Below are 112,486 nucleotides of genomic sequence, written 5' to 3' on the forward strand. Positions count from 1 at the left end.
ACACACACACACACCACACACACACCACACCCACACACACACACACACACACACACCACACACACACACACACACACACACACACACACACACACACACACACACACCACACACACACACACACACACACATTTGTTATAAACCCCAGAGGGCTGGCATGATTTATTGGAGTGTGTATCTCTCTCTTAGTGTTTTTTTTGAGTATTTGTACTGATCATCTAGCTTAGACCAGAGGCCTGTACTACGAAGCCGGATTTTCCTAACCTGGATATGTTTGAGTTAGCTGGTTGGCCCAATCCAAAACATACGCGCTCTCGCTAAACTGTACTACGACGCTGGTTATCAAGTGGATCGCTCAAGCCAGCCGTGTCCTATCTAGTTAGGTGCGCGTTCACATGAAAGGGGTGGTATTTGGAGCATTCGACCAATCTCAAACATGGACAAGCGTACTGACAGCGCAGCGTCATACTTCCTGAATGAAAAGTGAACTTTAAAATTAGTCAAATATGAAGAAGTTAAACTTTAAACATCCATGACTTAAACACTTTATCCAGGATAAAAGCCACATAGCTGCACCTGCAAGGTGAATACAGCTGGTAAAAGAAAAGCGTTTGAATGCGTACATTAACAGGTTTATGATATCACGAAGACACGAGTGGATCTGACTTTAATTACATTTGACTTGAGTGTTTCGTCAACTTAATGTGTTGCTTAAAATAATACTTCTGCATACAGTATGTGACACTGTGAGTGTTGCACGGCCAGATACGGCTCAAGAAGCTGACTCAAATAAGGAAATATATGATACATTATGATTTGATATGATATGAATGATAATGGGACACATCGACGTCTGCACTCACAGTGCCGCGGACTGTATGTTACTCTGATCCGGTTACTTATGTTGTGGCAGATATTTAAGTAAGCTTTCTTAATGCTAATGTTATAATAGTCAGATTGCTCTGAAGATGGGAGGGGATATTCTATTAATTTTCACGTTTCAGTCAGTTGATTTTTGCCGGCCGTCTTTCCTGCAACGGCAGTTTTTCTGTATTTCCTCTATCCTGTAATATGACTTGATCGCTTTAAACTCCGCACACGGAGCTCTGATTGGTCAGCAGGCGGTGCTTTCACTGAGTTGATCTCTTAGCCTGCAACCTACCCCCTCCCGAGGAGGTTAGCCGCTCAGCATAAGTTACCATGGAGATCTAGCCCGCTAAAAAGAGAACCAGCGTCGTAGGACCGGAAAGCCCGAGTTTTCCCTGAAGTCAGCCGGCTAAGCGAAAATCCGGCTTCGTAGTACAGGCCTCATCTCTCAACACAGGTTCGGGAAAGCCCCATGAGCTTCTCGCTGTAGTATCCATGATTTCACCCATTTAGTGCGGTTTCTCCTAATTGCTCGTTTCCGCCTCTTGCTATCTGCTTCCACAAGCAACAGTCCAAGGGCTGATACCGCCAGTACCGCACTGAACATGTTTTCGATGGATGAGAGAGAAAATGGAACACACACGCTATTTGTTGTTTGTTTATATCACGCAATCTGTTCTTCTTCTCTCGGTGTATCACACAGTCTGTCTTCCGGTTGTTGCCTCTTTTGAATGACGAATACACACTACCGACGCCTGCTGGTAAGGAGAGTTATTGCCACATCACACATGCGCAGTTCGTACGTGCAACTTGGCCGTCGGCTGAAGTCTTTGCGGTGTGTTCCCAGTGCGAAACATGGGCAAGACTAGAGGTGTGATTTGTGCCAAAGAACCTATAACTAAGCTAACTGAGCTGAGAACTGACGTGTCAACGTGCGCCAACGCCTCCATTTATTTTGAATGGGTTGACGTAGAATACAGGCGACGTCACGACGATGTCAGACATCAGAACGTCACGGCACGTACCATTTAGCGCATACTTTTCCCACAATAGTTCATCAGAACTACGATATATTTGCGTTCACACCAAAAAGCCCCAGGAACTAAATTAGTTCAAATTAGTTAATCTGACCCGCTTTTCAGTCCCTGCTCGAGAGCAGGGACTAACGTGGGAGAAAAAATGTTTATACGTCTGATTGGCTGTGCGGAATGCAAACCACGCCCGTTTGAACTCTGAATCTTTTTTTTTAAGCGGCCATTGTATTTGCTCGCTTCGGGCAGCACACCCGAAGAGATTACTTTTGTGAAAGCAGTTATTATAGCAACACTAAATAAATCATCGGAGCGGTGGGGTGATGAGGATGTGTCGGCGCTTCTGGCAATTTACTCGGAGGACGCGATCCAGAAGCTTCTACTGAAGGCAATGTCCGTGGTTCAGTAAAGTTAGCAGACCTGGAAAACCGTCCACAGCGCAGTCATGCCTGGAAGGTAAAATAAACTAGCAATGCATTGTTTTAATCTGCACAATACTGGTCTCAGATGTACTTTTATTTGCTCGGTAGATCGAGTTAGCAATGCTAGGTTGAATTGGGTAACACTGTTAGCAGGCTGGAACCGACCTAGCTAATAACATCTAGCTAGTTCGCTAGCTATTCTCGGCCCGCTATAAAAACGTTTGGACTTGTGAATAAGTGTGCAATGTTCTGTAATTTGCTTCACTAACTCATGGCACTAATCGTGTGTTTCAGGCGATGGTGTTTTCTAGTTAGCTTTCCCCTCCGGGATAAAACAATAATATAATGTTAGCAATTAGCATGCTAGCTGGACATAATGCTACCTCTAACAATACATTGTAGTTGCTATCATTTCAAGTCATTTGCAACATTCATTCTACAACATGTTAATGGTAAAAGCTTAAACAGTTTATTACCTGCATGCCACAAAGACTGATGTTCTAATATTTTGCACATTTAAGTAGAAATGTAATTGAAATTCAATTTATTTTTCCTTTTTTTTATTGATTGTTATAATTGTACTCAGCCATGTTATGTTAGATGTCAATCCACTTACACTGTAACTACTCTGGCCTTGAAAGAAGGTTACGCATCTAACTGATGTCCACTAATCCCTATAAAACAAAGTTCAATAAGCACAAAACAATAAATAAGGGCACTTTGATATTTATTTTTTATTTGATATTATTTGATCCTATCTTATCTTCTACTTTACACCTGCATTTTGTACACTGTCCCTGCCTGCACCATGTCCAATGTTGTCTCTGTTGACACCCTACTAGGCGATTAAACTGATCTTGTATCTTGCTTATTTCTCCTTAGTAAAGCGGGCACGGGATGACAGCTTCCTTGACACCATCATGGCGATGGACCACCGTGCCATGGTCAGCAAGGAGAATGCGGACCTGCGTGCCAAGGAGATGCACGACGAACGGCTGCTGCATTCACACAAGGCCCAGGAATCGGACGACCAGCTGCTCATGGTGATGAGCAGCTGGTCGTCCAATTCTGGTCGTCCGACTCGTGGTGCGCCAGGTGGAGGTGTTGGAGCGCCAGGTGGAGCAACAAAATACCTTTCAGGCTGGGCTTCTGGCAGTGCTAAGCGAGCTGATTAAATCCAACAGGCCTTCAATACAAAAATTAAGAAAAACTTGTTGTTGTTGATAAAGTGTACAATGACTTGTTGGGAGGCGTGTGGTGCAGTGGTCTGGTGCGTTGGTGTTCGGATCAGGGGAGCACAGGTTCAAACCCCACTGCAGTCAGCATGTCGTTGTGTCCCTGGGCAAGACACTTCACCCCAAATTGCCTACACCTGGGCAGAGATGGGGTCGTTACTAAACAAAAGTAATATATTACATATTACATATTACTTTAAAAAAAAGTAATATATTACACTACTTCGTTACTCTCTACATAAAGTAACTTGTTACTTTACTCGTTACTTTACTCGTTACTTTACTCTCAGGGCCGGCACGCCCCTCCCTACAGGCAGATCACGCAGACTGCTAAAGTTTCAAATGTTCTCTTTAATTCAGTTTCCATTGTCGCATAAGACTGATCCAGATAGCTCTGAATATGGCTGTCCTCTGTCTCCTGCTATCTGTATTTTGCGCAGTATATCTCTGAACGATGCGATGGTGATTCCACTGTGCAAATGGGCAACATTACCTCTACTATGAAGGATGCTACAAGCCTGTCCATCTCTGCTTTGGTTACCGGTCCTCCAAATTCTAATTTGTGCTGCTTCGGAGTCGGCGGCGGCGCACTCACAACATCCTCACTCTGGGTTCGGGGGTCCTTAGCTATTAGCTTCACCTTAGCATGTGTTCTTTGCAGGTGTTTGTTGAGGTTTGACGTGGTGTTTACAGCAGTGGATAACAGCTTCTGGCCTGGACACAGTTTGCACCTCACCGTCACATTCCTGTCTATTCTTCGGACGAACTCAAAATAATGGGCATACCTCCACCCCTCGAAAGTTATCGCTGACTCAGCCATGTTTATGCAGCACTGCACGTGGAGATGTGGACGCGCAAGTCGCGCAGATTACGTACATATAAACCTGCGGCGGAAACCCCTCTTGTCTGTCAGTGTGATTATGACTGATTTTATAAAAGTAACGAAGTAACGCGTGTCGGGGCAATGTTAGTAACTGTAGTGTGATTACTGAATTATAAAAGTAACGCGTTACACTACTCCGTTACCGACAAAAGTAACTACTTTGTAACGCATTACACCCAACTCTGCACCTGGGACAGTTAATTTTGTATTATTGTGATTATATATATATATGCCACTGTTATTAATACTGACACTTCACTTTGCACTCAGGTGTGTCTGCTGCTGAGCCTACCTATTGTTATTATATATATATATATATATATATATATATATATATATATGTTTTGATACTACTGACACTTTATTTGATATTGAAAATGTTAACTTCTATTTACATGCATACGACACACCTGGGACAGTGTGATGCTGTTATTGATATTGTCTTGAGTGTGCAATAAAAGAGAACCTACATGGTGATTAAACAGAGCCTGTATCTTACATTTTTCATTACATTTCATGTAACTAAGCTTGCTTATTTCTACTCTGACACTTTATCTTTACAGTGACCTGTGTAGCATCCTATACATCACATGTAAGTGATTATTCTGATACCATCGTGTTTCATCGGTTATAAACTGGCGAAGCTTTATTTATTGTGGCTTTCAAAAAGATAATTTCATTGTATTTCAAAATGGCGTCCAACACAAGCACTATTTATTTATAGAAAGAGAAATGGTTAAGTTCAGGGTTCGAGTTATGTGGGAGCCAATGGGAGCTGAGCTCCCATAAGGAGGGGTCTGAGCTCCCACGGACGCAGTGAAATCATACATCTGTGGGGGTCGCTAATACATTACCAACAACCATTATTTTAATCACAAATAATGCATGTGTCAATGTAATGAGTATTATTTACGTTAACGAGGTAAATAGGCTAAAAGAAAAACATCTTTTCCAAAAGAACAACGCATCTCTTGAATAACAATATGCCTGCACTGCACCTCCAATATTGCACAATCTATGCCTGTGAGCGTTCCGCGCGAGCCGAGATGATGTGTGTGGTTCGACCTGCGTAGTTGAACCTTTTCATACAGGGCCGTGGTAAGTAGGGGTGCTGAGGGTGCTGCAGCACCCCCTGATGGAGGACAGGGAATCTGCACGTCCACAAGATTAAATGGAAATATAATACAAATATAATACAAAAAAAACTAATTTTCGGCCTTGATGTTCACATTCATAATTAAGTAAAGATAACACCCTTTTCACCCCGGTTACATTTTCCATTTGCCCTGAGAGGCTCAGTGAGGTAAAGGACTCTGAGTGTTTAGATAGTTCACTTTAGTTATCTCAGTGTGTCTCAAACGGTTTTATCACAATTTATGTAAACAAATATTTCCAAGGCACACCTTTATAATTATTAGGATAAATAAAAACAGGTTTGAAATCATTCCAATGTATACTATAGGACAGTAAACCAACAATATCCTTTAAAACTGGAGAGATTAAAAAATATGGATAAATAAATAAATAAATGTTAACTGGTAAAATAAGATATAAATGAACCAGCACAAATCTTGCCTAGGGCAGCAAATTGGTCAGAACCGGCCCTGGTGTCATCCCCACAGCACCCCCCATTTGAAACATGTTCCCACGGCTATGTACAACAATACGCCCAAGCTGCCCCTCCTTAACAATGTTTACAGCAATTATCTACCTCATTGTTTTGTTTTTAGAAAAACAAAAACTAGGTGTGTCTTGTTCTTGTTCTATCAGATGTTTAATGATTCAACATGTTTTTACACTTTCCTGTTTAGATTCTGCCTCGTGTTTGTTCTCATTGGGCCTTATGAAACAACATGTTCTATTCCAATGCTCAATTGCTCTAGGTCGGATTTCCTACTGACGTAATAGACACTTTGGACATTTATTAATCCTAGTAGATTTTGAGTCATCACTAGGCAAGGCGAGGTAAGTGTATTTATATAGCACCTTTCAACACAAAGCAATTCAAAGTGCTGTACAAAAATATAAGACAATAAGATCTAACAACACTAACATGTGTAGTCAAATTTGTCTGAAAATGATTTAGAAATGTTGCTTCATTTGGACGGAAAATTTGCGAGGCGAAAATGTACCTCACTCTTAGTTTATGAAATCATCAACTCACTATATAAAAAAATGAGAATTGGCATCAACAGCACGAAAACAAAACCGGTTGCATTTATGTGAAGCAGTATTTTATTGGTGTTGCTGGTTAAGATAAGTATGATGTAACTATTTTATAGACTAATATGTAGCTTTATCAATAATGCCGTGCCACATTTTATAAGCTATTTGTTTTGAATGTAAAGTAGTGAAGTGGGAGTTTAAACTAACAGAGATTTCATAAGTAGAGCAACTTCCTGATGCCCGGGCAGCCGAAAATATGTTTTGTGTGCACACTTTTGGGCCTTTGGGGACTCCGTAGCATCACAGCAGACAATTACATTTCAGGAAGTTACTTTGGAACTTGCATGTAAAGTTTCACGCTATTTTTTGCTAAATGAAAGTTAAAACGTTTCACTATCACTCATATCACTTTGTCTGATCTCTCTCTCTCTCTCTCTCTCTCTCTCTCTCTCTCTCTCTCTCTCTCTCTCTCTCTCTCTCTCTCTCTCTCTCTCTCTCTCTCTCGCCCTGTAATGAGTTGATTCAACTTCTTAATGTCAGTCTAAATAATACAATTATGTTGGTGCATCATGGCATGTGGCTCATTAAAAAAAAGTACAGCTATGATCTACCTCTTGTATAACTGGTCGGCCCCACCTGCATTAGCACAATGGACGAAACAAATACATTACAGTAAAACCACTTTCCAGCAGTCAGCAGCACATTGTAAAAGCTGTTGATACAACTGTTCACATTCATAATTAAGTAAAGATAACACCCTTTTCACCCCGGTTACATTTTCCATTTGCCCTGAGAGGCTCAGTGAGGTAAAGGACTCTGAGTGTTTAGATAGTTCACTTAAGTCTAAGTTATCTCAGTGTGTTTCAAACGGTTTGATCACAATTTATGTAAACAAATATTTCCAAGGCACACCTTTATAATTATTAGGATAAATAAAAACAGGTTTGAAATCATTCCAATGTCATTTCATTTAATTTCAAACCTTTATTTAACCAGATTGGTCCCATTGAGATCATAGATCTCTTTTTCAAGGGAGACCTGCAGCATATAGGTTCCACATGAAACATAAAACAATAAAGGACATCATACATTATATTTACAGGATACATTTACATAGTTATAGACATTTACAAGTACCCATAGTATCAACGAGCATTTAATTTAGCCTAGCTTTAAAAACATGCAGAGGAATGAGATTGCTCAGTTTCAATTCTTGCTGAAGATTGTTCCAAGCAAGTGGAGCTGCGCACATAAAAGCTGTCTTACCTAAGACAGTCCTTGCTCTTGGCACATGTATACTATAGGACAGTAAACCAACAATATCCTTTAAAACTGGAGAGATTAAAAAATATGGATGAATAAATAAATGTTAACTGATAGATATAAATGAACCAGCAAAAATCTTGCCTAGGGCAGCAAATTGGTCAGAACCGGCCCTGGTGTCATCCCCACAGCACCCCCCATTTGAAACATGTTCCCACGGCACGGTTTTGTAGCAAGTAGAGGGCTGCTGGCAGGCCCGGACTGGCCATCGGGAGGGCCGGGAGGTTTCCCGATGGCCTAGCGATTTTTTTTTTTTAATGTAGGCTATTGTGAACGCAATGCTGCGCAAATGTGGGTGTGCCTCACACAGGGTGACTGTCTGTCTACATGATGTGGCATCTGTTTCATATGGGTGTTTCCATAGATCTAGTCTCTTTATTTTCCCCTCAAAATGCACCAGATTGATGCATTTAACTCCAAAATTAAAAAAATATCTTACCAGGGGGGGCATGCCCCCGGACCCCCCTAGAGGATTTGAGGTCCACCCCCAAAATATGTTCACATGGATAGGTTCCCAAATACATTTGCAATTGTTTTTAAATAGTATACCCCTGTCCATATGTTTATTATTGGTGTGTGTGTGTGTGTGTGTGTGTGTGTGTGTGTGTGTGTGTGTGTGTGTGTGTGTGTGTGTGAGTTTGAGTTTGAGCGTGCGCACGCGTTAGTTTCAAAGACCCCAGAGCTCCGTTTATAACTCGAACCCTGGTTAAGTTTGTTATTACCAGTGTTGTGAGTTCAATATTTTTAATTAATTATAGTAAGGGAACATCTTAGGAGTTAGTGTAGTGAGTTTCAGAGCAGTGTAATAATTATTTGACCTATAACTAAATGTTTTTATGAACATGACATGGGGATTTGCTAACTTTTGATTTCCCCCATTTTACACGACACAAATGGAGGCCACTATGGGCCAAAACTAACACGTAGGTTTCTGTAGGGTTCATGGCAGACGGATGCAGTTGCATATGCGCGTGATTAACGTACGTGTGGATAAGCCCGTGAATAACGTACGTCTCGCCTCCGTTAGCATTGTATAGCATTATCCTATATTATATTTTTCGAATGATTCCGCTCCTACAGTAGTTTGGAGAGTGTTACAGGTACACTTTCTCATCGGCACAGTATTGCTCTCTGCTCGGGAACAGCTGATTGCTGCACGGCGATCAGCTGTCCCTCCCCTCAAGGTGTGTGTCTGTGTGTCTCATTCACTGTCCCTCAGGTTGTGGCATGTTTCGATTGCCAGTTTGTGGCTTGTATGTCTTGTGAACGCAACGCTGGCATAATATGATGTGGCCTGCTGACATGGCCTCTAATAAACACACAGGACTAAAATAATACGTGTTTAATTCAGCCCAGATGCGGTGACTGCAGGCCAAATCCATTAATGCGGCATATATTGAAGGTGTTCACAGTTGCACCGGTATGAGGCGCAGTGAGAACCACGCACCTGTCAGACTAGCGAATGTGCACATTTAAATTTCAGGAGAATAATGAAGATGTGATTGGTTGTTCCACTCTCCGTTTCTCACGAGACCAGCGTGCTGCTGTTTACATTAGTGTGGACTGGACTGAAACTGACGGCAAGGTTAATTATTGTGGAAGGATGGACCCCCATCCTGCAACAAAAAAAGGCAGCGAAATGTGCTAAAATCAATGATTTATTCAGAACCCCCTGTATGGTATCTAATGACGAAGCAGAAAGTAAGTGAGCGAACATTATGAGCCACATTTCTTTCTATATTGTAGCCTGATGTGCACATCGACTGTCAACAAAACAGTTTCTCAGTCCAATGCAAAGTTAGTGGCAGGCCCTGTGTGACTGGAGACTATAAGGCTACACAAAACCCAAACATGTCCATAATGTTACTCAAGGCAAATATATGTAATATAACCGTTAGACTGCAGCTAACTGTGGGGCTACAAACCCCTCATACTGTGAGTGAATAACTTCATGGTTATGTTGTCTAAAGAGGAGACAATCATTATGGTATTAGGCCATGCAAATACAGGGTCAACTAAGTGATAAAATAAGTGTTGCATAATATTTGTTCTTGAATAATGTTATTTCATAAATAGTAGACACCGTCCTGCAGAGAGCACACAATCCAACAGCACGTTTTTGGTCTAGCATCACTTTACAAAACGTTTGCATTAAGACACTTATGGGGCATTTCCACCATGGCGCGGAGCGCGGTTTAAGCGTGCCGTGTCGTGCCGTGCACGTTTTTGGTTGCGCTTCCACTAGGCCTAGTTCCGGCCCGGGGCCACTTTTTCACCTTTTTTCTGGGCCGACAAAATTGTGGTTCTATCGAGGCCACACCATGGATGTATAATAAGAACTGGATACAGCGTGGGAGGCGGGGCCTCATTCATTCCTATGAGAGTTGCTCATTCGCGCATGATGATAAAATGGCCCAACTTTTGAGAGAGCGAAACGTCACAGATTACCCGGCATGCCTGAGAAGGACCCGTATGTGCGCTCATAGCGCATGCGCAACTTTAACCATGCCCCCCAAAATGCTCGTTCACATCAAGCACGTCAATTTGCGTACACGTAACAGCACCGCACGTTCATGACAGCATGGTAATGGTTTGTTATTATGATAGATTTGATATTAACGAGGCGGCAGTTAGCAGCTAGCGGTTAGCTAGTAATTATGCTAATTTACACATCAATCGTTATGTACTTTTATATTACGCTGTAACAGGATCTAGTGATATCCAAGCAACAGAGCTTCATTTAGCATGAAAGAATTATTGCACTGTATATATATATATATATATATATGTATATATATGTATATATATACAATGCAATAAGCTTCTTAGTGCAATAAGAAGCTACAGGGACGTTAATCTACGTCGGTAATATTAACTTTATTTAATACAACATTTACGGTACAAGATTTAATCATACAGCCCATGTAGTATAATATTTTACAAATGATGAATTACAGCAAACATGTGCAATATATCCATTATTACAGCTCCGTGGGCTGGCAGTAAGGCGATATGGGTCCGTTCTTATTGTGCATCCATGGGTAAAGATAAACGCATGTAGTGCTGAACACGTAACATGAACGTGCCGGGCGGCGCGGTCCCGTGGGTGGGATGCACGTTCATAATGCAGAGGGAAATAACTCACAGAATAACGTTATTAGCACATTTTTACAACTTGAGGAACGAATGTTTTTAATAAGGGCTATACAAGTGTTCATACTGGGTAGTTTATTTAGTTTAAAAAAAATTATCCAACGATTTACAGACCACTCTTTCCCCATGTAAGTCAATGGGAAAAAGTGTTTCCGGGCCTGGCAACCAAAAGGAAGTGTAGTACCGCCGTTTGGCCAGCACGAATATTTTCATCTGAGTCCGGCGCACTTCCTGGGGGCTTGGGCCACACTAGCGGGCCAACAACTGGGCGGAGTATGCTAAACTAGTGACGACTGCTGATTGGTCAGAGAGAATCGTTACAATTCTCGCGCGAGTTAATCATCCCTAGCGTCGCATATATTGGGACGCTTGCAGCCTTTTTGAAAACAGAGAAGCTAAAAGAAGAAATGGCATAGAAAAGCACACCGTGGTCGATTGACGAGGTTACGACGTTCCTCCAGCTGATAGCAGATGACAAAATCCAGCGGGAGCTCGACGGCACAACTCGCAACCTCAAAGTTTTTCAGGAGGTCTTTGCACTGTTGTCCGGACGCGGATACGCAAGGACTTTCCAGCAGTGTAGGGACAAACTGAAAAAGCTTAAGAGTGAGTATAGAGCCGTCAAGGACCACAACGGCCGGAGTGGTTCAGATAGGAGAAGCTGGAAGTGGTTCGTCCTGATGGACACTATTTATGGCCATAGACCGGCCAACGTTGGGAGGGAGGGAGGCCTGGACTCTGCAACCGCGTTGCTGGAGTCCCTGCATGGTAAGTCTTTGCTAACGCTCTGTTATTGGCTTGAAAGCGTTGTGTCCCTATCTATTATAAAGCTCACTTCTAACAAACAAGTCTATTTTATCCTTACATTTAAGTTCTACAACCCATGCTTTTATGGATCCCCGAAGAGCTACATAGCTAGCTAAGGCAGATAGCATTAGCTAGCCCTTATGAAACAAAAATATATTGTAATATATTGGTAAATATAATACAATATATTGGATCATACATTTCCATATATGGGAAAGTAGTCCTTATATTTTTAAATATATTGCAATATATGCATGGACCATGTATGGCTATATATTGATACATATAAAAAAAATATATTGCAATGAAAACAAAAACTGCACTATACATTTATATGTAATAGTTTTATTGAAACACTCATTTATCTTTCATGAGTTTACATAAAATTGAACAGATATTCATAAACAGTTATCTCACTTCGTTTTGTATAGTTACCCACTTTATATATGAACATATGTTTGATGGTAGCCTACATATAAAAAAAGTACAAATTGTCCATTGAATGATGGAAAATAATATACAGTTTATAAATATATATAGACACACACATATATGCACGCATATATATATTCATATATATATATATATAAATATATATATATGCATATATGCACGCATATATATATGAATATATGCACGCATATATATCTATGCATATATTACGGCCGACCGGCTATTTGGAGTGGAACGCAGCCCATCCACGGCAGACAGCCCAAACAGTATTCGAATGCGCCACTTCCGGCTGATTTCGGGGAGCCCCCCCCCCCCTCTCCAGCAATAGATTGATCTGATTGGCAGATTCAAATCTGCGTTGCTGCCTCTGTCTGTTGATTCTGTCGCTGAGTGTCAAAGAGAAAGCATTCATCAGGTGCTTCGAAACGGAAAATTAAAAAGAAACGAGAGGAAAATACAGCACCAGAGTCAGGTATGTGTGTGAGCATTTAAAACTATTTTAAATTGAAATAATTCTGCATGTACACTATAAGTAGTCTAGTTGCTTAATCCGTATGTCCCGTCTCTCGGCACTACACCAGCTACATTAGCTAACGTTAGTTAAATTAGCTATGTTAGTTCCCTCGTGTATGAGTGTATAACCGGTCCGCAGCTTTGTGAACATTCAATTTCGAAGATTTTCGATGTTACAGTCAACTGAAGTCGACCCAAAACAGCCAAAAATAGCGGACCTTTAGATCGCTAACATTTTAGCATAAGTCAATGGAGTTTAACATAGCGAAAACTAGCCCCACGGCTAACGGACATTTTCTGACTGGTGACGATGATGAGCTAGTTAAGTAATGTAACCACAGTTAGTCTATGTCTTGTAAATTCCCCTTGTTCTCCTTGATCTGCATTATATCGTTCGTGTTTTAGTCAGGCACATTTAGGGACAGCTAAAGTAGTTCAGCTACGGGTCTTCGAGCTAGTTACACATGTGCGTTCAGGACATTATTGCGCATCGTGACATGCATAATTACCATCGTCACAGAGAGAATGCGTTCGTGAAGAATGTGAGCATATATGCAGATCTTTAGTGTTGGTAATGTTATAAGATTGTATGCATAGTGTCCTGCTCAGTCAGTGTGTTAATGAGTCTTGATGTCCCGTTTTTAGTTTCTATGTTGTTCAGGAATTGAGCTAATGCTAGCTAGTTAGCTAAGTTAAGCTATGATAGTGTGTGGATGAGATGCTAACTTAGCTTTTATTAGCCGTGTGTTTGCAACGTGTCTAATGTGTTTTAGCAACAATTAGTATTGCTGTTGCTTATTATTAATAACCATCGTCTGGTTAGTTATTGTAATTTGAACCTTATTTCTATTTCTGTGTATTTTGCAGAAACCATTCATTCATTCTCTACTCTACGTTAGGCTATGTGTTGTGGACTAATGCATTCAAGTTAGTTCACATTTTAGTTGTTATTGCCCCTGCTGACAATTGTGTGGATAATATGTAGCCTACAGTCAATGGCATTTCACATTTTGCTCTCCAGTGTATGTTATTTTAATGTTGACCCATAATACTATATATCTATATATTTTACAGGAGCATTGTTGAAATTCATAGGTCGAACTAAGCCTGCAGAACCACAAGTCAAGAGGACAGAGGAGCCAGATAGAAGTGGTGACTGAGACAGAATAAATAAGGAGAGAGGGCCCATGCAGAGAGGCAGACATCAGTAGTGAGGAATCAGACCCAAAAGATACGAGGACAGAGGAGCCAGATCGCAGTGGTAAGGAACGCACTGTCATTTAATTTCACTGTCATTTTACTTTTCACATATCACTTTATTCACTATTCAGCTTAGTTATCCTTGCCATGAAGGATTGAATGGATGAATGTTCTATATTATTTTAATGACAGATTGAACCACAGCAATATTGTTTTAGAGATTTTATATGTTTAACTGCTATGCCTGTCATCTCTGCTCTGTGTCATTGTGTTGTCTCCTGGGTTCTGTAGTGCCCGGAGTCTGTCTTTTTATTTTTTTCCTCCCAAACCCCATCCCCTCAGGACGCCTTTTGCCTCCTGTCAGGTCATCATTGTAATAAGAATTTGTTCTTAATTGATTTTCCTGGCTAAATAAAGGTTCTACTACTATTTATTCAGTTATTTTATTACTGGTACTGCTAATTGCATTATGCGTATTGTTGTATATTGTATATACGTATGTATTTACTACTACTACTTACAAAATCGAGGGTTGTAGCTTTGTGTCAGTACATATTTCAGGGTTTTTCTATGCCTTTGTTCATCTAAATTCTAATACTCATAGGCGACTACCACTCCTGCCGATGCCGAGGCCCAGTTCTCCCTTCCCACCACCCCAGGCTCATTGTGCTAGGTAAAACTCTCATTCAATAAAAGTAGTCTTTTAAAGGTGGGGTAGGTAATTTTGGAGAAACCAGCTCGAGATCGCTAGAATTTGAAAATACACAGCCGGAAAAAATGTGCCACTTCCTTACAGAGCCCCTCCTCCAACACACACGAACGCGCACATGACCAATGAGGGCACGAGATAAGTTTGTGCACAGATGGAAGGCTGACAGGCAGGTAGGCCATCCAGTCATTTCAGCCGGGCCGGCTAAAATGATTGGTTGTGCTTTTTACAGTACCACGGCTTCCACAGATGATATTTTTTTATGGATTTTTTGTCAAAGCACTTCAGATATTCATTGCTATCGGGATGTTAAGAGCATTCCATGGAATATAACAAAAAGTGTATCTCGAGCCGGTTTCTCAAACGTACCTACCCCACCTTTAAAGATGAATGCAATTACATTTTTTTAAGTTTTAAACAGAACTGTCACAGATGCAGATGCTTGGTCCAAATTCCATAAAATATACCAACCAGTAGCGCCACACTCAGACAAAAATGTACAAAGCCTATTCTTCCACTATTTGTATTCCCACAGTATTCACCAAGCCAGCCCATGCTTTAATATAGATATTATGGATATTGTTATAATTCCTGCTGTCTTTTGTGAACTTCTAATTATTTGTAATTGTTCTGTTCCACAGATGCTGTAGTAAACCACCATCCAGGGACCAAGACATCAGATATAAGAACATCCATTAACACAAGAATTTGTGAGTAAAGGCACGAAAAAAACAAGATTGACGATCAAATAGGGTACAAGACTGTTTTTTTGGCCCTGTTCCGGACCTTGTTTTAATGAGTGATCAGCTCATGTTTAAAGTTGTCACCAGGTGAAACAAAAAACAAGATTGTTAAATAGGATAACAGACTGCTCTTTTGGCCCTGTATGAAATAACAATGCATCATTTATTAACTATACCTATACAAAATGTAATACATTTTCCCTTCATTATGTAATAACACCTCCTTTTGTAATAATTTGCCCATTATGTAGTAAACAAGTTCAATGCAAATATGTAATACATGTCGCCACATTTTGAAATATATTATTACATATTGCTGTGGTTATTACAAAATGAGTTGCAAACAATAACATTACAACTGTTTATTTATTTATTCAACCATGAATCATCCTTAATCATAATTTAAAAATATTTCAGTAGAATATCTTTCATTGGCCAAAACTAGATCAAGTGTTACCATATTCATTAGCCAACATGTATATCAACATCAATTTTGGGATATATTTACAGTTTGGTTATGGTTACATAATGAATATTACAGTTTTTTAAAAGGGCAACTCACGCATTTTGTAATAACCATTGCAAAATGTAATAATTTATTACAAAATGCAGGGAAATTTATTTTATATTGCGTTCAGGCTGTTACAGACTGCAGCAGATTATTACAAAATGTGGGTTTTATTACATAATTACATGAAAATGTTCTTGAGTCATTACATAATGTGTTGTTTATAGGCCTTTTCTTTTATTCTTTCCTTGTCCTTCTTTTAATGAGTATTTTGATAACTGTTACACATTGATAGAAAAAAACAAATTAAGCTTCTCATTATTCAGACTCAGCTCTCAGCGCTTAAGCTTCTTTTAAATGTTGATAAAACCAAGGTAATGCTCTTTTCAAAAACTAAAAAGACACCAGAGCCTGTTTTAGATATTGTAACTACGCAAGGGATAAAACTTGAAGTGGTTACCTGTTACAAATACCTTGGTATCTGGCTTGATGATTGTCTCACTTTTAAACTTCATGTCAATAACCTGCTTAAAAAACGGAGGGTTAGGCTAGGTTTCTTCTACAGGAACAAGTCCTGTTTCTCACTTGAGGCCAGAAAAAGGCTAGTCACTGTGACCTTTTTACCTGTACTGGACTATGGTGATCTGATCTATATGAATGCACCTGCCCATTACCTGATCAAGTTAGATGCCGCCTATCACAGTGCACTGAGATTTGTGACAAACTGTAAAGCATTAACCCATCACTGTACCCTGTATGCAAGGGCAGGTTTGCCTTCACTAACTGTACGGAAGCTCAGTCACTGGTACATTTTTATATACAAAGCCATGTTAGGGAAACTTCCATCCTACATCTGCTCCCTGATCTCACGGCGAATTGTAAGTGGCTACTGCCTGAGATCGAATGCTGTGGTTTTATTAAATTTGCCAACTGCTTGGACTGTCTTAGGGAAAATAGCTTTTAGATGCGCAGCTCCGCTAACTTGGAACAGTCTGCAAAAGGAATGGAAGCTGAGCAATTTGGTTCCACTAAATGTTTTTAAAGCAAGGATAGATGCTATCCAATCGGAAACTGTTGGAACCTGTAAATGTTACTAGCTATGTAAACTGTAGTCACTGTAAATATGCTGTATGATGTCCTTTTTTGTTTTTCTGTTATGTTTATATGTATTCATGTGGAACCTACTTGTAGCAGGTCACCCTTGAAAAAGAGATCAATGATCTCAATGGGATTCACTTGCATAAATAAAGGTTTGAAATGAAATGAAAGATTTTTTTTATCAGAACATGCATTTCTCCTCATTGTGAACATATATTGCACTCATGTTCAGAATATATGGTACGTACATGGTCTTTTATAAATCTGAATATATATAGTGCATACATGTCCCCATATAATTGTGAATATATAGCGCATACATGTCCCCATATAATTGTGAATATATATAGTACATGTCCCCATATAATTGTGAATATATTCTACATACATGTCCCCATATAAATCTGAATATATAGCGCATACATGTCCCCATATATTTGTGAATATATATAGTACATGTCCCCATATAATTGTGAATATATTCTACATACATGTCCCCATATAAATCTGAATATATAGTACATACATGTCCCCATATATTTGTGAATATATATAGTACATGTCCCCATATAAATGTTAATATATAGTAAATGTATGTTCACATATATACACAACCAATATATTATATATATTTACATATATTACTCAATATATGGAAAGCGGCAATTACTGATGTATTATCACATATATTACAATATATTATCACAATATATTATTCAATATATATATATATTGTAATATATTAACACAATATATTATTCTATATATCTTCAATATATTTTCAATATATTTTGTAGATATGAATAAATATGTTTTTCATGTTGATTATTAATCAGTATCACTTGGTGTAGCCAACAGCAAGATTTCCTTTATTAAATCTTTTCAATTAACCAGTAAATCAGAAAACAAAATAATGCAATATATTGACAGTTAATATATGGGGAAATATATTTTCTTTGCGTAAGGGAGAGCTATTGTTTGCTACCACCACATGTGCCATTGTTTACGTTCAGTTTTTCTTTTCTACTGTTGTTGTTGCTATTTAGTATTGTGCTGCAGTAGTTTGTGGAATTAACAAGTCATGTTGCTGTTCTAGATGATGCCATAGATGAAACTAGTGAGGAGGAACAGTCCCGAACAACGGGTGATCCGTCCTCGTCATCGAATCCAGAAGGGACCCCAACTCGACCACAGACACCAGCCGAACAACCGACACCAACTCAACCACCAACGACGAGTGCCATCACGACACCGCAGCGTGTGGTTCTAGGTAAGAAATAGGCATGGCAAAACGACTGCAATTGTGACTTTTTTTAAACTTTAGATCATCCATCGTCAGTAAGTAAAATAAGCTATACCACTGTGTGGAAGTGCTCTGTTACAAGTAAGTAACTAGCTAGTAAGCAGCAAGTACAATTGTGTGTGACATCCTATTATATACATATATTTATATTCATTATCAACAGGCTGGACATAATGTAATTCACTTTCACAATCATTGTAAACATCTAGGGCATAACTGTCTTTAGTTCATCCTTACTGTAGTTCTGCTTATACATTTTATTCTTATATACTTGTGTGACCTGTACCTGTCCTGTGTTTTTCATTCTTATTGCTAATTCTTATTGCTATAATTATCTTATCATCATACAGGCAAGAGGAAACGAGGAGGAGACGAGCACCTAGCACAGGAGGAACGGCACCATGAACGGAACCTGGCCCAGGTGGATCGACACTGGCAGCTGACCATGGAGGCTACTGCCCGGGCAATGCAGGAGGAAATGGCCTTGAGAAGGGAGGAGAACGCTCAAACTCAGGCATTTAACTTAGCCTTCCTGCGCACTCTTGGCCAGGTTGTGGACAGCCTACGTGGCCCGTCTCTTCAGGAAGACGAACCACCTCTGTAATTGCCACATTAGTACAGTACTTTCTTGTTTATGTCTTATCTTTCTTTTTTGTTTTTATAATGCCATGCCTTTTTATGCTGCTGCAACACATATTTGTTTTTTGTTTTTTGTACAATGCCATGCCTTTTTTATGCTGCAACTAAAACACTTCCCAAATTGGGATTCAATAAAGTACTTCTCATCTTATCTCTTGTTGATAAATGCATCATCTGATTTCCTGCCATAATCTGATTAACAAACTGATTTTCGTGAGCATGTAAACAAAGTCACTGGGTTGCCACTCACACACAAACACACAGTTTTGGAATCCAATCATAAACTGAAATGAAATGTACACGTTTCATTAAAGGGCTTTAAATCAGCAGAACAAAAACACTGAGAATTGTGTCGTAGTCCAACGTTTAAAACAAATTCAGATTCACATCATTTTGAGGCAGAAGTTATAGGCCTATATTTGTTCTAAATAATAATAAAAATAGGCTACTAATAACATTTATGCGGATCTAACATGGTACATGAATTTATAAAGCAATAAGAAACACCAGTTAGGAAAAAGCCCATAAGATAAAAAGTGAATTTTAAGAAGAGATTTAAAGCAAGAAATAGTTTGCTAGCTTGAGGTCCTCCTCTAAAACATTGTTTGGTAACTGACACATCATTACTTAAAGTCAAAGACTACCTTTTATAAACTGGAAGGGGGTATTTCGAAAAAAAACAGAAAGAGGAGGATAAGAGATCATTTGTATTTATGTTTATAGTTTACTTGGATATTTGCTTAATTTATTAGAGATTTTCTTTTCAGGATCTGATATTTGCTCAAATGTTCTTATTATGGGGCAGTACTTACTGGTACTTGAAATTCAAATATTTACTAAATAGTCAATTCTGATAATTTTTTTTGGTTTAAATCATTTGACAAACACATGTATGTGAAAGAGAAAAAAATATGTATTTATGTTCAACACAATGTAGTAATAATAAACACAAAACAAAATGTCACTACCCTTAATGGCCCACAATCTTTCAATTGCTATTCAGGTAGCGCATCAAACCCTCTCTTATTTCAGTGCCCCCCTACTCTGCACCTTGTGCCACTGCTGCTGCTGGTGCATCCCATTCATCATCATAGGCCTCTTCATGACTCTCGCAGAGGTTATGCAGAGCACAGCATGTCAGCACCATAGATTCCACAAGTTTCACATCACAGTCATTTCTTTTCATGAGGCAACGCCACCTTCCCTTCAGTCTACCAAAAGCGTTTTCGACCACTACCCGTGCTCTGCAAATGTTCTTGTTGTAGATCACATGTTCTGCTGTCAGCTGTCTATTGTCAGGGAACGTTTTCATGAGCCAGTTTTGCAAGGGATAGGCATTGTCTCCCAGGATGTAATAGCCAGCATTCACCCCACCAATGTTCCTGGTGCAAGGTGGAAAGTAGTTGCCTCGACTGGCCAACTCCCACAATGAGGACAGCCTCAAAACCCGAGCATCATGCAAGCTCCCAGGCATTCCTGCAAACACATTCCAGAAATGTCCCTTTCCATCTACAACTCCTTGAAGGATGATGGAGTGCCAGCCTTTACGGTTGAAATAGTTGCAGTGGTATTCCTGTGGTGCCAAGATGGGTATGTGTGATCCATCAATAGCACCTACACACTGAGGGAGCCCCCACCTCTGCTCAGTGTAGTCGGCCATTTCTGCAAACTTCTCCCGGTCTGGTGAACGAATTAGTTCCGGTACTAACAACGTCTCTGCAGCAGCACAGAAGTCTTGCACACACCGGCACACAGTTGTGTGGCTCACTCCGAAAAGATGTCCAATGCTTCTGTACTCTGAGCCGGTCGCAAGCTTCCACAGTGCGATGGCCACCCTCTTCTTTAGAGGTATACACTTGCGGAATGCTGTGTCCTGTCTCTCCATCGCTGGCCGCAGTTTGTTGCACAGGTAGACGTAGGTTTCCTCTGACATCCTGAAGTTCTCAACCCACTGAGTGTCTGTGAAAGATGGAACAATCACACCCCACCACTCGGTAGCTCGGTCGAGCATCCAAACACATGGTCTGCGGCGGCGACCTAACTTCTGAAATACACAAACAAAAGCATACATATTTTAATACGTAAAAGTGGTAGCTACAATTAATTAAATACTTGAAACACTTTGGTCGTATAGTGAGCGTGAAACACATTGCTAGTTAGCGAACGTTAGCTTACCGAGTAGCGTTGAGTCGTGCTGGAGTAGTCTCTGCCGCTTTCTGCGATTGCCATAAGTCTCCCATGAGCTTCTTCTCTATTACGTCTTGCTATAAGCCACCTTTTCCGAAAGAAAGTGTTCCTTCTTGCTGTGATAAAACACCAGACACAGAAACAAGGAAACGATGGCATCCACATCCTCCAATGTTGCGTGTTTCGTGAGTTGTGTCGCATTGAAGATGACGTCACGGCAGTTGTATGCAGCGTCGCTCCGCCTACACTGCGTTACTATAGTAACTACCCCAGTTCCTAAACTGTAATGGAAGCGCAGCATGAAGTGAGCCGGCCCTGTTAAGGCCCAACGCGGCCAAGCAGTACCGAGCGTGGCCGAGGCCGACCGTGTGTTGGAAATGCGCAATAAGACTAGCTGGTCCATCTCCCCTCCACAGAGAAGCAGTGGAGAGCGTGGAGGAGCTACGGTTCCTTGGAGTCAACATCTCCAATCATTTAACTTGGACCTCAAACCTGGTGAAAAAGGCACAGCAGAGACTGTTTTTCCTGAGGAAACTGAGACAGGCCAGGCTTCCACAAAAACTGCTGGTAAACTTCTATCGGTCGACTATTGAAAGCACCCTGACCAGCTGCATAACTGTGTGGTAGACCAGCTGCAGAGTGGAAGGACCTGCAACGGGTGGTGAAGGCTGCTCAGCGCATCGTTGGGACTGAGCTGGCTTTCTTCTGCAGTCGACTTTTGTAGATGTTGCCAACCTTGGCAACATCTACAAAAGTCGACTGCAGAAGAAAGCCAGCAGTATCATCAGAGACATCACACACCCCGGCCACTCACTGTTCGAACCGCTGCCGTCCGGCAGACGGTTCAGGTCAATAAAATCACGCACCAACAGACTGAAGAACAGCTTCTTTCCCAGAGCTGTGGCCTCCATCACTCCCATCCCTGTCCAACCACAAAACACACTATAACTTTGAACATGCACACAAACACACTACCTCCCATCAAAGACTGCAGCCAAAGATATCATGTTATTTATTTGTATATTTATTAAGTATCAAATTGTAGCTTTTCTTTATTAAATCATCTTTAAAAATGTATTTTAACATTCTGGTAAAGTGCATTTAATGATGACCCTGATTATTGCTACTATCTCTGCTTTATCACTGCTTGTATGGATGTGTTCTTATGTACTGCAGTGAGAGAAGCCAACTGAATTTTGTTACACTGATGTGTGATGACAATAAAGATATTCTATTCTAACGTATCACATGTAACGGCATTAGGTCATCAGGATACAAAATAGGCAAATGTGTTCGCTTACAATTACAGAAGCAAAAACAATCAGATAACAGGTATATTTATGTAAAAGAGCGCTCATTAACAGGATAGCAATGATACAAAACATTTACAAATAAAGAACAATACATCAAATCACCCTATATCTGTATATGGAAACTTGGAGCCCTCAATCCACAATGAAATGGTTCATCAACAGTCAGTGGTTAACGTATAAATCAGAAAATCAGTATGACAAAAACATTAAACATATTGTCCACTTATGTTGATAAAGATAGAGTTTGTTTAAGTCTTATATGAATGTTGTGCAACAATGTTGATCCAGTCAGGCAGATTTTTCTCATGTGTGAACTGTCATAAGACTTATTCATTGTCCTCTCCATCAGCTTCTGTGTGTTTAGCTGAGCTGCTGATTGGAGGCTCTGCCTCTCTGTTATCCTCAGTTTGAATTTCATTAAGCTTTGAGGACTGACGACCAACACACTTGTGTCTTTTGATAGAATTACACCATTTAAATCTTCTGTCACAAACATTGCAGCTGTATATTTCCTCTCCTGTGTGGACTCTCATGTGTATCTTTAAATTTCCACTCAGCGAAAAACCTTTCTTACAGACTGAGCAGCTGTGTGGTTTCTCTCCTGTGTGGACTCTCATGTGTTTTTTTAAACTTCCACTCTCTGAAAAAGCTTTCTTACAGACTGAGCAGCTGTGTGGTTTCTCTCCTGTGTGGATTCTCATGTGTCTCTTTAAACGTCCACTCCGTGGAAAAGCTTTCTTACAGACTGAGCAGCTGAATGGTTTCTTTTCAGCACTACGTCGTGGATCACTGACAGATTCATGTCTATTTTTCAGTGAGTTTGAGCCTGATGCAGGTTCTCTGGTCTCCTTCCAATCAGCACTGTCTTCAGTGTCAGGTTCAGAAGAGTCTCCAGTGTCAGGTTCAGAAGAGTCTCCAGTGTCAGGTTCAGAAGAGTCTCCAGTGTCAGGTTCAGTCTTTGGTTGTAAACTGCTCTCTGGATCTGAGTTCCTGGCTGGTTCTGGTCCTCGACAGTCATCTCCATCAGCTTCTGTTTCCATGTGTTCAGTTTGTCTTTGATGAGGCTGTGAGGACTGAGGTTTCTCTTCATCATCTTCACTCTTCACAGGGTCAGGAGTGAAAGTGGACTTGGTGATATCAGTCTCCTCCAGCTCCTGAAGCTGCTCTCCCTCCTGACTGATCCTGAGTTCCTCCTGTTCCTGCTTAATGTGTGGGGGGGGCTCTGGGTCCTCCTGGTCCAGACTGGTGCTCCACTCCTGCTGGTCAGGGAGAACCTCTTCTTTAACCACCACCAGCTGCTGGACATCTACAGGAAACAGGAAACACACAGTCAGAAAAATCTGTTAAGTGTTAGCATTTAAAAATCTAATCACCATTAAAACGGGAGACATTTTCAGCCCTAATAATGCCTTTGTTTTTATACTTTAATATTATCTTTCTTAGTCCCACCTATTGTGTATTTTTGTTGGCTCAATTCACCTCACATAGCCCAGCCCCATTCCACTTCCAGTTAAAAATGAAAAGGGGTTATTTCTTCTGGTTTAGCACTAGCTGCAATGTAAACAATGAATTGTATTTGGGATCGTTCACAGCTACACTACGCCTATAGAATGGTCGTACTAAAAATATATTGTAGGGCCATACCTATACAAAACATGACTGTGAAGTTTTTTGCTTAAAATACCAAACAGATCACCCATTGTAGCCATGCCTCATACCCCTCTATTCCAGCCCTGTTCCAAAAAGGCTGATTCTGTGACCGTAGCTTTAAATGGAACAGCTGCTGCTAGCCACGCCCCTTTGTAGCGTCACGCAGCTCTCCCCTGCTAAGAGAGTTTTCTACCGGGAGAAACTCAGCTAAAAGCTGCCGTGATTAAATGCCATATTATGTTCCAAACTACTTCAAGCATTATTTATGAAACAGTAGGAGCTCAAACCTTTCTCTCTCGCAGGGTTTACCGCAAGGACATTACGTTACACATATTCTCTCCAGTAGCCTACAGCATTAGCTCTGAGTGTTAGCATGCTTGCTAATGTAAACACAGACCATATTACTGTCTTGTAATTATTAGCAGAGAAAATGTAATGTTTGTACAACTATATACAATTAATTCTACCAATCTCGGTGGGAACCGGATTAAGGGGGGCTCGAAAATATTTCCAATTACACAAGGGGGGCCTGACTGAAAACGGTTGGGAACTACTGAGCTAGACGACTGTATACGGAGACGATAGGTTGGGTCGTGGCACGTGTGCCGGAAACGATAGGTTGGGACGTGTGCCGGTGACGATAGGTTGGGACGTGTCACGTGTGCCGGTGACGATAGGTTGGGACGTGTCACGTGTGCCGGAGACGATAGGTTGGGACGTGTCACGTGTGCCGGAGACGATAGGTTGGGACGTGTCACGTGTGCCGGAGACGATAGGTTGGGACGTGTCACGTGTGCCGGAGACGATAGGTTGGGACGTGTCACGTGTGCCGGAGACGATAGGTTGGGACGTGTCACGTGTGCCGGAGACGATAGGTTGGGACGTGTCACGTGTGCCGGAGACGATAGGTTGGGACGTGTCACGTGTGCCGGAGACGATAGGTTGGGACGTGGCACGTGTGCCGGAAACGATAGGTTGGGACGTGTGCCGGTGACGATAGGTTGGTACGTGTCACGTGTGCCGGAGACGATAGATTGGGACGTGTCTCGTGTGCCACATTTCACCAATGACGTCATAGGAGCCAAATCCTGGATCTGCTCGTTTGCAGAGATGTGGGTAAGGAGGAAAAGAGAGAGGGTTGTATTTTCTGAATATTTGAGAGTCTCCTTACACACCGGGGACACATATTTATGCATAAAAGACATCAAAAAGTGCATTTTGCATACTAGGTCCCCTTTAACCTGTTAAAGTTAGGGTAGGTAAGTTTGAGAAACCGGCTCGAGATACACTTTTTGTTATATTCCATGGAATGCTCTTAACATCCCGATAGCAATGAATATCTGAAGTGCTTTGACAAAAAATCCATTAAAAAATGTAATCTGTGGAAGCCGTAATACTGTAAAAAGTACGACCAATCATTTTAGCCAGCCCGGCTAAAATAACTGGATGGCCTACCTGCCTGTCAGCCTTCCATCTGTGCACAAACTTATCTCGTGCCCTCATTGGTCATGTGCGCGTTCGTGTGTGTTGGAGGAGGGGCTCTGTAAGGAAGTGGCAGATTTTCTCCGGTTGTGTATTTTCAAATTCTAGCGATCTCGAGCCGGTATCTCAAATTACCTACCCTACCTTTAAAGGGGACCTATCATGCAAAATGCACTTTTGTACGTCTTTTATACATGAATATGTGTCCCCGGTGTTCCAGGGAACTCACCAAGTGTCAGAAAACACAACCCTCTCTATTTACCTCCATACCCAAATCTCTAAAAAAGGGGCTACAACGGATCTGATAAAAACTGATCCAGATTTGAACACTGTCCTGACGTCAGGACAGTGGCGCTACGGCTATTGGGCCAACTCCACCAATCAGGAGGAGACAGCCATGGCCATTGCCGTTTGAAAGCGCTGGAGACGCTGTAGTACATATTAGGGATGGGAATTTGAAAGCAAATGTATATTCGAATATTCGACCCCCCAAAAAACGGTTAACCGGTTAACCGAAATGTACATATCCTATAAAAATGTAGAACTTTTTTTTTTAAATAACTTTTGGAAATAAATAAATACATGTTCAAATAACTATAGAAACCAAGTCGAATTTGTCAAATGTATTGAACTGGTGATCACAGTTTGACAGCTATAGGCCTACAGCTTTCATGTGCGGAGGCGATTCACAATCAGGCCTGCTGTAGGGAAGACCCTCTCAGCTGGAACGGAGGTTGCGGGTATAGCAAGGTATAGTATGTATATATAAGTTTAATTTGGCATAGTTTGCACTCTACACCGCACTCACTAACCTGGTCGAAATATTTCCACACATTACTCCTTTTTGACGCCATGTCTGTTTTGTAGGACTCTTCTTAGAGTGTAAATAATTACCGGACTATGACTGGTAAAATATGTTGAATACCGGCAAAACTAAATCTCTCCTGTCAAAATGTCTATGTACTTTGCCGCCACACACGGTTGCCAAGCAGCGCTTATTGTTGTTTAGGCTGGCTACTCATGTGTCGCGAGTGTTGACAGGGGGTGGGGGAGCAAACTCATGAACTGTTAGCGCCGGAACCTCGCAACGGCTGCGGAGCGCATTTGCGCCGCATTTGGGCATAAGATGAGGTTTGAGTCTGCGTGATTTGCGTGTAGGGAGGGGCAGCAGCCATATCATTAGCTAGAACTAGCTAGATCTGATGGATTTGGACATAAACGCGAGTGAAGTACCGGACGCGAGAGAGAGAGATCAGCACCTGCAGCTCTGCCCGCTGTGAGGGACCGGTGAGCGGAGCCAAACACACCTTTAGACGTCACCTAACCAGTGACGTGCGGTGAGGTTCATGGCTGGTGAGGCACTGACTCTTTCAGAGTCAGATTTACAAATATTATATTTTGACCTTAATCGAAATATTCTGTTATTTTCAAAAGCTTTTTTAGTCTGATGCTTCGATTAATTTTAAACAGACCGTTCAACAAAAGGATACCCAAAATCTAAATATTGGATTGTGTCAATGAAAAAAGCACCAGGAGAGGCAGCCATAACCTCTGCCGCACTGAAGGGGGCCCACAGGTTCTTGTTGCTACTGTTATTCTACGCAGAGACAGTAGACGCAAACAACAAGCCAGACTTTTGAAACTGGAGGAAGATAAGGAGGACTTTTACAAAACAGTAATAGAGATTGTTGTCCAGAAGGATAGCATGGACTTCATCTTCAAGTCAAGGTAAGACCACAACTGTAATGAAAATGGGATCTTACTAAGAAAGAACTGTACCAGTGAGCCTAAATATCATATATACGTGAAATAAGTTATTTAGAGACTATGGATGGCGAGGATAAATGTAATAAACGGATCTACAAACATTACATTGGTGACCTACAGTGAGATGGTAACAGGCATGCGCTTAGTGCCCGCTTTCCAGCCAGTTTCTGTGGGGTGACGCATTCTGAGGTGAGGCAGATCTCATCTGTGCCTCACCTTACCCCACAGTAAATGGCTTGAGCGCGCTCACAAAATAAGTGGCCGCGCTAAATTAGTGCCCGCGCTCCAGCAAGTTACTGTGGGCTTACGTGAGGCAGAGCTCGTCCCTGCCTCACTTCTCATCGCTCCCGTAGCGGATCTCGGCAAATTTGCTGATTTTCACTATAAAAAGCGATTGGAATCATACAGAAATCACATTTACACAAGATCAGTGAGGCTCTGCCTCCCCTGCCTCCACTGACTGCACGTCGCTGCACCTAACACATTTAGCTATGGCACTGTCGTATACATTGAATTATTCAATTTGTTGATATGTAATCAACTTAGGCATCCCTCCCAAAAAAAAAAAAAAAAAAATTAGTAAAAAAAATAACTCATATTCGAATACCTGAATAATTATTCGAACACCTGAATAATTTCGAATATTCGATTAATCGTTCCCATCCCTAGTACATATGCCAGGCCAGTAGATGGTGCTGTTCTCACAGAATCTGCCCTTGCAAAAACAGAGCTAGAAATGGTCAAATTGAGCAAAATGAGGCATGGCTAAAATGCATGAAATATAGCTAAATTAGGCTTGATACATTTATATGCTTTAAGAAAAAAACAGCCTACATCCCAGCTCTCTATCGGGTTTCATTTATCTTGTTGGCAGCTCATCCCTTAAAAACAGAAGTCTCAGAGTGATTATAATAACATAAAATATGAAGGGTCTATTTCAAGCTTGTTATGTAAATAAGTTATTAGGCTTTTTTTCATCAACTAAGATTTGATAGAACATTTTATCAACATGAATTGGCTGAATTTGTTTTAAAAGTGAGCTTATTAACACATGAATACTAGTGTGTAATATGGTTGTACATATATATTTAAGAAGTACAATATGAGAAAAGCACGTTTCATTTGTGGGCCATATTTCATTATACTTTTTGAATTAGCTGAGGGCCGGTGTTATGCCGTAGATTGAAGCCTTGCCGTAGATTGAAGCCCTGTCCGCGGGGACGCGCACAGGTGACGTCATCGCCTGTATTGAGTTTCGCCGAGTTTTCAAAGCTTTTTTCTCTCTTTTGAATGATATATTTCACATCAGATTAAACAGCAAACGGCTGAATAAATAATGTGCATACAATTGCAAGGTTGCTCGTTTTAAGGAAAGGCAATGAAAGGATAAGATGTCATTTGTCAGTATAGTCCTATTTCTTAAAACCTTCACTGTTGTTTAAGTCTCTGATACTTGATAACCACGAATAGTAAGCAATGATATAACATATATGATAATGTAAGACACTGTGTTATTTTCAATCAAGCCTAAAAGATAATATGTTCAAACTAGCTCCACTCGCTTTAATTGCTCCTTTGAATGTAATGTTCCTCTGTGGTTTCCTACTCAACACATTTTTGTATTGTAATGCCACTCATATTTTATTTTTTATTTTATTTTAAGGTGACATTGAATGTTTTGAAAGGTGCCCTAAAATAAAGTTTATTATTGATTAGTGCCTATATCACACTATTAATGTTCCTTATTTTAGACTAGGTTTTTCCTGGTGTCAATAGGGAAGATCTACACTGTTCTCTACATAACATGTTCAGCAGAGCAGGTATTTCTCCTGCCAGATATGGCACCCCCCCTACAACTTTGTCCAGGACAGTCACACTGTCACCAAAATCACACTGGTGTTTGGTGTTCCCCTCTAGTTTATGCTCACCAAAGCATTTTACTCTGGGCCCAGCAGGTGAAAAACTAAAGAGGGGCTTCCAAATCCGGCAGCTACAACACCTTCTCTGCCGGATTTGGAAGCCCCTCTGTAGTTTTTCACCTGCTGGGCCCAGAGTAAAATGCTTTTGCGAGCACAAACTAGAGGGGAACAGCAAACACCAGTGTGATTTTGGTGAGTCTATGACCATCCTGGACAAAATGATAGGGGGGGTTCCAAATCTGGCAGGAGAAATACCTGCTCTGCTGAACATGTTATGTAGAGAACAGTGCAGATCTTCCCTATTGACACCAGGATTAACCTAGTCTAAAATAAGGAACATTAATCGTGTGATATAGGCACAGATATAAGATCAATAATACACTTTATTTTAGGGCACATTTCAAAGCATTCAATGGCACCTTAAAATACAATAAAAAATAAAATATGAGTGGCATTACAATACAAACATGTGTTGAGTAGGAAACCACAGAGGAACATTACATTCAAAGGAGCAATTAAAGCGAGTGAAGCCAGTTTGAACACATTATAATCTTTTAGGCTTGATTGAAAATAACACAGTGTCTGACATATGTTATATAATTACTGTTATATCATTGCTTACTATTCGTGGTTATCAGACACTTAAACAACAGAGAAGGTTTTAAAAAATAGGACTATACTGACAAATGACATATTATCCTGTCATTGTCTGTTCTGTAGGAAGGAGGAACATAACAGAGTGGACTCAAAAACGGAAGTTTGTTCCAATACGAAGATTGTGACAGATCTGAAAAGTGTCCTTAAAACGAGCCTCCACGCAATTGTATACACATTATTTATTCAGCCGTTTGCTGTTTAATCTGATGGGAAATATATCATTCAAAAGAGAGAAAGTAAATAGTATCTTTCGTTTTTCCGCTTAGAAAACTAGGTGAACGCTCAATACAGGCGATGACGTCACTTTGCTCGTCCCCGCGAACAGGGCTTCAATCTACGGCATAACACCGGCCCCCGGGCCGTAGTTTGGACACCCCTGGTTTAAAGTGTTAATTAAGAGTAAAGGGAACAGACCTGCTCTGTGTATCCGAAGCTGAGGCTGTAAAACAGCGTCCAGTAGTTTCTGGAGTCTCTTGTTCTCCTCTTTGGAAAGAGACAGCTCCTCCTCGAGCACTGCAATCGTTTTTTCAAACAAAGCAAATATCTCTTCAGCAGCAGCATTGAGTCGCTGCTTCTTCAACGACAGCAGCATTTTGACTTTACTCATGTTTCCTAGATCACCTTTCCCTGCAAACTCCGTTAAACACACTGTTTCTTTCTCTCCATCAAACTCTCAATCTGACTAGTGTTGCCAACGTGTTTCCAGCTAGCATGCTAAGCTAGCTCCTATAGACCGAGGTAAACACTCCAGAAAAAAGAGCGCACAGTCCATTCGGAGGTTTATCCAAACACACAGATGATGGATCAGTAGTGCTGGAGCTCACAAACGCTTTCTCTTGAACACAGAGAGAGAGAACCGTAGCGACGAGACGCCACCTGGACCCAGTGTGACTATCCGATCTGAATCCCTGCCCGATTTGCAATGCGCATGTGCGAGATGGTCCGCCATATTAGACAACTACATACGGCACCCCAAATAGGACACTTGACATGGCGTTTGGCAAAGCAGAAAAGTAAACAACACAAAAAAACGACAATATTAATCTGAACGAGAGAGATGAATTATTGTTATTACAACGTGACTTCACTATTATTTAACAACTCCTTTAATCGGGTTAAGTACATTGTCAGAATACGTGAGAAATGGATTTATCTTCCGTTAGACAGCTATCATACTCAGGGCTGGACTGGCCATCTGGCATACCGGGCATTTTCCCGGTGGGCCGACGTGCCTTTTGGGCCGACACGTCATTTTTTTTTTTTCTGAAGTCACGGCCCATAAAACGGGTAGATTGGCCCTCTGTTTAAATGTTTTAATTGACACTGGGCCGGCCCAATCAAATCTTTAATCACCTCCCCCTTTGGGCCGCTCAGTGTGCATCATTAAATCACGCCCCCAGGAGGTGAGCCGGCCGTTGAAGCCAAACTGCCTTTTTTTTCCGAGGCAAGAAAAAAGCAGGCCCTTCGTGCTGATGCTGCCGCTTGTGTCAAAATAACCGACATGTTTAGTAGGCTACAGGTGCAGGTCCATCTTCAGCACCCGTGGCCGATATTGGTGGTGAGGAACATGGGCGTAGGAAGCATCCTGAATGTGGGGGGGACATTTTTAACGGGGGTGTGGGGGCGAAAAAAAATATAGATTTCCTGTATTCTGGTGCATTTTAACAGGTGGTTTGATACTTTTATGTGGCTATACTAGCATGAGGAAAATGATGGGTACATTTTGTAATTTCAGTAGTAAAGAAAGGAAACATATTTGATTATTAATTCAGAGCTGTCTTTGAATTAATAAAAAGCAGTTTAAATGCCCATTTTTTGTACATTTATATACAACAATAAATATTTGTGAGTGCATTGAGAGATATTGTTGTGGAGAGTCATTTATATCGCAAAATACATTTGTGAATCCTTCTGTGAGCATTTATTAATATTGAGACTGATCTGACTCCATACAGATGTTAAGTTCACCTAGGAATGGTATCATTGACTTAAATGTTCAAATAAATGTTGCTCTTCTGTCTATATTGGTCATATGATGCCCCTTGACTGAAATGTTTCCTGTTCAATATCCCCACTGATTTCCTTAAAATCCTGGGATGAGAGTCCACATCACAATTTACTCTCAACTGTCATTTCCCTTTCATCACTCACCTCAGCAATGGACCTCTCTCCACTGTCCCTGTATTCTGCCTCTGACTCACTCTCAAGTGCCTAGATGTCAAGAGAGGTGGTGAAGTGATAATAAATACTGATAAATACTAGTAACCTGGCATTTCGATGCCTTTTCTCATCTAAACTATTCAGTATTTGTATCTCTCTATCATGACATAAAGACGAAACTCCTCTCCAGAAGTGAGACGCCGCCATCACTGTTAACTGATTAACTGCTACCAGCTGATGACTTACTTTCCTCTTCTTTGAAAAAAATGTTCTTATGTCCATGTTGTCTGGGGGAGAAAACATATAAAACCAAGAGATCGTCAGCTTTGATTTTCGCTGTATTAACCATTTCCTGAACATTTGGTGTGTGTGCCTTACCTCCGCTACCGGCATCGCTTCATACAACAGATCTGAGCTGTCCAACTATGACAACACTCCTTGAACATGCGCGCGCTATGTGAGAATCTGCCTTGGTACAAAGTAGCAGTGAAAACATGGTACGGAGTTTCATTGATTTGGGCATTCTCTCAATAAGCAAGTGGAATGGATTTCATTTGATAGTGAAGCACTGACACAGCGCTCTACAAAGTGCGGCGAGTGGATAGACCGATTCACGGACTTTCCGCATAGTAAAAGTGGGGGGGTCTAAACTAATCATTTGAAAAAGTGGGGGGGACTTGTCCCACCCTCATATAATGGCTGCGACGCCCATGGTGAGGAAGATGATGAGAGGGAGAGAGATCAGCGCGAGTGAGGAGAGGGAGGAGAACTCGCGGTAAGCAGAAGCTAAGAAAATTAGGAAAAGATTATTATTAAGGTTATGATACTCTGTAGTTCTGGAACCCATTAATATCCCCTTGATGAAGCACTAATAAGACAAATATTATAAGAGAAACATTCGTTAGCCTACAAGCTAGTAAGCTGGCTTTTTTAGGTTTTCCCTGGCAAGTTAAAATATAGCTTAATGGGACTCTGATACGTTGTCTCATTGAAAGAATGTCATTATTTTGTTAACCACCATTCATGAACAATTACTGTCAGATGGCAGCTTGTTTTGTTTAGTTTATTTACTTATGTGGTTATAAGGGCAACAGTGGTCTTTTGGGACCTGAAAAAAAGGTTTATAGTCAGCTTTTTGTGGTAGTTTTGATTGACAATATATAGAATGAATAATATAGAAATAGATAAAAAAATTGAGGCACACATGTAGTTTTGACCATTAACTGTGCGGTATTGTTATGTCAATGCCTATTTGTATGGACCTCTATCAGGGACCAAAGAGGTCACCTGCATCCTTTTTGACTCTCCCAAAGCCCCCCAACTACACTCACACATGCAAACAGACACACAGACACACACACACACACACACACACACACACACACACACTAACTCCTACCCCGAGGAATGGACGCTGGACATAGTGCCCCTCTCCACAACAAGCATTCATTTTAGTTATTTCAGTCTAGTATATAAGTTACTTTGTGTGTACAGTATATATATACAGTATATATATCTTGCTAGTTGTGTACTTTTGTAATTTATGTGGGATTTCTGTCAAATGTTGCTTCAACTCTCTTTGTAAATTTAAATCTGTCTCTTTCAAACCTATTCTCAGGAACAAAAATAAAGACAGTGGATAGTATTTTTGGTTAAGCCTGTGTTCCTTCAGTTCTGTGTGCTCTGTGAGGTTCTGAGAAACCAGCCGCCTAAGACTTGCACTATAGCCCCTTGCGTGCGTCAATCAATCACATTTTATTTATATAGCCCAATATCACAAATTACAATTTGTCTCAGAGGGCTTCACAGTGTGTACAGGTACGACATCCTCTGTCCTTAGACCCTTGCAGCGCTCAAGGAAAAACTCCCCAAAACAGACCCCACAATTAACAGTGGAAAGTAGGAAGAAACCTCTGTGAGAGCAACAGAAGAGGGATCCCTCTCCCAGGACGGACAGACGTGCAATAGGTGTCGTGTGTACAGATGAAAAAGGCAATACAATTACAGCGATTAAAAAAAGGATGGAAAAATTAAATGAAAGCGTCAATGTATATAAAAAAGATGCCGTCGACTCATCCTGTAGACCAGTGATTCTCAAATGGGGGTACGCGGACCCCTAGGGGTACGTGGGGGTACTGCAGGGGGTACGCGAGAGAAAACAATAAAAAAGGTTAATAATAAAAATGCTTTTTTGCTTATGCTTGGTACAACTTGTATTTGCCGTACTCGCCATTAACTGTTATTGCTCAGGTTATTCTCGCCCCCCTCCGACGTAAGTGTGTATTGGTACTTCGGCAGCCGAATGGGGACAGCTAGAACCGGTTTTCGGTACTAGAGGCATCGTATGCGGCATCACTGCTCATCGCTAAAGCCAAAAAGCCGTTCACGATCGCTGAGGACCTGTTACTCCCAGCTGCTGTTGTTTTGGCCGAGACGATGCTGGACAGAAGTGCCGCGGAGAAGTTCAAAACGGTGCTTCTAATTACACCGTTTCACGCAGAATAGAACGAATGGGAGCAGATATTGTTGAACAAGTTGTGGGAAAACTTGGCGAAACATTTTCACTCCAGCTTGATGAATCGACCGATGTCAGCGGTAAGGCTCAGCTCATTGCTTTCGTGAGATACGTGGATACTGACGACATTTATGAAAATGTGCTTTTCTGCAAGACCTTAGAGGGGAAAACAACGGGGGAGGACATTTTTAATGTTGTGAATGATTTCTTTATTGAAAACGAGCTGGACTGGAGAAACTGTACCTGTACTGACGGAGCTGCCTCAATGACGTGCCGATTTAAAGGGCTCATGGCACGTATATCACTGAAAAAAAAGTGGAGTGACATTTACTTAGAAAAACCTCTGTAACAATATTCCACGCAGAAATTGTAAGTAAATTTAACAACCTATATTTCAAGTAAATTCTACTTACAGTTCAGAAGTGTTTCTAACAACAGGTACACAAGTAAACTTTACTGTGCTTTCTGTTTTTGTTATTTAAGTGTACTCACTATTGCATAGTATTTTTTACTTAAATATATAAGTAATATTTACATAATATTTCTTCTTCTATTTAATTGTACTCACTATTGCATAGTATTTTTTACTTAAATATACAAGTAACATTTACATAATATTTCTGCTTCTATTTAAGTGTACTCACTATTGCATAGTATTTTTTACTTAAATATATAAGTAATATTTACATAATATTTCTTCTTCTATTTAATTGTACTCACTATTGCATAGTATTTTTTACTTAAATATACAAGTAACATTTACATAATATTTCTGCTTCTATTTAAGTGTACTCACTATTGCATAGTATTTTTTACTTAAATATATAAGTCATATTTACATAATATGTATTCTACCTTTAACAGCAATACCCTGTTAAATATGGGCATACAAAACATGAAACAATGTACTCTTTAAAACAGCAACTTTATGTTTTGAAACACTGGTACCAGCCAGGACTAAGCAACAGTTTACAATGGTTCAAACATATGCAATCTGGTGCACACAGCACCTACATCGGTGCAGCTAAACAGAATGGTTAGAACACTTTTTACCGATAGTCTCAGTGAAGATGAAACATTCTTAAAACAACATTCTCTGGCTGATCCTGAGGACAGAATTTACAGTGATCTATTTCAGTACATCTCAGATAAAATGTCCAATGACATTTACAAACGTGTCATTTTTATGGAATAGGATTAGGGCCATGCTCAAAACATTAATTATTTTAGTTTTCAAGTCAGAATTCCGACTTAAAAAATAATAAATCACATGTGGCCCTAATCATATTCAGCACATCTACAGTACAATGACTTTGCAAGAAAACTAAGTGCAATCACTCATCCCTGACATCCCTTGCTTTTAGTGTTATAGAGAATAATTACACAATATGAAGTTGTACAGTGGCCCTGAGAATTCAACGCACTCAAGAAAACATACAAAACACAATCAAATGAAGAAAAAATCTTCACCAATTTGTCATGTGCCGCATTGAGCTGCAAATACTCAAAGCACAACAAATGAAACTGTTTCCAGGGGAAACTAAAAAGTGCTGTGTCAAGAACCCCCTAAACAAGGTTTTGAAACATTATCTTAACAATATACAAAACATGTAGTTGTACAAAGTGGGCTCAGGCAAAACATATGAAAAAGGTCACTGTTGCTAGACACCATAACTACCAAGTATGTCCTCTGAACTGCAAGTTGAAGAAACACCTTTGCATACACTTAGGCTACAAGTTTGTTGCACAATGCATGGACTTTTGGAGACATCTTCAGGCCATTTAGCTCAAGAAAGAGCTTCTGAAATACCTCAAAAGTGTATTTCATCTTCGGTGGATAACTTAAGTTCATTGCATATATGAAGCCCATGAGCAGAAGGCAAGCCTTTGACACACATCTGCAGTCATCAAGAACCTCACTTCCCTCGATGATGATGGACACATCGGCAGGGCCTTCGTGTGCTGCACTTCCACGGAGGACAACTATTTTCATGACGTGCTCAGCATAGTCCTCTCTGACGATTTCTTTGCTCACATCCTGTCAAAACATGTGAATTGGTGTTGAGATACACTATACTGTACATGTTTTCTTTGAAGTGACTGAATATGCAAAAGGTGATTCATTAGGTTAAAGTGCTGAACAATCAATCTAAATGTTATCGAAACTGCAATATTGCCTACAAACAATTTTCAAATCGCAGCAGGTGCGATATTTGTAAAAGGAAAAATGTGTGTCAAAGTAGCATTTTAAATGTAATATTGTCGTGCTGCAGAGATGCCTACACATCATATTCTACAGTCTAAAGAAAACATTTTTGTTTGCTACAAATCCTCGCAAAAATCACACCATGATCATTTAAAAAGGTTTCAATGAAAATGAGAATAATGATGATCATTTCCTGATATCGCAATTGCAATATCAGTTAAAATAATTGCAATTACATCTTTTTTTTTTAATCGTTCAGCCCTAGTATTTAACTAACTATTGATTTTATAGTTCCTTTCCTTTTGTAGATAAAGACGAGGTAAGTTATGTAGGGAATTTGTAGTCACTTTTATTTCTTGGTTTAAAAAAGCTGCTCTGTTCCAAGCAGGAAGTAAAAGCTGGTATAGTACTGGATTCAGTTTAGCGAAAATGAGGTGGGATCGGAGGTTTAAAGGCTCAAATCTTCAATTCTACTGAAAACCAAATTATGAATCAGAATGTAAAAAAAGATCATTAGAGAAAGAATGAAAAAAAGAATGAATGGAATAAAGTAAAATGTTTGCTTTTATTTTAAATATATTAAATACCAATTTATTTCATCTAAATGTTAAACTTAATTAAAAGGACATGCCTTTTCCACATACTAGCATGAGTCACTAACCTGTAGAGATATTCATTTACAAATATTGAAGAACAGACAACATGTTTATGGATACAACAATCATCAGAACACTTACCTGGTAGTCTTTGATGAGTTCCTCTGTAGACTCTCCAAGGAACTCCATCAAGCAGCGGATGATGGCATCTCGTCTATCTTCTACATGTAGCTGTTAAAACAGACAAGTACATTATTGTAGAGAGAAAGCAAAAGATGTTGCGTAATGGTCAATTGAACCTGCTACAAAAGAAGGCACCAACTAGGTGCAAGGATGCAAAGCAGGATCAAGCTGTGTATATAAATGAGTTGATAAACATTTAACTTAAAACATCCTATGATGTGCCAAATGAAACCCAGGGTCAGTTGGGTAGATGCCCTGCTGGCTTTGGGTCTTGGTCAGGCCGGCCAGATCATTACATTATTATTATTATCTTTTCTCAGTGAATAAGAGCCCAACATACGTTGATTGATTGTAATTGTATGAATTTTACACTTTACCTGACTGAGTGAATCCAGCAGGAGTCTTATTTTTGTGCCTGCAACTCCGCCATTTGTCCCAAGTATCTCCTGCAGTTTTGGGGTGTAAAAGTCCAGTTTGGTCAAAAAGGTTCGCTCGAGATGAATTGTTGTAATCCTTCGGAACTCCTCTTTGATCTGAAACAACAAGGTGATAAAAACACATGTCATGTGCTGTGTTGCAACAATAATGATTACCCAATTAATTAGGTACACCTAGCTAAAAGTAATGCAGTCAATCACAGCAATCTCAGCATCAGGTAGAGAAACACACGAAGAGCTGGATTTACCTGAAGTTCGGAGAACATTGCGGGCCATCTCTCCATGAAGTCGTGGACTGCAGGGCAATGCTGGACAACTTCTAGTCTTCGGTAGGAGAAAGACCTCTCCATTTTTTCACCAATGATCTTGTCATTGTTTTTCTTCTTTATTTTGCTCAGTAAGTCTATTCTCTCCCTCTCTAAAGTGTCACCTGTCTCCCCAAATGGCAGTGGTGGCAGGTAGTTCACTTCAGCTTTCTTAGGCCTTTTGATGCCTTTGGGGCCCCTTTCATTTGACGCCTGACTTTTACGCGAGTTCACCTCCAACTCTGGGCAGACAAATTTACGGCATCTTAATTTTGCCCGGTAATTGCCCATTTTATATCTGATCCTCTGCTGCCAACCATACATGCCATTAAAAGACCCTGGCTCTTTGAGGCATGGGTACTTTTCTAACAAGGCTTCTATCACAGCTAAAACTTGTACACCAGTTGGGTATGCTGTATAGCGAAATATTTCCTCAGCTAATTTCTCAAGTACGCTACTTCTCAGTCTTGGATTGCTCAACAGGGTGCCATCCTTTTGGTAAGCCTGGTTGCCTGCCTCCAGCAAAACGTCTACATCGTAAGAAAAAGTAGGTACTTGAAACTTAGCTGGCCACAGTTCGGACCGGTAAGATGTTCCAGAGGAAGAGAGCAGGATGGTGTCCTTAGGTCCAGATGAGTGGCGAGAGGAGTTGTCAGAAGATTGTTCTGCTATTGAGGAGTCAATATCCAATACTTCCACAGGACTGAGATTAAGGACAATTGGTTCAGTTTGTAAAACCTTTAGTGTTCCCTTGTCTTTTACATCTTCAATGCAGCTCAAAGTGCAAAACTGGCCATCAAAATCCATGTCTTGATACATCACAGTAAACTCCCCTGGAATATGAAATGCCTCTTGAAGTTCACAAATAAGTTCCTCAAGTGTTCTTGGGATTCCCGAGGGCAGAACCAGTTTGCGAATATCATTATGTTCAAAAATGATACGGAGCTTTGCAGGTGTTGTATCCATTTCAACAGAAGAAGCTACATCAGAAACAGAGAAATAAAGAATGAATCAACTTGAAATCAATCCCACTGATAAAGGATTGCAACAACTTGTACTCACATTTCACAACTAATAGGAGAGGCAAATGTAGTGCTTCAAAGTAGTCAGTCGTCTTCCTGCTAGAGTGTATGCAGCCAAAGGGCAAAAATCAGCCATCTCTTTTGCTCAAGTAATTGCACATTGCTGGTGTTCTCTAACTCGTAGCTCCTAAGGTGCTCATTGTACCATGTGTTTTGTAGTCTGACAACAAAGGCCAGTTTGTCACGAATCAACATCATCTGTAACACCTCGGCAAAGTCAGGCAATCCTGCGGTAGAACCATAACACACCATCATCCCAGTAGCATAGTTGGTGCCTAAAAAGCACACATTACTTGCAACATGTACTGTTGTGACAGTTGGATATCTACACTTCACCATGTCTTTTATGTCATCCTTAAGTACATCTAAAGAGACCTCTGTTGTTTTTGTGACTGACAGTGATGGTCTGACTGCATTTGAATCATGGAGATGGTGTGCAATCATGAGCTGGTGCTTATTTGCAAGGGACAGCAAGATATTCCTAAAACAGCCCGTTTGTCTGACAATTCTCTTAAAGAAGCTGTGTTTAGCCTCAAATCTCATTGTCCACAGGGCAACCACGGGGCCAAATTCTCAAATGAGCTGAGGATAGTGCTCAAGGAAGTGGTGCTTAGGACGGAGCTTTAGTTGGGGAAACGCTTCAAGGAATCTCCATCGGTGCTCAGAAATCAAACTGTCAAGATAACAAATGCTTTCCTCTGTATGGACTAGGGACATCACAAGGTCCACTATGTCTTTCAAGATCATCAGCATCTGCCACACTGGCTCATGTTCCGGTACTTTTAAACCTATTATCAGAGGAAGCAAACGCAGCAAACACCAGTTTTCATGGGCATTGCCTCCCACTGATCTTCGTTTGGCAAAGTTACCAGGGACAAGATGAGGGCGATTTGTTTTATCGCTCCACTTAAATGGGAACTGTCGAATGGAGTCATTGAGTTCCATGAGAGAAAAATATTTCTTCTTGATCAAGATTTCAAATGACAATGCCAACTCCACTGGAACAATGCCCTCAAGAAGATCATGTAAAACATCTGGAGGGTAACCAGATGTTACATGGAAATGGTCAAGTGTTTCAGATAGTGCACACTTTTTTTTCACACCATTGCAATGAGTGTGATTCAGACTAGACAAAGCTGTCTGAACATGCAGCTCATGTTGCTCTTTAGTTCTTTGTTGGAAAAAGCCAGATCTTACTTCTTTAGACTGAAAGTCGGACCGCTCCCCGAGACAAAACCGACAGACATGAGAAGACATAAAGCTTTCGACAAATCCTGCTACAGAATGGGCACCCAAATTATCTGCCACCACACTCACCACAGTCCCTCTGATGACTTTTCCCAAAGCTGTAACAAAAAGACCATCTTTCTCCAAGCTTTTCAGATCGGTTAAAAGTGGCTCTAAAACTCTCTGGAATCCAAACTGCTTAGTGTCCTGTGCCTTACACAGAATAGCTAAATACATAGAGTCCAATGTTGATCGTGACTGTGCTGGAATGTCTCCCAGCACCCAATACACAGCCGTGACTTTGTGCTTTTTTCGGGAAGTCCCAAGAGGATTACATACCTCAAAGTCATCAATGTACAGAATGATACTAATTCTGTCCTCCTCTGCAGAGAAAAAATCATTTTTCTGATAGTGAGATCCATCATGAAAGGACAGATATTGTGAAGTACGTTCAGAGTTTCTTTCACTACCTAGTGCCTTTTCTTGGATATTCTTATTGTTTAATAACTGCAACAAGGACTGCAATATAGGTACATACTGGAATGTTTTACCCTCTCTCTTATCCAGTATGTACTCTTTTGGTTCAACAACGGAAAAATGTTTCTTCATAAATTCTCTTCTCTTGTACGAAGTAGTAAAAGGTCCATCTGTTCCCAAAACTGAATTTATAGGGTGTGACTCACAGAGATTTTTCACCAAATCTGAGATTACAGCTTCATCCAAATCACAGTTATGGCTCTTTAAAGTGGACTCAATCACATCTCTTAAAACTGGACCAGATGCAGAGCAGGATATGAACTGTAGCTCATCTACAATTGTGTCAATACACTTGTTTGAAACATTGAAAGTGCTCTCTAGTTTTAGTAAGAGGTGGCCAAACTTCTCCTTTATAACCTGAGATAAATCCTCTGCTTCCTCAACAAAATGCTCAGGGCCATCATCCTCATCCTCCGTAAACAGAGACTCATCCTGAGCAACAGTGGGATCAGGGTATCTTTTCAAGACCTCAGTTTTAAAGTGTTCAGGGCCATGTTGAGAATGTTTCCTGTGTCTATGAGTAACAAAGGTTGAATATATGTTTGTACTGAAGCTGCAATCTTTGAATACACACGCAACTACTTCAAACCTCCTCAAATGGCTACCAAGATGTTCAAGATATATCCTCCCTGAATGAAAACTAGAATTGCATAGTAGACAATTAAATGAAAGACCTGGTGTTACTGACTCTGTGTGCTCTCGGGACAAATGGGCACGAAGGGCATTACATGTTTTAAACGAACAAGGGCAATCTGTATAAAGACAAGGGACTGAGTTGCAGCGTCCACCATTTACATGTTTTAGCCTGTAGTGCTTTAACAATCCTGTCCTTTTGTTAGATTCAAAGCTACATGTTTTGCACACCCATCTAGTGGAATCTGAAAAAAACACAAATGAGTTCAATCTTTAAACCTCTTGAAACTAAACCATGTTACAAAAACATTTATGTCAACTTAAACTTCTAACAGTACTGAGTTGATCAACTTACTCTGCATTAGCTGTCGAAGACAAAATTGCTGAATGACTCAATTTCCCTTGGTAACCTGTGAAATATATAGAAAGTACATTATAAATTAATTATGTAAATTACAGAACTTACTGTCTTGCAATTTATTGCTTAAATATGAACACATCAATATACATTCAGAGCCATTTTTATCATGTAAAATGTTATTTAAAAAAATGATTCTATCACACATGTATACATACAACTTGTCACTGCATTCAAGGCTAATCAATACGCAAAGTAAAAATAACGTAATAATACTTTTATCCAAAATACAACCCTTCAATACAATGACAGACCTCCGGTTCTTCATAACTGCTTTATCCATAGCTTCTTAACCTCCTTTTTTGAGTAAATGTATCAATACATTTTAATAGACAGGATGCATTACTAAACTGGACCCTTTATCACAACTGTGAACATCAGGCTCATAGCCATTTACAAAAGTAGTTTGTCAAAGGACACATTACAAAAAAGCTGGAACATTATCTGTGTTAATTTAGTCTGGAAATATGTCCTTACACATAGTCTTAAGTTGAAATAATACACTGTCAACACCACTTTGCTGCTTAGAGTTGACATGCATTTCTAATAATTTTGTTTGTTAATTACAGTGTTTCCCATACATTGATTTATTTGTGCGGTGCGGTGCCCCCACAAATAGAATCAAATTCTGTGGGAAACACTGAATTATAACCACGAAATGGTCAGATACAGCCAGGTGAAGTGGTCTGTGGCTACAGAGTATTTTTTACTATCATTTTTATTTGTGTTGTACCAAAGTACAAAAGATACGTGATTAAATATCATGCAAAACATTATACATTTAAGACGATTAACTGTCAGTAGCACTTGTCCATCTATTTTATTCATAGATTATTTTCTGACAATTTGTAACTCATACTAGACATTCACTGTCATCATGGTTTACAGCTTACCAGACTCCACTCAGACAGCAGCATTTATACCTCTCTGAGCTCTGCCACACCATCTCCCTTCCTCCGCCACCCAATGCACACTAAACGCTACTTAAAGGCTGTGCTAATCTGCTATTTTTCGACAGTATTTACATTTAGCTTTGTTTGTATGGTGTTGGCTGAAGACTAAGTGTGACTTATCGATGTGACTGAAATTTGGTCGGTAACAGATTAAGAATGTTGGTTTTGACGACTTTTTAAATGTACCTAGCCCTACACAATATACAATTATTTGTAAAGTTACCTCCATGGTCAGGTGTCTTGTCTTGCTGTTGTAACTTGATGCTGTTGTACAGTGAGAGGGCACTGTAATTTCAACAGGCTGCTGGAGGAAACACCAACCATCAAATGAAATGTTGCCAAAGAACAAAACTGAAAAGGGAAGGGAACAGATAAGCATGATTAGCTAACATAATGCAAGCACATCTAGTCAGCCCTATATAATTAAAGTCACTGTTACTATAGAAGACATTGCAATTAATATAAAGTAAAAAAGGATGAATATATATGTATATATAAAAAGGATGACCTTTTCCTCCCTAGTGGAAAGTGTTTTGTTTTTCAAATACTTTTTTCATATTTTTAAAATGAAATGTCACTAATCATCAGAATGTAACTTTAATGTACAATAATGTGTTTTAAACCGTAGGAATAATTTCTCTGAGTATGGCGTTATTTTTATCTCTTGTCCTGGGTGGCAGATTACGTCACTTCCGCCGCCTAAAACCCAGGAGCTAATGGTACATTAGCAAAACAAACGCAATTTGTTTGTGTGCAAAAGGTGCAGTGGGCTTCAAACACGTTCCCCTCAACTGTTTCAATTGTATTGTTTACTCTCAGTACAGCGCCACTTTCCGAACAGGAAATGCACGCTAATACAAAATAAAATCGCAATGACACTTATATATATATATATATATATATATATATATATATATATATATATATATATTTATATATTTATATATTTATATATTTATATATATATATATATATATATATATATTTATATAAATAAATAACGATATCTTGTATAGTTACACCCGCTAGACAACAGTGGCGGGTTCGACAAACAACCGTGTTGGCCGGGTGCACCGCGGCGGAGGTGGGGAGGTTCCAGCCCTGAACCTCTACCCCGCTGCGGAACCCGTGGTGGGACCCGTCAGACGGTGCGTCGTCGGCCGGCCGGGAAGGAAGAGACACGCAGAGTGGGGGAAGTCCCCCACCCCAACGCAGCACACCCTCCCGGTCATCAGAGTCGAACCCGCAGTTCGGAAGAACCAACCGCCAGAGCAGCAGCACTAGGCCGGGCCGGCGGAGGCCCATGGTGGGTCGCGTTTGCCATTCGATCACAGAGCGGAGAGGAGAAAAATGCAACAAAACATGTCAAAATCTGTTAATATATGGATGAGTGGGAGTGGAGTGGGAGTGGAGTGGGGGGGGGGGGGGGTTGGACACTGGCCGTGGGGGGACACCCGGACCGGGCAGTGTCCCAGTTAGAAGGAACCAGGTGAAATAGCCAACAAAATAAAAATTAATAGAACCGGGGAAAATGTGAAAAAAGTGTCCGAAAATAGGCACTCGTGAGGCGGGGAGAGTCCCCTGTCAACTCCCGTTACATTCCTCCATGGTATCATTTGAGCGAAAAATGGCTTTTACGAGAACCAGGCTGGGGGGGTCAAAAGGGCTTGACCAAGGCCGACCCAAAGTGCATGGTGAGCGGATTCATCACCTCCGTGATGAGTCCTTCGGGGGGCCGGGAAAAAAACGTGTTCAGGATCGTCACTTCCTGTACTGCAGGAATCTTCAATAGCCGCGTTCACACCGGACCATCAGCCGTTAGCTGTTAGCACTCAGAGCTCACAGCTCCTCATATTTGTTCAGAAACTAGACAAAAGTGAAACAAGTACAAACCGCAGACTTGTCAAAGCATTAATTCATGGTTTTTACTAACCGGTATCAGTATGTTGTTATGGGCCGGGACAAACCAAACTGTGCCAAGTGCTGCACTGGAAAAGCGCCAACAGTGAATCCATCGAGGCAAACACACAGACACACTCACCTTTGAAATCGCGCTGTTCATATTTCATTGCAAATATAATATTCCTTGACCACTTTGTCCTTCTCTAGGCTGCAGTGAAACTGACCGCATCACGTAGCGTCGCACATACTGTTGAGTATTTCTTTTGTCGAGCTGGAGCCATGAACACCCCCCTCTCCCGAAATAAAAAACTATTCCAATTTTAAAAAGTGCGACAGTGCCATAGTTTCCATTATAAACGGCGAATGTTGTCGTAGCCGACAACTTTGAAGCTTCAAATAAGCCATTAAAAAATATATATTATATCTGATGTGTGCAACTTGCATGAAACCGGGCTAAGTTTGCTAGCACGATAATGAGCTAGTTAGCCAGCTAATCTGTCGGCTAATGTTAGCTAACTTAGCCTTACATTTTTAATAACCAAATACTGACTTCAGCTGACAAGCTAATAGGAATGTAACAAGTTAACCAAGCACCAGTGGCGGCCGGTCCATAGGGGCGCTAGGGGCGCCGCCCCACCTCTTCCCATATTGAAAAAAAAAATTAAAATTAAAAAAAAAAAAAAAAAATATGTTTAAAAAAATATATATATTTTTATTTTTATTTTTAATGAACAAGGTAAATATTATATAATTGGTATCAGTAAAATGTATAATCTACAATAAAATCTCGTTTAAAATTGTGTTACGATGTCTAAAGTTACTGATAAGTCACATGTTTCCTGCCTGGCCTTGCCCATGCACCTTCTCTTGTCTGGGCGCTAAGAGAGGAGCCTTCAACCAGTGCAGCAGCAGCCACTAGCAGCTGACTGTTGCTATCTGTAACGTGTAAACTATGCCGCGAAAATATAATTTCAGCCAATCAGCGTCGTCAAAGATGACGGTCACCGGGCGCCAATGTCAGCGCCCAGTGCAGTCTGTGAGTAGTTTGGACAGTGACTCGTATCCGGTTGACGCAGTAGTTGATGAGGATGGCTTCGTGTGCAGGTGGAGTCTCCGGACCTCGGTCCCCGCCTAATTCTGTTCAAGAGCTAATCTCCAATCCTTTCGAAAGGAGAAGTTTGGCAGATAAATTGTTGCTTAAAGACCTTGGACCGGACCAACCCGATTTGAATATATCGCAGCAATCTCGTGAAAAAGACAAAATGTATACACGAGGCTTCACAAGTAGCTGGTACACAAGAAAGGCTTGGCTAGCTGGATGCAAACAGGTAAATGCTGTCTTTTGTTTCCCATGCTTGGATATCACTTTATATGTAGAGAGGAGGTTTCCCATGGTTGTTAGAAGTTTATTAATAAGTGGGCATTTATCACAGAAGTGATTGTTCTGTCTCCACGTTTGTTGCATTGTCTGTGATGTATTTTCCAACGGTTATAGCTCCTGTTCTGTCCCAGCAACACTACACGGTTTGCAGCTCCACCACATTTTTGGTTTATCTTCGGTGTCGCTTAAAATCTGCTTCCCATCGGACTAAAACCTCCACGTAATCTGAAGACAGATACTTGAAGTTATTTAAACCTTTTGCAAACTTTATGTTCTTTCTTGCTCTAGCCTTGCCAGTTACATTGTACATAACACATATATTATCATTATGCTAAGTGGTTGTTCGTGTTAGACGATGTAGCTTTTTCATTTCTGAGTTATTGCTATATGTAAATAAGCCTGTTTGTAAATAATCCTCAGAGAAACAAAGAAAAAACACAATTTATGACATTTTGTGCTGTGGTTATTTTTTTTAAATTGCATTTATTCACAGTTCAGTTTGAAATGCTGTAGTGACTTGTATTGAACCACTTAAATATTTATAATTAATGCTACTGAAAAGATGCTATTAATTTTATATCTCACATGCAGTTCACTGTAAAGCTACTTGGTGAAGGTGTTGGTTCATAAAACATGAACAGTTTTAAGAAAGAAAAAAACAGACCAGTTCTGAGAACACAAATTCCTGGTAAAGTAGTAGATGTTCAGGTTGATAAATAATATTTTCCACACTGAAGATTATGGAGGTATTGATCAGTCTTCTCATATTTTTAAGCCTCGATTTCTCCTTTCCCCCCCCCTCTAACATCACCAGAAGTCATCATTTAAGGGGTCATTTCTCGAAAAAAAATTTCCGGGGGGAAACCCCCCGGACCCCCCGGGTAAGTCACTTACTGTACGTCAAGAGCCCCACCAAAAAAAAAGACCACCGGCCGCCACTGCCAAGCACATAAACATACTCACATGACTCCACATCGATGAATATTCAAATGAAATGGTCGACCAAGCAGTCTTCAAGTTCCACTCAAATGTCAACCTTCTGAGTAGACTGTCCGTGCATGTCTGCGGGGCAACGTGCGCGGGAAATACTCTCCTCTGACGTCACCCACAGTTAACTTGCATTTCCCATGTACATTTTAATAGCTTTAACAGGTTGTACAGTCAATACAATAATTTAGGTAATATTTACTTGGTGCTATTGTTAAAATTCACTTATCAAAATGAAGATTCAAAATTACATAGAAACACAAGTAACACATTAAATAAAAGGAGACATTTGGAGTAAAATTACTGAAATACTAATGTATTGTAGAATTTAAACATATAATCAAAGTAATATTTACAAAGCCAAAAAGTCCTTTTTTTCAGTGAGGGATAAAAATCCAGAAGTGCAGTGGAATCACTGTGTCATACACAGGGAAGCACTGGCGGCCAAAAAGCTGAGTCCTGTGTTGCATGACGTTTTGAACAACAGCATCAAAGTTATTAACTTCATAAAGTCAAGGCCACTCAATGCGCGTCTGTTTCACCGCCTTTGCGAGGACATGGGAGCTGAACACACCCAACTACTGCTACACACAGAAGTGCGCTGGCTCTCTCGGGGGAGGATACTGAGCAGGCTGTTGGAGTTACGATCGGAGGTGCACACCTTTCTGTCAGAGCAAGGATCTCCCTATGCCACACTGTTTGAGGACACAGATTGGCTTGCAAAGCTTTGCTATCTGGCAGACATATTCAGCAAATTGAATGAGCTGAATGTGTGCATGCAGGGAAAGAACACCAACATTCTGAACCTGTATGACAAGGTGGGTGGTTTCGTAAAGAAAGCAGAGTTGTGGAAACGGGCATGTACACAGGGGGATCTCACCTGCTTTCCTCAGGTAGATGCTTTCCTCTCCAGTGAGGATGTGCAGAGCGCTCCAGTCAAGTCCATTATAGAGGAACACTTGGCCAACCTGATAGTTAGTTTCAAGTCGTACTTTCCTGACATGGAGGATAAACCTGCACAGCTTGATTGGGTAAGAAACCCATTTCTTCTGTCAGAAGCAAACAGAGAAAAGCTTCCTCTCTGTCACCAGGAAAAACTCTTGGATGTGTCATCTGACCGCGGCCTAAAGATGACATTTGAAAACTCCACTCTCACGCAGTTTTGGGTGTGTGTGAAAAAGGAGCATCCTGAGCTGGGAAAAACAGCTTTGGAGCAGCTACTGCCCTTTGGATCCACATATTTGTGTGAGGCCTCCTTCTCTGCAATGACTCTGATCAAAACAAAGCAGAGAAACAGACTGGGCCTGGAAAAGAGTCTGATCACTGCTGTGTCCTCTCTGCCACCAAGGATGACCAAGATGCTCAGTGAAGGACAAGCACACGTTTCACACTAAATTGAGTGCTAAAGTGCTCTTATTATTACTTGTTAGTGTTATTGAAATTTATAATTTATTTATTATTACAATTGTTTGGTTTTTTTGCCAATGTTTTGACACTAAATTGTATTTTCTATTTTCAAATGCAGTTTAATGCAACTAAAACTCATTAATAGTGTCATTGCAGTGTTATTACGTAGTTTTTATTGTAATTGCACATTTTTGTTACAATGTTTTGTTTTGTTTTTAACCCTTTCATGCATTGTGACTGCTTATTTAATGCTGTTTTCTTGTTTATGCATGGGGTTTTGGATGGTAGCACATCAGGCACCACATTTTATTATAATATTTGTTTATTGTATTTTATAGTTTTTGCATAATGTAACATTTTGTTCATTGGTTCGTTAAACATATAATTATTACTTAAAAATCTGTCGTTATGTTCTTTGTTTGTTGTAATTCATGGATGAAGGAGTTCATAAATCACACACTGATGGAACATCACTATATTGTAATTATTTATATAGGCTTTTTCTATCAAAAATGTTCGGGGTCGGTCAGGGGGTACTTGGCTGAGAAAATGTTTCAATGGGGGTACATTACTGAAAAAAGTTTGAGAAGCACTGCTGTAGACTCATCTGGTCCTATCTCTATTGTGTTGTCATAGAAAGGGGAGGCAGGGCACTATAGGGTCCCCCCCCCCCTAAATTCACTAGAAGTCACCATTTAAGGGGTTATTTAAAAAAAAAATCTTCTGGGGGGGGGCATACCCCACCAGACCCCCCTATTAGTGCTCGGTCACTGTTCGCTTTGTGAGAGGGTTTGAAGGTCTAATTTCTAATGATTGATAGTTACACATACTTGTGGTATGTATTAGTTTTGTTTGCCCATGGTACGTAAAAAGGATAATAATAGCGTTTTTTTTAATTATACTGAGTTATTCTTCTTGTCAGGAACCGCTACTATTCGTTTGTTTTATGGATTTGGGCCGGTCTGGGTCTAAATGCCAGGGCCGATTTGCTGTCCCAGTCCAGCCCTGACCAATACAATCCACTTTTTAATGCTGCACATACCCGGCCGCTTTCCAAGCCTCCACTCTCGGCGTCTCCATTCGCCGTCTTGATGAGCGCAGGTGGGAACAATCTCCAGCTGATTGTGGCGTGTTGTCCAGCTGATCCGGGATGATGATGTAGGTTGTTGTTGTATCTTGTGATCAATAATTGTATGTCCACAACATAGGAGTAGATTTAACTGGTTTTACTTTGGTAACATGCTTCCGGGACTTGCCCGTGGGAACATGTACAACAGGCTCTTTTAATACCAAGAGTGAGTTTGCCCCCTGCTGGACAAATGCAATAACATGTACTAATAACACAAGGTAAGATACCACATTTCTCCCCCTTTAAGCTAACATACTCCCGTTACACAACATTTCGAGGTACTGGCATAAACCATTTCACTTTCAAAGATTAACATTCTAAACCTTTCCTTAAAGTGAGATCAGAGAACTATGCTGCTCTATTAATGGAACATCTCTTGATCTATTTAACAAAGTCTTTCAGGTATACAGGTGGCTGTCTCTCGCGCTCTGATCGTCTCACCACGGGTGTAGCAGGCAAGTCCGGCGGGACCGGAGTACACAGAACCACTGACTCACTTGCAGGAGGTCCTTCTTGCTCGATTGTCACTGGAACCACAGTGTCTCTGTTGGAGTCCAGCACCGGCTCTAAGGGCACGGTGTCTGTTAATCTGGCTCTTACTTGATCCACATGCCGCTTCACGACTTGACCACTTCCAATGATCACTGTATATGACACTGGACCTGATGAGCTCTCGATGACCGCAGCGATCCATTTAGGTCCATAAGAGTAGTTTCTGATGAACACTTTATCCCCAGGTGAGAAACTTCTCAGTTTCCTGTTTGTGTCATGGGACTGTTTCTGTTTTAGTTGTTTTTTCTGCACTCTTGTTTTCACATCTGGCAGGAGCAGGTCTAATGCAGATCTGAGTCTCCTTGACATCATCAACTCTGCAGGCGACAGGCCTGTGGTCGCGTGAGGTGTGATGCGGTAACTGAACAGAAACCTTGACAGTCTAGTTTGCAATGTTTTACCTTTCATCTTTTTCATCCCCCCTTTGAAGGTTTGGACCGCCCTCTCTGCCAGCCCATTAGAAGACGGGTGAAACGGTGCTGACCTCACATGGCAGATGCCATTTTGTTTCATGAAAGTCTCAAATTCAGCACTTGTAAAACAGGTTCCGTTGTCTGACACCAACATTTTTGGCAGTCCAAAAACACTGAAACTCTGACGCAGCTTTTCAATGGTCACCTGTGATGTAGCTGACTTCACTGGATAAATATCCATCCATTTTGAGTGTGCATCCACTATCAGTAGAAACATCTCTCCCAGGAAGGGGCCTGCATAGTCCACATGAATTCGCGTCCAGGGAGACTCCGGCCACTCCCAGGGATGTAATAGTGCTGATGGTGGTGACTTGTGGTGCTTTTGGCACTCCTCACAAGACTGCACTTCCTTTTCTACATCCTGGTCCATCCCCGGCCACCATACATAAGATCTAGCCAGACCTTTCATCTTTGACATGCCGGAATGTGTTTGGTGCAGTACTTTCAATATCTTTTCCCTGCCTTTGTTTGGTACGATGACTCTGGCTCCCCAGAGCATGCAGCCATCCCTCACACTCAGTTCTTCTCTCCTCTGATGATGCGGCTTGATAGGAGCCTCAGTCACTGAAGGCCATCCCGACAGGACATAACCATGAACTTGAGACAATATTACATCCTTAGCTGTCCAGTGTTTTATTTTGGCTGTGTCCACGAGTGTGTCATCCAGAAGATCAATCATGAGCACTTGTTCTGCGGTCTCACTCTCTCGCACATCTTCCGACAGCGGCAGTCTGCTTAATGCGTCCGCATTAGCGTTGTTCTTTCCTGGTTTGTACACAATGTGATACTCATAGGCACTCAGGTGCACTGCCCATCTCTGAACTCTAGGGGAACCCATCTGTGGAATGGGTTTCTTTTCGTTGAAGAGAGAGATCAGTGGCTTGTGATCTGTATAGATGGTGAAAGTTCGACCATACAAGTACTTGTGGAATTTCTTGATTCCAAATATAACTGCTAAGCCTTCTTTGTCTAGCTGTGAGTAATTCTTTTCAGCAGGCGCTAGGGTACGCGACATGAACCCCAAAGGGTGTTCAGTTCCATCGTCCATTACGTGTGATAAAACAGCGCCCACCCCGTAAGGTGACGCATCACATGACATAATTAACTCTCGGTCAGCAGAGTAATGCACCAACACTTCTGCTGAGTTTAACAGGGCCTTTGATTTTTTAAAAGCCTCTTCCTGTTTCTTTTGCCATGTCCATCGCACATCTTGTCGCAGGAGCTCATGCAGTGGTGCCAATAGTGTAGCTAAGTTTGGCAGAAATTTGTTATAGTAATTTAGCAAACCTAAGTACGACTTGAGTTCAGTAACGTTTGTGGGGTTGGGAGCCTCCATGATGGCTTTGACTTTCTTTTCCACAGGGTGAAGTCCCTGTGCGTCCACTCGATGTCCCAGATATTCCACATCCTCTTCCAGGAAAGTGCACTTGCTCCTTCTCAGACGCAATCCTGCCTCCTCCAGCTTTGCCAACACTGTCTCGAGGTTCTGCAGATGGTCTTCCTCATCCACACCGCTCACCAGGATGTCATCTAAATACACTGCCACAAAAGGAATGCCTCGCAGGAGACCTTCCATTGTCCTCTGAAATATAGCTGGGGCTGATGCTACTCCAAAAGGCAGTCTGTTGTATGTGAATAAGCCTCTGTGGGTATTCACTGTTAAGTATTTCTTTGATTCATCATCCATGAGTATTTGCTGTAATGCATGACTCATGTCCAACTTTGTGAACTGTTTTCCTCCTGTCAGTGCTGCAAACAGGTCTTCCATTCGGGGTATGGGGTATTGTTCAAGTGAGGACACTGTATTTACAGTGAGCTTGTAGTCTCCACATAGCCTTACTGTCCCAACAGGCTTCAGTATTGGAACCACTGGTGCTGCCCATTCTGCATGTTTAACAGGTGAGATTACTCCTTCTTTCAACAATCTGTCTATTTCTTCATCTACTTTGGTGCGCATGGCGTACGGGACAGACCTCGGACGGAAGAAACGAGGGACTGCATCAGCCTTTACATGGATGGTAGCTTTCATACCTTTCAGTGTGCCAAGCTCCTCTTTGAAGACATTTTCATGTTTGCTCAGTACTTGCTGCAGCGATTTGTCCTCTGTCTTCAGGTGTTTCAGGACTCGGGATTTGTGTCTGAGCTTGATTTCTTTCCAACTCAGATGTATTTCCTCCAGTCAGCCTCTTCCCAGCAGGCTGGGGCCGTCCCCTTTAACCACAATGAGGGGCAGGTACCGCCTTTGATGTTTGTATTTCACTTTAACAAGGGCAGCTCCGACCACATTAACAGGGTCACCTGTATAAGACTCGATGTGGATTTTGGTTGGTCTCAAACATGGACTTTTTGTGTCTTTCCATAGTCTTTGAAATGTCTGTTCATTCATTATTGTGAGACTACAGCCAGTGTCTATCTCAAAGTTAACAAACTTACTATCCAGCTTCACTTCAACCATGTATGGGTCTACTCGTCTCAGGTACACTTCACTCATGCGTCCCAATCTGAACCTCATCTTATTCAGTAAGAATGTATCTTCTTCTGAGCTATCACTTTGGCTCCGTTGCTCTTGTACTTTATGAGAACGGTGATATGTGGTTTGCCTCCTTCCTCTCTTTGGGTCTGCGTTTTTGTTGCTGTTTCCATTCTGTGTAGATCTACTACGACAAGCTCTGGCAATGTGTCCTATTTTACCACATGCATGACATTTCTCTTGTTTAAACTTACAGTCTGCTGCTTTATGCTTGGTTCCCTTGCATCTGTAACACTCTTTGGTAGGTTCTCTGTGTGCATAAGCCTCCTGTGGCTTTTTATCCATTTTGAAACATTTAGCTGTGGCCCCTTGGCTTTGTATCTCCAGTGCATTTTTATTTGCAGTCTCTGACTCCACAGCAATTGATAATGCTTTTTCAAATGTTAAATCCGCTTCTGATAAGAGTCGTCTCTGAATCCGATCTTCATTTATTCCACAGACGATCCTGTCTCTCAACCTCTGCTGCAAAGTGTTACCATAGTTGCAATCCTGCGCTAACCGACGCAGCTCAGCCACGTATTCCATTACTGACTCATTGGGCTCACGGTTGCGGGAGTCAAATTTGTACCTTTGCACAATTTCACTAGGCTTTGGGTCAAAGTGATTTTTTAGCAGCTCCACAAGTTGTGTGTAAGTCTTATCCTTGGGCTTATCCGGACTGAGTAGGTTTTTCATAAGGCTGTATGTTGATGATCCCACAACACTTATTAATATGGCTCTTTGTCTGTCTCCATTTTCAATTTCATTAGCCTCAAAAAACTGTTCCAATACCTCACAGTATTCTTCCCACTTCTGATTTTTTGCATCAAAAGGTGCCAGCGTGCCAATCATTGCCATTGTGTGTCAATGAATCCTCTCCTCCACCCGCAGACTTTGCTAATAATTTGAGCTAGCTGCCGCTAACGACCCAAACCTGCATGTAAGGTGCTAACCAGTCCGTTCGGCATGTCCTCTTTGATCCTTGTCTTAATCCTCTTCTTAATCCTTGTCGCCAATAATATGTTGTATCTTGTGATCAATAATTGTATGTCCACAACATAGGAGTAGATTTAACTGGTTTTACTTTGGTAACATGCTTCCGGGACTTGCCCGTGGGAACATGTACAACAGGCTCTTTTAATACCAAGAGTGAGTTTGCCCCCTGCTGGACAAATGCAATAACATGTAATAATAACACAGGGTAAGATACCACAGTTGTGAAGTAATCCAATTGTTTGTCCGGTGAAAACGATCCTTAATCCAATGCGATATGATCCTTATGTCCAGTTTCACTCATAGAGTGCAATTCCACTTAATGTAATGGCAATTTTATTCTTCCAATGTCCTATATCCTTTGCCATTACTTCACAGGAGGGCTGGAGAGTGAACTAGTGATGTTACATATTGCGCCTAGGCTTCGGAGCGTGTGTCGAGTAATCCCCGAAGCTCTTTGTGAAGCATGTATCGAGGCTTGTATCGTTTTGGGCCAGTGACGTCATCGATGACAAACAAAGCCTCGCTGCCTGTCGATACCACGTGACTGCTTCAGAAAGCGATTCAGATCGGTTGAACCGTTGAACCACAACGCTCATAATACCCATGGATGTATAATAAGAACCATATTACCCCTCCTGTACCCGGGCCCGGTGGTGACACGATGGAATTAAAAGAGCTCAGACCCTCACTTATATAGAGGTCGGAACATGTCATAAGTATAAATAGATACAAGCATGAATAAATGTAGGAACATGAATAAATACAGGAATAAATACGATGGAGTGTTTTCAAGGAGATTCAGTGTGCGGGCTGTGGCTCAGCTGGAAAGCAATTGACTCACGACCGCATGGTCCCTGTTTCAACGACTGAACAATACGTCTTTTTTGTTGTTTATAAAAGCTACAGCTAAATGAGATAATGTAGTTAATAAATGTGTTCTTTGATATGGTTTAGCCTTTCTCAGGCTACAACATGGTTACGTTTATGAATATTATTAAGGAATACAAATCCCTCTTTGCAATGTTTACCAGCCTCCTTAGGCTTTTCAATCACAATCATTCAACTGGAATAAAAACAATATTGTTAACATGAAAATATGATTTTATGTTCGTTGTTAAGAGTTATTCTAAGGCTTTACTCATTGGGAACTCGGTATGAGATAGAGTACACTATTGAGATGTCAAATCTGCCTGTTTTACACACTTTGACCAACAGGGGGGTTTGTGTTCAAATGAAGCCCATAATGAAGCCTCATGAGATGAACCCTTTTGCGAACCAATTGGCTGGAAAGCTTCAAAGCTTCATAAGGCTTCATCTCGCCATCACTAGAGTGATCCAGACGCAGACACAAACAGATGACTTTCCGGTCCTTTGGTGCAGTTTATAATGATGTTTATTTAGCGTTTTACATACCAAGGTTTTAATTATACAGTTGAATGGTTGTGGTGAGCATCTGCCGGGCTGGTGGAATCGGTATGCTCTCTTCCTTCTGTGTCCTCGTCATTTCCTGTCACCTGTGACCCCTTTATACACCCGGTGCAGCTAAACACCGCCACCAAGTGTTCAAAAATAATATTGCACTATACATATAAATAAGGTAAACTGAGACACCAACAACACCCATAAAATGGCTCCTACAGCCTATTTTGTCAACTAAACATCATAAAACAATACATATTTTAGTAAACGGGACATTATAATCTCTGCACATTAACTCTATATTTGCCTCTGCCTTGGTGCCAAAATGAAATGAAATAAATGAAACAATATATAGGCGTTGCTTCTTCTCTGAACTTCTATGTATACTGCATCCCTCCAAATCAAATAAACCATAAACAAATACATAAAGTCGTGTTCACTGCAGCGATCTATTTCACACACAAAACTATATGAAAACTTGGTGATATACAGTGGCGTTTTCTCCTGGAGACCAAGGGAAGACAGGCTTCTCCTGTTTTTTCAGCCTTTGTTATCATTTTGATAATTAAAAATATATATTCTTGTCTGTGGTTGTTTTTGCATTCAGGGCATACAAGAGGTATAACATTATTTTAATACCAAAACTATATTGAAATAGAGTCTCGCTTGAACAGCAACGTAGCTGTAACATTACTGGGTTATTTGGTGATAACTACCAAAGTAAAGTAACTTCAGACGCAGACGTCACGTAGCTTCTCAGACGAGAGGGGTGGCGACGAGAGTGTCACGTTACTTCTCTCGCGGCATAGTTCACGGCGTGGTAGGCGACGATCGACACGATTGGCTGCTCAGTGAGTTTGTTCTTTGGCACAAATCACACCTCATAGTGTTGCAGTAGAAAATTCCACTGTAGCGCCGCGGCCGCCGCCACTGTGGGCTAAGCCCCGAATGTTTTCACGTCCAGGCGACGCCCCTGGAACACCCGCAACTTAGAAGAAATAAAGGTGGGTTTTATTTGTTCTAATATTGCAATGCAAACCCATGATGTAATGACAGTAATTAAAAATAATTTAGTCATTGAATAATCATTTCAGTAGATTTAATCAAACAAAACATGAACATATTGGACATGGCCTCAAGACTGTAACCTCTTCACATTCTGTTGAAATAGTCAATTACTAGCCATATCTTACACATTGCTGTTTTGAATCATTAATATGTGGATGACAGTTGAACTGGATAATTTAACATGTATGCCACCTGCTGGAAAGAAGACGTATCGCTCTGTTGGCGTCGTTTGGACAACAAAAACAGAGTTAAACTATCATTTCATAAACAATCTTTGAGTACAGACACCGTCCTGCAGAGAGCACACAATCCAACAGCACGTTTTTGGTCTAGCATCACTTTACAAAACGTTTGCATTAAGACACTTATGGGGCATTTCCACCATGGCGCGGAGCGCGGTTTAAGCGTGCCGTGTCGTGCCGTGCCCGTTTTTGGTTGTGCTTCCACTAGGCCTAGTTCCGGCCCGGGGCCACTTTTTCACCTTTTTTCTGGGCCGACAAAATTGTGGTTCTATCGAGGTCACACGAGCGCAATATGGTCTAGCTGCCGGCCGCGGAGAGTACACGACACTACACGACACGCCCCCTACACGACACGCCCACCTGACACGACACTACGGTGGCTGAGAGACATTAGTGATCTCCAGTGTGCTGGGCAGTGTGGCGGCGGAGGGAGCCGAGGGCACCACCGGAGGAGAGGCGAGCGATGACAGCAGCATCACCGTGGTGCAGCTCCCCGCACAGACTGAGGGGACTTGTTACACGGAGCCCATCACCGGGGAAGCCTGCGGCGGGAGAAGGCGGTCTGCTCGGCCTGCCCTTGGTTCTGGGGTCCCTCCTTAAAAAAAGTCTCATCATACTTAATCCTAGACAGTAGCACATGGTATATATTGTACGACTTTGTCATTTTTTTAATGTTGATATGTATTCGCTCATAGTCTACTGTGCCTTTCACGCAGACAATACAAGTGAATTTTGAAATGACAAATAGGTTTATGTTTCAAGTTTATTTGCATTAAAAACGTGTTTTTAAACCGTTCTGTTCAAATTTGATATTTTGTTTCTTAAAAGATTAAATCTTTAAAAACATGCTGTTTGCCATTTTTAAAGTTTGATGGAAGAAATTAAAATATAGGTCACTGACGTGGAGCTTTAGGCCTGCAATGCTTTCAAAAAATGTTTTGGTGTTGTTTCAGTTTTGAGTGAATATGGATGTTAAATTCACAAATGAGTATGAATAATCTTGAACAAGAACAGGATCTTGAGCCATGATGTTTTTAAAGTACAGAAACATTCAGAATGCATGACGATTCCTTCAAAGGTTTTGTAATAGACCCCTAGTACTTTTAATTTATAAAGTAATAATAATACATGTGAATGATTGAGCTCATTAGTGGCCTGACTGGCCCTCCTAATTTGGTCCTTAATGACCCCATGATGTGATTATGTATATCTTAAAACCTTTAACAACTATATTTAGATGTTCACAAATATCTACATTTATGTATAAATACATGTGTAGCAGTTAGACAAACATAATTAATAGATTATCTCATTAATACCTATTTTATATATTAAAAAAAGTTTACTACACCACCGTTTGTTGACAAAATGATTTGGGTTGAAAGTTATACTGTTGTGTCTCAAACGGATAGACTAGGTTATTAATTTATTTGCCTAATAGTTGCTTAAAATGCTACAATAACATTTGCAATTCGTTTTTAATCTGCCATGTACGGTAATGTCTCTCAGCCACCGTAGTATCGTGTCAGGTGGGCGTGTCGTGTAGGGGGCTACGAGCGGGAGCTCGATGGCACAACTCGCAACCTCAAAGTTTTTCAGGAGGTCTCTGCACTGTTGTCCGGACGCGGATACGCAAGGACTTTCCAGCAGTGTAGGGACAAACTGAAAAAGCTTAAGAGTGAGTATAGAGCCGTCAAGGACCACAACGGCCGGAGTGGTTCAGATAGGAGAAGCTGGAAGTGGTTCGACCTGATGGACGCTATTTATGGCCATAGACCGGCCAACGTTGGGAGGGAGGGAGGCCTGGACTCTGCAACCGCGTTGCTGGAGTCCCTGCATGGTAAGTCTTTGCTAACGCTCTGTTATTGGCTTGAAAGCGTTGTGTCCCTATCTATTATAAAGCTCACTTCTAACAAACAAGTCTATTTTATCCTTACATTTAAGTTCTACAACCCATGCTTTTATGGATCCCCGAAGAGCTACATAGCTAGCTAAGGCAGATAGCATTAGCTAGAGCTATTGTTTGCTACCACCACATGTGCCATTGTTTACGTTCAGTTTTTCTTTTCTACAGTTGTTGTTGTTGCTATTTAGTATTGTGCTGCAGTAGTTTGTGGAATTAACAAGTCATGTTGCTGTTCTAGATGATGCCATAGATGAAACTAGTGAGGAGGAACAGTCCCGAACAACGGGTGATCCGTCCTCGTCATCGAATCCAGAAGGGACCCCAACTCGACCACAGACACCAGCCGAACAACCGACACCAACTCAACCACCAACGCCGAGTGCCATCACGACACCGCAGCGTGTGGTTCTAGGTAAGAAATAGGCATGGCAAAACGACTGCAATTGTGACTTTTTTTTAAACTTTAGATCATCCATCGTCAGTAAGTAAAATAAGCTATACCACTGTGTGGAAGTGCTCTGTTACAAGTAAGTAACTAGCTAGTAAGCAGCTAGTACAATTGTGTGTGACATCCTATTATATACATATATTTATATTCATTATCAACAGGCTGGACATAATGTAATTCACTTTCACAATCATTGTAAACATCTAGGGCATAACTGTCTTTAGTTCATCCTTACTGTAGTTCTGCTTATACATTTTATTCTTATATCCTTGTGTGACCTGTACCTGTCCTGTGTTTTTCATTCTTATTGCTAATTCTTATTGCTATAATTATCTTATCATCATACAGGCAAGAGGAAACGAGGAGGAGACGAGCACCTAGCACAGGAGGAACGGCACCATGAACGGAACCTGGCCCAGGTGGATCGGCACTGGCAGCTGACCATGGAGGATACTGCCCGGGCAAGGCAGGAGGAAATGGCCTTGAGAAGGGAGGAGAACGCTCAAACTCTGGCATTTAACTTAGCCTTCCTGCGCACTCTTGGCCAGGTTGTGGACAGCCTACGTGGCCCGTCTCTTCAGGAAGACGAACCACCTCTGTAATTGCCACATTAGTACAGTACTTTCTTGTTTATGTCTTATCTTTCTTTTTTGTTTTTATAATGCCATGCCTTTTTATGCTGCTGCAACACATATTTTTGTTTTTTGTTTGTACAATGCCATGGCTTTTTTATGCTGCAACTAAAACACTTCCCAAATTGGGATTCAATAAAGTACTTCTCATCTTATCTCTTGTTGATAAATGCATCATCTGATTTCCTGCCATAATCTGATTAACAAACTGATTTTCGTGAGCATGTAAACAAAGTCACTGGGTTGCCACTCACACACAAACACACAGTTTTGGAATCCAATCATAAACTGAAATGAAATGTACACGTTTCATTAAAGGGCTTTAAATCAGCAGAACAAAAACACTGAGAATTGTGTCGTAGTCCAACGTTTAAAACAAATTCAGATTCACATAATTTTGAGGCAGAAGTTATAGGCCTATATTTGTTCTAAATAATAATAAAAATAGGCTACTAATAACATTTATGCAGATCTAACATTGTACATGAATTTATAAAGCAATAAGAAACACCAGTTAGGAAAAAGCCCATAAGATAAAAAGTGAATTTTAAGAAGAGATTTAAAGCAATAAATAGTTTGCTAGCTTGAGGTCCTCCTCTAAAACATTGTTTGGTAACTGACACATCATTACTTAAAGTCAAAGACTACCTTTTATAAATAAACTGGAAGGGGGTATTTCGAAAAAAAACAGAAAGAGGAGGATAAGAGATCATTTGTATTTATGTTTATAGTTTACTTGGATATTTGCTTAATTTATTAGAGATTTTCTTTTCAGGATCTGATATTTGCTCAAATGTTCTTATTATGGGGCAGTACTTACTGGTACTTGAAATTCAAATATTTACTAAATAGCAGAGGTGGGACCAAGTCTTTGCGCTCAAGTCCAAGTCAAGTCTCAAGTCAGGATGGGCAAGTTCAAGTCAAGTCCAAGTCCTAAACTTTGACAAAACGAGTCTTAAACAAGTCATTATGTGCTTTTCAACAAATGTAATGACATCGATCAACAGAATAATACTTAATAATCTGCTCTTTATTAGTCACATTAATAATTTAATAATCCATTTTCTCTCTGCTGGTAAAGTAACGTGTTTGTCTTCTATTGTAAGAGGGATCAGTAAGGTAAGGCTACCGTGACGGTTTGATTCAGAAGGAGTTTAATGTACAAGATCCCTGATGTTGAGGTGACCAGAATGTGTATTTCCACTGTGTACAGCATGTTATAAGGGATCCACAATCTATCTTTATGCAAGGGATAATGTGCAGCGAGGCGTCTCTATGGGGAAAAGAACACCTGAATCTAGATCCCTCTGCAGGTGGTACTTTAACTATATTTTGATGATAATACTTTTCTACTTTTACTTGAGTAACATTTTGAATGCAGGACTTTTTATTGTAACCGAGTATTCCTATACTCTGGTACTTTTACTCAAGTACAAGATCTGAACTTCTCCCACCTCTGACAATAAATCCTGAGTGGTTACCAAATAAAAACCCTGCTCTGAAGGTTATTTTCATTTTACAAATCCTGCACTCAGCTTTGCTTTCTCCAATATCATTGAAATGCAGCCAGATGCTGCTTCTTTTTTCGGTTTTCGCACATTTCTTGACTTTCCGACGCGCTTGCATTTAAATCCGGCACCCCGTCTCCCCGTGGCTCTGTAGCTGGCCTGTACCACTACACCTGCTGTCTTTGGAGTAGAGATGGGCGAGTCCTGATTCATCCGGATCATTAACCCGGATCCTAGAAATGAGCTGGTCGTGACGAGTCTCCCCTCTCCATTAACCCGAGTCCTTGAGTCCCACACTTGGTGTGACGTACAAATTAAAACTATAAATTGCGTCACTCGCTACTCTCTTTATAACATGTAAAATCACATTACAACGTACCCCAGTCCATCTGCCTACCCTTTAACAAGTATACAGTATACAGGATAGCTGCCTGCCAGAAGTTATCGTTTGGCTCAGAGGAGGGGACGCGGATCAGTGAAACTTCCTGCAGACTCGTGGGGACTCAGAGGAGCCGACGGCTCCTAACCGTAATAGCATAGCAGATCCAGAGATCCATACTCGTCATGTGCACGAGCATAGCCCCTCCTCCAGCACCCGGCTCCCGCGCTATCAACAGCAGACTCGCAGATTCGCAAATCCTGACTCGCTGTGCAACACACAGCAGAGCAGACTCGTGCGGACTCGGAGCCGTAACAATATAGCAGCAGATCCAGCAGACTCGTCCTCAGGCACGCGTCAACAGCAGACTCAGATTTGCCAAATCGCAAAATAACCCTTTTTTTTGTGATCAACATTTTTTATTAAAGCAAAATACACTGTGTAGCGGAGGTTAATATAACGTCAGTTTAATAGATAGATAGATAGATAGTACTTTATTGATCCCAAATTGGGAAATTGTTGTTGTTACAGCAGCATAAGGCATTTTACAATAAAACAAAACTACAAAATATACAAGAATAGAAAGAAAAATAAAATAAAATATACATGTCGAAATAGAAAATATACATGCAGATATTACACATATATATATATATATATATATATATATATATATTCAAAATATATGGAATAATAATATGCTCGTGAAATGCAACAACTTTTCGGTTTCACCAATAGGATTTCTACGGTCTTGGTGATGCTGACTCATATGACTCAAATGACTCGTATGATCCGGATCTCTTCAATGACTGACTCAGAAGACCCTGAGTCCGTAAAAGGATCCGGATTTGCCATCTCTACTTTGGAGCGTCTGCCCCCCACCCTTCTTTCACATAATGGTATGATCCTAGTGTGTCCTCGCATATGATTGGCCGCATGGTGGCTCAGCAAAATAAAGTCCCGCCCCTGCCTGCATGGATTCTCAGCAAGAGTAGGTGCGGCTGAAGATTCTGCTCTCTCGGACGCGAGTCTGCTCTTCTAACGGCAGCTCGCGATCGGCGTGTTGGAGACCCCTGAATTAAATTATCAAGTCACCTCAAGTCAGAAGGCTCAAGTCCAAGTCAAGTCCCGAGTCATTGGTGTTCAAGTCCAAGTCGAGTCGCAAGTGTTTTGTGATTTTGTCAAGTCGAGTCCAAAGTCATCAAATTGGTAACTCGAGTCTGACTCGAGTCCAAGTCATGTGACTCGAGTCCACACCTCTGCTAAATAGTCAATTCTGATAACATTTTTTGGTTTAAATCATTTGACAAACACATGTATGTGAAAGAGAAAAAAAGATGTATTTATGTTCAACACAATGTAGTAATAATAAACACAAAACAAAATGTCACTACCCTTAATGGCCCACAATCTTTCAATTGCTATTCAGGTAGCGCATCAAACCCTCTCTTATTTCAGTGCCCCCCTCCTCTGCACCTTGTGCCACTGCTGCTGCTGGTGCATCCCATTCATCATCATAGGCCTCTTCATGACTCTCGCAGAGGTTATGCAGAGCACAGCATGTCAGCACCATAGATTCCACAAGTTTCACATCACAGTTATTTCTTTTCATGAGGCAACGCCACCTTCCCTTCAGTCTACCAAAAGCGTTTTCGACCACTACCCGTGCTCTGCAAATGTTCTTGTTGTAGATCACATGTTCTGCTGTCAGCTGTCTATTGTCAGGGAACGTTTTCATGAGCCAGTTTTGCAAGGGATAGGCATTGTCTCCCAGGATGTAATAGCCAGCATTCACCCCACCAATGTTCCTGGTGCAAGGTGGAAAGTAGTTGCCTCGACTGGCCAACTCCCACAATGAGGACAGCCTCAAAACCCGAGCATCATGCAAGCTCCCAGGCATTCCTGCAAACACATTCCAGAAATGTCCCTTTCCATCTACAACTCCTTGAAGGATGATGGAGTGCCAGCCTTTACGGTTGAAATAGTCGCAGTGGTATTCCTGTGGTGCCAAGATGGGTATGTGTGATCCATCAATAGCACCTACACACTGTGGGAGCCCCCACCTGTTCTCAGTGTAGTCGGCCATTTCTGCAAACTTCTCCCGGTCTGGTGAACAAATTAGTTCCGGTACTAACAACGTCTCTGCAGCAGCACAGAAGTCTTGCACACACCGGCACACAGTTGTGTTGCTCACTCCGAAAAGATGTCCAATGCTTCTGTACTCTGAGCCGGTCGCAAGCTTCCACAGTGCGATGGCCACCCTCTTCTTTAGAGGTATACACTTGCGGAATGCTGTGTCCTGTCTCTCCATCGCTGGCCGCAGTTTGTTGCACAGGTAGACGTAGGTTTCCTCTGACATCCTGAAGTTCTCGACCCACTGAGTGTGTGTGAAAGATGGAACAATCACACCCCACCACTCGGTAGCTCGGTCGAGCATCCAAACACATGGTCTGCGGCGGCGACCTAACTTCTGAAATACACAAACAAAAGCATACATATTTTAATACGTAAAAGTGGTAGCTACAATTAATTAAATACTTGAAACACTTTGGTCGTATAGTGAGCGTGAAACACATTGCTAGTTAGCGAACGTTAGCTTACAGAGTAGCGTTGAGTCGTGCTGGAGTAGTCTCTGCCGCTTTCTGCGATTGCCATAAGTCTCCCATGAGCTTCTTCTCTATTACGTCTTGCTATAAGCCGCCTTTTCCGAAAGAAAGTGTTCCTTCTTGCTGTGATAAAACACCACAGACACAGAAACAAGGAAACGATGGCATCCACATCCTCCATTGTTGCGTGTTTCGTGAGTTGTGTCGCATTGAAGATGACGTCACGGCAGTTGTATGCAGCGTCGCTCCGCCTACACTGCGTTACTATAGTAACTACCCCAGTTCCTAAACTGTAATGGAAGCGCAGCATGAAGTGAGCCGGCCCTGTTAAGGCCCAACGCGGCCAAGCAGTACCGAGCGTGGCCGAGGCCGACCGTGTGGTGGAAATGCGCCATAAGACTAGCTGGTCCATCTCCCCTCCACAGAGAAGCAGTGGAGAGCGTGGAGGACCTACGGTTCCTTGGAGTCAACATCTCCAATCATTTAACTTGGACCTCAAACCTGGTGAAAAAGGCACAGCAGAGACTGTTTTTCCTGAGGAAACTGAGACAGGCCAGGCTTCCACAAAAACTGCTTGTAAACTTCTATCGGTCGACTATTGAAAGCACCCTGACCAGCTGCATAACTGTGTGGTACACCAGCTGCAGAGTGGAAGGACCTGCAACGGGTGGTGAAGGCTGCTCAGCGCATCGTTGGGACTGAGCTGGCTTTCTTCTGCAGTCGACTTTTGTAGATGTTGCCAAGGTTGGCAACATCTACAAAAGTCGACTGCAGAAGAAAGCCAGCAGTATCATCAGAGACATCACACACCCCGGCCACTCACTGTTCGAACCGCTGCCGTCCGGCAGACGGTTCAGGTCAATAAAATCCCGCACCAACAGACTGAAGAACAGCTTCTTTCCCAGAGCTGTGGCCTCCATCACTCCCATCCCTGTCCAACCACAAAACCCACTATAACTTTGAACGTGCACACATAAACACACTACCTCCCATCAAAGACTGCAGCCAAAGATATCATGTTATTTATTTGTATATTAAGTATCAAATTGTAGCTTTTCTTTATTAAATCATCTTTAAAAATGATCTTTTAATGACTTAGAAAGGGTTATTAACACCTTTGTAACCTCGAGACTGGACTATTGTAACGCTCTGTATGTGGGTATGGACCAGGCCTCAATTAAACGCTTGCAGCTAGTCCAAAACGCCGCTGCACGTTTGCTGACTCGCCACAAAAAGCGCGACCACATCACCCCTATTCTGGCCTCACTACACTGGCTTCCAGTTCGGTTCAGAATTGATTTTAAAATCCTTTTATTTGTTTTTAAAGCACTAAATGGGCTGGCTCCGGCCTATATAGCTGAACTGCTCCAGCGCTACACCCCAGCCAGAGCTTTAAGGTCTGCTGACCAGCTGCTGCTGGTAGTGCCCAAGACCAGGCTAAAAACCCGAGGGCACCGAGCCTTCGCAGCAGCTGGCCCTAGGCTCTGGAACTCTCTGCCCCTCCATGTGAGGTCGGCCCAGACCCTAGGGGTTTTTAAATCTAAACTAAAAACACACTTCTTCTCTCTGGCTTTCTAGTTAGAGCGGAGCACGACTCCTGACTTTTCCGTGTGTTTTATTTTTATTTTGTTTTTAAGATATATCTGTTGTAATTTATTGTCGTTTATTGTGATTTGTAGTAATGTGTTTTTATTACATGTACAGCACTTTGGCTCGACCAAAAATCGCTTTTAAATGTGCTATATAAATAAAACCTGATTTGATTTGATTTGATTTGAAAAATGTATTTTAACATTCTGGTAAAGTGCATTTAATGATGACCCTGATTATTGCTACTATCTCTGCTTTATCACTGCTTTTATGGATGTGTTCTTATGTACTGCAGTGAGAGAAGCCAACTGAATTTCTTTACACTGATGTGTGATGACAATAAAGATATTCTATTCTAACGTATCACATGTAACGGCATTAGGTCATCAGGATACACAATAGGCAAATGTGTTCCCTTACAGTTACAGAAGCAAAAACAATCAGATAACAGGTATATTTATGTAAAAGAGCGCTCATTAACAGGATAGCAATGATACAAAACATTTACAAATAAAGAACAATACATCAAATCACCCTATATCTGTATATGGAAACTTGGAGCCCTCAATCCACAATGAAATGGTTCATCAACAGTCAGTGGTTAACGTATACATCAGAAAATCAGTATGACAAAAACATTAAACATATTGTCCACTTATGTTGATAAAGATAGAGTTTGTTTAAAGCTCCCATGTCATGCTTTTCCGGTTATTACCCGTCCCCTTGTGTGTTATGAAGGTTTTTATGCATGTAAACGGTGTGCAGAGTCAAAACCCTCAAAGTACACCCTGTAGCGAGTAAAACTCTAACACAGAAAATACCTCCCCAAAACGCCTCGTTGGAGATACGTCACTGCCCATTTGAGTCTTCCATTTAGTTCCGGGTACGGCCTGATGTCATGCGGTACCCGGAACGAAATGGACCAATCCCGAAGAGCTATGGCCACACCAGCAGCGGCGTGTTCCTCCAGAAGTTCGAAGAACCGGCATTTCACAGACGAAAGCTTCCAAAACATTGCCCAGTTTGAGGCCGGATATGCACAGCTTGTTTGGACCGTTTGGAGCAGGGGAAGATTCGGGTACACAACCTGTGAGTTTGCATTGTTATTTGTGTATTTATCAAACAAGGTAGCTAGACTGTTTAAATGTGTAAACATGTTTACTGCTAAGCCAGTGCTAACTGTGCTAACTAAGTTGCTAGAGTTTAAATATATCAACTACAATGTCAGCAGATGGCCTTACATGTTTGTCATGGCAGGAGAATGACTGCAGTCACACACACGGAATACTCATACAGTATACTCCGGGTGATTTACCGTACATTGTGACAGTACATGTATAGCTAACTAGGCTAGCTATACATGCTAGCGGGAAACATTGTATGACCGAACGTAGAATAATGCAATTATAAACACGTTATTGCTAGCCTAATATGAACCACTAACTTTTGTTCATAGTAGTTTTATTACACTCCGTTCCTCCAAGCTAACGTTCATATCGTGTTAGCTACCAAGGTAAACAAAGCTAGGTTAGCATATTAGCTGGCAAGCTGTTCATTAGATGGATTAGATATATCCACACTCCTACCACAACTACTACTAACGAATCTAAAACAACTAAGTTTCTCTAATATTTTGTGATTTGCATTTTATTTCGTCCAGCCAGATCCTGCCGGACAATACATGACTGGACGACCACACTGAGGCATCGTCTCAAAAAGCCCCGGCTGCTATAGGCAAGATGCCGACAACAATATATGTATATTTACGTTCATTTTGTACATTTCTAAAAATAAAGTTTAATGGAAATACTTAGTAGGCCTATCCTTTCTTCCCTGAATTATTTGCACCTATAACATATCATTCATATATAGCAAACCATGATTTGATTTCTCATCAAACAGTAGTAGTTTATAACGGGTAAAAATAACTTACTCTTTGTTATGAGCGGCTCGTAGGCCACAACGGAAAGACAAGGAGACATACACGAGTTTACAAAACCACGGCACATTTATTGTGGTTAATGCAGAGATAGGTGGTTGAGAGGATCGCAGAGTTAGTCTTCCTGCAGCCGCTTTGGAGAGAGACAGGGGCCGTCGTGTGACTCCGGGCAGCTGGGCTTAATAGCACCTCGGCTCCGGAGGTGTCCGTGATCGTGCTGATTAGCCTCTTCAGCTCCACCCCATCGTAAGACAAAGGCCCTGGGGCCGTCACACTCTTCTATAACAACAGTTAAAAATATATATGTAAATTAAATATACGGCTGTACCGACTGATGTTCCGCTGAGAGCAGCCGGGAAAGCACTGTAACATGGGCGCAGCCTCTCTGGTGGTTGACTAATCAGAACGAGTGGCCGAGCTGACCAATCGGAGCACACTAGGCTCACAGGGAGGGGGGGGCAAGAGCTCCAACGAGTCGTTTAGTGGAGAAAGTGAATACTGCTGAATACACATGCTTGACAGAGATGCTGTATGCGAAACCAATGTGAGTTTGGAAAATTGCACAGTATAAATCTATTTTAGTATATCTCAACAATGTAATTATGATCAGTGGAAATGGCCATGACATGGGCCCTTTAAGTCTTATATGAATGTTGTGCAACAATGTTGATCCAGTCAGGCAGATTTTTCTCATGTGTGAACTGTCATAAGACTTATTCATTGTCCTCTCCATCAGCTTCTGTGTGTTCAGCTGAGCTGCTGATTGGAGGCTCTGCCTCTCTGTTATCCTCAGTTTGAATTTCATTAATCTTTGAGGACTGACGACCAACACACTTGTGTCTTTTGATAGAATCATGCCATTTAAATCTTTTGTCACAAACATTGCAGCTGTATATTTCCTCTCCTGTGTGGACTCTCATGTGTTTTTTTAAACTTCCACTCCGTGAAAAAGCTTTCTTACAGACTGAGCAGCTGTGTGGTTTCTCTCCTGTGTGGATTCTCATGTGTCTCTTTAAATGTCCACTCAGTGAAAAAGCTTTCTTACAAACTGAGCAGCTAAAGGGTTTCTCTCCTGTGTGGACTCTCATGTGTGTCTTTAAATTTCCACTCTGTGAAAAAGCTTTCTTACAGACTGAGCAGCTAAAGGGTTGCTCTGCTGTGTGGATTCTCATGTGTATCTTTAAACTTCCACTCAGTGAAAAAGCTTTCTTACAGACTGAGCAGCTGTTAGGTTTCTCTCCTGTGTGGATTCTCATGTGTATCTTTAAACTTCCACTCCGTGAAAAAGCTTTCTTACAGACTGAGCAGCTGTTAGGTTTCTCTCCTGTGTGGATTCTCATGTGTCTCTTTAAATGTCCACTCAGTGAAAAAGCTTTCTTACAGACTGAGCAGCTGAATGGTTTCTTTTCAGCACTACGTCGTGGATCACTGACAGATTCATGTCTATTTTTCAGTGAGTTTGAGCCTGATGCAGGTTCTCTGGTCTCCTTCCAATCAGCACTGTCTTCAGTGTCAGGTTCAGAAGAGTCTCCAGTGTCGTCCTCAGTCTTTGGTTGTAAACTGCTCTCTGGATCTGAGTTCCTGGCTGGTTCTGGTCCTCGACAGTCATCTCCATCAGCTTCTGTTTCCATGTGTTCAGTTTGTCTTTGATGAGGCTGTGAGGACTGAGGTTTCTCTTCATCATCTTCACTCTTCACAGGGTCAGGAGTGAAAGTGGACTTGGTAATATCAGCCTCCTCCAGCTCCTGAAGCTGCTCTCCCTCCTGACTGATCCAGAGTTCCTCCTGTTCCTCCTGTTCCTGCTTAATGTGTGGGGGGGGCTCTGGGTCCTCCTGGTCCAGACTGGTGCTCCACTCCTGCTGGTCAGGGAGAACCTCTCCTTTAACCACCACCAGCAGCTGGACGTCTGCAAGAAACAGGAAACACACAGTCAGAACCATCTGTTAAGTGTTAGCATTTAAAAATCTAATCACCATTAAAACGGGAGACATTTTCAGCCCTAATAATGCCTTTGTTTTTATACTTTAATATTATCTTTCTTAGTCCCGCCTATTGTGTATTTTTGTTGGCTCAATTCACCTCACGTAGCCCAGCCCCATTCCACTTCCAGTTAAAAATGAAAAAGGGTTATTTCTTCTGGTTTAGCACTAGCTGCAATGTAAACAATGAATTGTATTTGGGATCGTTCACAGCTACACTACGCCTGTAGAATGGTAATACTAAAAATATATTGTAGGGCCATACCTATACAAAACATGACTGTGAAGTTTTTTGCTTAAAATACCAAACAGATCACCCATTGTAGCCATGCCTCATACCCCTCTATTTCAGCCCTGTTCCAAAAAGGCTGATTCTGTGACCGTAGCTTTAAATGGAACAGCTGCTGCTAGCCACGCCCCTTTGTAGCATCACGCAGCTTTCCCCTGCTAAGAGAGTTTTCTACCGGGAGGAACTCAGCTAAATGCTGCCTTGATTAAATGCCATATTATGTTCCAAACTACTTCAAGCATTATTTCTGAAACAGTAGGAGCTCAAACCTTTCTCTCTCGCAGGGTTTACCGCAAGGACATTACGTTACACATATTCTCTCCAGTAGCCTACAGCATTAGCTCTGAGTGTTAGCATGCTTGCTAATGTAAACACAGACCATATTACTGTCTTGTAATTATTAGCAGAGAAAATGTAATGTTTGTACAACTATATACAATTAATTCTACCAATCTCGGTGGGAACCGGTTTAGGGGGGGCTCGAAAATATTTCCAATTACACAAGGGGGGCCTGACTGAAAACGGTTGGGAACTACTGAGCTAGACGACTGTATACGGAGACGATAGGTTGGGACGTGTCACGTGTGCCGGAGACGATAGGTTGGGACGTGGCACGTGTGCCGGAAACGATAGGTTGGGACGTGTCACGTGTGCCGGAGACGATAGGTTGGGACGTGTGCCGGTGACAATAGTTTGGGACGTGTCACGTGTGCCGGAGTCGATAGGTTGGGACGTGGCACGTGTGCCGGAGACGATAGGTTGGGACGTGGCACGTGTGCCGGAGACGATAGGTTGGGACGTGTGCCGGTGACGATAGGTTGGGACGTGGCACGTGTGCCGGAGACGATAGGTTGGGACGTGGCACGTGTGCCGGAGACGATAGGTTGGGACGTGTCACGTGTGCCGGAGACGATAGGTTGGGACGTGTGCCGGTGACGATAGGTTGGGACGTGTCAAGTGTGCCGGAGACGATAGGTTGGGACGTGTGCCGGTGACGATAGGTTGGGACGTGTCACGTGTGCCGGAGACGATAGGTTGGGGACGTGTGCCGGTGACGATAGGTTGGGACGTGTCACGTGTGCCGGAGACGATAGGTTGGGACGTGTGCCGGTGACAATAGTTTGGGACGTGTCACGTGTGCCGGAGTCGATAGGTTGGGACGTGGCACGTGTGCCGGAGACGATAGGTTGGGACGTGGCACGTGTGCCGGAGACGATAGGTTGGGACGTGTGCCGGTGACGATAGGTTGGGACGTGGCACGTGTGCCGGAGACGATAGGTTGGGACGTGGGACGTGGCACGTGTGCCGGAGACGATAGGTTGGGACGTGTCACGTGTGCCGGAGACGATAGGTTGGGACGTGTGCCGGTGACGATAGGTTGGGACGTGTCAAGTGTGCCGGAGACGATAGGTTGGGACGTGTGCCGGTGACGATAGGTTGGGACGTGTCACGTGTGCCGGAGACGATAGGTTGGGACGTGTGCCGGTGACGATAGGTTGGGACGTGTCACGTGTGCCGGAGACGATAGGTTGGGACGTGTGCCGGTGACAATAGTTTGGGACGTGTCACGTGTGCCGGAGTCGATAGGTTGGGACGTGGCACGTGTGCCGGAGACGATAGGTTGGGACGTGGCACGTGTGCCGGAGACGATAGGTTGGGACGTGTGCCGGTGACGATAGGTTGGGACGTGGCACGTGTGCCGGAGACGATAGGTTGGGACGTGGGACGTGGCACGTGTGCCGGAGACGATAGGTTGGGACGTGTCACGTGTGCCGGAGACGATAGGTTGGGACGTGTGCCGGTGACGATAGGTTGGGACGTGTCAAGTGTGCCGGAGACGATAGGTTGGGACGTGTGCCGGTGACGATAGGTTGGGACGTGTCACGTGTGCCGGAGACGATAGGTTGGGACGTGTGCCGGTGACGATAGGTTGGGACGTGGCACGTGTGCCGGAGACGATAGGTTGGGACGTGTCACGTGTGCCGGAGACGATAGGTTGGGACGTGTGCCGGTGACGATAGGTTGGGACGTGTCACGTGTGCCGGAGACGATAGGTTGGGACGTGTGCCGGTGACAATAGTTTGGGACGTGTCACGTGTGCCGGAGACGATAGGTTGGGACGTGTGCCGGTGACGATAGGTTGGGACGTGGCACATGTGCCGGAGACGATAGGTTGGGACGTGTGCCGGTGACGATAGGTTGGGACGTGGCACGTGTGCCGGAGACGATAGGTTGGGACGTGTGCCGGTGACGATAGGTTGGGACGTGTGCCGGAGACGATAGGTTGGGACGTGTGCCAGAGACGATAGGTTGGGACGTGTCACGTGTGCCGGAGACGATAGGTTGGGACGTGTGCCGGTGACGATATGTTGGGACGTGTCACGTGTGCCGGAGACGATAGGTTGGGACGTGTCTCCTGTGCCACATTTCACCAATGACGTCATAGGAGCCAAATCCTGGATCTGCTCGTTTGCAGAGATGTAGGTAAGGAGGAAAAGAGAGAGGGTTGTATTTTCTGAATATTTGAGAGTCTCCTTACACACCGGGGACACATATTTATGCATAAAAGACATCAAAAAGTGCATTTTGCATACTAGGTCCCCTTTAACCTGTTAAAGGTAGGGTAGGTAAGTTTGAGAAACCGTCTCGAGATACACTTTTTGTTATATTCCATGGAATGCTCTTAACATCCCGATAGCAATGAATATCTTAAGTGCTTTGACAAAAAATCCATTAAAAAAAAATGTCATCTGTGGAAGCCGTAATACTGTAAAAAGTACGACCAATCATTTTAGCCGGCCCGGCTAAAATAACTGGATGGCCTACCTGCCTGTCAGACTTCCATCTGTGCACAAACTTATCTCGTGCCCTCATTGGTCATGTGCGCGTTCGTGTGTGTTGGAGGAGGGGCTCTGTAAGGAAGTGGCAGATTTTCTCCGGTTGTGTATTTTCAAATTCTAGCGATCTCGAGCCGGTTTCTCAAACTTACCTACCCTACCTTTAAAGGGGACCTATCATGCAAAATGCACTTTTGTACGTCTTTTATACATGAATATGTGTCCCCGGTGTTCCAGGGAACTCACCAAGTGTCAGGAAACACAACCCTCTCTATCTTCCTCCATACCCAAATCTCTAAAAATGGGGCTACAACGGATCTGATAAAAACTGATCCAGATTTGAACACTGTCCTGACATCAGGATGGCGGATGCCGTGGAACACTGTACAAATCCCGTTTCAATAATTCCCCTCTACTCTAAAGTCGCATCTAAAACGCGATCTGATATAGCTGTGTATATTTTGTTATGTTTGATTGTTATATTCAATCTCATTAGCTACAGGCATTTTTTAAGCTTGTAAAGGGAAGGTGACAGCTCTCACTCGCCACTCTGCTCTTCCACAGCGCCGCTTCCCCTCCCTCTGCTGAAATTATGAATGTAAGGCGTATAGTAATCATAGATAACACGCCAGGGTCCGTTACAGTTTGTTTTTATCTGATTTCAAATAAACAAAGTCTTGGCTTTCAGAATATTAAAATTGTTTCGGCAAATTCAGATGATAAATACAACTTTGAAGCTTGTAGACATAATTACAAGCGGAGAACGGAGTAACGTAACGTCACTGCAGGCATAACAGCCGGTGTTTCTCGTGAGTGTTTTCCCCGGGAAACAAACACAATACCCACAAACGCAAAAATACACAAACACACACACTCGCGGGCTTCCCCCAGACCAGTAATCCAAACGAAAATATCTTCCCTCCGTACTATTTTGATAATTTGCTCCGCTAATAATCAATCAGATCGATCCAGAGAAGAGGAAACTTTAAAGGCCTTTTTCTCAAAATGATGACTCTGTAACAGTCATTATATAATGTGACATATTTTGCTTAATATTTGGAGTAGCCTACAACAATCCTGATATCATTAGAAAGCTATGAATCTCCTCTTTCCAACAGTGTATACAACTCAAAATGTGTCTTCGGGTCAATGCCACTGATTTCGATGGAGCATGTCACTTTGCATTAGGTAAAATAAAGCAGGCAGACATAACAGGAAGAATATGTACATTTTAACCCAATCAAATAGGACATTGTCACACCATTCAAATGTATCCATGTAAATTACAACCAATAAAAAAAGCTTAGATTTGTTTATTCGTTACGTTGTTTACTTTATTTGTTACGTTGTTCTGTGTGTGTCAGCCGTTAACCTAGATAGAAAGAATATATACACTTGCAAACACGTCAGAAGAACCAGCGCAGAAGAAAACTAAATACAGTCAATCTAAACTTAAATTAACAACTGGAAGGTCACATCCCTGACATCCACGTCTCCGGAGCCTGGACCTTCATCAATCATAGAACCAGCGAAGCCAGATGAACCCAAAAGCAGCAGCTCTGCGGCCGCAGAGACTGTCAAAACCGCCGCCACCGCCGTCTTTGAACCGAAACAGGCTGGTTCCGACTGCATGGAGGTTTGTTGTCGGGACATTGAGACGGGTAAAACTGTACAGCTAACTGACCGATTATTTGGGCAAAGAGAAAGGTACTTCAACGCAGAATGGTACGAAAACAGAGAGTGGTTCATTATTTGCAAAACCACTAAATGGGCCTTCTGTGAAATATGCAGATTTGCTGCTGTCAAACGGCTTGTAACTTTCTCAAAATGTGGAGATGATAGCTTTGTTAATACCGGAGTTAATAACTGGAAAAGTGCCCAAGCCTCCTGGACAGCCACGAAAAGTCTCATTTCCACAGAGAGTGTATTAAAAAAAAGTGCGCTTTCTTCAGTCACACACCAGTCAACATACAGCTTGTCAAACAACAGCGTATTGAGCAGGAAAAAAGAAGAGATGGAATGATGGAGCAACTGCGCTGTGTGCAGTTTCTAACCCGACAGGGCCTAGCAATCAGATGCGTGCGGATAAGGAGAGCAATTTCCAAAAGAACTCGTAGCTGAGAAAAACCCCACTCTGAAAAGCTTCATGCTCACCGGGAAATATGCATCATGAGACAATTAATTAACTTATAAATCTAATGTATCAGGAGTCTCTCTCCACTATATTAACTGAAATTTAAAAGCAATGCAAAACATGCAGTTATTGTGCTTCCAGCAAACATCCACTGATAAACTGCGATGTTAATAACCTCATGATAACCTCATATATTTTTTAACTTAGGATCTACCTGTGTTTAGTCTAGAAAAAGGTAAATGTGTGCATTTTATTATAAAGGTGTGTATATTTACAGACTGTTGCAAAAACTAAGAAGCTTATAAAGCCTATAAAATCAGGTTTAAAACTAAAAGAGCTTTACAAAAAAGTAATACAATTAGAGATGTTTGGAGTTTTATTGTAGTTATTAATTTACATTTTTTGTCAAAGAGATGCTGATTTGAAACCGTTGATACAGTTACGGATACCTGTTTCTGCCGGAGAGAGGGGAGTTTGTCCCAAAGTTTGCCGCTGTATCTACTCCCTCCATCTGACAGGAGGGAGCCTCATGTGTCACTCCACGGAGTTCACTCCGTCACGGAGGGGGAGTGTGTAGGGTGTAGGGCGTGGTTTGGGATTGGGCCATACACACGCACTTTTTTGGCCCCCCCACTTCTAAAATGAATCCGGCGCGCCTGTCTATGACCATCCTGGACAAAATGATAGGGGGGGTTCCAAATCTGGCAGGAGAAATACCTGCTCTGCTGAACATGTTATGTAGAGAACAGTGCAGATCTTCCCTATTTACACCAGGATTAACCTAGTCTAAAATAAGGAACATTAATCGTGTGATATAGGCACAGATATAAGATCAATAATACACTTTATTTTAGGGCACATTTCAAAGCATTCAATGTCACCTTAAAATACAATAAAAAATAAAATATGAGTGGCATTACAATACAAACATGTGTTGAGTAGGAAACCACAGAGGAACATTACATTCAAAGGAGCAATTAAAGCGAGTGAAGCCAGTTTGAACACATTATAATCTTTTAGGCTTGATTGAAAATAACACAGTGTCTGACATATGTTATATAATTACTGTTATATCATTGCTTACTATTCGTGGTTATCAGACACTTAAACAACAGAGAAGGTTTTAAAAAAATAGGACTATACTGACAAATGACATATTATCCTGTCATTGTCTGTTCTGTAGGAAGGAGGAACATAACAGAGTGGACTCAAAAACGGAAGTTTGTTCCAATACGAAGATTGTGACAGATCTGAAAAGTGTCCTTAAAACGAGCCTCCACGCAATTGTATACACATTATGTATTCAGCCGTTTGCTGTTTAATCTGATGGGAAATATATCATTTAAAAGAGAGAAAGTAAATAGTATCTTTCGTTTTTCCGCTTAGAAAACTAGGCGAACGCTCAATACAGGCGATGACGTCACTTTGCTCGTCCCCGCGAACAGGGCTTCAATCTACGGCAAGGCTTCAATCGACGGCATAACACCGGCCCCCGGGCCGTAGTTTGGACACCCCTGGTTTAAAGTGTTAATTAAGAGTAAAGGGAACAGACCTGCTCTGTGTATCCGAAGCTGAGGCTGTAAAACAGCGTCCAGTAGTTTCTGGAGTCTCTTGTTCTCCTCTTTGGAAAGAGACAGCTCCTCCTCGAGCTCTGCAATCGTTTTTTCAAACAGAGCAAATATCTCTTCAGCAGCAGCAGTGAGTCGCTGCTTCTTCAACGACAGCAGCATTTGGACTTTACTCATGTTTCCTAGATCACCTTTCCCTGCAAACTCCGTTAAACACACTGTTTATTTCTCTCCATCAAACTCTCAATCTGACTAGTGTTGCCAACGTGTTTCCAGCTAGCATGCTAAGCTAGCTCCTATAGACCGAGGTAAACACTCCATAAAAAAGAGCACACAGTCCATTCGGAGGTTTATCCAAACACACAGATGATGGATCAGTAGTGCTGGAGCTCACAAACGCTTTCTCAGGAACACAGAGAGAGATAACCGTAGCGACGAGACGCCACCTGGACCCAGTGTGACTACCCGATCTGAATCCCTGCCCGATTTGCAATGCGCATGTGCGAGATGGTCTTCTTCTTCTTTTTTATTTTATGTTGAATCGCTTCCACTTGGAGCATATATCGCCACCTACTGTTGATTTATTAAATGTTCATATTAAATCCTTGTCATCAGACCAGTGATTTTGAGGAACTTGAAAATCAGCTTGTTAACTTCATTTCTTGATTTACTTTCGTATATTGACTTGAAATTCTTGTCCTTGATGTTATGTTGTTCCAGTGCAGTTTTCAGAATGAGTCTTTGTCTGTTATAATCCGGGCAGCTAAAAAATACATGATGTATTGTCTCTGGTTGTTGGCAACCATCACAATTGCCATTTGGATGTTTTCCAATCAGATGCATTGTTGAATTTAATCCAGAGTGACCCAATTTTATCCTGCTGTTAATGCTCTGTTCTCTTCTACTACTCCCCCAGGTGCTTCCCGTTCCTACTTCCCTTTGTATCTGGTATAAATGTCTTCCTTTAGTGTTACTGTCCCATAGTTTTTGCCATTGTTGCTTGATAACAACTTTTGTAACAGATTTGACTTCTGCTCTACTGATGGGTACCATCATATCAATCTGGTTTAATTTCAAACCACATTTTGCCAGTTGATCCACTACCTCATTCCCTCTAATACCCACATGCGCTGGAACCCACACAAATTGAACAACAATTCCCAAATGAACTAACCTAAACATGATGTGTAAAATGTAATGTAAAATATCCTGACGACATTCTGAAGAGAAGTTGTTTATACTCTCCAGATCTGCGCTGGAGTCAGAGCAAATGACCACTCGCATTGGCTGTATTTCCTCTACCCACTGCAGTGCTAGTGAGATAGCCATCATCTCTACTGTGTATACTGCGATGTGATCACTTGTTCGCTTTCCCACTTTGACCTTTAATTCAGGAACATAAAATACACAACTAGTTTGACCATTTTCTGGATTTTTGGATCCATCAGTAAATATTTGTATATACTGCCGTGCGAGATGGTACGCCATATTGGACAACTACATACGGCACCCCAAATAGGACACTTGACACAGTGGCGTTTGGCAAAGCAGAAAAGAGAAAACACAAAAAAACGATAATATTAATCTGAACGAGAGAGATGAATTATTGTTATTACAACGTGACTTCAACATTATTTAACAACTCCTTTAATTGGGTTAAGTACATTGTCAGAATAAGTGAGAAATTGATTTAACTTCTGTTAGACAGCTATCATACTGAATACATATTGTGAATGTATGCAAAAATGTATGGCATTCATAATTTATATCTAATTACATTAACTGTGAATGTCTTTCATTTTATTTCTAATTAAATAAAATTACATAAAATATTTTCCATAAAAAAGTTGATTCAAGAACAAATCTCTGTTATTAGATCAGTACTTTTCTTATATGACTATTATTGCTACATTTGAAAGGTCGTTACCAGCTTAGGAATTATTAATATATATATATATATATATATATATATATATATATATATATATAGAGCAATGCAAATCGGGCAACCGTTTAAGTTTAAAACTCGCGCATGCGCAGTGCATACTCCGTGGAGTGACACACGCAGCGCAACGAGGCTCCCCCAAAAGACATACATTTATCACATGAAATGATAGCGAATCCCGTGTGAAACATCAAATGGTTGTTCTACTCAGTGTGATTGACAGGAGAGATGATCAGAGGGGCAGAGTTTTTACCACCATCGTTAGGACAAGGACTAAAGTATGGGTAGAGTTTCTCTTTGAAGCAGCAGCCAGTGAAGGAGTAGATCAGAGCTGCAGCATCAACATCATAAAAGGAGACCAGACCCTCCTCATAATCCACAAACACCCCCACCTTCTCAGGAAGAGACTTCAGAGAGAGACGGACTGCAGGACCAGCACCCGCTTGGTACTCATTTTCATTCCTCAACACTATCAGCCAGTAACCTTTCTGAGGAGACGCTGTGATGTTTTCCTTCCTGTTGATCGACTCTCTGACCACTCCTAAATACCACTGAGTCTTTCCTTTAACCTGAACCTCGTAATAAAATCTTCCTGAAGAGAAACTCTGCTTTGCTAAAACACAAGGACAAAAATAAAATCTCTCAGGATTGCCTGGGAGATTCTTCTTCACATCACCATCTTTAACTTGTTTTCCATCATCAGACAGGATGAGTTTGGGTTGTGCTGTATCAGGATCAAGAGTCACCTCCACCTCATACTCCTGGACCCTCTTCAGCTCCACCTCCACCTCATACTGCTGGATCCTCTTCAGCTCCACCTCCACCTCATACTGCTGGACCCTCTTCAGCTCCACCTCAGAGAGCAGCTTCTTCATCTGTTTACTGAGCGTCTCCTCCAGCTGAGTCACAGCTCTCACCACAGTCCCCTCATATGAAGGTGGACGGACCCTGACTTTTCAGACTTTTCAGACCTGGCCTTGTCAGGTGAGGCTCCAGGTGAGTCTCACAGTAGGACTCCAGACACACCAGGCAGGACTTCAGGGCCTTCAGTCTGGTTCCAGTGCAGGCGTCACAGGGAACTTCTCCTGGTGACTGTCTGAACTGAGCAGCCATCTCAGAGATGAAAGTGTTGACCCGCAGCTCAGGCTTTATGTTGAAAACTTCTTTGCAGTTTGACTGCAAATAAGTCAATAAAGGAGCATGGCTGCTCATTCCCTGGCTCTCAAAAGAGTTTGGCTGGCTGTTTAATCTATGTTCACACTGAGACAATACAACACATAGAGAGAACAGTACACCTAGTGTGTAAGTATACATACAAGCAGGTCGCACAGTATGCTCACAAATACATACAATCTGTTAAAAATCTGTTTTAATTCAAAAGTACAGGCTGCATGTGTTCTCAGACTTGGAGAAACTTGACATGTATGTGTCTGAACCTCTCTTTAGTGGTTCATTAATAAAACAGATATTTCAACGTGTGCCTACTTTGTTCATGTACTGTTGAGGTTCATTTCAGTAGTTGTGTTCTATAATGTATTTACAAAGTGTGAAGAGGAGGCAACTTGAGAATAGGGAACCTGTTCAGGTCAATTAGAGTCAAACTACTAGCTTATTGATTATGAACAAGACTTCACTTTAAAGGTGGGGTAGGTAATTTTGGAGAAACCAGCTCGAGTGCGCTAGAAGCCGGAAGAAATCTGCCACTTCCTCACAGAGCCCCTCCTCCAACACACACGAATGCGCAGATGACCAATGAGGGCACGAGATAAGCTTGTGCACAGATGGAAGGCTGACAGGCAGGTAGGCCATCCAGTTATTTTAGCCGGGCCGGCTAAAATGATTGGTCGTGCTTTTTACAGTATTACGGCTTCCACAGATGACATTTTTTTATGGATTTTTTGTCAAAGCACTTAAGATATTCATTGCTATCGGGATGTTAAGAGCATTCCATGGAATATAACAAAAAGTATATCTCGAGCCGGTTTCTCAAACTTACCTACCCCACCTTTAAAATAGGGAACATGTTCTTAGATATAAATACCTAATTTTGAGTTATTTAGACACAATTAACACTTATAGTTTCATGTCTTGTTACATAAGAATAGATCATATTTGTTAATATATGGGAGAATTACTATTCTTGTGGTACTACTGCCTTATTAGGCCCATATTGAGCAGAGCATATTAAGACCAAAACTCATGAACAACAACTTCCTTACTTGCAACAAATAAGCACTAATTAGAGGGTTATTGAGGAAAAACTCTCAACTAATGGCTTATTTCTTGTAAAATATGGTCATGTAGAATAAGGCATTAATAAGTGTTTTATAATGACTAATAAAGAGCCAATATACTGCTAATATGCATGTGAATTAACAACTAGTTGATGGTGAATTTGTGTACCTTAATATAAAGTGTTACCTAGTTTTATTTCAATCAAATGATCACTAAAACTTTCAATGAGGTGGCCCACAACACATACACATTGTAGTTGTCCTTGAATTTTTGGCTGCAATCTGCAGGTATTCAGCGTCTGGTTCACACAGCTTATCATGCAGTCCAGTTCTGGACTTTGCTGCCAGTAAAATAAACTTAGATGTGCAATTTAGCTGTGATATCTTTATGAGATCACCAACTCAGAAAATGATGACATTGGTGATGACATTGGTGATTTCCAATCCAACTAACATTTGTTTTACAGGGAAGAAAGAGTTGGATCCTAATTCTTAAACTCACACAAATTCATGGACAGTTTGCAGGAATCTCTCTTTTCATGCCCCATCGCGACCTCAGTTAGAAACTTCTCCTGTCTACGGCCCTGAAAAGTCATTTCTCTCAGAGTAGAGCTCAGGTTTTGAGTTCATACCGGTTATTAACATACAGTGACAATGATCAGTTGCACCATCTTACAAAGAAAGACATCAGTCCCTACAGAAACAGTGAAGTCAAGAAAAAACATTTGGGAATTCAAGGCCACTCAATAAATTGTGTAACCGCTGTTAAACTATAATTGTATGGTTTTACAGGAAATACAAGATCAAATCTGACACTGTAGTGCAGAAAGTCCAAAGGGCAAGTCAGATAACTCTTATTCCTTATATATGTATGTGGTAAACAAAGTCACTTATTCAAATGTTAGACCATCATAAGTTATTCTTTAACTACAGACAATAAAGTTCAGGGGAAAGTTTGTACATGTTAACCTAATATTAGCTGACGACGTTCTGTCTCATTTTAACTAACCAGAGTTTAGTAACTGTATTGTATTCCCAGCTAAATGTTCTTGTTATCCAAAATGAATTCATTTCATGGCATAACATTTTTCTGAATAGTAAAACAGGTGTCAAAGATTCAGTTTTTAACTAAATGTTGACTGATATTTAGATGGTGTTCTTGTCTCTATAGGGCAGCGTACTCACAGGTTTCTGGAAGATTCTGTGTCGTTGAGGATCCAGTTTCTTTAGAGAGAGACAGAGAGTCGTGTCTCACCTGCAGCTCTGCTCTCACCCACACAAACTTTACCTTTGATTGTAGGAAATGTGACGTCTCAACTTTCTGTGTGGCTCCACCTCTCAGTGTAGCTCTGGGATGGAGCTTTTACTGACTCGTTGCAACACACACACACACACACACACACACACACACACACACACACACACACACACACACACACACACACACACACACACACACACACACACGCACACACACACACACACACACACACACACACACACACACACACACACACACACACACACACACACACACACACACACAAACAGTTTGTTATAAACCCCAGAGGGCTGGCATGAGTTTATTGGAGTGTGTATCTCTCTCTTAGTGTTTTTGTTGAGTATTTGTACTGATCAAATAGCTTAGACCAGAGGCCTGTACTACGAAGCCGGATTTTCCTAACCTGGATATGTTTGAGTTAGCCGGTTGGCCCAATCCAAAACATACGCGCTCTCGCTAAACTGTACTACGACGCTGGTTATCAAGTGGATCGCTCAAGCCAGCCGTGTCCTATCTAGTTAGGTGCGCGTTCACATGAAAGGGGTGGTATTTGGAGCATTCGACCAATCTCAAACATGGACAAGCGTACTGACAGCGCAGCGTCATACTTCCTGAATGAAAAGTGAACTTTAAAATTAGTCAAATATGAAGAAGTTAAACTTTAAACATCCATGACTTAAACACTTTATCCAGGATAAAAGCCACATAGCTGCACCTGCAAGGTGAATACAGCTGGTAAAAGAAAAAGCGTTTGAATGCGTACATTAACAGGTTTATGATATCACGAAGACACGAGTGGATCTGACTTTAATTACATTTGACTTGAGTGTTTCGTCAACTTAATGTGTTGCTTAAAATAATACTTCTGCATACAGTATGTGACACTGTGAGTGTTGCACGGCCAGATACGGCTCAAGAAGCTGACTCAAATAAGGAAATATATGATACATTATGATTTGATATGATGTGATATGAATGATAATGGGACACATCGACGTTTGCACTCACAGTGCCGCGGACTGTATGTTACTCTGATCCGGTTACTTATGTTGTGGCAGATATTTAAGTAAGCTTTCTTAATGCTAATGTTATAATAGTCAGATTGCTCTGAAGATGGGAGGGGATATTCTATTAATTTTCACGTTCACACAGTCAGTTGATTTTTGCCGGCCGTCTTTCCTGCAACGGCAGTTTTTCTGTATTTCCTCTATCCTGTAATATGACTTGATCGCTTTAATCTCCGCACACGGAGCTCTGATTGGTCAGCAGGCGGTGCTTTCACTGAGTTGATCTCTTAGCCTGCAACCTACCCTCCTCCCGAGGAGGTTAGCCGCTCAGCATAAGTTACCATGGAGATCTAGCCCGCTAAAAAGAGAACCAGCGTCGTAGGACCGGAAAGCCCGAGTTTTCCCTGAAGTCAGCCGGCTAAGCGAAAATCCGGCTTCGTAGTACAGGCCTCAGCTCTCAACACAGGTTCGGGAAAGCCCCATGAGCTTCTCGCTGTAGTATCCATGATTTCACCCATTTAGTGCGGTTTCTCCTAATTGCTCGTTTCCGCCTCTTGCTATCTGCTTCCACAAGCAACAGTCCAAGGGCTGATACCGCCAGTACCGCACTGAACATGTTTTCGATGGATGAGAGAGAAAATGGAACACACACGCTATTTGTTGTTTGTTTATATCACGCAGTCTGTTCTTCTTCTCTCGGTGTATCACACAGTCTGTCTTCCGGTTGTTGCCTCTTTTGAATGACGAATACACACTACCGACGCCTGCTGGTAAGGAGAGTTATTGCCACTCACACATGCGCAGTTCGTACGTGCAACTTGGCCGTCGGCTGAAGTCTTTGCGGTGTGTTCCAGTGCGAAACATGGGCAAGACTATGAGGTGTGATTTGTGCCAAAGAACAGATAACTAAGCTAACTGAGCTGAGAACTGACGTGTCAACGTGCGCCAACGCCTCCATTTATTTTGAATGGGTTGACGTAGAATACAGGCGACGTCACGACGATGTCAGACATCAGACGTCACGGCGACGTACCATTTAGCGCATACTTTTCCCACAATAGTTCATCAGAACTACGATATATTTGCGTTCACACCAAAAAGCCCCAGGAACTAAATTAGTTCAAATTAGTTCATCTGACCCGCTTTTCAGTCCCTGCTCGAGAGCAGGGACTAACGTGGGAGAAAAATGTTTATACGTCTGATTGGCTGTGCGGAATGCAAACCACGCCCGTTTGACTCTGAATCTTTTTTTTTAAGCGGCCATTGTATTTGCTCGCTTCGGGCAGCACACCCGAAGAGATTACTTTTGTGAAAGCAGTTATTATAGCAACACTAAATAAATCATCGGAGCGGTGGGGTGATGAGGATGTGTCGGCGCTTCTGGCAATTTACTCGGAGGACGCGATCCAGAAGCTTCTACTGAAGGCAATGTCCGTGGTTCAGTAAAGTTAGCAGACCTGGAAAACCGTCCACAGCGCAGTCATGCCTGGAAGGTAAAATAAACTACATGCAATGCATTGTTTTAATCTGCACAATACTGGTCTCAGATGTACTTTTATTTGCTCGGTAGATCGAGTTAGCAATGCTAGGTTGAATTGGGTAACACTGTTAGCAGGCTGGAACCGACCTAGCTAATAACATCTAGCTAGTTCGCTAGCTATTCTCGGCCGCTATAAAAACGTTTGGACTTGTGAATAAGTGTGCAATGTTCTGTAATTTGCTTCACTAACTCATGGCACTAATCGTGTGTTTCAGGCGATGGTGTTTCTAGTTAGCTTTCCCCTCCGGGATAAAACAATAATATAATGTTAGCAATTAGCATGCTAGCTGGACATAATGCTACCTCTAACAATACATTGTAGTTGCTATCATTTCAAGTCATTTGCAACATTCATTCTACAACATGTTAATGGTAAAAGCTTAAACAGTTTATTACCTGCATGCCACAAAGACTGATGTTCTAATATTTTGCACATTTAAGTAGAAATGTAATTGAAATTCAATTTATTTTTCCTTTTTTTTATTGATTGTTATAATTGTACTCAGCCATGTTATGTTAGATGTCAATCCACTTACACTGTAACTACTCTGGCCTTGAAAGAAGGTTACGCATCTAACTGATGTCCACTAATCCCTATAAAACAAAGTTCAATAAGCACAAAACAATAAATAAGGGCACTTTGATATTTATTTTTTATTTGATATTATTTGATCCTATCTTATCTTCTACTTTACACCTGCATTTTGTACACTGTCCCTGCCTGCACCATGTCCAATGTTGTCTCTGTTGACACCCTACTAGGCGATTAAACTGATCTTGTATCTTGCTTATTTCTCCTTAGTAAAGCGGGCACGGGATGACAGCTTCCTTGACACCATCATGGCGATGGACCACCGTGCCATGGTCAGCAAGGAGAATGCGGACCTGCGTGCCAAGGAGATGCACGACGAACGGCTGCTGCATTCACACAAGGCCCAGGAATCGGACGACCAGCTGCTCATGGTGATGAGCAGCTGGTCGTCCAATTCTGGTCGTCCGACTCGTGGTGCGCCAGGTGGAGGTGTTGGAGCGCCAGGTGGAGCAACAAAATACCTTTCAGGCTGTGCTTCTGGCAGTGCTAAGCGAGCTGATTAAATCCAACAGGCCTTCAATACAAAAATTAAGAAAAACTTGTTGTTGTTGATAAAGTGTACAATGACTTGTTGGGAGGCGTGTGGTGCAGTGGTCTGGTGCGTTGGTGTTCGGATCAGGGGGGGCACAGGTTCAAACCCCACTGCAGTCAGCATGTCGTTGTGTCCCTGGGCAAGACACTTCACCCCAAATTGCCTACACCTGGGCAGAGATGGGGTCGTTACTAAACAAAAGTAATATATTACATATTACATATTACTTTAAAAAAAAGTAATATATTACACTACTTCGTTACTCTCTACATAAAGTAACTTGTTACTTTACTCGTTACTTTACTCGTTACTTTACTCTCAGGGCCGGCACGCCCCTCCCTACAGGCAGATCACGCAGACTGCTAAAGTTTCAAATGTTCTCTTTAATTCAGTTTCCATTGTCGCATAAGACTGATCCAGATAGCTCTGAATATGGCTGTCCTCTGTCTCCTGCTATCTGTATTTTGCGCAGTATATCTCTGAACGATGCGATGGTGATTCCACTGTGCAAATGGGCAACATTACCTCTACTATGAAGGATGCTACAAGCCTGTCCATCTCTGCTTTGGTTACCGGTCCTCCAAATTCTAATTTGTGCTGCTTCGGAGTCGGCGGCGGCGCACTCACAACATCCTCACTCTGGGTTCGGGGGTCCTTAGCTATTAGCTTCACCTTAGCATGTGTTCTTTGCAGGTGTTTGTTGAGGTTTGACGTGGTGTTTACAGCAGTGGATAACAGCTTCTGGCCTGGACACAGTTTGCACCTCACCGTCACATTCCTGTCTATTCTTCGGACGAACTCAAAATAATGGGCATACCTCCACCCCTCGAAAGTTATCGCTGACTCAGCCATGTTTATGCAGCACTGCACGTGGAGATGTGGACGCGCAAGTCGCGCAGATTACGTACATATAAACCTGCGGCGGAAACCCCTCTTGTCTGTCAGTGTGATTATGACTGATTTTATAAAAGTAACGAAGTAACGCGTGTCGGGGCAATGTTAGTAACTGTAGTGTGATTACTGAATTATAAAAGTAACGCGTTACACTACTCCGTTACCGACAAAAGTAACTACTTTGTAACGCATTACACCCAACTCTGCACCTGGGACAGTTAATTTTGTATTATTGTGATTATATATATATATGCCACTGTTATTAATACTGACACTTCACTTTGCACTCAGGTGTGTCTGCTGCTGAGCCTACCTATTGTTATTATATATATATATATATATATATATATATATATATATATATGTTTTGATACTACTGACACTTTATTTGATATTGAAAATGTTAACTTCTATTTACATGCATACGACACACCTGGGACAGTGTGATGCTGTTATTGATATTGTCTTGAGTGTGCAATAAAAGAGAACCTACATGGTGATTAAACAGAGCCTGTATCTTACATTTTTCATTACATTTCATGTAACTAAGCTTGCTTATTTCTACTCTGACACTTTATCTTTACAGTGACCTGTGTAGCATCCTATACATCACATGTAAGTGATTATTCTGATACCATCGTGTTTCATCGGTTATAAACTGGCGAAGCTTTATTTATTGTGGCTTTCAAAAAGATAATTTCATTGTATTTCAAAATGGCGTCCAACACAAGCACTATTTATTTATAGAAAGAGAAATGGTTAAGTTCAGGGTTCGAGTTATGTGGGAGCCAATGGGAGCTGAGCTCCCATAAGGAGGGGTCTGAGCTCCCACGGACGCAGTGAAATCATACATCTGTGGGGGTCGCTAATACATTACCAACAACCATTATTTTAATCACAAATAATGCATGTGTCAATGTAATGAGTATTATTTACGTTAACGAGGTAAATAGGCTAAAAGAAAAACATCTTTTCCAAAAGAACAACGCATCTCTTGAATAACAATATGCCTGCACTGCACCTCCAATATTGCACAATCTATGCCTGTGAGCGTTCCGCGCGAGCCGAGATGATGTGTGTGGTTCGACCTGCGTAGTTGAACCTTTTCATACAGGGCCGTGGTAAGTAGGGGTGCTGAGGGTGCTGCAGCACCCCCTGATGGAGGACAGGGAATCTGCACGTCCACAAGATTAAATGGAAATATAATACAAATATAATACAAAAAAAACTAATTTTCGGCCTTGATGTTCACATTCATAATTAAGTAAAGATAACACCCTTTTCACCCCGGTTACATTTTCCATTTGCCCTGAGAGGCTCAGTGAGGTAAAGGACTCTGAGTGTTTAGATAGTTCACTTTAGTTATCTCAGTGTGTCTCAAACGGTTTTATCACAATTTATGTAAACAAATATTTCCAAGGCACACCTTTATAATTATTAGGATAAATAAAAACAGGTTTGAAATCATTCCAATGTATACTATAGGACAGTAAACCAACAATATCCTTTAAAACTGGAGAGATTAAAAAATATGGATAAATAAATAAATAAATGTTAACTGGTAAAATAAGATATAAATGAACCAGCACAAATCTTGCCTAGGGCAGCAAATTGGTCAGAACCGGCCCTGGTGTCATCCCCACAGCACCCCCCATTTGAAACATGTTCCCACGGCTATGTACAACAATACGCCCAAGCTGCCCCTCCTTAACAATGTTTACAGCAATTATCTACCTCATTGTTTTGTTTTTAGAAAAACAAAAACTAGGTGTGTCTTGTTCTTGTTCTATCAGATGTTTAATGATTCAACATGTTTTTACACTTTCCTGTTTAGATTCTGCCTCGTGTTTGTTCTCATTGGGCCTTATGAAACAACATGTTCTATTCCAATGCTCAATTGCTCTAGGTCGGATTTCCTACTGACGTAATAGACACTTTGGACATTTATTAATCCTAGTAGATTTTGAGTCATCACTAGGCAAGGCGAGGTAAGTGTATTTATATAGCACCTTTCAACACAAAGCAATTCAAAGTGCTGTACAAAAATATAAGACAATAAGATCTAACAACACTAACATGTGTAGTCAAATTTGTCTGAAAATGATTTAGAAATGTTGCTTCATTTGGACGGAAAATTTGCGAGGCGAAAATGTACCTCACTCTTAGTTTATGAAATCATCAACTCACTATATAAAAAAATGAGAATTGGCATCAACAGCACGAAAACAAAACCGGTTGCATTTATGTGAAGCAGTATTTTATTGGTGTTGCTGGTTAAGATAAGTATGATGTAACTATTTTATAGACTAATATGTAGCTTTATCAATAATGCCGTGCCACATTTTATAAGCTATTTGTTTTGAATGTAAAGTAGTGAAGTGGGAGTTTAAACTAACAGAGATTTCATAAGTAGAGCAACTTCCTGATGCCCGGGCAGCCGAAAATATGTTTTGTGTGCACACTTTTGGGCCTTTGGGGACTCCGTAGCATCACAGCAGACAATTACATTTCAGGAAGTTACTTTGGAACTTGCATGTAAAGTTTCACGCTATTTTTTGCTAAATGAAAGTTAAAACGTTTCACTATCACTCATATCACTTTGTCTGATCTCTCTCTCTCTCTCTCTCTCTCTCTCTCTCTCTCTCCTCTCTCTCTCTCTCTCTCTCTCTCTCTCTCTCTCTCTCTCTCTCTCTCTCTCTCGCCCTGTAATGAGTTGATTCAACTTCTTAATGTCAGTCTAAATAATACAATTATGTTGGTGCATCATGGCATGTGGCCTCATTAAAAAAAGTACAGCTATGATCTACCTCTTGTATAACTGGTCGGCCCCACCTGCATTAGCACAATGGACGAAACAAATACATTACAGTAAAACACACTTTCCAGCAGTCAGCAGCACATTGTAAAAGCTGTTGATACAACTGTTCACATTCATAATTAAGTAAAGATAACACCCTTTTCACCCCGGTTACATTTTCCATTTGCCCTGAGAGGCTCAGTGAGGTAAAGGACTCTGAGTGTTTAGATAGTTCACTTAAGTCTAAGTTATCTCAGTGTGTTTCAAACGGTTTTGATCACAATTTATGTAAACAAATATTTCCAAGGCACACCTTTATAATTATTAGGATAAATAAAAACAGGTTTGAAATCATTCCAATGTCATTTCATTTAATTTCAAACCTTTATTTAACCAGATTGGTCCCATTGAGATCATAGATCTCTTTTTCAAGGGAGACCTGCAGCATATAGGTTCCACATGAAACATAAAACAATAAAGGACATCATACATTATATTTACAGGATACATTTACATAGTTATAGACATTTACAAGTACCCATAGTATCAACGAGCATTTAATTTAGCCTAGCTTTAAAAACATGCAGAGGAATGAGATTGCTCAGTTTCAATTCTTGCTGAAGATTGTTCCAAGCAAGTGGAGCTGCGCACATAAAAGCTGTCTTACCTAAGACAGTCCTTGCTCTTGGCACATGTATACTATAGGACAGTAAACCAACAATATCCTTTAAAACTGGAGAGATTAAAAAATATGGATGAATAAATAAATGTTAACTGATAGATATAAATGAACCAGCAAAAATCTTGCCTAGGGCAGCAAATTGGTCAGAACCGGCCCTGGTGTCATCCCCACAGCACCCCCCATTTGAAACATGTTCCCACGGCACGGTTTGTAGCAAGTAGAGGGCTGCTGGCAGGCCCGGACTGGCCATCGGGAGGGCCGGGAGGTTTCCCGATGGCCTAGCGATTTTTTTTTTTTAATGTAGGCTATTGTGAACGCAATGCTGCGCAAATGTGGGTGTGCCTCACACAGGGTGACTGTCTGTCTACATGATGTGGCATCTGTTTCATATGGGTGTTTCCATAGATCTAGTCTCTTTATTTTCCCCTCAAAATGCACCAGATTGATGCATTTAACTCCAAAATTAAAAAAATATCTTACCAGGGGGGGCATGCCCCCGGACCCCCCTAGAGGATTTGAGGTCCACCCCCAAAATATGTTCACATGGATAGGTTCCCAAATACATTTGCAATTGTTTTTAAATAGTATACCCCTGTCCATATGTTTATTATTGGTGTGTGTGTGTGTGTGTGTGTGTGTGTGTGTGTGTGTGTGTGTGTGTGTGTGTGTGTGTGTGAGTTTGAGTTTGAGCGTGCGCACGCGTTAGTTTCAAAGACCCCAGAGCTCCGTTTATAACTCGAACCCTGGTTAAGTTTGTTATTACCAGTGTTGTGAGTTCAATATTTTTAATTAATTATAGTAAGGGAACATCTTAGGAGTTAGTGTAGTGAGTTTCAGAGCAGTGTAATAATTATTTGACCTATAACTAAATGTTTTTATGAACATGACATGGGGATTTGCTAACTTTTGATTTCCCCCATTTTACACGACACAAATGGAGGCCACTATGGGCCAAAACTAACACGTAGGTTTCTGTAGGGTTCATGCAGACGGATGCAGTTGCATATGCGCGTGATTAACGTACGTGTGGATAAGCCCGTGAATAACGTACGTCTCGCCTCCGTTAGCATTGTATAGCATTATCCTATATTATATTTTTCGAATGATTCCGCTCCTACAGTAGTTTGGAGAGTGTTACAGGTACACTTTCTCATCGGCACAGTATTGCTCTCTGCTCGGGAACAGCTGATTGCTGCACGGCGATCAGCTGTCCCTCCCCTCAAGGTGTGTGTCTGTGTGTCTCATTCACTGTCCCTCAGGTTGTGGCATGTTTCGATTGCCAGTTTGTGGCTTGTATGTCTTGTGAACGCAACGCTGGCATAATATGATGTGGCCTGCTGACATGGCCTCTAATAAACACACAGGACTAAAATAATACGTGTTTAATTCAGCCCAGATGCGGTGACTGCAGGCCAAATCCATTAATGCGGCATATATTGAAGGTGTTCACAGTTGCACCGGTATGAGGCGCAGTGAGAACCACGCACCTGTCAGACTAGCGAATGTGCACATTTAAATTTCAGGAGAATAATGAAGATGTGATTGGTTGTTCCACTCTCCGTTTCTCACGAGACCAGCGTGCTGCTGTTTACATTAGTGTGGACTGGACTGAAACTGACGGCAAGGTTAATTATTGTGGAAGGATGGACCCCCATCCTGCAACAAAAAAAGGCAGCGAAATGTGCTAAAATCAATGATTTATTCAGAACCCCCCTGTATGGTATCTAATGACGAAGCAGAAAGTAAGTGAGCGAACATTATGAGCCACATTTCTTTCTATATTGTAGCCTGATGTGCACATCGACTGTCAACAAAACAGTTTCTCAGTCCAATGCAAAGTTAGTGGCAGGCCCTGTGTGACTGGAGACTATAAGGCTACACAAAACCCAAACATGTCCATAATGTTACTCAAGGCAAATATATGTAATATAACCGTTAGACTGCAGCTAACTGTGGGGCTACAAACCCCTCATACTGTGAGTGAATAACTTCATGGTTATGTTGTCTAAAGAGGAGACAATCATTATGGTATTAGGCCATGCAAATACAGGGTCAACTAAGTGATAAAATAAGTGTTGCATAATATTTGTTCTTGAATAATGTTATTTCATAAATAGTAGACACCGTCCTGCAGAGAGCACACAATCCAACAGCACGTTTTTGGTCTAGCATCACTTTACAAAACGTTTGCATTAAGACACTTATGGGGCATTTCCACCATGGCGCGGAGCGCGGTTTAAGCGTGCCGTGTCGTGCCGTGCACGTTTTTGGTTGCGCTTCCACTAGGCCTAGTTCCGGCCCGGGGCCACTTTTTCACCTTTTTTCTGGGCCGACAAAATTGTGGTTCTATCGAGGCCACACCATGGATGTATAATAAGAACTGGATACAGCGTGGGAGGCGGGGCCTCATTCATTCCTATGAGAGTTGCTCATTCGCGCATGATGATAAAATGGCCCAACTTTTGAGAGAGCGAAACGTCACAGATTACCCGGCATGCCTGAGAAGGACCCGTATGTGCGCTCATAGCGCATGCGCAACTTTAACCATGCCCCCCAAAATGCTCGTTCACATCAAGCACGTCAATTTGCGTACACGTAACAGCACCGCACGTTCATGACAGCATGGTAATGGTTTGTTATTATGATAGATTTGATATTAACGAGGCGGCAGTTAGCAGCTAGCGGTTAGCTAGTAATTATGCTAATTTACACATCAATCGTTATGTACTTTTATATTACGCTGTAACAGGATCTAGTGATATCCAAGCAACAGAGCTTCATTTAGCATGAAAGAATTATTGCACTGTATATATATATATATATATATGTATATATATGTATATATATACAGTGCAATAAGCTTCTTAGTGCAATAAGAAGCTACAGGGACGTTAATCTACGTCGGTAATATTAACTTTATTTAATACAACATTTACGGTACAAGATTTAATCATACAGCCCATGTAGTATAATATTTTACAAATGATGAATTACAGCAAACATGTGCAATATATCCATTATTACAGCTCCGTGGGCTGGCAGTAGTAAGGCGATATGGGTCCGTTCTTATTGTGCATCCATGGGTAAAGATAAACGCATGTAGTGCTGAACACGTAACATGAACGTGCCGGGCGGCGCGGTCCCGTGGGTGGGATGCACGTTCATAATGCAGAGGGAAATAACTCACAGAATAACGTTATTAGCACATTTTTACAACTTGAGGAACGAATGTTTTTAATAAGGGCTATACAAGTGTTCATACTGGGTAGTTTATTTAGTTTAAAAAAAATTATCCAACGATTTACAGACCACTCTTTCCCCATGTAAGTCAATGGGAAAAAGTGTTTCCGGGCCTGGCAACCAAAAGGAAGTGTAGTACCGCCGTTTGGCCAGCACGAATATTTTCATCTGAGTCCGGCGCACTTCCTGGGGGCTTGGGCCACACTAGCGGGCCAACAACTGGGCGGAGTATGCTAAACTAGTGACGACTGCTGATTGGTCAGAGAGAATCGTTACAATTCTCGCGCGAGTTAATCATCCCTAGCGTCGCATATATTGGGACGCTTGCAGCCTTTTTGAAAACAGAGAAGCTAAAAGAAGAAATGGCATAGAAAAGCACACCGTGGTCGATTGACGAGGTTACGACGTTCCTCCAGCTGATAGCAGATGACAAAATCCAGCGGGAGCTCGACGGCACAACTCGCAACCTCAAAGTTTTTCAGGAGGTCTTTGCACTGTTGTCCGGACGCGGATACGCAAGGACTTTCCAGCAGTGTAGGGACAAACTGAAAAAGCTTAAGAGTGAGTATAGAGCCGTCAAGGACCACAACGGCCGGAGTGGTTCAGATAGGAGAAGCTGGAAGTGGTTCGTCCTGATGGACACTATTTATGGCCATAGACCGGCCAACGTTGGGAGGGAGGGAGGCCTGGACTCTGCAACCGCGTTGCTGGAGTCCCTGCATGGTAAGTCTTTGCTAACGCTCTGTTATTGGCTTGAAAGCGTTGTGTCCCTATCTATTATAAAGCTCACTTCTAACAAACAAGTCTATTTTATCCTTACATTTAAGTTCTACAACCCATGCTTTTATGGATCCCCGAAGAGCTACATAGCTAGCTAAGGCAGATAGCATTAGCTAGCCCTTATGAAACAAAAATATATTGTAATATATTGGTAAATATAATACAATATATTGGATCATACATTTCCATATATGGGAAAGTAGTCCTTATATTTTTAAATATATTGCAATATATGCATGGACCATGTATGGCTATATATTGATACATATAAAAAAAATATATTGCAATGAAAACAAAAACTGCACTATACATTTATATGTAATAGTTTTATTAAAACACTCATTTATCTTTCATGAGTTTACATAAAATTGAACAGATATTCATAAACAGTTATCTCACTTCGTTTTGTATAGTTACCCACTTTATATATGAACATATGCTTGATGGTAGCCTACATATAAAAAAAGTACAAATTGTCCATTGAATGATGGAAAATAATATACAGTTTATAAATATATATAGACACACACATATATGCACGCATATTTATAATATATGCATATATGCACGCATATATATATTCATATATGCGTGCATATATGCACGCATATATATATTCATATATATATATATATATATATATATATATATATATATATATATATATATATATATATATATATATATATATATATATATATATATATATATATATATAAATATATATATATGCAAATATATATATATGTATATATGCACGCATATATATATGAATATATGCACGCATATATATCTATGCATATATTACGGCCGACCGGCTATTTGGAGTGGAACGCAGCCCATCCACGGCAGACAGCCCAAACAGTATTCGAATGCACCACTTCCGGCTGATTTCGGGGAGCCCCCCCCCCTCTCCAGCAATAGATTGATCTGATTGGCAGATTCAAATCTGCGTTGCTGCCTCTGTCTGTTGATTCTGTCGCTGAGTGTCAAAGAGAAAGCATTCATCAGGTGCTTCGAAACGGAAAATTAAAAAGAAACAAGAGGAAAATACAGCACCAGAGTCAGGTATGTGTGTGAGCATTTAAAACTATTTTAAATTGAAATAATTCTGCATGTACACTATAAGTAGTCTAGTTGCTTAATCCGTATGTCCCGTCTCTCGGCACTACACCAGCTACATTAGCTAACGTTAGTTAAATTAGCTATGTTAGTTCCCTCGTGTATGAGTGTATAACCGGTCCGCAGCTTTGTGAACATTCAATTTCGAAGATTTTCGATGTTACAGTCAACTGAAGTCGACCCAAAACAGCCAAAAATAGCGGACCTTTAGATCGCTAACATTTTAGCATAAGTCAATGGAGTTTAACATAGCGAAAACTAGCCCCACGGCTAACGGACATTTTCTGACTGGTGACGATGATGAGCTAGTTAAGTAATGTAACCACAGTTAGTCTATGTCTTGTAAATTCCCCTTGTTCTCCTTGATCTGCATTATATCGTTCGTGTTTTAGTCAGGCACATTTAGGGACAGCTAAAGTAGTTCAGCTACGGGTCTTCGAGCTAGTTACACATGTGCGTTCAGGACATTATTGCGCATCGTCACATGCATAATTACCATCGTCACAGAGAGAATGCGTTCGTGAAGAATGTGAGCATATATGCAGATCTTTAGTGTTGGTAATGTGTATGTTATTTTAATGTTGACCCATAATACTATATATCTATATATTTTACAGGAGCATTGTTGAAATTCATAGGTCGAACTAAGCCTGCAGAACCACAAGTCAAGAGGACAGAGGAGCCAGATAGCAGTGGTGACTGAGACAGAATAAATAAGGAGAGAGGGCCCATGCAGAGAGGCAGACATCAGTAGTGAGGAATCAGACCCAAAAAATACGAGGACAGAGGAGCCAGATCGCAGTGGTAAGGAACGCACTGTCATTTAATTTCACTGTCATTTTACTTTTCACATATCACTTTATTCACTATTCAGCTTAGTTATCCTTGCCATGAAGGATTGAATGGATGAATGTTCTATATTATTTTAATGACAGATTGAACCACAGCAATATTGTTTTAGAGATTTTATATGTTTAACTGCTATGCCTGTCATCTCTGCTCTGTGTCATTGTGTTGTCTCCTGGGTTCTGTAGTGCCCGGAGTCTGTCTTTTTATTTTTTTCCTCCCAAACCCCATCCCCTCAGGACGCCTTTTGCCTCCTGTCAGGTCATCATTGTAATAAGAATTTGTTCTTAATTGATTTTCCTGGCTAAATAAAGGTTCTACTACTATTTATTCAGTTATTTTATTACTGGTACTGCTAATTGCATTATGCGTATTGTTGTATATTGTATATACGTATGTATTTACTACTACTACTTACAAAATCGAGGGTTGTAGCTTTGTGTCAGTACATATTTCAGGGTTTTTCTATGCCTTTGTTCATCTAAATTCTAATACTCATAGGCGACTACCACTCCTGCCGATGCCGAGGCCCAGTTCTCCCTTCCCACCACCCCAGGCTCATTGTGCTAGGTAAAACTCTCATTCAATAAAAGTAGTCTTTTAAAGGTGGGGTAGGTAATTTTGGAGAAACCAGCTCGAGATCGCTAGAATTTGAAAATACACAGCCGGAAAAAATGTGCCACTTCCTTACAGAGCCCCTCCTCCAACACACACGAACGCGCACATGACCAATGAGGGCACGAGATAAGTTTGTGCACAGATGGAAGGCTGACAGGCAGGTAGGCCATCCAGTCATTTCAGCCGGGCCGGCTAAAATGATTGGTTGTGCTTTTTACAGTACCACGGCTTCCACAGATGATATTTTTTTATGGATTTTTTGTCAAAGCACTTCAGATATTCATTGCTATCGGGATGTTAAGAGCATTCCATGGAATATAACAAAAAGTGTATCTCGAGCCGGTTTCTCAAACGTACCTACCCCACCTTTAAAGATGAATGCAATTACATTTTTTTAAGTTTTAAACAGAACTGTCACAGATGCAGATGCTTGGTCCAAATTCCATAAAATATACCAACCAGTAGCGCCACACTCAGACGAAAATGTACAAAGCCTATTCTTCCACTATTTGTATTCCCACATTATTCACCAAGCCAGCCCATGCTTTAATATAGATATTATGGATATTGTTATAATTCCTGCTGTCTTTTTTGAACTTCTAATTATTTGTAATTGTTCTGTTCCACAGATGCTGTAGTAAACCACCATCCAGGGACCAAGACATCAGATATAAGAACATCCATTAACACAAGAATTTGTGAGTAAAGGCACGAAAAAAACAAGATTGACGATCAAATAGGGTACAAGACTGTTTGGCCCTGTTCCGGACCTTGTTTTAATGAGTGATCAGCTCATGTTTAAAGTTGTCACCAGGTGAAACAAAAAACAAGATTGTTAAATAGGATAACAGACTGCTCTTCCTGTATGAAATAACAATGCATCATTTATTAACTATACCTATACAAAATGTAATACATTTTCCCTTCATTATGTAATAACACCTCCTTTTGTAATAATTTGCCCATTATGTAGTAAACAAGTTCAATGCAAATATGTAATACATGTCGCCACATTTTGAAATATATTATTACATATTGCTGTGGTTATTACAAAATGAGTTGTAAACAATAACATTACAACTGTTTATTTATTTATTCAACCATGAATCATCCTTAATCATAATTTAAAAATATTTCAGTAGAATATCTTTCATTGGCCAAAACTAGATCAAGTGTTACCATATTCATTAGCCAACATGTATATCAACATCAATTTTGGGATATATTTACAGTTTGGTTATGGTTACATAATGAATATTACAGTTTTTTTAAAAGGGCAACTCACGCATTTTGTAATAACCATTGCAAAATGTAATAATTTATTACAAAATGCAGGGAAATTTATTTTATATTGCGTTCAGGCTGTTACAGAATGCAGCAGATTATTACAAAATGTGGGTTTTATTACATAATTACATGAAAATGTTCTTGAGTCATTACATAATGTGTTGTTTATAGGCCTTTTCTTTTATTCTTTCCTTGTCCTTCTTTTAATGAGTATTTTGATAAATGTCACACATTGATAGAAAAAAACAAATTAAGCTTCTCATTATTCAGACTCAGCTCTCAGCGCTTAAGCTTCTTTTAAATGTTGATAAAACCAAGGTAATGCTCTTTTCAAAAACTAAAAAGACACCAGAGCCTGTTTTAGATATTGTAACTACGCAAGGGATAAAACTTGAAGTGGTTACCTGTTACAAATACCTTGGTATCTGGCTTGATGATTGTCTCACTTTTAAACTTCATGTCAATAACCTGCTTAAAAAACGGAGGGTTAGGCTAGGTTTCTTCTACAGGAACAAGTCCTGTTTCTCACTTGAGGCCAGAAAAAGGCTAGTCACTGTGACCTTTTTACCTGTACTGGACTATGGTGATCTGATCTATATGAATGCACCTGCCCATTACCTGATCAAGTTAGATGCCGCCTATCACAGTGCACTGAGATTTGTGACAAACTGTAAAGCATTAACCCATCACTGTACCCTGTATGCAAGGGCAGGTTTGCCTTCACTAACTGTACGGAAGCTCAGTCACTGGTACATTTTTATATACAAAGCCATGTTAGGGAAACTTCCATCCTACATCTGCTCCCTGATCTCACGGCGAATTGTAAGTGGCTACTGCCTGAGATCGAATGCTGTGGTTTTATTAAATGTGCCAACTGCTTGGACTGTCTTAGGGAAAATAGCTTTTAGATGCGCAGCTCCGCTAACTTGGAACAGTCTGCAAAAGGAATGGAAGCTGAGCAATTTGGTTCCACTAAATGTTTTTAAAGCAAGGATAGATGCTATCCAATCGGAAACTGTTGGAACCTGTAAATGTTACTAGCTATGTAAACTGTAGTCACTGTAAATATGCTGTATGATGTCCTTTTTTGTTTTTCTGTTATGTTTATATGTATTCATGTGGAACCTACTTGTAGCAGGTCACCCTTGAAAAAGAGATCAATGATCTCAATGGGATTCACCTGCATAAATAAAGGTTTGAAATGAAATGAAAGATTTTTTTTTATCAGAACATGCATTTCTCCTCATTGTGAACATATATTGCACTCATGTTCAGAATATATGGTACGTACATGGTCTTTTATAAATCTGAATATATATAGTGCATACATGTCCCCATATAATTGTGAATATATAGCGCATACATGTCCCCATATAATTGTGAATATATATAGTACATGTCCCCATATAATTGTGAATATATTCTACATACATATCCCCATATAAATCTGAATATATAGCGCATACATGTCCCCATATATTTGTGAATATATATAGTACATGTCCCCATATAATTGTGAATATATTCTACATACATGTCCCCATATAAATCTGAATATATAGTACATACATGTCCCCATATATTTGTGAATATATATAGTACATGTCCCCATATAAATGTTAATATATAGTAAATGTATGTTCACATATATACACAACCAATATATTATATATATTTACATATATTACTCAATATATGGAAAGCGGCAATTACTGATGTATTATCACATATATTACAATATATTATCACAATATATTATTCAATATATATATATATTGTAATATATTAACACAATATATTATTCTATATATCTTCAATATATTTTCAATATATTTTGTAGATATGAATAAATATGTTTTTCATGTTGATTATTAATCAGTATCACTTGGTGTAGCCAACAGCAAGATTTCCTTTATTAAATCTTTTCAATTAACCAGTAAATCAGAAAACAAAATAATGCAATATATTGACAGTTAATATATGGGGAAATATATTTTCTTTGCGTAAGGGAGAGCTATTGTTTGCTACCACCACATGTGCCATTGTTTACGTTCAGTTTTTCTTTTCTACTGTTGTTGTTGCTATTTAGTATTGTGCTGCAGTAGTTTGTGGAATTAACAAGTCATGTTGCTGTTCTAGATGATGCCATAGATGAAACTAGTGAGGAGGAACAGTCCCGAACAACGGGTGATCCGTCCTCGTCATCGAATCCAGAAGGGACCCCAACTCGACCACAGACACCAGCCGAACAACCGACACCAACTCAACCACCAACGACGAGTGCCATCACGACACTGCAGCGTGTGGTTCTAGGTAAGAAATAGGCATGGCAAAACGACTGCAATTGTGACTTTTTTTAAACTTTAGATCATCCATCGTCAGTAAGTAAAATAAGCTATACCACTGTGTGGAAGTGCTCTGTTACAAGTAAGTAACTAGCTAGTAAGCAGCAAGTACAATTGTGTGTGACATCCTATTATATACATATATTTATATTCATTATCAACAGGCTGGACATAATGTAATTCACTTTCACAATCATTGTAAACATCTAGGGCATAACTGTCTTTAGTTCATCCTTACTGTAGTTCTGCTTATACATTTTATTCTTATATCCTTGTGTGACCTGTACCTGTCCTGTGTTTTTCATTCTTATTGCTAATTCTTATTGCTATAATTATCTTATCATCATACAGGCAAGAGGAAACGAGGAGGAGACGAGCACCTAGCACAGGAGGAACGGCACCATGAACGGAACCTGGCCCAGGTGGATCGACACTGGCAGCTGACCATGGAGGCTACTGCCCGGGCAATGCAGGAGGAAATGGCCTTGAGAAGGGAGGAGAACGCTCAAACTCAGGCATTTAACTTAGCCTTCCTGCGCACTCTTGGCCAGGTTGTGGACAGCCTACGTGGCCCGTCTCTTCAGGAAGATGAACCACCTCTGTAATTGCCACATTAGTACAGTACTTTCTTGTTTATGTCTTATCTTTCTTTTTTGTTTTTATAATGCCATGCCTTTTTATGCTGCTGCAACACATATTTGTTTTTTGTTTTTTTGTACAATGCCATGCCTTTTTTATGCTGCAACTAAAAACACTTCCCAAATTGGGATTCAATAAAGTACTTCTCATCTTATCTCTTGTTGATAAATGCATCATCTGATTTCCTGCCATAATCTGATTAACAAACTGATTTTCGTGAGCATGTAAACAAAGTCACTGGGTTGCCACTCACACACAAACACACAGTTTTGGAATCCAATCATAAACTGAAATGAAATGTACACGTTTCATTAAAGGGCTTTAAATCAGCAGAACAAAAACACTGAGAATTGTGTCGTAGTCCAACGTTTAAAACAAATTCAGATTCACATCATTTTGAGGCAGAAGTTATAGGCCTATATTTGTTCTAAATAATAATAAAAATAGGCTACTAATAACATTTATGCGGATCTAACATGGTACATGAATTTATAAAGCAATAAGAAACACCAGTTAGGAAAAAGCCCATAAGATAAAAAGTGAATTTTAAGAAGAGATTTAAAGCAAGAAATAGTTTGCTAGCTTGAGGTCCTCCTCTAAAACATTGTTTGGTAACTGACACATCATTACTTAAAGTCAAAGACTACCTTTTATAAATAAACTGGAAGGGGGTATTTCGAAAAAAAACAGAAAGAGGAGGATAAGAGATCATTTGTATTTATGTTTAATTTATTAGAGAGATTTTCTTTTCAGGATCTGATATTTGCTCAAATGTTCTTATGGGGCAGTACTTACTGGTACTTGAAATTCAAATATTTACTAAATAGTCAATTCTGATAACATTTTTTGGTTTAAATCATTTGACAAACACATGTATGTGAAAGAGAAAAAAAGATGTCTTTATGTTCAACACAATGTAGTAATAATAAACACAAAACAAAATGTCACTACCCTTAATGGCCCACAATCTTTCAATTGCTATTCAGGTAGCGCTTCAAACCCTCTCTTATTTCAGTGCCCCCCTCCTCTGCACCTTGTGCCACTGCTGCTGCTGGTGCATCCCATTCATCATCATAGGCCTCTTCATGACTCTCGCAGAGGTTATGCAGAGCACAGCATGTCAGCACCATAGATTTCACAAGTTTCACATCACAGTCATTTCTTTTCATGAGGCAACGCCACCTTCCCTTCAGTCTACCAAAGCGTTTTCGACCACTACCCGTGCTCTGCAAATGTTCTTGTTGTAGATCACATGTTCTGCTGTCAGCTGTCTATTGTCAGGGAACGTTTTCATGAGCCAGTTTTGCAAGGGATAGGCATTGTCTCCCAGGATGTAATAGCCAGCATTCACCCCACCAATGTTCCTGGTGCAAGGTGGAAAGTAGTTGCCTCGACTGGCCAACTCCCACAATGAGGACAGCCTCAAAACCCGAGTACCATGCAAGCTCCCAGGCATTCCTGCAAACACATTCCAGAAATGTCCCTTTCCATCTACAACTCCTTGAAGGATGATGGAGTGCCAGCCTTTACGGTTGAAATAGTCGCAGTGGTATTCCTGTGGTGCCAAGATGGGTATGTGTGATCCATCAATAGCACCTACACACTGTGGGAGCCCCCACCTGTTCTCAGTGTAGTCGGCCATTTCTGCAAACTTCTCCCGGTCTGGTGAACGAATTAGTTCCGGTACTAACAACGTCTCTGCAGCAGCACAGAAGTCTTGCACACACCGGCACACAGTTGTGTGGCTCACTCCGAAAAGATGTCCAATGCTTCTGTACTCTGAGCCGGTCGCAAGCTTCCACAGTGCGATGGCCACCCTCTTCTTTAGAGGTATACACTTGCGGAATGCTGTGTCCTGTCTCTCCATCGCTGGCCGCAGTTTGTTGCACAGGTAGACGTAGGTTTCCTCTGACATCCTGAAGTTCTCGACCCACTGAGTGTGTGTGAAAGATGGAACAATCACACCCCACCACTCGGTAGCTCGGTCGAGCATCCAAACACATGGTCTGCGGCGGCGACCTAACTTCTGAAATACACAAACAAAAGCATACATATTTTAATACGTAAAAGTGGTAGCTACAATTAATTAAATACTTGAAACACTTTGGTCGTATAGTGAGCGTGAAACACATTGCTAGTTAGCGAACGTTAGCTTACCGAGTAGCGTTGAGTCGTGCTGGAGTAGTCTCTGCCGCTTTCTGCGATTGCCATAAGTCTCCCATGAGCTTCTTCTCTATTACGTCTTGCTATATTATGTTCCAAACTACTTCAAGCATTATTTCTGAAACAGTAGGAGCTCAAACCTTTCTCTCTCGCAGGGTTTACCGCAAGGACATTACGTTACACATATTCTCTCCAGTAGCCTACAGCATTAGCTCTGAGTGTTAGCATGCTTGCTAATGTAAACACAGACCATATTACTGTCTTGTAATTATTAGCAGAGAAAATGTAATGTTTGTACAACTATATACAATTAATTCTACCAATCTCGGTGGGAACCGGATTAGGGGGGGCTCGAAAATATTTCCAATTACACAAGGGGGGCCTGACTGAAAACGGTTGGGTACTACTGAGCTAGACGACTGTATACGGAGACGATAGGTTGGGACGTGTCACGTGTGCCGGAAACGATAGGTTGGGATGTGGCACGCGTGCCGGAAACGATAGGTTGGGACGTGTGCCGGTGACGATAGGTTGGGACGTGTCACGTGTGCCGGAGACGATAGGTTGGGACGTGGCACGTGTGCCGGAAACGATAGGTTGGGACGTGTGACGATAGGTTGGGACGTGTCACGTGTGCCGGAGACGATAGGTTGAGACGTGGCACGTGTGCCGGTGACGATAGGTTGAGACGTGGCACGTGTGCCGGTGACGATAGGTTGGGACGTGGCACGTGAGCCGGAAACGATAGGTTGGGACGTGTCACGTGTGCCGGTGACGATAGGTTGGGATGTGTCTCGTGTGCCACATTTCACCAATGACGTCATAGGAGCCAAATCCTGGATCTGCTCGTTTGCAGAGATCTGGGTAAGGAGGAAAAGAGAGAGGGTTGTATTTTCTGAATATTTGAGAGTCTCCTTACACACCGGGGACACATATTTATGTATAAAAGACATCAAAAAGTGCATTTTGCATACTAGGTCCCCTTTAACCTGTTAAAGGTAGGGTAGGTAAGTTTGAGAAACCGGCTCGAGATACACTTTTTTGTTATATTCCATGGAATGCTCTTAACATCCCGATAGCAATGAATATCTTAAGTGCTTTGACAAAAAATCCATTAAAAAATTTCATCTGTGGAAGCCGTAATACTGTAAAAAGTACGACCAATCGTTTTAGCCGGCCCGGCTAAAATAACTGGATGGCCTACCTGCCTGTCAGCCTTCCATCTGTGCACAAACTTATCTCGTGCCCTCATTGGTCATGTGCGCGTTCGTGTGTGTTGGAGGAGGGGCTCTGTAAAGAAGTGGCAGATTTTCTCCGGTTGTGTATTTTCAAATTCTAGCGATCTCGAGCCGGTTTCTCAAACTTACCTACCCTACCTTTAAAGGGGACCTATCATGCAAAATGCACTTTTGTACGTCTTTTATACATGAATATGTGTCCCCGGTGTTCCAGGGAACTCACCAAGTGTCAGAAAACACAACCCTCTCTATTTTCCTCCATACCCAAATCTCTAAAAAAAGGGGCTACAACGGATCTGATAAAAACTGATCCAGATTTGAACACTGTCCTGACGTTAGGACAGTGGCGCTACGGCTATTGGGCCAACTCCACCAATCAGGAGGAGACAGCCACGGCCATTGCCGTTCGAAAGCGCTGGAGACCGCTGTAGTACATATTAGGGATGGGAATTTGAAAGCAAATGTATATTCGAATATTCGACCCCCCAAAAAAACGGTTAACCGGTTAACCGAAATGTACATATCCTATAAAAATGTAGAATTTTTTTTTTAAAATAACTTTTGGAAATAAATAAATACATGTTCAAATAACTATAGAAACTCAAGTCGAATTTGTCAATGTATTGAACTGGTGATCACAGTTTGACAGCTATAGGCCTACAGCTTTCATGTGCGGAGGCGATTCACAATCAGGCCTGCTGTAGGGAAGACCCTCTCAGCTGGAACGGAGGTTGCGGGTATAGGAAGGTATAGTATGTATATATAAGTTTAATTTGGCATAGTTTGCACTCTACACCGCACTCACTAACCTGGTCGAAATATTTCCACACATTACTCCTTTTTGACGCCATGTCTGTTTTATACGACTCTTCTTAGAGTGTAAATAATTACCGGACTATGACTGGTAAAATATGTTGAATACCGGCAAAACTAAATCTCTCCTGTCAAAATGTCTATGTACTTTGCCGCCACACACGGTTGCCAAGCAGCGCTTATTGTTGTTTAGGCTGGCCACTCATGTGTCGCGAGTGTTGACAGAGGGCGGGGGAGCACGCTCATGAACTGTTAGCGCCGGAACCTCGCAGCGGCTGCGGAGCGCATTTGCGCCGCATTTGGGCATAAGATGAGGTTTGAGTCTGCGTGATTTGCGTGTAGGGAGGGGCAGCAGCCATATCCAGGGTTCTTACACCTTTTCCAAAGTCAAATTCAAGCACTTTTCAAGCATTTTCAAGGTGCATTTTCAAGCTTTTCAAGCATCTTACAGCTGTTGTAAATTACATATTTATATACACATACTTATACTCAAATGATTATTTCCCTACCTCACATTAAATCAGATGTTCTTTATGCTATAAACAACCAAATGTGTGTTTCATAATAGCATTCTACATGAGGATGAAAAATTAAAAATGTTAGAAAAGAAAACTAAGTTTAATATTTCAAAATGAGACCCATCTGTACGTAGACTGGGCATCCCATATAACCTGGCTGAGCCAATATAAAACAATCAGCCAAATAACTTTTCAATATATTATTGATTACTATTTTTGAGGTACTTTTAGGTTGGGCAGTAAACATAAGTCAGAGGTAACTGGTGTACTTTTCCTCCACTACATGTATTTAATACCTTTAGTTACTTCACAGATGTGGATGAATGATGTGAAATAATCAAGTGTTAAATCAGACTTTAGTTCCACCTGGAGTAAATTCACAGCTACTCTGTAGTATACAAAGTCATTCAAACTAGCTGCAACTTTACCAGCTTTGATAACACTTTCATGATCAATCATTATAAAACATATCATATACAATTATTAGGGATGCTCCGATCGCCAATTTTGGAGCCGATCGCCGGAATCAGTATCGGCCGATACCGATATCCTCTCTTTTCCTCTCTCCCCCTCTCTCTCTCCTGACAGCCCGTCAGTATCTCCTGCAGCTCACTGATCCAGTAATGAGTGACCCGACAGTGAAGAATAAATATATTTATGACTAGTTTAGCTTGTTCCAGAGGTAGATCAAATAGCTAAGTGTGTTAGGTCTAACTCTTAATGTGTGTTCTGCTCCGCTCACCGGTCCGTCACAGCGGGTGGAGCTGCAGGATTTCTGCTTCACACACACGTTGCATACCGGCCGCTATTTTATTGTCATTTTCGGACACTTAAAATACTGCCAGACTAGTGAAGCCATTTTGGCGAGCTTGTTTTGCCGCGCACAGAGAAAAGTGTCATGTATTTTACATGCAACGATAGCCTAATCTAAAATGCTATACTATGGCGTACCTTTCGTGTGGTGTGTGGCTTGTCAGCGCAGACTCTCGCATCGTTATTGTTGCACACTTTGCAGGAGGCTACTCTTGGGCTTCGCTTGACCCTCGTCTTAGCCATGGCTTGTATTTGTCTTCTGCTAGCCAACGCTCGTTGAAACGGCAACCTCCTGGCATACTGTCATCTATCACTCTCATCAGAATGCCCAGGTCACACACGTAACAAAAACACTTGCCGGTCACGCGCATTGCGCGGGAAGGTCGGAGTGGAGCTGTTTTATGTAAAAGCGAAGCAATTAAGCGCGCTCCGACTTCTTTATTTTCTTTTAATCTAAAAAGCGAAGTAAAGCATTTACAATTTCAAGTACTTTATCCCAAATTCAAGCACCATTCCCAAAATTCAAAGAATTTTCAAACCTTGAAAACACCTCGTACAATTTCAAGCATTTTCAAGGATTTCCAGCACCCGTACGCACCCTGCATATCATTAGCTAGAACTAGCTAGATCTGATGGATTTGGACATAAACGCGAGTGAAGTACCGGACGCGAGAGAGAGAGATCAGCACCTGCAGCTCTGCCCGCTGTGAGGGACCGGTGAGCGGAGCAAAACACAACCTTAGACGTCACCTAACCAGTGACTGCGGTGATGGTTCATGGCTGGTGAGGCACTGACTCTTTCAGAGTCAGATTTACAAATATTATATTTTGACCTTAATCGAAATATTCTGTTATTTTCAAAAGCTTTTTTAGTCTGATGCTTCGATTAATTTTAAACAGACCGTTCAACAAAAGGATACCCAAATCTAAATATTGGATTGTTCTTTCTTAGTAAGATCCCATTTCATTACAGTTGTGGTCTTACCTTGACTTGAAGATGAAGTCCATGCTATCCTTCTGGACAACAATCTCTATTACTGTTTTGTAAAAGTCTTCCTTATCTTCCTCTAGTTTCAAAGTCTAGCTTGTTGTTTGCGTCTACCGTCTCTGCGTAGAATAACAGTAGCAACAAGAACCTGTGGGCTCACGTGCGCCCCCTTCAGTGCGGCAGAGGTTATGGCTGCCTCTCCTGGTGCTTTTTTCATTGCCGTTGTATGATGAGACCAGCGAGCCTAAATATCATATATACGTGAAATAAGTTATTTAGAGACTATGGATGGCGAGGATAAATGTAATAAACGGATCTACAAACATTACATTGGTGACATACAGTGAGATGGTAACAGGCATGCGCTTAGTGCCCGCTTTCCAGCCAGTTTCTGTGGGGTGACGCATTCTGAGGTGAGGCAGATCTCATCTGTGCCTCACCTTACCCCACAGTAAATGGCTTGAGCGCGCTCACAAAATAAGTGGCCGCGCTAAATTAGTGCCCGCGCTCCAGCAAGTTACTGTGGGCTTACGTGAGGCAGTGCTCGTCCCTGCCTAACTTCTCATCGCTCCCGTAGCGGATCTCGGCAAATTTGCTGATTTTCACTATAAAAAGTGATTGGAATCATACAGAAATCACATTTACACAAGATCAGTGAGGCTCTGCCTCCCCTGCCTCCACTGACTGCACGTCGCTGCACCTAACACATTTAGCTATGGCACTGTCGTATACTTTGAATTATTCAATTTGATGAGATGTAATCAACTTAGGCATCCCTCCCAAAAAAAAAAAAAAAAATTTATAAAAATATTCATAACTCATATTCGAATACCTGAATAATTATTCGAATACCTGAATAATTTCGAATATTCGAATATTCGATTAATCGTTCCCATCCCTAGTACATATGCCAGGCCAGTAGATGGTGCTGTTCTCACAGAATCTGCCCTTGCAAAAACAGAGCTAGAAATTGTCAAATTGAGCAAAATGAGGCATGGCTAAAATGCGTGATCTGTTTGATATTTTGAAAAAAAAGCATAAATATGCCTTATATAGGTATGGTCATACACTATATTATTCAAATATAGCATGATAGGTCCACTTTAAGTTATAAGTTAGCAAAATGTAGCTAAATTAGGCTTGATATAATGCTTTAAGAAAAAAACAGCCTACATCCCAGCTCTCTATCGGGTTTCATTTATCTTGTTGGCAGCTCATCCCTTAAAAACAGAAGTCTCAGAGTGATTATAATAACATGAAATATGAAGGGTCTATTTCATCAAGGGTCTTTTTTTCATCAACTAAGATTTGATAGAACATTTTATCAACATGAATTGACTGAATTTGTTTTAAAAGTGAGCTTATTAACACATGAATACTAGTGTGTAATATGGTTGAACATATATATATTTAAGAAGTACAATATGAGAAAAGCACGTTTGATTTGTGGGGCCATATTTCATTATACTTTTTGAATTAGCTGAGGGCCGGTGTTATGCCGTAGATTGAAGCCTTGCCGTAGATTGAAGCCCTGTCCGCGGGGACACACAGGTGACGTCATCGCCTGTATTGAGTTTCGCCGAGTTTTCAAAGCTTTTTTCTCTCTTTTGAATGATATATTTCACATCAGATTAAACAGCAAACGGCTGAATAAATAATGTGCATACAATTGCAAGGTTGCTCGTTTTAAGGAAAGGCAATGAAAGGATAAGATGTAATTTGTCAGTATAGTCCTATTTCTTAAAACCTTCGCTGTTGTTTAAGTGTCTGATACTTGATAACCACGAATAGTAACCAATGATATAACATATATGATAATGTAAGACACTGTGTTATTTTCAATCAAGCCTAAAAGATCATTTGTTCAAACTAGCTCCACTCGCTTTAATTGCTCCTTTGAATGTAATGTTCCTCTGTGGTTTCCTACTCAACACATTTTTGTATTGTAATGCCACTCATATTTTATTTTTTATTTTATTTTAAGGTGACATTGAATGTTTTGAAAGGTGCCCTAAAATAAAGTTTATTATTGATTAGTGCCTATATCACACTATTAATGTTCCTTATTTTAGACTAGGTTTTTCCTGGTGTCAATAGGGAAGATCTGCACTGTTCTCTACATAACATGTTCAGCAGAGCAGGTATTTCTCCTGCCAGATATGGCACCTCCCCTACAACTTTGTCCAGGACAGTCACACTGTCACCAAAATCACACTGGTGTTTGCTGTTCCCCTCTCGTGTGTGCTCACAAAAGCATTTTACTCTGGGCCCATTAGGTAAAAAACTAAAGAGGGGCTTCCAAATCCGGCAGAGAAGGTGCTGCCAGATATCGCACCCCCCCTACAACTTTGTCCAGGACAGTCACAATTTCACCAAAATCACACTGGTGTTTGCTGTTCCCCTCTAGTTTATGCGCACCAAAGCATTTTACTCTGGGCCCAGCAGGTGAAAAACTAAAGAGGGGCTTCCAAATCCGGCAGACCAGGTGTTGTAGCTGCCGGATTTGGAAGACAAACTAGAGGGGAACAGCAAACACCAGTGTGATTTTGGTGAGTCTATGACCAAGGGCGCCGGAAGCGGGGGGACCGGGGGGACCAGGGGGCCATTGGCCCCCCCACTTTTCAGCCCTTTCAGGCTTCCAAATCCGGCAGACCAGGTGTTGTAGCTGCCGGATTTGGAAGACAAACTAGAGGGGAACAGCAAACACCAGTGTGATTTTGGTGAGTCTATGACCAAGGGCGCCGGAAGCGGGGGGACCGGGGGGACCAGGGGGCCATTGGCCCCCCCACTTTTCAGCCCTGCCCCACATTTTCGCAGCGGCGGATGCCGTGGAACACTGTACAAATCCTGTTTCAATAATTCCCCTCTACTCTAAAGTCGCATCTAAAACGCGATCTGATATAGCTGTGTATATTTTGTTATGTTTGATTGTTATATTCAATCTCATTAGCTACAGGCATTTTTTAAGCTTGTAAAGGGAAGGTGACAGCTCTCACTCGCCACTCTGCTCTTCCACAGCGCCGCTTCCCCTCCCTCTGCTGAAATTATGAATGTAAGGCGTATAGTAATCATAGATAACACGGCAGGGTCCGTTACAGTTTGTTTTATCTGATTTCAAATAAACAAAGTCTTGGCTTTCAGAATATTAAACTTGTTTCGGCAAATTCAGATGATAAATACAACTTTGAAGCTTGTAACGGCATAATTACAAGCGGAGAACGGAGTAACTTTACGTCACTGCAGGCATAACAGCCGGTGTTTCTCGTGAGTGTTTTCCCCGGGAAACAAACACAATACCCACAAACGCAAAAATACACAAACACACACGTATACACACACACTCGCGGGCTTCCCCCAGACCAGTAATCCAAACGAAAATATCTTCCCTCCGTACTATTTTGATCATTTGCTCCGCTAATAATCAATCAGATCGATCCAGAGAAGAGGAAACTTTAAAGGCCTTTTTCTCAAATGATGACTCTGTAACAGTCATTATATAATGTGACATATTTTGCTTAATATTTGGAGTAGCCTACAACAATCCTGATATCATTAGAAAGCTATGAATCTCCTCTTTCCAACAGTGTATACAACTCAAAATGTGTATTCGCGTCAATGCGACTGATTTTGATGGAGCAGGTTTGCATTAGGTAAAATAAAGCAGGCAGACATAACAGGAAGAATATGTACATTTTAACCCATCAAATAGGACATTGTCACAACCCATTCAAATGTATCCATGTAAATTACAACCAATAAAAAAGCTTAGAGTTTGTTTATTCGTTACGTTGTTTACTTTATTTGTTACGTTGTTCTGTGTGTGTCAGCCGTTAACCTAGATAGAAAGAATATATACACTTGCAAACACGTCAGAAGAACCAGCGCAGAAGAAAACTAAATACAGTCAATCTAAACTTAAATTAACAACTGGAAGGTCACATCCCTGACATCCACGTCTCCGGAGCTTCATCAATCATAGAACCAGCGAAGCCAGATGAACCCAAAAGCAGCAGCTCTGCGGCCGCAGAGACTGTCAAAACCGCCGCCACCGCCGTCTTTGAACCGAAACAGGCTGGTTCCGACTGCATGGAGGTTTGTTGTCGGGACATTGAGACGGGTAAAACTGTACAGCTAACTGACCGATTATTTGGGCAAAGAGAAAGGTACTTCAACGCAGAATGGTACAAAAACAGAGAGTGGTTCATTATTTGCAAAACCACTAAATGGGCCTTCTGTGAAATATGCAGATTTGCTGCTGTCAAACGGCTTGTAACTTTCTCAAAATGTGGAGATGATAGCTTTGTTAATACCGGAGTTAATAACTGGAAAAGTGCCCAAGCCTCCTGGACAGCCACGAAAGTCTCATTTCCACAGAGAGTATATTAAAAAAAAGTGCGCTTTCTTCAGTCAC

The 112,486-nt window shown here is 41.3% G+C and overlaps 3 protein-coding genes and 1 pseudogene across 3 annotated transcripts; 1 reads left to right on the forward strand and 3 right to left on the reverse strand.

Annotated features, from left to right (window-relative positions):
- Positions 1-20,092: 20,092 nt before the first annotated feature.
- LOC117469652 (protein ANTAGONIST OF LIKE HETEROCHROMATIN PROTEIN 1-like) lies at positions 20,093-20,986 on the reverse strand. The gene has a single exon (XM_034114115.1). It carries the CDS (start codon positions 20,984-20,986, stop codon positions 20,093-20,095), a length of 894 nt encoding a protein of 297 aa, XP_033970006.1.
- A 29,360-nt stretch (positions 20,987-50,346) lies between these two features.
- LOC117469654 lies at positions 50,347-53,602 on the reverse strand (annotated as a pseudogene).
- Positions 53,603-56,052: 2,450 nt separating this feature from the next.
- On the forward strand, positions 56,053-60,393 carry LOC117469655. Its single transcript, XM_034114117.1, has 4 exons — positions 56,053-56,089; positions 58,892-59,185; positions 59,490-59,663; positions 60,048-60,393. Exons 1-4 carry the CDS (start codon positions 56,053-56,055, stop codon positions 60,299-60,301), a joined length of 759 nt encoding a protein of 252 aa, XP_033970008.1. The 3' UTR covers positions 60,302-60,393.
- Positions 60,394-63,632: 3,239 nt separating this feature from the next.
- On the reverse strand, positions 63,633-65,753 carry LOC117469656 (protein ANTAGONIST OF LIKE HETEROCHROMATIN PROTEIN 1-like). The gene is made up of 3 exons (XM_034114118.1): positions 65,648-65,753; positions 64,820-64,947; positions 63,633-64,595 (listed from the first exon to the last, which is right to left on the reverse strand). Exons 1-3 carry the CDS (start codon positions 65,751-65,753, stop codon positions 63,633-63,635), a joined length of 1,197 nt encoding a protein of 398 aa, XP_033970009.1.
- Between the last annotated feature and the right edge of the window lie 46,733 nt (positions 65,754-112,486).

Source organism: Trematomus bernacchii, unplaced genomic scaffold (genome assembly GCF_902827165.1).
Source record: "Trematomus bernacchii unplaced genomic scaffold, fTreBer1.1, whole genome shotgun sequence".
In the NCBI taxonomy this organism is placed as follows: Eukaryota; Metazoa; Chordata; class Actinopteri; order Perciformes; family Nototheniidae; genus Trematomus; species Trematomus bernacchii.

What these genes read in the sequence shown, in the direction of transcription:
- LOC117469652 (XM_034114115.1), bottom strand. Translation starts at nt 20,986, where the DNA reads ATGTCAGAGGAAACCTACGTCTACCTGTGCAACAAACTGCGGCCAGCG.
- LOC117469655 (XM_034114117.1), top strand. Translation starts at nt 56,053, where the DNA reads ATGGTTGTGGTGAGCATCTGCCGGGCTGGTGGAATCG. An exon ending in GTTGCTGGAGTCCCTGCATG is followed by an intron (nt 59,186 to 59,489) that starts GTAAGTCTTTGC and finishes TTGCTGTTCTAG; the next exon opens with ATGATGCCATAGATGAAACT. An exon ending in ACCGCAGCGTGTGGTTCTAG is followed by an intron (nt 59,664 to 60,047) that starts GTAAGAAATAGG and finishes ATCATCATACAG; the next exon opens with GCAAGAGGAAACGAGGAGGA.
- LOC117469656 (XM_034114118.1), bottom strand. Translation starts at nt 65,753, where the DNA reads ATGGGAGTGATGGAGGCCACAGCTCTGGGAAAGAAGCTGTTCTTCAGT. An exon ending in GGACGGCAGCGGTTCGAACA is followed by an intron (nt 64,948 to 65,647) that starts GTGAGTGGCCGG and finishes GTTTTATCACAG; the next exon opens with CAAGAAGGAACACTTTCTTT. An exon ending in GCACGACTCAACGCTACTCT is followed by an intron (nt 64,596 to 64,819) that starts GTAAGCTAACGT and finishes ACACACACTCAG; the next exon opens with TGGGTCGAGAACTTCAGGAT.